A 144,179-nucleotide genomic window follows, 5' to 3' on the forward strand; every position below is an offset into this window, starting at 1 on the left:
GAAATGCAGATCCACTCCAAGTCCCACACCGAGGCAAAGCCACACAAGTGCCCTCACTGCTCCAAGAGTTTTGCAAACAGCTCCTACCTGGCCCAACATATACGCATCCACTCAGGGGCTAAGCCCTACACCTGCAGCTACTGCCAGAAAGCCTTCCGCCAACTCTCACATCTACAACAGCACACACGGTAAGATCCGATGAGACGGGGGGTGGGGTGGGGGACATCCACGATGCATGCTGCCAACATTGTAGCATGAGGCAAGTGTCCATGGGGAGACTGCTCAGAGCATCTCAGCCATTTCCTGCCAGTTGGTCCATGCTTACTTTGTGCAGAGAGCAGAGGGGCCTCTTAATGTACGCTATCCTGGTCCTTTGCCAAAGAACAGTCTGTGAGAAAATGGAGAAGCTCTTGGGCCGTCAGAGACAGGAGTTCTTAATGATGTCTGGGAGACTGAAATCTGTAGGTGCAGGACTGATGGCCTCCCCACCTCACATCACAAAAACACTTGCTGAGCAGCTCCGTCCCCTTGCTTCCCCAGCCCAGGATTTCTCATACACATCCTCTGCACCACTCCCAACTCCTCTCTCTGGCCTCCTGGTCTTGCACTCCCTTTTGTGGAGTTGAGGGCAAGTATCCCACTTGGTTTTCCTCCACTGTAGCGAGAGACAGCATGGTACCATTCCTCATGTTGTCATTGCTAGCCTGCTGGCGGTCATGTCCAACTGCTGCCCCTGCTCCTCCTCTTCGGCAGGATCCACTCCAAGCTCCACACTGCGGTTGTCAAGCCACACAAGTGCCCTCACTGCTCCAAGAGCTTCGCCAACACGTCCTACCTGGCCCAGCACCTCCGCATCCATTCGGGGGTCAAACCCTACACGTGCCGTTACTGCCAGAAGGCGTTCCGCCAGCTCTCCCACCTACAGCAGCACACACGGTAAGGGCCAAGGAGGCTGGGGGCCCAGCCTGGCCCCCCGTGCCGTCAGCATGCACTATTTTGGAGCACACACGCCAAGCATGTAGGGAGAGGGTGGGGGATGAAGCCAGTCCTGTCAATTGGAAAGATGTGGCCTGCCAGAGAGGAAGGAGTGGGGGCTACAGAGGAGACACTGACCATGCCAGGGCAGGGAATATTGGCCTGGGGAAGATGTGGCCCTTTTTCACTTCCAGGGGGTCCCAGAGAGAGAGAGAGAGAGAGAATGAGAGAGAGCATGAGAGAGACTAAGGCAGGCATGGACTAGAGGGGCATGAAGCTACAGGGAATAAAGAAGTGGCACTGTACAAGTGGGATGTATGGCAATGTTCCTTGATACTTTAAAGGATAAATGTATGATTTCCTTAGTTATTTTGGCAGGCATTGCAAGCATATTCTTTGGCATGGTGGAGGGCAGAATTAAACGAAGCAACTTCAGTTTGGACTGAGATACTGCTCTCCAGTCCTTTGCCCTGGCACTGCCACAGGTGACTGAAGTAACTGAGAGTTTGCCTCTTGCCTGTGAGCTGCTTGTCCCTCTCCTTTGTTTCTGCATGCTCTTGTGGGCTTTCCTTCTGGGCTTAGCTAGCTAAGCTGGACTGGGAAGGAGGTGGCATGTGGCTTGGTCAAAGAAACAAGGAAACAAGTTGGTGAAGGGTGGTGCATTCTCTTGCTTGCCTAGCGCAGAGCATCCGGGAGCGGGTTTCTACGCCGGCTTTTCTTCTGCTGATCTTTTCTCTCTGTCCTTTTTGTAATAGGATTCATACTGGAGATCGACCCTATAAATGTGCTCACCCTGGCTGTGAAAAGGCTTTCACACAACTCTCAAATTTGCAGGTAAGGCTTGCAGCTTCCTCTAGGTTAGTCTCTAAAGGAATTGATCCAAATACCCAGCAACTTGGGGTTGTGATTGGAAAGCATCGAGGGGGTGGGAGTAGCCTTTTATTTAAGCATTGGCTGGATAACATTAGGCCAGAGGCACTAGGCAGGTGAATGGAAAGAACATATGCGCCCAGTGGTTGTTTTAGAAAGGAGGGAGTGGGGATAACTTTGAACAAAGTAAGCAAGGGAAAATTGACATTTGTGCAGAGGGAGGAAAGGTTTCATTTCTTTGTTTGTGACAATGTGTCATTTGATTTTGGTTTTACATTTTTGGGATCTTATGGCTTATATCAACAGTTCTACTGGGGAAAATCTAACATAATTTAACCACTAGCCTGTTTGCAAACTGTGACAAACTTAAATAGTTTTGAAGGAAAATAATAAAAAGTGTGATCCTGAGAATCTGTTTTTATTGGGTAAGAGGAGGCTGGTGATTCAGACTAACTACTTTATCAAATGTCACAGATAAAGAATCCAACTTTGCTAAGGCAAAGTTCAAAAATTAGCCAAGGATGTCATTCCTACAACAGATCTTAATTTACGCTGTTTTAGGTCTTGCTTGCTACCTTCAGTTCCAAGATTTGTTGCCAAATGGAAGCATGTGTGGCAACCACAGCTACACTTCTCAGCTTTAATAGATTTTAATAATACTGACACATTTATTTGATGACTTGTTTATTTGCTTAGCAACAATAAACTCACTGCTGTGCCTTTGCCTTTGTTTTTATATTAAGTCGAAATTTATATACATGGCATTTGAAATAGCATGATGTACAATTTAGTTATTTGGGAAGGTGAATTGGATGTAACCAGCAAATTTTGGACAAATTTGGGCAGGATAAAGCCAAAACAAACGACAGGGGATCTGGTTACATAAATATTGTGTAAATTGCCAGTTTAGAAGATACATAGATAGCATCCATGCCTGTGTACCCATACACATGCCTGATTTTTATTTAAGAAATGGTATTACTTATTTATTTTATTTATTAAATTTGTTTGCTGCCCATCTCACACATGTACACAAACACACACACACACACGTAAAATCATAACAAAAAACTAAAATCATAACTAAAACTAAACGACGGGGAGGCAAAGAACAGAATGTAAAGGGGAGGGAAGTGGGAGCTGCTATTAGTCGATCAACCACGTCCAGCATGGTAATGCCCCCATCTGCCAGAGCCAGGTCTTCAGGCTCTTGCGGAAGGTCAGGAGGGTGAGAGCTAAACTCACCTCAGGGGGCAAGATGTTCCAAAGGACCAGGGCTGCAGCAGAGAAGGCTCTTCTTCTGGACCCTGCCAGCCAGAATTCCTTGACTGAGGTAATCCGCAGCATGCCTCCTCTGCCAACACATTGGGACTGGCCTGCCCCATACGGATGAGGTGGCTCCTTGAGTAACATTAATAAACCTCCAAACAGGGTAAGACAGTACAAGGTTTCAACTCTTTGCCCTTTTTCTCACTCCCTACCATTCTAGTCCCACAGAAGGCAGCACAACAAAGACAAACCCTTCAAGTGCCACAATTGCCACCGAGCATACACAGATGCCACCTCGTTGGAGGTTCACCTAGCCACCCACACAGTGAAGCATGCCAAGATTTACAACTGCTCCATGTGCAATCGGGCCTATACCTCGGTAAGCACAACTTAGTTGAAAGAGGGAGACAACGGGAGGACCACTTGGCCACTGCCCTCAGAGGAGAGCTCTGGAAACGGGTTTCTGCTGTGTCCCGTGGGTGTGGCGCCATCCTCTTAGTGGAATGGAAGACTTGGTCTCTTCACTTGTATCCATGGTTCTGAATTTATTTGGTGCCTCTTTTCCATTACAGGAAACATATTTGATGAAACACATGCGGAAACACAACATCCCTGACCCCCAGCAGCAGGTGGCCGTGGTCCAAGCCCAAGTCCAGGCACAGGCATCACAACAACAGCACAGCAGCAGCAGCAGCAGCAGCACTTCCAAGCACAGGGCAGTGGAGCAGCAGGGGGTCCATCTGGAGAGAACCCGTCCAACCCTCCCCCACAGTGTTCTTTTGACCTTACCCCATATAAAACTTCGGAGCATCACAAAGACATCTGTCTCACGGTTAGCACCAGCGCCATCCAAGTGGAGCATCTTTCCAGTTCTTAGAGACCCATGGCTGAAGAGGGGAGTGGAAAACTTCTCCTGCATCATCTGTGCCCATGGGCAGTTCTTTTGTGATGGCCTCTCCTCATGCAGCAGCCTGTGACGGCTTCCCTTAGGGGGAGGGAAATGGGGATACTATCTATTTAGTGGCTGCTCCTTGGCGTTACCATTAGTGCCTCCAAGAGGCACAACCTTCCCCCTGTAAACAGGGGGACCGGACTCCCTTTGTGCAAGACGAGGGCTCCTCCCTTACAACAGGCCTTCTTGTTCATTAAGGGAACCCCACTTTCTCTCTCACTTGTTAAGGTATCCAGCAGAGATGAGAAATGAGGGGGTACCAGTGGATGAAAGGAGCTTCAGCAATGACTGATTGCAGGTGAATGAGGGTGACTGGGGGTCTTCCAAAGATTCCCTTGGGGTGTAGACTGGAGAACGTTCATTCGTTGTGTCACCACTCCCTTCCCTCACCCCCCCCCCTCTTTCCTGTAAGCTGGAGGAAGGAAGAATGGCTGCTCCTGTTCTAGGCATCAAATGTTGTTCAGGCTTACAAAACCTTGAAGATAATGGGAGGTTGCTGGTGACTGACAGCTGAGTCTGCATAATCCATTACTTTAGGGGGCTATGGAATGGGGGAGTGAGTGCCTAATCTTTTCCCAGCCAACTTCAGGAAGAATTAGGGATGGAAAGGTGGGTACTACAACTTAGAAACTTATAGGATTTAACCTCCACCGTAATGTTAAGCCTCCTCCAGGCATCAAGTCTAAACCAAAAAAATAATAATGCCTAGTGGTAAGAGTGCCAAAATGACAGCCCCCCCCCCCCAAAAAAAAAAGAGAGAGACAGAGAGAGAGACTGAGGGTTGTTTTTCTGTCTTCACTCCCCTCTTTCCCCCTTTCTGCAATAAGTGCAGTCTGGAACCCAAGGCTCAAAGGAGGTCTTTGGGGGAAGCCCCTGGGGCAGGGAACTGTTGGGCTACTTCTCTCTACGTGTGCGGTCCAGATGCCTCCTTCACTGTCCTTACTGCCAAGCCAGGCTGGATATAAGATGGCTGTAGTTGTGGTGATGCTTGGAGAGCAAGAATCAGAGGAATCTTCCAGGGGGTGAACATGGAGAAGAGGAAATGGTGGAAACAATCAATCCTGCACTGCACAGAGAGACCAGTTAGAAGGGGAAATTTCCCAAACAACAGACTCTGGCCCTCTCCCCACTTGAATTTATATATAAATATAAATATATATATATATATAAATCTATATACAGATAGTTGGATAGATATATCTATTCACACTTCAATCCCATCCAGCCTGCCTCTGTCCTTGCTGTATCTGTTTCTATCCGTGTTTTATAAAACCACATTATCCTTGCACACTTTTATTTTCAGTCCTTGATTTTTATCCTTCATACTCGGTTGATGTTTTCATCTTCAAAGTATTTCCCCTTTGCTTTAAACTTGCAATTTCTTGTTCCTTCATTTCAATATCTGATTATTCCGTCGGCCACAGAGGCACAAAAAGCCAATTGGGCTTTAAGTGAAAAAAACTCTCTACTAAGCCTGCAAATGCTGTAGATTAAAAAGTGGAAGAACTTACTTGCTAATATTGGTGCATAAAAACAAATCAGTTCAGGTGCCTTTCTAAACAAATGAAGATTCTTCTCATTGTTGGCAGTAGATGGGATACCTAAGGCAAGAATATGAGGTTTGCTTGTTCTTCCCTCAGCCATGACAGAACTTGTCTAGGGCAGACTGGTTTCTGTGCAATTTACACTGCTTTCCTGTCTGCTAAAAGCAGCATTGTGTGAGGACAAATTTGTGAGTGACTTGATGATCCCACACATTTGGGATGGACCAGGACTGTTGGATGTTCCTCCCTCCTGCCTTCCCCCATGTAGGGCACACAAAGACCTACTGAAATCTAAAGGGTGCATAAACATTTCAAGATTGTGCTTTGGCTGCAGGGATTATGGTGAATTTGAGTGTGCGTGTGTGTGTTCTGTTTCTGTGTTGGGCATGGGTATGAATTTTGTGTGCATGTGTCCCTACACTTTTAAGTGTACATGCACGTCTGGTAAAATCCTGCACTTCCTTTCCCTCAGGGTATTAATTTTCTGGACCACATAACATGTCCATGATTGTTACAAGCATTGTAAGAGCTACAAGAGTTATCTCCCTTGTTTTCTGAGCACAATGCTGTGAGGATGATGAGAGTGAGCAGACCTTGATTCAGGGCTGTAACTAGTTATGTGCTAATTTCTCTATCTTCTGTGTGCTTTGCAGAAGATGCTCACATTCATGAGAGATATTTTTTCCGGAAGCTTCCTTGTAACTAGATTAATGGCTCGAAGGGCCACATAGAGTGCAACAGGAACAGTTTTTTTCCTGACAGGGCAGTGGAAAAACTAAGATTGTGGGCAGGCACAACTCTTTATGTATCTGCAGTGAGAACACTGCTAATACTTAGCCCCCCTCAGGCATTTCATCTCAAGAACAGAACGAGAATATTCTAGGCCCTCAATTCTTGCCTGCTCTAAGGTTCATGTTGGAACTGAGAGCATGCTGCTTTTTCCACCCGTGGTGTTTATCCTTCACTGTGCAGATTGTGAGGGGCTGAGAATATTATCCTCCTTGGGACATTGGAATTGGGATCTATGACCATCATCTACTTTTAAGAAAAAGCCTGGGGGAAATTGCTGCAACAATGATGGAAGTTAAAATAAGAATACACATTTAAAGAGGCTGAGCGGGTGGATAATATAAAGGTAGTTTGCCTTTGTGTAAAGAGACTTTACCTTTTGCCCTTGTCTTACATGAAGTTTTTAGATCAGTATTCTGACTTCTGAAGCTACTCCAGAGAGAGGACATTGTAGAAAAATGAAGCTTGGGTGAGAGAATTCCACAGTTTTCCTTATGGTGATAAATAAAGCACTTTTCCAGAGATGCAGTGTTAAGGGTAACCATAGAGAAATGACAAATGTTGAAGCATTTGGCAACATTTGTGTTTTCCTCAATATTTTTTCCGTCTTCACTGGAGAGGACTGGTTACTGAATGTTAAGGAGACAAATTCGTTTGCTCTTACCTTTTCAAATTGCCACATTAGTTCAGTGTGGGTAATTTTCAGCTGTTCTTAAGAATCTTTCATATTGCATTTCCCAGAGGAAGGGGGGTATTTTAAATTTCCAATCTTAATATTGCATTAGAACTTTTGTATTTAATTTCATTACTTTTTTTAAAGAATAAATTCCAAAAGCCCTCTTAATGTTAATGAAACTGTGTTTGTGTTTGTGGTTCATTAAGGATTAAGAATGATAGTAAGATGATTATAAGTGGATCCTCTAGGTTCGAAGCCTACTGGAAATTATTAAAATATATGTTGTTAAGGCCCACATATTTTCCTGAAGACTGCGTGGCCAGGTCTTTGTATACATTTCCTTTTTCCCTTTGTACTACTGCTAAAGTAGTGACTTTTTTTATCAGATTGATGCTACTTTTTATTGTGTATATGGATGATCTGTTCTCTGATCTCATCTAGATCAAGCCTCTTAATTCTCTCCTCTTGTTTTTTTTCCCCTCTTGAACTTGTCTTTTGCTCAGCCACTAGAGAAGCATGGATTTATGAGTGTTTTGCTATTTCCTGAGAAACTCCCAGGTTTGTATGAATTTCATGATAATTAAGATTAGGGGCCTGGATGGCCAGAGCTTGGAAATGCTCTGGATAACCAGAATTCAGCCCATATGTTGTATACTTTAGAATTATATATGTTGGCTTTTAGTATTTCTACATCAAGGATGGTTCACCAAATAGATTAAATCAACCAATGTAACCGTTGAAATAACTGTACTAATTTAGATGAAATTAACTAGCAAAAATAGCAATGGAAATAATCCGTTCAAATCATATTTTTTAAAGCTTGGGGTGATAAAAACATCTTTGTGTAGATTATTTTTAAGACGAAGAGTCTGGCAAATCTCAGCTTGTGATAAGCATTACAAAAAATGTAGCACAATGTTTCCCGCTTACTTAGCCTTGGAAGGTAAGCAAACCAGAGGGGTTTTCTATGAGAATTGCAGTAGGCAAGCAAGTTTATGAGACAAAGTTCTCCTGTATATCTCAAGTCATTTAGATGTTTAAAAAGCATACTGATCAAGAGCAATGTATTTATGTCAACACTGATCCTCACCAACCTATTATTACTTTGAACCAACTGACATTCTTGACCTATCTCCAAAAGCAAATCCACTGACAATATCTTTCAGAAGTCTTATTGGAATCTTATAAAGTAACAGATAAGCTTTGTCTAGGGCAGGGATGTCAAACTGGCGGCCTGCGGGCTGGGTGCATCACATGCAGGTCACGCCCGCCCCCCAGCTCTGCAAAGGGGGAAAACATCACAAAATGGCAAGCTGTTGACACCCATGGTCTAGGGCAAGCTGTGGAATGCTGGGAGTTGAAGCCCATATAAAAGTTGCTTAAGGTTGACAAACACCTGATCCAAGAGCTGGTTCAGCTGGGAAAACCGCTTCATTTTGCATGAAGTTGCTTAGCTCAAATTGGTCAGTAGAGACTCAATAGCGTAGGCTATGCATGTGAATCTTAGGACCAAAATAAATTGAAAGTGTAACAGGTTGATTTGAATTATTTGCAATAGATCTGATAAATATTTTTGACCCAGTTATTGTAAATTAGACTGCTCAAACGTATAGGAAGTGAACTTGCATGTGAGAAACAAGTATTGTTGAATAGAGAAAACCGATTTGGGAAGGTTCTAGGTGCTTAAGAATCCAGTGGGTTTTCAGTTTTTTTGAGGATCCAGTGAGCACTGCGGTTGAGACCTTAGTCATCCATTAGAATAAAGAGGAAACTAGAATATATGATTGGCTGCCCCAGAGTGGTTACAGGTTGGAATCAAGCAGTAATCCACACTTTGAACTGTGAATTACAACAATAAATTTAAATGCATATGCCTATCATTTATTATGAAATAAAAGTTTTTCTCAGGCTGTTTAGGGGAAGTCTTAAAAAAGTAGAAATGGTGCTATAATCATATGATTGAAGGCCCAACCCTTTTCTTATATTGCTTTATTTAACAAATTTCTATAGCTTCCCATCTCATAAAAAGTGCTTGTAGGCATCTTACAAATAACCAAACCATATCACAATATTTTACAAATCAGACATAAATAAGAAAAAAAAGCATAAAGGAATAAAGAACCCAAATATTGCAGGAAGACAACTGTCATTTAGTCTCATTCAACCACTTCACAGACTCATCACAGGCATTCCTGGGATAGATGGAATAACATTTTCAAAGTTTTCTGAGGGGTCCTTGGTGCTCTCTATGCTTGGTTGCTTTCTTACAATGTTTCATTACCCAAATTAAGTAACATCATCAGCACCGATATTTTGGGTAATGAAATGTCTGTAAGAGAACAAGCTCAGAGAGCACCCCTTCATTTCAACTCTAAGCTATAAATATCCTCCTTTATTGATGAAGGCTTTACCAAGAGATGGGGCTAACTTCACTTCATGGAGAATGATGTTCCTGGGGGTGGAGTTATAGCAGGAAAGGTGCCTCGCCTGAGTCCTGACCAATGGAACTCCTTCTCAGGCAGGATCCAGACCATACCTCTGCTGGATCCAATGGATGGATGGGTAGATATAACAGAAGAGGCAGCTCCTCATTGCACAACGCACATATAAAAAGACTAGAGCTTTGACTGCACAATTGTAGCCATCTTGAGCTTTGATCTCCAAAGGATTCTACTTCAGACTCATACTCTGTATAAATTCTAATTTGTATCTTGTGCTAAGCCCTTTCCTGGTCTCTACTCATTTCACACACAAAAATTGGCCTAGAACTTGGGCAATCTTACATTACTCTGGCAACTTTACAAAGTTGAGCAGAAAATTCACTATTTTGGTCCAACTGCTGTTAGAATTTAAAATTTTGCTTCTCGGGTACAAATGCAATTTTCTTTCTTTCTCACCATCTCAATGATGTCTTTTCTTCCCTGCCCCTTATTCACCCAGATTTATCCCTATTCCTAAATAAGTATTGGCCAATCTAGAAATAGCTGGGGGGGGCGGGGAGATTGTGAGAGGGGTTATCTTCCCCTGTGCTTAGCGGAATACAAGGTAGCCACTTCCTTACCTTCTTTCAGGAACAGATAAAAGGATTCTGCAGATGCTGGATCATTGGCTGTCACTGGTACAGGGATTTGTTTGAGATAAGATTTCTAGATCATGGGAAAGTGCTATTGACAAGGCCCTATAAAGGGCAAAAAAGGTAAATTAGAAAATATTTTCCAATAAAAAATATGAGCCTAGAGAAAAAAGGGATGGGGAACAACACAAGCACACTGTTGGAGTTGTCCTGTTGAAAATTTGGAGAAATGCAAGAGAGTGGAGCAAGAATAGAATATTGCACAACTGCCCCCCTTATGTGGAAATTTTCCCCCCTATGGTAATTAGTGTGAAGAGATATCTCCTTTGAGTTTTCTGACTTGGAGGCTAAAGTATTTTCGACCAATCTGGTCACCTGCCCCCTTCTTGTTCAGCAGGACTAACAGCTTCCCATTGAATTCTTTTATTGTTGCAGGTATTATTCACATAGATCATAAAATAATTAATGGAGATAAAAGAAAGAAAGAAATTGCTTACTTTCTGATCAGCTAAAGATAATCTGTGCTTCTCTATCACTGCAATAACATCTGAGAAGAGGACAGGACATCCACCATCAATTCCTAATGTATATTTAACATTTTAGTCAGGAACTGGTTTTAACTACATTTCTTTCTCCTGGAATCTCCGAGATCTAAAATTCTGTGAGCTGGGATTTATAAGAATGCAGTCCAACATAAGTATATTAGGAAGGTAGCTCCCATAGGTATAAATTAATCAGAATATTTGTTCATTCACCATATTTCTACACTGTCCGTTTCATTTAGGTAACTCAGGGCAGTTTACAAGATTACTATTAATGGATCTTCACCCTCTGCAGACTTAACAGTTATGATCAGAGCCATGAGGATTAAACTGAAACTGTATTGACATAGATTTCAGCCATCTAGCACTTACTTCAGAAGCTTTTTTTCAGTTCCAGGAAAACATAATAAGTAAATTGAAGCTTATGAAAAGCAAAATCCAAATTAGCTTCTCCTGAAAGCCTGATGGGTAGCAGGACACAAAAGAGGTATAGTTTTGTTATGTGCATATTAACGTCCCAGCATTCAGACAACAATTGCAGTAGAAGAAAGTAATTTCATTTCAATTAGCATAGATATGTTTCCTTTTAGCTTTATCGGCTGATACAAGGTTCCACATCCTTGTTTAGAAACTTCCAAAGAAATACAGTATTCATCCTGACACTGGGACTATCAAGGGAAAGTGTGTGTGTTTCTCTTAATTTTTAATCTCTCTTTCTAGGTGACGAGCGCTAATAGGTGGTTCTTGTTATGAAGCTAGAAGACAGAAATTTGCCCAGTGACTGCCTTTTCCTTCTGACTATGTTTGGTCTCAAAGCCTCAGCTGAAATATTGTACTAAGACGGGTTCTCAAATTTTTGTGATGTGGCATCTCCCAAAATGACAAATGGATATGTGTGATACCCCATAACAATGGAATTATTTAAAAAGAAATGATTTTTTTCTCTTGGGTTAGGCTGGGGCAATAAATAAATATACTTCTTACTTTTAATAATTAAAATTTAATCTATATATTACAGTTTTTCAAACTTTGAAGGACCGCAATTGCTCCATTCAGTTTGCACAAACAAAACAAGATGCAAAGCCCACAATTTTTGATAGTGATTTGCACAAGCTTTAAAAAAAAATACAACCTATATGAACCCTCTCTAAATCGTGCGTGGCTTGCAGCACCAAGCCATTGTTTTAATTGTAATTTGTTAAGGCAGAAATCATAGTTTCCAAATCACAATGGATAAGAGTCACATATTCAGTCACAATCACCCAAACCACTTTATGGCTTGTATTAATAAACTCTGCAAATGTAGCCTGTCAGAGGACTGGAATTATCAGCTACTCTTTCAGTACTCTTGATATAACCCTAACCCTAAACAAATTGAACTAATTCTACTTGGACAGACTAGGCAGTTCTTCTAGAAATGACTGTCTGACAAGTTGGTAAGATATATCCAATACTTCCTAATTAAAATTATAAAACCATGAGGAAGTTGGATTTTAAACAGAAAATCTCTTTTAATGTGGCTGTTTGCATTTTTCTAATACTCCTGAGAAATTGATTTTGCTCTCATATCTGATGTGGTCAAAACTGCCTTTCCTCAACTGGTTAAAATTTGGACAATCTCTTTATGTCTACAGCATTTGCTGCAATAGCAAACATGATTCTGAAAATACCTGGGCTAAGGCAGGAGTTGTCATAACCATAGCTTGTTAAAATAAAGCAAATACACACACACACACACAATGCAAAAGCCATGGTTTACAAATCAGAGTGTTTATAAAGAAAGTGTTTATAAACACTATGACAGCCTAAAGTCAAAGACAGGGAAACATATTCATCAGTTGCAAAGTGTGAATTCAGCATGTAAGATTACCAAATGATATGGAAAACAGCTTTCAGAGCAATCCACTATTCAAATTTTATGCTGGAACAAGCCTAAAATTGTCAGGCAGCTGCATGTTGTGGTCACATATTGTGGCTTTCTTATTTTCATGGAATCAATACATATTCTTGATCTCTTTTATTCCTCTGTTTGCAAATTACTACCAGAAAGTGGAACTTCCTTTGTTTTCCCCACTTGTGTGTGGAAGGGAAATTTTTCTTTTCACCAACCAACAATACTTAATGCCAGGGTATTTTGCTTCAGAAATAGATAGCTTGGAACATGTTATCATCAATTTGGATTTAAGAAAACATACTGGATCGGAAGAAACTTCTTGATTTACATTCTCGGTCCCCTCTTGTCCATTCTATAAAGATTCAGATGTCAGATTTCTCCTTCACTGGGACTTCTGATGTCTTTTTTTTTTTTAGTGCTAGAAGATGGAAGCCTTTAACCACAATATTCCTTTTCTGTTCCTGTCTCTCAAGCTTTTGTTCCTGTCTCAAATAAGCAAATACTAATATTTGGAAAAGCCAAAGATTGAGGGGAATAGCAAACATGAGGCTCTGTCTCCGCAGCGTTGTGTCTAAGTTTGAACTGACTTATTATTCTCTCACCTAATAGTGCTTGAGAATTTCAGTTCCATGGAGCAATCAGTTTTACAAGGCTTTGAATGGCTTGCCTCTCTTTCTATATTTGAACAAGCATTTTTTTGCCAGTGGCCCAGTTAAAATGACTACTGTACTTAGAACCACAGAACTATAATTATGACTTTCTACTGCAAAAGTTACTGCAACATCTTCCATTACCATTGCTTTGTGATGAAATAGGGAAATTTTCAGGAAAAGGTATGGGAGAAGCAATGTATAACGTATTGCAAATGATACAACTTGCATACTTGTATCAGATGTCGCCATGCAAGTTCTAGGTCAGGGGTGTTAAACTCGTGTGATGTATCGGGACATTTTTTCTCCTTCGTTAAACCAGGAGTGGGCGTGGCCAGTGCGTGACGCGTCCGGCCCGCAGGCCCTGAGTTTGACGCCCCTGTTCTAGGTGGTTTTGTTTGCATGGTGATATTATGATGCATGTTGTCATTTTCAGACAGCTTAGTACAGATTCGGTTTCTTCCTTAAAATTGTCTTTCAAACACTTGTCCATTGCCTGATTTCATATTTTGCAACTAATTATGAGTAACTAAAAATCATGGGGATAAACTAATTATACATTTCAAGCAAAGCATAATGGCACTCGAGATGTACGCAACTTGAAACTATTTGACACATTTAAACTAAAAATATCATTTAATTAGGAAATCAAGTAATGTTCCATGGGTACCAATTGAATTAACATGGCAGAAATTTAATGTTTATTACTTCAAATCTGTACTTGAATACTTAGAAGGTTAGAAAAAATAGAAACATGAACTTTTTCTTTGATCATCATTTTAAACATAAGGATATATTTTAGTACAAAATACATGTGCAAAGTTCATGTACATGCACCCCATTAAGATAATGGGCCCCAGTAAACCTATTACTGCTGAGTATGTTTTATACTAGCCATAAGTTCCAACAGGATTTCAAACAAAGTTCAAACATTCTTTTGTAAACTATTTACATAAATCAATCTTCTCCATTAAGTTCATTGACAAGATTGCTAAATGGCCTTCATTTCGGATGGGAATTTCAGAAGTTTTTAAAACTCTTAGAGCAAAATAGATTCCTTTGAAAGTCCTGTACAAGTTATTTGGAATATGAATTCAGAGATTCTCAGGGTGGTGCTCTATAGTTTAAAACAGTTTTTAAATTTATTTCACCAAGTCATCTAGAATTGCTTCTGAAGTTAATCAAAAGGTGGCACTACTCCACATATAAGCTATATCTTTTCTAGACAGGTTATAGACATCCATTTTGACAGCAAAATCAATTTAGACTTTTTGGAATTTTTTTGGATTTTTTTTTTTTTTTTGAAGAATGAGTAGTGGAAGCTTTGAATCAAACTCCAAGTTGATCATCAGTATAAACATGGTTAACCATCAGTATAAAGGTTAATTATCGGTATAGCAGGTTAATCATCAGTATAAGCTTATGTCTAACATTCAACAAAAATTTTAAAATAAATAAAATGAATAAAAAGAATAATTATAAAGAAAACAACAAACAAAAGAACTAAAAGGGGAGGCTCAATTTTTCTGCCATTGACTTTCTATGTTTCCAACAGGTGAACATCATCCAATAATCTGTCACAATGAATTATTTATTCCACCCATCTCACCTAGAGGTGACTATATGGCTTTATAGTCATAAAAACAAGATAAAACATTAAAACATGGGTATTTGTCTTGGGTCATATATAAAATATATAGTTAATGTAATAAATAAATAACTTTCTTAATGTTTTATATTGTGGAACCGCATTGTAGTTGTCATAGTCGCATGCAGCCTGTGGGCCACAGGTGGGACACACCTGCATTAAAACAAATGTTAATTTTGTTAAAACAAACAAATCAATGCAATACAAGAAATTTAGTTAATTTCTATTATCCACCATCTATTATCGCAATGGGTCGGACATGACTTCACAACTAACAGCAACAATTATCCACCAGTTTTTTTTATGACAAGGACCAGAAATCTAAAATGCTTTGTTCAGCAGTATGAAACATAAGTGGCAAATTGCTCTAACAGAAAAATCAATACAATTAGGATCTCTGAAAAATCCTGCAATTTCAAGATCTGTTGTCAATGATTTTGCCTTTGTATAGTTATCACTTTGGAAAGGAATACTGTATAAGCATGCTTACAACTTTTTCAAGGTCACTTATGATTCTATATCCATACATAATTTTTATTTTCCTTTTCAGTTGCCTTTGCTTTTGTCCCTTGTTCCTTTTTTTACATTTTTGTATTTGTTTAATAAACCAAAATATATTTGAACTATGTACACACTTAATTTCCTTTTTTTCTTCCTGCTTAAGGAAATGTTGCCCTTTGGGAAAAATCCTAGCAGTGTGTTTTCAAATAATTTTTATTTGCATTTCTATTTCTAGACTACACCGTTGAACAATACCTCGAGGGGATTATTATCTTAAAAGGCTGAGAATAAATATGAACAACTGTAGGATTAGCTTTTTTAATGTAGCACTTTATGCTTTTGTGGATTTGCTTCTTTCTTTGTTTGCATGTGGTTTTTTTTTTTAAAGTGATTTCACTAAAATTCCCAAAGTTCTGTGAGTAAACCAGGTATCAACTGGATTTCTGGAATGAAGGCACAACTCAGTCTAGAATGATGCTATAGGCATTATTTGCTGTCGCCATTCCCCTTCCATGCATCTGATGAAATGGACTGTGAAATTCCCAAATTCTCCTTCGTTTTAAAAAATGGAGACACTTCAAAGTGAGTACCTCTGAGCTTCTGTGAAACATGTCCTCCTTCTAAACAGAATCCATGGCCAGATGACAGAATAGAAAGGGAACTCCTCAAATATTCAGACACTAAACTGGCAGGAATAGACAAGACTCCAGATAGATCTAAACAAATTTGAACATCAGGCCCTATCTAACAAAATGACATTCAATGTAGAGAAAAATAAGGTTTTACATTTAGGTAAGAAAACCAAATGTATAGGTACAGATTAGGTGAAACCTGGCTCAATAGCAGTAACTATGAGACGGATCTTGGCATCCTAGTGTGTGGCAGCAGCCGAAAAAGCCAATGCAATCCTAGGTTGCATTAACAGAGGGATAGAATCAAGATCGCATGAAGTATTAGTACTATGTATTATGACACTTAGAATACTGCATCCAATTTTGTTCATCATATTATTAAAAAGTTGAGATTCTGGAAAGAGTACAGAGAAGAGTAACAAAGATGATTAAGGGGCTGGAGGCTAAAACAGTTGCAGGAATTTGGTATGTCTAATCTAGTGAAAGGAAGGACTAGGGATGGTATGATAGCAGTGGTCCAATATCTAAGGGGTTGTCATAAAGAAGAGGGGGTCAACCTATTCTCCAAAGCACCTGGAAGCAGCCCAAGAAGCAACGGATGGAAACTAATCAAGGAGAGAAGTAACCTAGTCCTAGAACGGAGGAGAAAAATCTTAGAACGATTAACCAGCGGAACGGCTTGCCTTCAGAAGTCCTGGGTGCTCCATCATTGGAGACTTTTAAGAAGAGACTGGCAGCCATTCGCCTGGAGTGGTATGGGATCTCCTGCTTGAGAGGGGGTTAGACTAGATGATCTCCAAGGGCCAGTCCAACTGTTATTCTATTATCCAGAGCGCCCCGTATGAAAATGTACTTGTTTTAGTTTTAAAAAATGTACTCGTTTAAGGTTAAAATAGAAAAAGACACACATATTTGCTTTTGGTTAAAAGGGGTGGGAGGAAAGATAGCCAGGACCATCTCTCTCCCCCTTTCTGCCATCACTAAAAACCGCCTCTCCAAGCACGATCAAGAAGCGGCCACCCGGCACGCAGGCGGAAGCAAGTCTGCCGCAGAACGGAAGTCGCTTTCACTCAGGGCGGAAATAATGCCGGAGTTGGGCGGGGCCAAGAGAAGCGCCTGGGCGGTTGGCTGGAACCCAAAATGGCGGCTGGGATGTACCTGGAGCACTACCTCGATAGTAAGACCGGGCGTGGGATTCGGCCGGGAGGGAGGCAGCGAAATGCCGGCAGACGTCTCGATTTCGTGTCGCTGGGTGGGCGCATGACATCAAGGGGACGCTTCTTTGCATGTTCGGGCCATTCATGGGTTCAGCGGCGGAGAGAACCTGTTCAGGAGGGCACTTCGGCTCATCATGGTTCCCCGGTGGGTGAAGCACGATCTGGAAACCCCTGATGAGTGTCTTCCCGCCTCTCGCGGTTCTAAGGGGAAAGGGCGGTGCTGCGCCCTTTTAGTCGGGGGCGTTATTCCTGGGAAAGGTGTGATGAGGGACACGCTAGGTATTGTCCCTGATCCAGTTTACATGCTGAAATGGAGCTTTCCAAGAGCAGCCGAAAGATTTGCAGGAAGTTATTCAATCTCTTTGTTCAGTTTGGCTGAACTTTAAAGATATATTGTAGTGTAATCCGGTTCTAAGGGATGGAGTTGCATGCCTCCTTCACTTTAAAAGCAACATTCAGTCTATATGGGTGTGCCTGTGCAGATCAGATCTGTGTTTCATTTATTTGAATTTATTAGCTGCCCAGCTCCAGTGGACTCCAAGCAGTGATAGTTGTTGTACCTTAAATACATGTACTTTGAAGGCTAAAATAAGGAAAGAGGTAGAATTACCTAAAGGATAAGTCAGAAGAAAGCACATTTTGTAAGAGATGCTGGACATTTACAAAACAGTTTGGGGAGTAAAATAGACATTCCTGCTTCAGTGAATCAAATGTACTATAAAACAGACTCTGCTGTAAACATTTTTTTAAATTTTTGCTTCAGCAGACTAATGGCAGAAAACCTAATTGAGCCAGTGTTTGTATACATATAAGCAAATACATACTAGTCACAGCTAGGATTGGCATTGTGCAGTATGTTTAGTGAGAAATGTGTGTCTCATGTCATTTAAGACCCAGATAATCATTCCGGTGTTTTCTCATACATGATATTTGAATATAAAATTAAATATCTGGCAGTTCATTTTCTACTGACATATGAACGCCCATTAGTATAGGTGTTCATATGTTAACATGTTAAAGAAAATAGCACAATGTCCCCTTTGGCTGATCATCTTTCCTGTCTTTGGGTTCCTCCTTTTTAGGTATTGAGAATTTGCCTTTTGAACTCCAGAGAAACTTTCAGCTTATGCGAGATCTAGACCAACGAACAGAAGGTTAGTAAGAGATAGGATGAGTGGAAGACAGTAATTAATTTGGAGTAATTGTGTGTCACACATTTTTTTTTTAAAAAAGTGGATTTTAATGTCAATTAATGTTACTGTGGAATTTATGGTAAAATAGTCTTCATCAGACTTCTTTCTGCTTCTTCTAGATCTTAAATCAGAGATTGATAAACTGGCTACAGAATATATCAGCAATGCACGGACTCTGTCTTCAGAAGAGAAAGTGGGTCTTCTAAAACAAATCCAGGAGGCCTATGGGAAGTGCAAGGAGTTTGGTGATGACAAAGTACAATTGGCTATGCAGACATATGAAATGGTATGAGATATAGCAAGAAAACAATGTTATAAAATTTCATTCATTCATTGGATTTCATTCATTTTATTACTCGTTTTCAGTTATTAGTGTAACCAGCTTCTTCTTTCTTCTATTTGCAGAATCTCCATCCTGCTAATGAATTGACTCTCATCTCAAATAATATTTTTGTACTCCTATTATGTCTACAGGTAGATAAACACATCCGGAGGTTGGATACAGATCTTGCCCGGTTTGAAGCTGACCTAAAAGAGAAACAGATTGAATCAAGTGACTATGACAGCTCATCTAGCAAAGGCAAAAAGAGTGAGTTCTGCAGAGATGGGGGTGGGGTGGGGAGAGAGTAAGGAGAATTATGAAAAATCAAGTACCTAATCACAATTAGATTTGAAAATACTGTAAAAGACGAATAAGGAGAATATTAGAAATTTAACCTGACTCCACTTGATAAAGTAAGCTGCAGCTCACAAACACTTGCTTCTGTTAATAAAATTTGTTACTCAGAAAAGGTACTACCAAATTCCTCTCTTTGCTACAAGAGGGGGAAAGGGACTGCAGGTTTTCAAGATTCTGTTCCTATAGTCTTTGCAGTAAAGTACAGTTCCAATTAAATTCCAAACTATTTTTGCCTGGACCAGTCTCCAAGGGCTAACTTTCAGTGAGCTTCTGTGGCTGAGGATGGACTTGAACATGAGTCTCCCTGGTACCAGTCTGACATTTAATAGCTATACCCTTAAGTAATACCGTTGGTTTAAATATGAACCCCAATTTTGAGGAAATATTTCGGTATCACTATGAAAATAGAAGATTGAAATAGGGTAACAGCCCTGACCTTGGAAGATAGGTAATTCCTACTGGAATTAACGGTAGCTGAAAGCTATGATCAGGAGACCCTTCTTCCAGCTTTGGCAGATCTACGAGTGGTAGACAGTAATTTATCTCTCAGTCAGACTACAGCGATTCGTTTTAAAGGGACTATCCTAGATGACTCTGAAGATTTAGCTCGTACATAATGTGGTCGCCCGCTTGCTCTCTGGTGTTAGTTGATTCAGCAGAATAAACTACATGATGTAGGAATTGCTTTGGTTGCCATTTGGCTTCTGGGCCAATTTAAGATGTTGGTGATTACCTGTAAAACCCTATGTGGCTTGGCCTCTCATTACTGTTGGGACTGTCTTTTCCAGGTAGAATCTGTCCACCCTACGCAGTCTAGCAGGGAGAGAATGCTTCAGGTGCCCACCCCGAAAGTGATCAGGGACTCAGAGAAGCACATTTGCAGGAGCAGCCCCTCCCTCTGGAACAGCATGCCCCTGGAGGTCAGATGTGCCCCTCCCCTTACAGCTTTTAGCAAAGTGGTTAAGATAGTTTTCTTTCATACGATATTTAGCTCGAAAGTCTTTTTAAGGGTAGCAATAGCTCTTATGAACAATACCAATAACTAAATGTATTAGTTGCTTTTATGTTGAGTTTTTATGAATGCTGTAATTTTGTATATTGTAAGCTACAAGTTACAAGAATAGGCAGTACGCAAATGTGGGTCAATAAATAGGCAGGGTTGGGCCTGACTACTACTTTGATGTGGAACCACTGAAAGTTTCAGGAACGTTGCTTAGACTGGATTGTTGGGAAACATCCTAGGGAGAAGTCAGTTACAAGGAGTTAACCTTGACTTATAAGAATTGTTAGCTTATTACTGAAATGAGACAATGAGAATAAATTTGACTTTGAAAGCCACTTGAAATTAATGTACATAACCATAAGAGAAAAATGTATTGATATTTATTTATAGCTATTAGATTTCTTAAATACTAAGTTGCATCTATTGCTTAGTTCTTTGTATTAGAAAAATGTTACATTGCATATATATTATTTTGGAATATTTGGGGATTATCCAGTAATGATTTAATTTTGGAATGCAGTTTTAGAGACTAGCATAATAAACAAGCCTTTTTCTGCATATTATATACTAAAAGTTGTATTTGTGTATAATTGTAATATAGTTCAAAGCCATAAAATAATTTCTTAGTTGTCTGGAAATATCCAGGAAAATAATATGGACAGTAGCTCTATTTTTATTAAATTGATATTCTGCCATTTATTTATTTCACATTTCTCAACTGCCCATCTTCCTCGGGGCCTCCTGGTTTCTAAGCTAGAACCATAACTACTGCACCAGACTGGCTCTAAGAGAAAAGACTAATTGCTTGGGCAGTTAAAAAAGTCAAGAAAACATGAATATATTTCACTAGACATTTAATTTATAAAATTAACAAAATGAGCAAAGTAAGGTCCCCAAAACAGAATTGTATTTTTCCTGTAACAAATAAATACTGTAGAACGTGAATTGCTTATTCCAAAACTATACTGTTTAGATTAATTGCATAAGTTTTGTACTATACTTTCTATTTTTTTTTTCTTAACGCTTCTATCCTGCAAGTGTACCTTAACTAAGAAAGATGCTGCATTAGAAATACATGCCTTACATTTATTTTTGAAGGTCTTGGGCAGCATCTGGGCATCTGTAGTTAAGTAACAATAAACCAGGACTAGTTTACAGATTAAAATTGCAGCATTTTGATGGAATATACGCATTAAAATATTTTATTTTTTAATATAAATGTAAATTTTTATTAGAAGATTGGTAAGCAGTTTTAAGATTCAGAGCTTAAGGGAATGGAATGTGGGAGAACAAGATATTTATTAGATCTTTTCCCAGACAAATCAGAAAATATTACAAAATACTAATGCTAGATTTTGAAACAAATGAGCAGTAGAACATGCTTTATGAATAAAAAAAATCAGCATGACTTCAACAAAGAGAAATTAATAATTTAAGAATATCAAAAAAAAATATAGTAGTTGACATTATGGACTTTAATATTATTTTTTTGACATAATCATCATCCAGATTCTTGAATGAACTTAATCACCATGGAACTGGATCAGAGATAGAACATAAGCATAAGTGGAATACTGGAAGTTGTACAATTAATTGGCTGATAAGCTGAAACATTTCAGTCTGTAGAGATGTTTTACTTTTCTTTTTTATATTATCCCTACAGAAGGTCGTGCCCAAAAAGAAAAGAAAGCTGCTCGTGCTCGTTCCAAGGGAAAAAACTCTGATGAAGAAGCACCAAAAACAGCCCAGAAGAAGCTGAAATTAGTTCGCACGTGAGTGGGTGGGAAGAAGCAGCAGACTTAGGCCACTAGTTTGTGTCCTAGTAGGTGTTGCTTGATCTTCCCTAGATCAGTCTACTCCATTTCCAGCACCATTGTTCTGCTCATGCTTTCTCTAAATTTGAGTAGATAAAGTTCCTATGAGGCACGTTGTAAAAGGTGTCCCAAAGGTGCTTTTTCCAAAAGGCCACTGGGCTTTCTTGGTTTTTTGTTTGAAAACATTTCACTTCTCATTCAAGAAACATCTTCAGTTCTGACTGGTGGGGAATGGAAGGATTTATATTCTTTGCAGTCATCTGGTCGTTAGCACTCTCAGGTGCTAACCCTGAAACCAATCATTTATAATAATAAGTGGTTTAATTGATATAGATTGGAGGGAATTCTTCTTGGGTCATTTAAAAAAAAATCTTCCTAACTCAACTTTTTCCTAACTTTTTCCATTTAAAGCAGCACAGATTATGGGATGCCTTCAGTGACCTTTGGAAATGTCCACCCTTCTGATGTGTTGGATATGCCCGTGGATCCCAATGAGCCCACCTACTGCCTCTGCCACCAAGTCTCCTATGGGGAGATGATTGGTTGTGACAACCCTGACGTAAGAAGAGAGTCTTGCTAATAGAGGGTGGAAAATGAGGGGAGCTAAGCAAATTAGACATAACGAAAGACATAAATGGCCTTATTACTTTTTTATAGAAATCAACTTGGAACTTTTTATGTTCTTAACAAATTGGCAGGGTGGCACATTTGCATATATAAACTTCTTAAATTGCTAAGTTAGTCTTGCATTAGTTTTCCAGGTGTATTCATTTTTAAAAGTGAACATCTAGGGAAACCCTTGGATTAGGATGATTATTATTATGTGCTAGGTGCTTTGTTTAGAAAGAGAGTCCTTTGCTTCAGGAGCCTATTTCCTTGCCAAGCCTGAGCTTTTTTGCACCTCCAAAATGTTACTTTTCCCTTTCTGCACTATTTTAAGAAATATTTCCACTTGAATTCATTCTATCTGAAGCCATTAAAAGTATCCCTACATCCAAATATCTATATATATTTCAATAGCTCTTCTATCAGTATTTCACCTCCCCACCCCTCATAAAAGAAGCTATAGATGGAGGTGGCATTTCGTGAAACAGTTATGCATGTGTGTGCCCACAGTTTATAAACCTTTCCTTTAGATTAGGGAGAGTGGATGTTGGGCATGCTTTTGATGGTTGACGGATAGAACTATTGCATGGGCAATACTTCAATGCAGGCAGGACTGCATCACAAATGCAGTGGAAAGCATACTGTTTTCTGTTTTGGGATTATTTTATGGGTTGCAGAAGATACTCCTTGAGCCTTTTAAATTGTACTGGTCTTTGTAATGAACTTTTGACTGACTGACTGACTGACTGACCAGATTGCAGTAGATATTCAGAGTTTTTAGAAAAGTATGAAGCTTCTTGTAAAAAAAAAGTCTAAATTTACATTTGTGCAATCTAAACTGCAGAAACCATGCTGTCACTTTTTAGCACTTCTGGTCAATGAGCACTCAGGAAAGTGCTTCAAGGACCAAATGCTACCCTGGGCACTTAGTCATTCTTCCGTGCCCTACATTTTTCTATCAAAGTGCGAACAGCCTGAAGCATTTATCCAATCTGCCCCATGCCCTCATACAGAGAGCCAGTTTGTTTTAGTAGTTAGGGACCAGCCTACAAAGTGGGAGATCATGAGTTCGGTTCTGGCCATAGCCATGAAAGCCAAATTGATGACTTTGGGCCAGTCACTCTCAGCCCAATTCATCTCACAGGGTGACTGTTGTGGGGAAATCAAGAGAAAGAAAGTGAGTTGGATATGTCCACAGCACTGTGTTATTTGTAAAAAATAAAAAAGGCAGGATAAAAATCAAATAGCTAAATAAATAACTTTTTACCACTGGCTGAATAGCTGCAGGTCACTTTGTTCCATCCTCTTATACCCTGTTTCTCCAACAATACAGCCTCCCCTAATAGGAAGTCCCAGCATGTTTTATAGGCATGAAATGAAATTAAGCCCCTCCCCCCAAATTAAGGCCTATATTAAAACATGCGAAATGGGGGGGAATGGTGGGGCTTGCCGTTAGGAAGTACTTTTGTTGCACACCCGGATATGGTGCTGCCTGCGTTGACCCCAATATGAAGTGCCCCACCAACGCCGAGGTCAACATCCAAGCCATCGCTGCCCGCCCGCCCGCCCGAAGATGCAAGGGGGGGGAATTAAGTCACCCCCGAAAAAACAGCCTAGCCATTTTTTCGGGGCTCAAAAAAAAATATAACCCGGCCTTATTATATGAGAAACACGGTAATAGTGTATCAAAACTCTACAAAAGTGGTCAGGAAAGAGGTTTTGCGTTAGAGCCATGTTCTGATTCCATTAGAATTAGAATTAAATCATTAACAGTTGCCAGAAGAATACTGATTCATCTCTATGTGATTTGTATCCTTTACTAGTGCTCCATTGAATGGTTCCATTTTGCTTGTGTCGGCTTGACAACAAAGCCAAGAGGGAAATGGTAAGTAACTCTACTCTCTAATCCCTGGTTTTCTTTGTAGGGCTTTTGAAATGTTAGGACATCAAATTTTGATCCCTGATAGAGGAGGATCTTTTCAAAGAATCAACAGTAGGGAGAATCACTCCTATTCGTATGTTTATTCCTATACAAAAGTTTGTTTACTTTCGATAGCTTAAAAATGTTGTGACATTTAATCAAATCTCAACTTAATAAGGTTTATGTATTCTATTCCCATGGACAAGGAAATAAACCAGGAAGCCAGAAGAAACATTGCATTAAAAACTACTGGCTTTCAAACTTAATTAAAATATTAATTATGATCTCTCCATTTGGCCATGCATTATTATTGTCAGGACTTTAGAACGTACAGTTCATTCCCCAGATTTCTCCTACGAGTCCCATTAGTGATTTCTCAGACTCCTAAGGATCTTGCCCTATAAATGAAAGAAAAATTGTTCTGGCATCTTCCAGCAAGTGACAAAGATCTCTTGGAAAACTTAAAATCATTGGATACATTCCATTTGCCATATCAAGGCCACAATTTTAGCATCCAATTTCATGTGTAAATGAAACGAATCTTCTCCATTGAGCATTTGGAACCCAACTCCTGCATGACCACATGTTGAAAAAACTTCAACTGTATTATTCAGAATTTGAATTCTACATGGTTAGTGGTATGACTATTTATGTATAGATTTTATGTACAGATATTTGAGAGTAGTACAAAATATTTGAGAATGGTAGTGTAAAAATAATGCTTTAAAATATTATTAGGTTATTTTTTGTTTGTAGAATTGTCGGCTTTTTTTTTTTCGGTATCCTTTTTTTTTTCTTGGATAGCATTGATCCCCCAATTATTGCTTTGCCTTTTCTCCTTGATACAGGTTCTGTCCTCGCTGTTCCCAGGAAAGGAAGAAAAAATAAATTTGATCATCTTCCAAGGTCCAGATACTGTATCCGAAATACCCAGCTCTGCAGTTGGGGTTCAGCACTCTTCTCCCAGTTCCTGGGGCTTCGTTAGGTAGGGGTCCCCCACTCTGGGTGAGCAGAGCTACTTGTGAATGGCTTGTATCCATTTGATGGTTCCTGTGTGTACTGAAACACTCACTGCTTGTCCTTGAGAGGAAGATGAAGTCAGTCGTTGTCCTACAGCCTTTTTTTCCTGCATAGGTTTTAAAACCTGCATCAGCTTAAAGGAACGAAGTTTTCTTGATGGGGGAATATCTGATTGAAGAAACTGCAGATTTCCTTCCAGACTTACTAATTGGTGTTCCAGAGGAGAGGCCATCCGGTCAACCCTTCATGCAGTATGTCACTTAAGAAGACGGGCTTCTTCTTCTCCCTTCCTTCTCCACTATACTACAACATTCCATTTTTCAAAGGGAGGGAGCTGTACAGAGGCAACTGGAAAGGGATTCATTTTTGTTCATGGGGAAAATATTAAAAAGTGAGATTTTTTTTCCCCCGTCCGAAATATTTCATGGATTTTGTAATGGAAGCCAACCAGGCTCCAGTCTTTTCTTGGTGGTGCTTGTTTTAGGGGGAAACCCCATATTGTAAAATATGCATTAAATAAAACCAATTCAATACATGTCATGAGTGATTTTCACTTTTGAGTGGACTTTTGAGTTTATCTAATTATACAAAAAGTTCCTAAAGGGATAGTGGGAGAATTTTGTTTGGGTATCTAAAAGAGAAGCGAGGCATTGGATGAACCTAAAGTGAAAGGAATTGTGGGGTCTGTATCACTGGTTAAAAAATAATTCTATAGCCATCAATGCTTCTGAAGATAGGAGCAATTGAAAGAGGACAAATGATAGCTAAAATATTACCAGAACTGGGTGATAAGTGGGCTATCAAAATACATTCAGAGGTTAGTGGTATTGATAGAAAGGAAAATTGAGTTTTATCATAGGACCTTAAAAGTGATGCATACTATCTCTCTTCTGGTTTTGTCTCCACAATAATACTATGAGGAACACAGAGAAACCTGGCAAATGCGTCCTTGTGATTTTCCATAGATGAAGGTGTCTTGAATGTAGACCCTAATCCTAGCCTACTAGAAATGCTGACTGAATTTGTACCGGATTGTATAGTTTTATATAACCCTTTCCTTGCACATTAATAGATCGAACGTTGCTTTCAGGTCATAGTATTTTAGTTCAGCAGCCCTATAAATCCATTAAATCAATACATAAATTCCCTGCTTATCACTCTGCATTGTACTGATGCTGTCCAATCAATCGATTTCTTACTTAAATGCATATCTTTTGGGATGGAGTGGGGGAAGTCAATCTTGATTTCTGGCAACTTGATGCCTTCAACTTTCTCATTCTGCTGACTTAAGAAAATAACCGATAAATCAATACTGTGTTGCATCCTTCGCATTAACAAGAGGCATAATAATTTCTCTCAAATGAATCAAGAATATGTGTTGTGGAATTCCCATTCATTTCACTAGGCTGCATCTACAGTCTGTCTGCCCACTATATTCTGATTTTAACAGCAACCAAAGGCCAGGAACATAGAGAAACCTGTTGCTTTACAATATGATGGCTGCTGTTGACTCCTTATCTGCCTTAGGGTCCATTTCCTACCAGCATTTTTAACCTGCCTGCAAGATTCTTGTTTCTCCTGCAAAAGCTTCAACTGTGAGGTCATTGTGTTCTCATTCTAAAAGTGTTTGGTCTTGTTGGCCTTTGAAATGGGGTGTATTGGTGAGAAGTGGAGAAGCCTAACATGAAAGAAGCAAAATGCCACTCCTGAGATTCAGGACCTCACCATGGGCCTTTCTGGTGGGTGAGTGGCTGACTTACCTGTATGTCAGAAATTATCCAAACTACTGTTTTTCTATCAAATTTGGCTTAATCCACAACTGCCATTGTACCTGCTAGTCTCAATATTTTACCCCATGGTCTCTAGCCAACCGTTCTTGCTAATATGGAATGAAACAAAAGTCCTGAGTACTGATCCATTTCTTCTCATATATTGGACCATTGCCACCTGATAAAGCTGGGAAGGATGAATCTGAACCTGCATTGCTTCATTTTAAAGTCTTCCATGTGCATATTAGGAAAAGATTTCCCCCTTTGCTTTTGCTTTATACATGGCAGAACATTATTTCTTCGCATTGCACTTGGAGGAAAAAAATGACTTATAGAAATGTTTCACATTAACTGAATTTATGTCTGTTCTACTTTGGGATTTATATTGAATCAAATCAGAATACATGCTCGTTAAACAAACTGAAGAAACTCTTTTAAATGACTTTAAAATATCCAGACATGTTACATCTTTATTTGAACAATAAACCGCCTTATATTTAAGTCTAGAAAAGCCTTCAAAAGAAGAAAGGAATATATCTTAGGGAAGCTGATATAGCTCTTTATTTCAAGGAAATCTAAAAGTGGTGTTATTCAATTTGCATAACAAAATACCAGATTTAGTTTGTTTTGGTTTTTAAGTACTGTAGCTTATGAATTCCCAATGATTTCTATGCACATTTATTCAGCATACACCCCATTTTCTTCAAGAAAAATGGCACACAACAGAATTTACATGTCCTAATTCTTAACCATTTTTACTCTTACAAGGCCTTTTAGAATTGAGAAAGATCGCTTCTAAAGGAAACTTCAGGCTCCTAAGAAGTTTTGCTTCTCATCAGAATCCCAAGATCAATTCATCAGAGCCTGATGCATATGTAAACCCAAAATTAAACATTTCTTAGAATGGTAATTTGCCTTTGAGTTTCAGAATTTATCTCAGTTCAAAGCTTTGTCATAAATTCATTTCTATCTCCAAACTTTTATTTCAGCAGTATAGTTTGGAGGGAGAAATGGAATTCTTTTTATTATTGGAAGTCTAATCTTGTTACACTATTGGAAGTTATCAATTGACCAGTTTATTTTCTGCTCATCAGTTTTGTTGAAATATTGGAAGTTGATGCCAGTGCTCTTTAGAGTTTATTGATATTAATAAAATTGAGGTAGCGTTGCTCTTTCCTGTCCCCCCCCCCCACCAATTAATATATTTCCTTTCTTGTGCTGTTTTTCCTTCAGGATTTCCAATCTTTTTGACACCAACAATCCAAAGTTCCTTGTCCTCAAACCCAGGCAGCCCACTCACGGACGATGAATATAAGGTCTTTTTTTCTTCCTTGAGTCCTACATGGAAGGCAAACCTGGTGTGTCAGATTCGCCGTAACAAAGGTTGCCATGATCCTAAAATAATAGAACTGGATCAATTTGAGAATCATGGCCAGATCCCAGAGGGTATGTGGTGCACATTTCAGATTTCTTCCGGCACCTTTTGTGATGAGAGTTGCTGGTATCACTCGATTTCCCATATATAGTTTTTCATAACCTGTAGTTAAAAACTACATTTAACCCTGAAATATATATTTGTATACTATAGTAATAATCTTCCACTTTTTAAATACAGTGATCCATCTTTTCCCCCAGCTCTGCACAGCGTGGGACACAAATTTTATTTGGTCAACATTCCTTCCTCTTTGTTCATATCCACACTGAAGACATACTGTGACTTTACAGACCACCAATCTTTTATTTTTTTTTATTTTAAAATGAAAACCTAAAGCTTTGAGATTATCTTTATCATTTTGACATCTATGCTGATATCCATAGTTTTATCATAATTGAATAGTCTATATCTTTCTGTCTATAAAGAATATAGTGAAGTGTCGACTAATTTAGTGTGCTCTGTTGGTTTGCATTTTATGCAGGGCTAGAACTCTTCACTTGCCAAGACACTACCAGGCTGTGAATTAACAAGCATTAGGAAATCTTTCCATGAACTTAGTAGCATCTCTCCCCCATTTCCCCACTAACCATGCATTTGTTTGCGTGTATGTGTCTATAGACAAAACTCCTCTTTAAAGGTAGAAGATGATAGCAAGGGAAGATGAGTTGCTAAATGAGTGCAAAGGCCCCTCATGGGATTGTTCTGTTACAAGATGGCAGTAAATCTAAGTTCAAAAGCTTGAATCATTGTGACCGTGGCAGCGCGGGTACTAAACTTCATTCAACAGCTTTCCTAAGTGGAGTGGTAACAGTCAAATATCAACCAAAATAAGACAGTTATCAATGCCAGAGCAAGACAGCCTTGTGAACATTAATCCTCTATGGAATTGGGGGAAGAGAGGCTGAAGATTGATTGCTGGTGCTATGTCTGCCCTAGTTTCAGATAGAAATAAAATGCTAAAGCTGAGCAATAGTGCTGGGAAACAAGATATGCAGTAAGAAGGCTCTCCAATGAAAAATGGACAGCTGAACAGTGTCAGGAAATAAGCAGCCAATTTTCTTTCACACCTACAGGGCCTGAGGAAACGTCACATTAGAATTGAAATAATTTTTTACTTCTCAAATCAGCCAGTAGAGGGGGCATTAGGCCAGTGGGTTATATATAATTGGATTGACATTCATTTCTTTCCAATATAGAGCACTTAGGAATTGCAGTTCTATAGGAAAGAATAAAGGTCCCATACAAAGGAAAGTTAGCCTCTGTACTAAACTCGTTCCCAGTAGCTTGGCAGGATGACCATTGTGAGGAACTGTATAGAACTCTTTTCTCAAATGTAAATAGATAAGACTTTTTAATCTATTCACATTCTTCCATGGATACTACTTTCTTTAGATCAAACAACGACCCAGTTGAATCCCTAACACTAGGTGAGATATAAAGGCCCTAAGGAGAGGTGAAGGTGCTGTAAAAGAGCTGAAGATTTTTATGCATGGAGGGGGAGGGGTTTCTTGGAAATTAGTGTAGGTATGTATCTCTATATACTTGTACTAGCAGCAGCAGCAGCACTTCCAAAAGTGTGGTTCTTTTCTTTCTTTCTTTCTTTAAGAAATTTTTTATTAAATACAATTTTTAAAAACATTGAACGGGTTGGATTTCTTTGACAGACATTTTTTGTCATTACATTGATGACATGATTCTTTTCTTGATGTCACATTCAAAGCTAAAATATTGCCATAATAGGACAAAGAAGGGCTATGGAGCTGCTACCAAAAGATGATCTGGGGAACAGTTGTATAAAATTAGCTTATGCTAATTTTACTTAGACACCCTAACTAATTTTTGAAATGTACCTGTTGAGTTTTTTTTTTATTTATTTCTTACTTTGGAATTCAGGTTGCTGTTTGAAATGCTGTACTGTACAATACCGTAATGCATGTTGCCGTTCTTAATATCTTGCATTTTGGAAGTAAAATGTAATGCTATGTTAGAACATTTTATATTGTGAGACTTCTCATTGGTTTAAGGGACAAATTATGAAGTTTTCTCTTTCACAATGTATTGGACAGATTAAACGTTCACTGCCCATTGACGTTAATGAACATAACTATTTTATTAGTATTGGTGTGAGTTCATTCATTTCAAATTTGTCTCGTTGCTATCTTGAGAGAAAATTTGTTCTCTTCCACCTTCTGCTTCCAGGTCCTATCTGTACTGAACTTTCCCAAAGCCCACATTTTGAGACTTTTTGTGTTTTTGCACAGTTCCGATGCTTAAACCAGAAGTTCTACACCAAGGTATGAGCAAGTATATATCTTACAGCCATTTTAGAGGGGTCAATCCTTTAGTAGATAGTGACTTGGCTGAAAATCAAGAGAGTAAAGGGATGAGATTTGAAAGTGTCATCAAGGGAACCTATGATGGTGTGTGGGAAGGACCTTGGGAGACAGGAGAAAGACCAGCAACCTAGGCAACCATCTGATAAGAGGCAGCTCAGTTTGCAGATGGGGAAAAAGTTGGTAAGTGTATCAGAAGGGTCTCTCCTCAGTTTTCCAGGGATAAAAAGAACGGAGAGGGAGAAATACTTTCAATCTTGCAAGATTCAGTTTAATGTAACCTTACAATAGGGATAGTGGTGATGCTCCTGGTTGTGCTTCATGACTGACTAACATGAAGGGCTAACATCAATCTTACAAGACTGAAAGTATTTCTCCTCTCCTTTTAGTGACTGGACGGTCCCTTCTGAAATGCTTCCCATTCTTTTTCCCCTCCTCCCCAAGGTCATTCCCACATACTATCGCATCACCTCATAACTTACTTTCTCATAAGGACCATTATTGCTTGATGATCAATCCAAAAGCATAGTCAGTCCCAAGAGAAGAATTAAGTAAGCATTCAGAGGGAACCAGGTAAAAATACAAGTATGAATGAAAACTGGGGAAAAAATGCCTAAAACAAACTGGGATGAAAAGTGTAGTTAGCAGAATTTACCCATACGTGTTGCTAGGCAAAGTTTTAGTAATAATCAGCCTTCAGTGTGGAACTATTCTAAGAATAATACTTTCTCTTCCTCCTCCTCTTCCTTCCTCTTCTTTGGAAAGCCAGAGGCCCTCTGACTAGGCCCTGGCCTAGAAAATGTTTCTTACCTTGAAGGAAGCAATGACCAAAGTTTTTTTTCTTTTTGGACAACTTTCTGTTTTGGGGGAAATGGGCCATTTTAGATAAGGCATTAATACAAAGAGATAGGCCAGAATTCTCTGTCTAGGATTTCTTATTTTTTAATTTAAAATCTGTTAAGCCTATTTTAGGTCTTAAATCAGCTTTTCCAAACTGGGTGTCTCCTAGCGGTTTGAACCAACTTACATACAGATACCTAATTAGAAGGGCCACTGCTGAGAATTTGAGAATGAGAGTTGAAGTTCAAATATTTTTAAGGAAACATTGGGAAATTTATACTGTAATTGTTAGATTACATCTGGGGGGAGGGGGGAAATCCAGTAGGCTGCTATCAGTTAGTTTAGTTAGTTCTCTTTAAATTATATTGGTGGATTCAATAAATAACAAATGCAAAGACCAAGGATTTTGTTTTTTAAAAAATGAACTATATTCTTTTGTACAAATATTGCTGTCAAATAAGTTGTTAAAAATCTATGAAGGGGGAACATAACATCTTGAAGTTTCATTTGAGAAGCTTGGAATATTTGAACATCCTGACTGAAGGGCTTGCTATGATTTTGAAATGCACTCCTTCTTTGCATGTAAATATATCCCTACTTAGGGGACGAGATTCAACAGTCTTAATATTACTCCCCATTCCCTCCTTCCTTTATCTTATTATTTTGCCTCTTTTCTGTCCCTCTGCCTGGTGGAACTCTTCTTTAACAACAGGTAGACTTCCAGATTCTTTTGTTTAAAAGAGTCCTTACTTGTCTTTTGTGGTTGAGATCCTCATTGGATCTCTCTTTGTGCTCAAGGTACTGGTCTGTCCCACTGCTTCCTTTTTAAACAAAAGTCTTTGAGTGCATAGCTGAATGTATACTACTGTAGTCTTCTCGACTCACATCACGATAGTAAATTGATATGATGAGTATTTGTAGGATCTAGGGATTTCTGGTGGAAAGATTGTGGCATTAATAGTACCATGCCTTCATTGTTTCACAATAAGATTATTGCAATAGTCTCCTGGCAGGTGTTTGATCCCTCTCTCCATCTTCTAATCTTAGTCCAGAATAGTATCATTCAGATATTTTCCACTCTATGCTCATGTCTTATTATACCTCAGGGCTTTTCCCAGGAATCCAGCCCAATTTAAAGTCTATGCCCAATCTAGGCTATCCACTTTCTTTCTTTCTGTCAAACACTGTTTTCTCTCTCTCTCTCTCTCTCTCTCTCTCTCTCTCTCTCTCTCTCTCTCTCTCTCTCTCACACACACACACACACACACACACACACACACCACTCACACAGTGTTTAGCCAATCTGTATTGAACTTTGGAGATAACCCAGGACTTTGCAATACTACTTGACATCATGGGGTGGGTGCTTGGCTGCTTTGAGAACCACCTAAACTCTCTTTGTGGAGCCAAACTCCTTACATACTCAATACTTTGAGGTTCTAAGAGTTTCATTCAGTATCTAAGAATCACCTTTTGTCTTCTCACATTAGGAACATGGCACCATTGGTTGCCCTCTCCAGGAAACCCTCATTTAATATAACCAGAGATATCACAGGGATACTTCTATTAGATCAATCTTGAAGGTATCCCTGACTTTATTGATTCTGCTTCTCATTCTTCCACTCTCTCATTGCTTTCTTTCAGCATAACCATAGCCTCCCTCATACATCCAGATTATGCTTTCACTGTTCTTTTTAAGTAAATGTTTGGAACCTGACTATAATTAACTATTTGTTTCTCTACTAAAAATTCAACTAATTTGCACAAAGATATCCACTGCTATCTCTGCTTGAAGTTCAGCAATTGATTATCATATGTAGTTATAGAAAAGAAAGGACAAGGAAAAGGACATAGAAGATGAAGAGGAATGGGAAACAGGAAAAGGAAAGACCCTTAAGTCCTTTCTGAATCAGTACAATTGGAAATAAACATCTCATCTATGATTTATCTATTCAGAGATAGTTAAATGAAGTAAGAAATAGGTTGACAGGATGGAAATCAGAGGCACAAAAAAATGAACTAAGTGGATCTTCTCCCCTCCCCTTCACAGTGTCTTCTCTCTTTTTAAAACCCTTAGAGTGTATTACACTTCTCCATTCAACAGTTTCTCCTTCTAATTGTTTCTTTCACCCCAATCCTCTATAGAGTCAAACCCCTTGAATGTCCTATTTCTTTTTTCTAACTGCCTTAACCCATGGCAAATTAAATGTTCACACCTCACACATTTCTTGACAGTTATGAGTCAGTGTTCCTCCAACTTCTGTGACTCTTTGTGGTTAGCTAAGAATATCTGAAATCTGGAGTTCAAACTGCATTAGTCTTCTTATTATCTGCAAAATCTGATAAAGAATGGAAGGTGAAGGATTGAGAGAGCAAAAACTATCTAGGTGAATGGAAAGGTGTCTGTGTTCTTGAAAATGACATTGAGATGAAGTATAGATTCAAGTATCAGCATAGCTTCAATGTTTTTATTGTAATCATGGTGTCTATGGTGAAAATAGCTTTCTTGGGATTATGAAAACTACTAGTACTAATATTCAGAACCCCCTGACCACAATTTCCCCAGTATCTAACTACCCTTACAATTCTGTTTGCCTCTTGTGTTCCTCTAATTACATCTGTCTTTCTATGTCTACTCCAGGGTAACCGTTTCCAAGTTTTGGGCTTTCAAGAACCAGATGTCTTTCTTATTATGAAAGTCCTGAGGTCTTTAAAAAGGATTTAAAGGCTTTTGTACTTACTCATTACTGGTTTAGAATAGGCCCTGGTTATCCCATTCTGCTCCATTCATGCTGACAGAAAGATAATGACTCGGTGTGTTAGGTAGGAATTACATCTGAAGTGTCACATTTGCCACTAGTCAGATTTATTTATTTGATTTGTCAATCGCTTACAAGATAATAGGTATAAGTATAAACATGAAATAGGAAATAGGTACAGGAAATAGGTACAAATAAATGGGGACAATAGGACAGGGACGGTAGGCACATTTGTGCACTTATGCACACCCCTTACAGACCCCTTAGGGATGGGGTGAGGGCAATATGAATTTTTTTTTAATGAAAAAGCACTACGCAATCTAAAACCATCTCTATCTATTGGACCGGATGGAATATGTGCCTACTTCTTAAGAAAGCTATCCACTGCCATAGCCAAACCTCTAAGCATAATCTTTGAAAAATCTTTCAGGACCAGCTCCTTGCCTAACCTATGGTCACAAGCCACAGTCATCCCCATCTTCAAAAGGAGACCCCAGCCTAGTTGAAAATTACAGGCCAATCTCCTTATGCTCGTCACCTGTAAAGTCATGGAATCAATTATTAACCAATCCATCATCCTCCACTTAGAGACAAACAACCTACTCTCCAATAAACAATTTGGTTTCAGAAAAAATCTATCCTGTAATCTGCAACTCTTACACTGCAAAAACATATGGACGACACAATTCGATCAGGGAAAAGCAATAGACGCAATCTACATAGACTTCTGTAAAGCCTTTGATTCAGTGGTACACGACAAACTACTCCTAAAAATAAAATCCTATGGTATCTCTGGACAACTGCATTACTAGATTGAAGCATTCCTGTCAAACAGACAACAAATGGTCAAAATTGGGAGTGTCCTATCAAATTCTGTACCTGTCAATAGTGGTGTCCCCCAAGGCAGTGTTCTAGGACCAACTCTCTTCATACTCTACATAAATGACCTCTGTGATCATATTAAGAGCAACTGCGTTCTTTTCGCTGATGATGTAAAGCTGTTCAATACCACAGACAATACTGCTACCATTCAAAAAGATCTTGACTATGTATCAGAATGGTCAAACAAATGGCAACTTCAAATCTCAACAAATAAATGCTCTGTCTTACATATTGGCAAAAAAAATCAGAAAATAAAATACAAGCTGAATAGTCAAGATCTTGTTGATGATCCAAGCTCTGTAAAGGACCTTGGAATACTCACCTCTAATGATCTAAGTGCTAGAGCCCACTGCAACTACATAGCCAAAAAGGCATTAAGAGTTGTTAACCTAATCCTACGTAGCTTTTTCTCTGGTAATATCACACTACTAACTAGAGCATACAAAACATTTGCTAGACCAATACTCGAATACAGCTCATCAGTCTGGAAACCACATTACGTATCTGATATTAGCACAATTGAGAAAGTCCAGAAATGTTTCACAAGAAGAGTTCTCCACTCCTCTACTCGTTGTAGAATACCTTATGCCACCAGACTTGAAATTCTAGAACTAGAAAACCTTGAATTACGCCGTCTTCGGTCTGATTTAAGCATGGTATATAAAATCATACATTGCAATGTCCTACCTGTCAATGAATACTTCAGCTTCAACCATAACAACACAAGAGCACACAATAGATACAAACTCAAGGTTAACCGCACCAAACTTGATTGCAGGAAATCGACTTCAGCAACAGAGTGGTCAATGTCTGGAATACTCTACCGGACTCTGTAATTTCTTCCCCAAACCCCAAAAACTTTAACCTTAGACTGTCTACTATTGACCTCACCCCTTTCCTAAGAGGTCTCTAGGGGGCATGCATAAGCGCACCAACTGTCTTATTGTTTCTTTTATTTTTCTTTTATTTTTCTTATATGTACCCATTTCATGTATTCATAACTATGTATACACTTATACTTAGTATCTTGTAAACAATTGACAAATCAAATCAAATCAAATAAATAAATAAATAAATAAATAAATAAATAAATAGAGGTTACTTTGAGGGTAAAGGAGTGGGGGTTAGAGGATGTAACAACAGAGTCAGGTAGTGCATTCCAGGCATTGACCACTCTGTTGCTGAAGTCGTACTTTCTGCAATTGCGTTTGAAGTGGTTTACATTGAGTTTGTATCTGTTGTGTGCTCTTGTATTGTTGTGGTTGAAGCTGAAGTAGTCATTGACTGGTAGGACATTGTAGCAGATAATTTTGTCTGCTACGCTTAAGTCCAACCGTAGGCAGCATAGTTCAAGGTTGTCCAAGCCCAAAATCTCAAGCCTGGTGATATAGGGTATTCTGTTGCAAGCAGAGAAGTGTAGTACTCTTCTTGTGAAATACTTCTGCTCGATTGTATTAATGTCCGATATGCAGTGTGGATTCCAGACTGATGAGCTGTATTCGAGTATTGGTCTGGCAAAAGTTTTGCTCTAGTTAGCAATTCAATATTTCCGGAGGAGAAGCTTTTTTAATAAAGTTTTATTTGGGTTTTCACACATACAAAATACAAGTAAAACATCTTTTTTGAAAATAGCATGGTCCCAGGGTTGAACTTCTTTATACAGACACAAAACTCAATTTCATGTTCCTTTTTGTGTTCTATTCCATATCTTATACTATTCTACATTTTCTGTATAGTTTTCCCCTCTTTTAATTTTCTCAATTTTATTTTGATTATCGCATCTCAATTCAAATCATTATATTTATACTTTTGCCTGTTCTGTTTCAATTTCATATTATCTTTTCTCATTAAACAAATTTTCTCCTGTAGTTACTAATTGGAGAATGACACCTTTATATCTTTTAATTACATCCATTCAACTCTTATTTAAACTTCAATATATACCTTAAGGTTATGACCTTCAATATAATACATAATACATAACTTCCAATCGAATTCTGCTGGTACATTCTTATAATACACCCTATATTCTTTAAAAAAAAGATTATAAATATATGTAATTATAAACCCTCATTCCATTCCAATTCAGTTCTATCATTAATAATCATTAAAAACTTAACATCTTTAACACTTCTTTTCAATTAAATATCATACTTCCTTAAAGACACATATAATCTCCATAATTAATTTTTCCCTTATTTCTCTTCACATATGTCTTGTAAATCATTAAATATTCATTTTGTTACATTTATTTATTGACAAGCATTCCACTGAATTACGATAGCTATTTTATCAAACATTTTAATCATACATTGTTTCATATTTTCTAAAATTATTTCTATTTCTAATATAACAATACCATCTTATGTACCTTTGCAGAATCCCTTTTTCCATTAAATTTTCACCCATTATCTCTAAATAGGCCCTGCTTCTCTATATTTTGTTTCTGTCCTTTATAACTTCTTTTCCTTTCTTTCTTCCCTCTCTTCTTCTCCCTCCCCTTTTTACCCCTTGTCTCTCTACTTCTAATTCTCTCTTCTGCATTTCCCTCTTCTGTTGCTTTCTGATTTTATACTTATTTTTCACTCTATTTTTTTTTTTTTGGAGTTGTTTTTCCCAATCTTAAATTTTTCATTCTCTTTCCCCCTTTCCTCCCCCCACCAAAGATTACTTGTTCATTAAAGATGGCTTCTTCTTTCTCGCAATCTTCTTGTTCTGCAGGCATTTCTTGTTGTTTCTCATAGTTCCAAATCTCCATTTCTAAAAACTGAAATACGAAGCCAAAAGAACCTCTCCCTTCTTGTGCATCTTCTTTGTACTTTTTAAGTTCCATTTTCAGTTCTTCTAAAAGTGGAGCCATTTTAAACAGTTTTAAACAACCACCCGATTGATTTTAGTCATTCAAATACAATAACCAAAAATCCAGAAATCATCAAGTAATCCAAATAGTCCCAAATTATTTCTTCTTATTTCTTTTTCCACTTTCTCTTCCTGGGGTTTTTGTTGCGATATTTCAGTTATAATGTGTCTTTTGCAAGTCTTGTTGAGATTTTGCTGTAAGTTCTTTTTAATTCCAGGTAGTCTCCTCCCTTCCAGATCCTGCCCTTTTATTCTTTTTCTCTCCTTTCCTGTTTTCAAAAGCTTTTGATTATCCAGAAATCTTTATTATCCCTTTGACTTTTTATTTTCAGCATTAAATGCCTATTAATGTCAAAGTGGATTTTTTTCCAATTTCTTGCTTAAGTCTCTTAGCTGTCAGTAAAGGAAAAGGAGAAAAAAACACCCAAATCTTTTCCCTTTTCTCTCTCCTTCGCAACTTAAAAATCTTCTTAGGGAACAATGTTATTGGTTTTTTTTAATAGTTTCAGTTCCAGGGTACCTTATTTGTTGCTTTTGCTGTTTGACCCGGTCAACCAAAACTTTCTCTTCTTATCTTCCTCCTGCACATTCTTTTCCGGTCAAGTTCTTCTTTGTGGTGGCCATTTCTGACCACCGCTACAACCGCCTTCGGGAAAGGGAGTAATGGCCAGCTGGGGAGGAGAGATGCGGTTCTCCTCAACCCTGCAGGCAGTCTCCCCCCTCTTCACCACCTCTACGGGGTGGGTTAGCCCTGAAACCAGCCGGCTCGGGGCGCTCCAGTGGCGAACACGGATCAAAGCCTCGCAGAAACTAGGTTTTGGCCTGTCACCGAAGAAGCTCAAACCGGAAGTCCGGAGGAGAAGCTTTGTAAGAGATTTACAACTCTTAATGCCTTTTTGGCAATACTGTTACAGTGAGCTCTGGCCATTTGATATGAGAACTCCAAGGTACATGATTTGCAGAAAGGACATAGTTTATGTTGTCATCCTAAACACAGATGTTGCCAAGTTCTAGAGACAGTTGAGGAGCTTTTACTGAGATTGTTTTCCAGAGCAGATAGCTACATCCAATAATACAGGATTAATTGGAAGAAATCGAAGACATATCTGAAAATGGTCAAGGATCATGTTATTATCCAAGACCAAAGTCCCTGTATTGGAAATATCTATGCACCTCTTCTATCTAAGAGAGGGAGAAAGTTATTAAATACAATGGACTTATTGTATCCATTATATTAATGTTAATCAAAAAAAATTTCAAATTAAATTTTACATCAAATTTTGTACTGTATTTGTCCCACTATTACTCAGCTCTTTGTCTTGCCTAGGTCCCTTTTCAATCAACAGACATGTTTTGATTCTTTAAAAGTTGCATATTCCAGCTATATGCATTCACCTGAATTCTGAAAGCCTCAATAACTTGGGTTTAACTCACAGCAATTTCTCAGTTGCATTCCATTTGATGAATTGTGAGTAAAGTTGGTGGAGAAAGTATATCAAACCAAGTAGAGATTTCTGGCTTATCAACATCTCTTTGAAAGAAATGGAGATCAGCTCTTCCTCATTCTTTCTTCTCTCTATTTTTTAATGTAGTTCAGAGCTCTTTTGTGGCCCTCCCCATTCCTAATTCTTCTGGCTTTGTTCATCTGCTAAGGAAAGAATAGATAGGCTGTTCATATTCTTTAAGGCTATGTGGAACTCAGGAAGCCTAATGACACAGACAGGTTACTTTATATAACAAGGGAATGCTTAGATCTTTTTAGAATAGTACAAAGTTATATAGTCTTTGTGTGCCACCTCCCTTTCGACCAATGAGATGAGGGAAGCCTACCTCCAATGACAGGTGCTGGAAACAGCAAAGGGAAATGACTTTTAGGCAGATGATAATGTATGTAGAGAAATAATAGCAACAAATAATGTAATTACCGTATTTGCCGGCGTATAAGACGACTTTTTGCCCTGAAAAAGATGCCTCCAATTGGGGGTCGTCTTATATGCCGGGTGTCTTATACGCCGGCAAATAGTAATTGGGAAGCACTGCGGCTGCCCGCGGCTGAGGCACTTTGCGCACCGTGGAAGCGAATCCCGTGAAGCCGAAAGGAGCAGCCAGCCTTCTCCCAGCTCCCAAGGAAGCGAGGCTCGCACCGCCCGAGCTCCGCTGAGGTATCCGGCTGGGGCTGTCAGGAGTTGTTACCGCTGGCGCGGCTCGCGCGGCTCCAGTCCGCGTTGCCTCGGGAAGGGAAAGGCAAAAGCCGCGGCTCTTCCTTTTGCCTTTCCCTTCCCGAGGCAACGCGGGACTGGAGCCGCGCCAGCGGTAACAACTCCTGACAGCCCCAGCCGGATACCTCAGCGGAGCCCGGGCGGTGCGAGCCTCTTCCTTGGGAGCTGGGAGAAGGCTGGCTGCTCCTTTCAGCTTCACGGGATCGCTTCCACGGTAGACAAAAGTGCCTCAAAAAAAAAAAAAAAGTGCAAAAGTAGAAGGCGTGCGGAAGAGGGGCGAGTATATAACAAACTATATTTTGAGTGGAAATGTTGGGGGTCGTCTTATACGCCGGGTCGTCTTATACGCCGGCATATACGGTAGGCATCATTATTGGAGAGGATATCAAAAATAGACTATAAGTTAGGAGTTGAAGACATCTGTATTCTGGGAAGGAGTGGAAATGAGATTCTGTGTGTGTATACAGTAATTACATATCCCCAATTTTTCCCTCTTTTTTACCTGGATAGCGGATCCTGTGTCCTAAGCTGCCACTCCTTGAAGAGACTGACCTTTTCCATACAGCCCCAAATGAGAATCATGCCTTAGCTCGTACTGAGGTTTCTCCACTAACCCTTGAAGACCGCCTCCGCTCCAATATTGACTCCATCTTGAAATACTCCTTTGCAGTCTCAGGGCAGGAGCCCATGCTGAAGAAAAAATTCCATGTTTCACACAGTAATCTGGAAGACCAAAAGCTCCCTGAATGGTCAACTGGCTTAAACGCTGAGATGAGCACTTTTCCTCCTGAAGCGTTCACCTTAATTCTCAAGAATGCTGAAGTCCCAGAAGAGGTCACAAACCAGCATCTCTTTGAAGACATCCACCATCTGATTGGTGAAGCATTGTCCGTGGAAAAGAACCTGAAGGAAAAGAGCACGAAAGAGAAGGAAGACAAAAATCTAGGTCTGAATAGTGGAAAAGACGTCTCAGGAAGGTAATGGCCAAATCCAGCTTGAAAATAAAAAATATATATAACTCTGCTATTTCATTTGAAGGAGATATGACATGCTTGTGCTAATCTGCTTTATCAATATGCTGAAATGTATCTTTGGCTTAATATGAAATGGCTCCACTATTTTTACTGCAGTGCCTTTACAGAAAGAATAATCGGATATGGAACTGAGCTTTGGTTGCTTAATTGCCAGTTTCCTTGTATTTCCTCTTCTCTCCAAAGTGAGAGAAGAGCTAGTCAGTTCTAGTAGCTGTGCAATCATGGAAACATTTCTCTCTCCTTTCTAAAGCCATTTCTCATTTGGTGTCTTCCAATTTAAAAAAAATAATCATTTAAAAAAAAAATATTTCGGGACATGGGGTGTGGGAGAATGGGGAGACAGACCAAATTAGTGAAGTCTAGGTACAGACCCAAAGTCAGACTGGCATTATTCCCACTGCAATGCTCTGGTTGTTGGCTTCTGACCTGCTCAAGGGGGGACAGTAGCAAAGCCAGGTCAGAAAGGTCAACACTTTGGCCATAACCTATGGCAGTCGCAAATCAGGAAAACACCACGTGACTCTGACTCACAGAATATATGCCCTACAGGCAGAACATAGATTGGCAACTTGAATAGCAAAGTTTACTCTGGCATTATTTTGTGTTGATTCAAATGTAGGTGAGCAGCTATGGGAAATATTTTAGAAAGAGTGACTCTGACCTAGACAAACAGGCAAGGAGTAGTTACAAAAAGAAGATATGCTTAAGTTATCATTTGCTCTTAAAAGAGTAGGTTTGAGAGGAGTGACTTGATGCATCAGGTCCCTGCAAAGCACTATCACTCCCTTTTTATGGCCTTCAGACCTTGACTCCCAACTATGCAATTTTAAGGTAAAGCTATAATTGAAGCCATAAACTTGATCGTGTTGAAAGAATGAAGTAACTTTTAGTCCTGTCCATGTTTAACACTAGCCAAAGACTAAGTGTGACCACTGGCTATCTAAGTGTTTGTCATCTTTGAATTAAGGGATGACAGCCATGTGCTGAAAATCACCTGTGTGGTATGAAGAGGACCTTGGAATGGAAAAAGTCTATGGTGCCATCATTATCATGCATTGCCAATGGGTCTTTTTTACAGCTCCTCTTCATAAGATATAGTGGGGGGGGGGGGGGAATCTCGCCTAAAAGAATTGAGCCAAAGCAGTTGCTCAAAGCTCTGTTCCTTTATTAGATTAACAAAAAGGTAGAGAGACCACCAGGGTCATAGTAAGCAAAGCCAGGAACACTCATGTCTCACAATAATCCAAATAATAATCCAAATAATAATCCAAATAATAATGAGGGTGTCATCTTTGGAATCAGGAGGGCCTCTCTTGTTGAAAGAGAAATCATAACACATGGGCATTAGCTTATCAAAGGCACAGATGACTGTAAATTACTCTTTCAAGTTATTGTAACAATGCAACTCTTCCTTCTTCTAAACGTAGGAAAGCCTGAGTTCATTATCTTTATCTTTGAGTTAATCAACATAACTGAAGGAGAACCGACCTACATATCAAAGCCTTTCTAGACACAGTGAGGATATTATAAAGTAAAAAATGTGGGCGTTGCAAGAGTCATGACCTTGCTATGTATGAGGTGAGAAGGTGCAAAGCAAGCAATTTCATATAGTGTTGCCAATTACCATAGCCTTCACAGTTCTATGCAATTCACAGTTGATTGGGTATATCCTCTAGAATTGCTACATATTTTATTCATCCAATTCATCCCATTCTTAATTCTCCAATACTACAACTCTTATTTAATCCCTCCCCCCAAAATTAAAATGCTACCATGTTTCTCACAAAATAAGGCCGGGCCTTATTTTTTTTTGAGCCTTGAAAAAACGGCTAGGACGTCTTTTCAGGGGTGAATTAATTCCCCCCCCCCCGCGCGCACCAGCGCCGTCTCCAACAACAGCGTCTGAGTTGCTCCTGCTTTTCCCCCGTCCCCGTAACAACAGGAAAAAAAAGATTTTGAGGTACCTGGGAGCGCCACATGCTGCGTTTTCGTTTAATCCTGAGTGGCTGGGTGGGCGTGAGAAGAGCTGAGCGAGCGTCTCTGCTGCTGCTACTCTTGGTGCTCCAGCCTCGGGCTCTGCAAGTTTGCAAAAGTCCCGGTACTCAACCCGTTCCTGCATTCCAAATGCCCAGGCCGAGCTGCAGCTGTCCCTCTCTCGCCAGCGCCATCTCCAATAACAGCGGCAGCAGCGGCGGGAACCGTGGAAGCGTTTCAACCACTTCTCAGGTGGGGGAGCCGCCTCCGTAACTTCCACGCCGCCTCCGTAACTTCCACGGAACTCCAAGTTCCCCCCCACCTCCCCCCCCAATTTCGCATGTTTTACATTAGGCCTAAATTTGGGGGGAGGGACTTAATTTCATTTTATGCCTAGAAAACATGCTGGGTCTTCCTATTGGGGGGGCGTATTGTTGGAGAAACACAGTAGTAGTATATAAGCATGACTTAGACACTGCACTTAACTTGGATCTTGCCCATAGATTCAAATGACAACATCTCAAGCCAACTTTGGAAGGGCAATAGGTTATGGCATGAGTATCAAGCTCACGATGTCACATTGCTATCACATTACATTTCACGATGTTTTCTCCCTTCACATAGCTGGGGTGGGTGTGGCCTGAGTGTGATGCATCTAGCCCACAGGCCACCAGTTTGACACCCCTGAGTTGGGGGAAACCTGTTCAAGGATGAAAGCATATTGATACCAGAAAAAAAACACAGAATTAAGAATGTGGGATGCACGGGTCACTTCCGGTTTGTAAGGCTTCGGCAGCGGCAGGAATCCGCGATCGTGCACGGTTCCTGCTGCACTCGCTGCTGGAGTGGCCCCGATCCAGCTGGATTTGGAGGCTATGGTTACCCCGTAGAGGTAACCGAAGACAGGGGAGATCCGGGTAGGGGTCCGGGGGTATCGCAACCCCCCTCCTCAGCCAGCACAACTCCCTTTTCCAAAGGCGGTGGAGCGGCGGTGAGCAATGGCCGCCACAAAGAAGCCTGTAGCCGGACAAGATTGTGCAGGAGGAAGTCGGAGAAAGTGAAAGTTTTTGGCTGAACCGGGACAATAAGGAACTTCTAAATAACCTGGAAATTTAATCTCTTGAACGATACATTGTTTCCTAAGAAGATTGTAAAAGTGGCGGAAGAAAGTAGAAAGGGAAAGTTATTTTCTCTCACTCTCCTTCCCTACGGAAATAGCAGATGGAAATCTGAAAAACCTGCTTTGGCACAGAAGGTAACTAAACTTGAAAATTAAAGCCAAGGGGATAAAAGATTTTTGAACATTGGAATTAAAAACTAAAATCTTTTTGCTATAAGTGGGAAGGGAGAGGTAAAGAACCTATATTAAGATTCTACTGGAGGAGACTGCTTGGAGTTTATAAGACCAGAAATAAATGGCAATAAGACTTCTAAAAAATTATTTTGGAATTGTGTAATTGAATTCTACCCCAGGAAGAGAAAATATAAAAAGAAGAAAGTGCTAAATGAAACAGTTTGTTTTGATTTGGACTGCTTTGGGACTTTTGGAAACTATTTCTTGAAAGACTAAAAACATTTGGGTTGTTTAAATTTTTTTTTTTTATAATGGCATTATTTGTTGAAGAATTGCAAATGGAATTCCAAAAGTTAAAAGAAGAGGAACAAGAAGGCAAGGGCTCTTCTGGATCTATCTTTCACTTTTTAGAAATAGCGATTTCTACCTATCAGGAATTACAACAACAAGAAAGCTGGGATGAAGAAGAAGAAGCCATCTTTAATGGACAAATAATCTTAGTTGAGGAAGAAAAGAGAAAGAGGGGAAGGAAAATGGAGAATTCAGAACTTAAAAAAGCAACCAAGAAAGGGAAAAATAAGGTGAAAAATCGATACAATGTCAAAAAACAACAGAAAAGAGGAATACAACAGAGAGGGGAGACTAAGAGAGTGGAGATTGAGAGATGCGGGGGTAAAAAGGCTAGAATCGACAAGAAAGGAAGGGAAAAAGGGAAGAGAAGTCATAAAGGCTTAAAACAAGATGTTAAAAAACAGGGTTTTTTTTAGAGACAAAGGGTAAAATACAATTTAAAAAAAGATTCTGCAAAAGTACATAAGACTGTAGAGTTAGAAAATTGGAATATTATATGAGTTAACAATACATTAAAGGGAATGTATAAAAATGTCTAAGATTTAACAATAGAGTTTAATTTCCTATGGAACATTGTTTTTACTATATTATAAACTTATTTTTCCTCTCTTTTTTATTATTCTAAAATGTAGTACTTAGAATGTACTAAGCAGAATCAATATGGAAAGTATGTATTATTTTAAGTGTTAAATTCAGGGGAAAGATAAAAAGGTGTCATACTTCAACCAGTGATTACAGGAGAAATATTGTATTAGAAAGAAAAGATAAATAGATAATTGAAAAAGAACGGACAAAAGATACAAGTATAATTATTTAAATTGAGATGAAATAAATAAAATAGAATTAAGAGAGTGAATAGAGGAGAGAAAACATATAGAAAATATAGAATGTTAAATAAGATATGAAATAGTATATAAGGTGAGCATGAATTTGATTTATGTCTGTACAAAAAGATGTAACCCGGGGTTAAGCCGCTTTCCAAAAAGAAGTTTTATGTATTTATGTTTTGTGTTTTGTTTGTCTATGTTTGAATTAATAAAACTCTAGAAGAATGTTGGAAGAGAACAATGAAATTGTAAACAAGACAGATGGAAGTAATAAAAAGATATAGAAATTAAGGCAAAAGAAATATAACTGAATAGAAGGACAGGGAGAAATAGAGAGAAGTTGGAAAAAGATATAAAGTTGAATATATAAGATAAATATGCATATCAAATTGTGTTTGTATGGAAATGTGATAATCTGGAACTATGCTGTTTTCAAATAAGATGTTTTATTTGTTTTTCAGAAAATATGTCTTATGTTCTTATACTCTATGTTTTGTTTGTTTGTGTATTGTTTTTAAAAATTAAGAAAATTTGTTTAAAAAAAAAAAAGAACGTGGGATGCACAAAGAACCCAGGAGGGCACAAAATGGCAATCACATGACCCAGGGGCGCTGCAACCATGGTAAATAGATGCCGGTTGTCAAGCACCCAAATTCTGATCATGTGATCATGGGGATGCTATGGGTGTCGTAAGTGTGAGGAGTAATTGTAAGTCACGCTCTTCAGTGCCATTGTAACTTTGAATGGTCACTAAACAAATGGTTGGAAGACAATGACTACATTTAGTTGTTTGACAAAAGCAATTATATAAATTCCTCCATGTTTTTCAATAATGTTTCCACTTGAATGGGCATTTGGCTCTTTTAGCCAATAATCAGGGCCCTCTCAGTATTCTGTCATACAGGATTTGGCTGTACCCCAGGCATGAAGTACCAATAAGTGCTGTAGTACTGATGAAGGCATATAGAAAAAAGATCATGGGCATCTTTCACAATGGTATATATAAGGTCTCGTTTACATCTGGATAAATGTTAGAGTTAGAGTTTGAGGCAGAGGCATAACCTAAATCATGTAAGTTATTGTTCTTGGTCCTATGTAGTAATGAAGTCACTATAACCATTTCTTCGTAGCCCCTTCCCTGATAAGCCGCAGAAATAAATTTATTTATATTTATTCATTTATTAAATTTCTGTGAATGAAAATGAAAAAAATGATTATTGATCCACTGATAATTGTGCCTTTGTTATTCAGATTCTGTGACTGGCACTTCTCTGGATTATATTTGAGCAGTATTGCAAAGATAATTCGATTTTTACAGCCCCTCTCTACACACTCCAGCTATTCTAAAGATTGGATACCCACCAGTGGTGGGATTCAAATTTTTTTTACTACCAGTTCTGTGGATGTGGCTTGGTGGGCGTGGCAGGGGGAGGATACTGTAAAATCTCCAATCAGAGGTGGTATTTGCTGATTCTCTGAACTACTCAAAATTTCCGCTACCGGTTCTCCAGAACTGGTCAGAACCTGCTGAATACCACCTCTGATACCCACTGGGGGAAACAAGGGGGCACCAATGGTGGTGAGGGAAGAAAAAAATTCCATTATTCTGGTGGGACACTGGATGAAGCCCTTTATGGGTAACTATTTATAGTGCATTGAGAAAGTATTCAGAACCTCTTCACTTTTGTCAATTTTGGTATGCTGCAGCCTGATTCTACAGTTGTTAAAATTCTTTTTTTCCCCTCAGTAATCTACACTCAGTACCCCATAATGACAAAGTGAAAGCAGAATTTTAGAAATGTCTGTAATTTATTAAAAAGAAAAAACTGAAATATTACAGTGACATAAGTATTCAGACCCTTCACTCAGTACTTTGTTGAAGCAACTTTGACAGCAATTACAGCCTTGAGTCTTTTTGGGTATGATGCAACAAGCTTTGGACACCTACCGTGTTTCTCATATAAGGCTGGGTCTTATTTTTTTTTTGAGCCCCGAAAAAATGGCTAGGCTGTCTTTTTGGAGGTGACTTAATTCCCCCCCTTGCATCTTCGGGCGGGCGGTGACGGCTTGGATGTTGACCTCGGCGTTGGTGGGGCACTTCGTATCGGGGTCAACGCAGGCAGCACCATATCCGGGTGTGCAACAAAAGTACTTCCTAACAGCAAGCCCCCCCACCATTCCCCCCCCATTTCACATGTTTTAATATAGGCCTTAATTTGGGGGGAGGGGCTTAATTTCATTTCATGCCTATAAAACATGCTGGGACTTCCTATTGGGGGAGGCCGTATTGTTGGAGAAACAGGGTAGATTGGGGTTTTTTTTGCCATTCTTCCTTGCAAATCCCCTCAAGCTCAGTCAGTTTGGATGGCGAGCATCGGTGGACAGCTACTTTTAGGTTCCTCCAGAGATGTTCAATAGGGAAAGTTATACCTTTGGCTGAGCCACTGTAGGACATTCACAGAGTTGTCCTGTGTTGTCTTGACTGTTTCCTTAGGATGATTGTCATGTTGGGAAGTGAACCTTTGGCTCAGTCTGAGGTCCTGAGCACTGAGGAACAGGTTTTCACTGAGGATATCCCCTGTACCTTGCTCTTTTCAGGTTTCCCTCAACCCTGACCAGTCTCCCTGTCCTTGCTGCTGAAAAACATCCCCACAACATGTGCTTCCACCACTTTCACTTCACTGTTGGGGTGATACTGATCAGATGATGCCTGGTTTCCTCCAGATGTAATGTTTAGACCTGAGGCCAGACAGTTCTATCTTGGTTTAATCAGACCAGAGAATCTTGTTCCTCCCAGTCTGAGAATCCTCCAGGTCCTCTTTTGCAATCTCCAAGCAGACTTTTGTGTGTTTTGCACTGAGGAAAAGCTTATATTTAGCCACTCTGCCCATATCAGTGGAGGTCTGCAGTGATGTTTGTTCTTCTGGAACTTTGTCCCATCTCCACACAGGGTCTCTGGAGCTCAGTCAGTGACCATCAGGTTCTTAGTAATCTCTCTTTCTAAGGCTCTTCTCCCCCGATTGTTCAGCTTTAACGGGCGACCACCTCTTGGAACAGTCCTGGTTGTGCCAAACTTCTTCCATTTGAAAATTATGGAGGTAGAGCAAGAAGAAAAAGAATATTATAAAATATGGGATTTATTTTATCAATGGCTAGATAGAAAAATAGGAAAATGAAATATATTATAATATAAATATAATATAATAGTAAATACAATACAGTAGTAATGATATGTTATAATTGGTTATTATGGAATGGATTACAATATGAATTAGAATCAGTAACAGTTGGGATTTGCTCTAAAAGGATAATGTGGAATTTAAATTAAAGTCTAATGATGATGTATAATAATACAACATGACATGGAAAGTTGATTAATACGATTTGAATGTAAATTTAAATCTAAGAGGGAAAGACTATAGACATTATGCACAAAAAATATATACCAACTGACACACTGTACAATTGAAAGAAGGTTTTATTTGTTGTTTTATGTTTATGTTTGTTGTTAAAAATAAATAAAAAAATAACCCCCAAAAAAAAAAAGAGAGAGAGAATTATGGAGGCCACTGTGCTCTTAGGAATTTTCAGTGTAGCAGAACTATTATTGTAGCCTTCCCCAGATCTGTGCCTTGTATTATTCCTATCCCTGGGCTCTACAGGCAGTTCCTTTGACCTCGTGTCTTTTGCTCTGCTACAGCAGGAGTCCCCAACCACCGGTCCGTGGACCGGTACCGGTCCGTGGAACAAGTCCTACCGGGCCACTGGTTTGCTGGGCGCCGCCATCTTTTTTTGATGAAAAAGAAAGCTCACCGGAAGCACTTTTTCATCAAAAAAAGATGGCGGCGCCCAGCTAATGCCGGTACCGGGCCGCGCCATAAAAAAGGTTGGGGATACCGGGCCGCAGCATAAGAAAGGTTGGGGATCACTGTGCTACAGTATGCATTGTCAGCTTTGAGGTCTTCTGTAGAGAGGTCTGTGCCTTTCCAAATCATGTCCAATCAATTTAATTTACCACAGGTCAACTCCAGTCAAGGTGTAGAAACAAAGCATCAATGATCAAGAGAAATGAGAAGGCACCTGAGCTAAATTGCAGGCGTTGTGGCAAAGAGTCTGAATACTTATGCCAATGTAATATTTCAGTTGTTTTTTTTTTTTTTTAATAAATTTACAGACATTTCTAAAATTCTGTTTTCACTTTGTCATTACGGGGTACTGAGTGTAGATTAGTGAGAAAAAAAAATGAATTTCAACAACTGTAGAAACAGGCTGCAGCATTCTTTGGTGTAATCTATGGGTAGTCTTGGATGTGTATAGCCCAGATTTGTTAGCCCTACAAGCTTTCTTAAGTAAGAACAATTTAGTGATGGGTGAGAGGTGGAGGTGCTGCTACTTTAGTGAATGCACTTTTGTCTTAAAACTGAGTTATATTCCTAGCTACACATCAAACAGGAACTATTCTCTAAAACACTAGAATTACATTTGCCCGATGGGCGGGTGAGGAGAGAGCAATAAAATTAAAACCGTCTTTCTTATTATTCCTCCATTATCTTGCTTCTTTTTCTCTTGCTATACCAGTCTTTTAGCTATTGACAAGGATGAGGCTCTGGTGATTCTCTGCTATGCAGTTCTTCAGGACATTTGCATATCCTCAGCTATTAGCAGGGCCTGGAAAGAAATAGAAAGAAAAATCTTTGGCTCTGAGGATTTGGTAAGATTCACTGCTGATTACCTGAGATATCTTCCTTTCCCTCCAGTAGAATTCAGCACTTGGCAGACATTTCCACCTCCCAACTAAATGCTTGTGCCACAACATTTATACTGTTAAAATATTTGGGGATTTGGAGAAAAGATTCCTGACTAATTCACCCCAACAATGATTTGCCACATATTTACGGAAGTAAGGCCTAAAGATTATTGCCAGAATTTGAGCTTTGTTTTGATCTTGTTCCCTGGTCACTAGGTGTGTGATAACCTTGGCCGACATCATGCAGATCTATGTCCTGAATGTGCATTCTGCTCTCTAAAAACAGAGCAGTGTCAAGGAGCCTCCAATCTGAAACGTACCCACTGTAGTGATGGCATCTTCACAAACTACATTAACCCTGGGATTCTGGCTCAGCATCGGGCTATGAGCCTCGAGGTAAATAAAGGTTAGATTGATAAGATATTGGAGAATCTTGCCTGTTTTACTATAGCTATATTTCAGCGTAGTCAATCTTCTATTTTCCCATTCTTATTGTTAGAGCTCCCCAAACCTGCAAGAATTTTATGGATTTGAAACTTATGGTGGCATGCGGACAGAGTACTGGTGTGGTCGATTGGCTGCTCATGGCTGTGACGATTATCGTGTGGCTCTTTGGCTGCAGTCAGAATATTCTTTCTTTCATGGAGGAGATTTCCCAGAAAAGGTGAGCATTCACGAAATAGCATTTTTTAGCACTTGGTTGGTTGCTCCTCTCAAGTTGTTTCCCACTTCTGTCTCATTTCATTCTTCTTAGATTTGTGACTCAACAGGAGTTCAACATCCAATATATTGTGCATTCAAGAGCAATCAGTGCATGGAATACACCATCCGAAACAAGAAGGTGAGGACTGTCATCTTTTTATTCTGGATTTCCACAGGCCATCAGTGAGCCTTTCTAAAAGAGACCAGCTTTCTCATTTCTAATACAGATTTTATGCAATTTCTGCATTGTCCTATACCATTCCTGTGGAATGTTTTTTACTAGCCAAGTTGAGAAGAAGAGGAAAACATGGCACCTTTTCAGTAGTCATAAAAAGCTGAAAATCCCTGTCTTTGAAAAGTATCCTATTGTATGCTTACAATTCAGCAAAACTCTTTGTAACTTCCTTTCAGTGCTAGGTTCTTTCTTTCTCCTACTCTTAAATAAAGATAAATTATTTATTGCTTGTTAACTAGGAACTAAAGTAGAATAGAAATGAATTGTAATGAGTTATTTTCCCTCCAGGGTTGGATAGACTTAATTATTGCTTTCCTTTTAACAGTCAAAATAACTCTGTATGAAACTTCATTAGTTCATTCAAGACAAATGGGCAACTCTTGGTCACTTGTAATTTTCCCAATGAACTCATGTGGTCCTTTCTTCAGCCATCATTGATTCTCTGTGTTTGCTGATTTGGGTACAGCTAATATTGTAGTTTAAATTGGAATTGAGTTTCACTAATATTAAAATGGATTTTTACTTTAAGCCTGTCTATTTTGCCATATTCTGCCTTTCTCTATGTCTATAGAATAGAGAAAAAGGTTTCTCATACCTAACTTGAGGTATAATTTTGATAGATTATGTGCCATCAAGTTATTTTTACTACTAGCAACCATACGTATCTTCTGATGGTTTGCTATTTCATACCTGGTCTTTAGGTATTTCAACAGTGCTGTCATCACTTGACTGAGTCCATACATCTTAGAGTTGATTGTCCTCTTTCCTTCCATTTTTTCCAGAATTACAGCCTTTTTCCAAAGAGCCAGGTCTTTACATAGTGTGTGAAAATATACTTATTCTGACTTTAAAGTCTTTTCCAAAGAGGTGCACAAATGGAAAAAGTAAAACATTGCATGGTAATTAAAAATATACGCTACATTCAAGAAATAAAACACCCATGAATGAAATCAAATATAAAAGCCAGCAAGTCCCGGTATCATAAAGTCAGACTAAGAGAGTATTAAAAGAGGGGGGGGGGAATCATTTGGAGCACTATTGCAGAACTTGTGAGTAATCCAGAAATTTGCTGTTCTGGAAAAAAAAAAGCATAGGGATGATGATGTTTGACGATGCAATAGCTCTGATTTTCAGTATCTGATATTGTTCCGTATAGGAAAGGCTGATATTTGGACAAAATACAGTGGTACCTTAGTACTCAACTGCTTTGAAAATCATCAAATTTGGTACTCAAGGCATTTTGACGTGAAAATTTTGTCCCGGTACATATCGTTTGTTTGGTACTTAACACACAAGCTAGAACTGCCTTGTCTGCTGCCTTGTGACTCACTATATTATATTTTAGGGGGGGAAATTGTTTGATACGCATCATTTTTGGTACTCAATGCACCTCCCAGAACCAATTAATGATGAATACCAAAGTACTCGTGTAAATGTCAAGGAAGACAAGCAGGAGTGCAGTTTTTTTAAAAATGCCATGTTGGTTGAAAAACAATTCTTGGATTTAAGCATGAAAACTGAGCTAAATTCATTCCAGACTTAATAATGTGAAAACAGTAAGAAGGTATTTGAGAATCAATAAATATATATATAAAAATAAAATGGGTCAGCTTGGACTTCTACTAACTTAAAACTAATCCTTGTAAGATTCACATAAACATAAAGAATGCATCAGTAGATACCACTAGAGTGAAAGCACTGCCAGCATTCAAAAGTGACCAAACCATCAGACAGAAAGCGTAGGAACTGAGAAGTGGTCTGTGGTCACCACCTGCAGAACCACTCCTTTATTGGGGATGTCTTGCTAACTGCCTATGCTTTCCACCTGTTGTCTCTTCCGTTTGCACAACAGCATGTGAAATTGATTGCCAGTCAGTGTTGCTACCTAAGTGGACAGTTTGATTTCACGGAAGTGTGATTGACTTGGAGTTACATTGTGTTGTTTAAGTGTTCCCTTTATTTTTTTGAGCAGTGTATATATACATACATACATTATAACTTGATTTTCAAATATTAATTTAATAGCTGTTCTCCTTCCAATGGGAAATTTCTTTCACTTAAATATTTCTGGTTGGCACAAACAGATTCAGGCTCTCCAGTTCTTTGACTGTTCCCATCCAAGACCTCTGGGCGACCTATGAGTCTGACTCAATCAAAACGAAGTCTTCCTTGTAGTCTGTATCTCCAACATCATATAGGCACTAAAAATACTTTATTTGAACATCTTCATTAAGACTTGGCCAACTTTCTGCCCCCAATACAGTTGTATGTGTTTGAAAAATGGATAGTTGGGATATTACAAAACAAAATATTCATCTCTACCACCTGCTATTTTTCCAAGAATGCCTGGTTTGGGTAGTTTGCCTACAATACTCATGTTTTGTATATGTAATGTATTCATTTCCCCTAGTTTGTTTGTTTATCTCCTCCTCTCCCTTCTTCCTTCCCTTCTGCTTCCTTTTTGAAAGGGTGTAGATTATATACAAAAGCAGCATTTTAAAGAGAAATTTGTTATTTTGCCTTCTGGGCATTTATTTCTCATCATCAGTGGTTAGGTTAACATTGTACTAAACTTCAATGTAGTTTCTCAGATTTGGGCACAAGCTTCTTAGGCAAGTCAGGAATTGGGGTTTGGGAGTTATAATTAATAACTAGCTCAGTATATGAACCCTTGTAACTTGTTTAACAATTTGGATTTAGTATGAAGCACAAACTAAGCAGCAGTATGTTTTTGGCAAAATTACTTGTTTTTTATTTTTAAATTTGCCTTTTGGGAAACTGGACTTTTTATTAATTGTCAAACCTTCTGACAATTTTGCGAGAATACTGACAATATGTCTTCAAATTCCTAATGTACTTGTGGCCAAAATAAGGGGAAGACTCTTTGTTTAAAAAACAGGGAAAGAAGTACAGAACAACACAGCAATTTTTCTTTTATTCACTGCTGAGCCTTTTAGGCTTTCTGAAACATATTTCCAATCAATCATTTACTGTGGTCCTCAATGGCACTTTTCCCAGTTCTTTTTTTTAATCAGAATTTCCAGTTTCTGAAATTGCCCTTTATTTGTGTCCCCATCTTGTTCATCTTGATGGGGCCATTACAGATTTCTTTGTACCTCCAGGAAAAGTATCACTTTGAAGATATAGCGATTTTGCAGGACAGATGAATTCATCACTAACTCTCTTTTTTTTCTAAATTCTTTCTATCTCCACCCTCAGGTATTGCGGATTGGCTGCCTAAAAGATCAGATGTATCGCGAGCTAAGCAGGGAGGAAGGGGAAGTTGAAGTGTTGCTATGGAGCCAGAAATTCTTGAATTTTACCGAAGGGTGAATGAAAGAACAGAATAAAGTAGTTTTTTTAAAAAAGGGCCAAAAGAGACTTATGCACAAACATATATACATATATAAATAGCCACTGTTTGACGACTCTCAGTTTAAAGATGTTTAAATATATAGTCTCTCTATTTAAGTACTACAGTGGTACCCTTTTATTTCACTCTGGAAGCTGCTCCTACTAAACCCATCTCATAAGTGTTGTCCTGTTAATGTTTCTCAAAAAAGATTTTTACCAAATCTTCCTGGTTGGGTCAGGGTTAGAGCAAATAGAAGATTGAAACTTGGATGTCAGAAGGATGAAGGATAAAAAGCATGAACTAGCAAATAAAGCGAAAGTAAGAAATATGTATCTGTAAAGAGAAAGGAGGAAAACATAACAGATCTCCATGACGGTCATTTGAACTTATGAATGGAAGTGAAGATACAGATTTAATTATAAATAAAAGGAATAAACTTGTATGTCTGAAAGTACGAATTGATGTCATTTTGGTATGGGTAAATGAAAAAATGTGTATGTTGATGATGATGCACATTATACTCCTGTAAATAGTGATAATGAAAGAACTAGAGATGAATTTGGTAGGACTGTACATTATTCAGAAGGAATGTGTCCTAGAGAAATAGGATTGTGTTAAGTGACTTAAATGTACATGAAAGAATTTTAAAAAGTACTGTGAAAATTTTCATGAAAATAAGTACAAGATACTTGTTGAAAAGTATTAGAAGATAACCTACCAACAGAATAAATGAAATGAGGACATAAGGAAAAATGTGAAAACTGGTTGAAACAGAGGAAAAAGAATTATGTTACCAAGTGTCTTAGAAGTGAGTAAAATGGTAACTATGATTTTTAAAAAAAGTTTGGTGGAATGGTAATGTGAAAGAAGTTACGGATGACAAAATGCATGTAAGAAAATAATTGCAAAATGATTAAAATGAAAAATTATCTAACAGGTAATGAGATTGTATGACAGCACATCATACAGGATTTGAAACACTTGGAATATTGCATCCATTTCTGATCGCCATGATACAAAAAAGATGTTGAGACTCTAGAAAGAGTGCAGAGAAGAGCAACAAAGATGATTAGGGGACTGGAGGATAAAATACCTGACGAACTGTTGCAGGAATTGGGTGTGTCTAGTTTAATGACAAGAAGATCTAAGGGTAACCTGATAGCCGTCTTCCAATATTTGAGAGGCTGTCACAAAGAAGAGGGGGACAACCTATTCTCCAATACACCTCAGGGCCAGACAAGAAATAACAAATGGAAGCTTACCAAAGAAAAGTCCAACCTAGAACCCAGGAGAAATTGCCTTGACAGTGAGAGCAATTAATCGGTGGAATGGCTTGCCTTCAGAAAACCTCACTGGAGGCTTTTAATAAGAGACTGGAATGATATAGGGCAGGGGTGTCAAGCTCGATTCCATTGAGGGCCGCATCAGGGTTGTGTTTGACCTCGGGAGGCCAGGGGGGGCATGACCAGCATGATATCACACGTGTTGGGGGAACCTGTGTTGGCCTGAGCATTCTGCCAGCGAAAACAGGTTCTCAAGCTCTATTTGCAGCTGGGACGGTCTCCTGCAACCCTCTGCCAGCAAAAATGGAGCTTGGGAGAACCACCCGTGGGCCTCGCAAGCTGTTTTCCCTGGCAGAGGCACCATGGGCCAGTCCTTCATTGTTTCCAGGGCAGCCCCGTGGGCCAGATTTAAGCACCCCATGGGCGGATCCAGCCCCCAGGCCTTGAGGTGGACACCCCTGGTATAGGTCTCCTACTTGGGCAGTGGGTGGGACTAGAAGACCACCAAGGTCCCTCCCAACTCTGTTATTTTGTTCTGTTCTGATTTACTGTAAAGCACTTCTTTTTCTCAGTTTGCATGGACTGCCCTTTCTCAGGTGTTGAATAATCCCACGAAAAGACACTTTTGATTTGAAATGTCCCCAACATATGTTACGTACGTATTCTGAATCTAAATCACATTTTGGAATTTTGGTGGATTTTTCTTTCTATGAAAGGGGGTTAAAATAGTTGAACAAGCACTTTTAGCAAAGTCAGTGAAATTAAAAATAAAGATTGGAGAATTGAATTCATTTTTTAAATTTATTTTATTTATCAATCACTTACAGAATAATAGGTATAAATATAAATATGAGTAAGAATACAGGAAATAGGTACAAATAAATGGGGACAATAGGACAGGGACGGTAGGCACATTTGTGCACTTATGCATGCCCCTTACAGTCCTCTTAGGAATGGGATTAGGTCAATAGTGGATAGTTTGAGGTTAAAGAAGTGGGAGTTAGAGGATGTAAAACAGAGTCAGGTAGTGCATTCCAGGCACTGACCACTCTGTTGCCGAAGTCGTACTTTCTGCAATCAAGTTTGGAGCATTTAAATTTGAGTTTGTATCGGTTGTGTGCTCTTGTATTGTTGCGGTTGAAGCTGAAGTAGTCATTGACTGGTAGGACATTGTAGCAGATAATTTTGTGTACTACGCTTAAGTCCAACCATAGGCGGCGTAGTTCAAGATTGTCCAAGCCCAAAATTTCAAGCCTGGTGATATTTGGATGTGATAGGAATAGTCTAAGATGGAAATAAAGTACAGGTGGAACCTCTGGTCGCGAACACTTCCATTCACGACCAATTCAGGTGATGACCAAAGGATTTTACCTCTGGTCGCAAACACAGGTGCGGCGATTTGCTGTTCCGTGCGTGCCATTTTTTTTCCACACATGCGCTTCCAGGGATGTCAAAATCAGGTGATGACCGAATTCTCGGAACGGATTATGGTCGTCACCCAAGGTTCCACTGTATATGTGAGAAAAGTGGAAGGCTTAGTGGAGAGCATTAGCAATAGCACTTAGACTTTATATACCTCTTTACAGCCCTCTCTAACCAGTTTAGAGAGTCAGCATATTGCCCCCAACAATCTGGGTCCTCATTTTACCCACCTTGGAAGGATGGAAGGCTGAGTCCACCTTGAGCCTGGTGGGATTTGAACTGCTAAATTGCAGGCAGCCGGTAGTCAGCAGAAGTAGCCTGCAATACTGCATTCTAACCACTGCGCCACTATGGCTCATGGTACCATTCTGAGCTGGGAGTAAGACAATGCTGTATTGGTTGTTTAAGGTATTTATTGATTTAGGTATAAGGAATGTTTATAGTGGTATTAGAGATGCATTGGCTGTGGATAAGATTGCAAGTGCATTTTAATATACAGGTACTACTATGTTGTTAAGAACCTGAATAATTTATGGAGAAGGTTCAGTAGACTGCATGATAGAAAGAGAAGCTGATTACAATCCATCAAGTCATTTTCAACTCCAAGTGAACACATAGATTTTCTCCATGACAATCTATTCCTGACTTATTTTTTCAAGTCTCCCAACTATATATTCATTGCCGCTGTAGACATCCAACTTGCTGCTGGTCCTTCTCTTGTTTTCTTTCCTTCTATCTTTCCCAGCATTGCAGCTTTTTCCAGAGAACTAGGTCTTTGCATAATATATCTGGAATAGGATAATTTGAACCTGTTCAACTGTTCATCCAGTAATAACGCTGAGTTGAGCAATGAGAAGCAGGGGTCCAAAAACTAATTATCTATAATAGACCAAGGTAACTGTGTTTAAAGAGAGAAAATGGAGTGAATAATTATAAATTATCCGTACATGATGAAAAATGAAGGCAAGTTAATGAATTTGTGTACCTTGGAAGAACATTTACTAAAAATGGGAAAATGAAGCAGCTTTAAGATACCCAAAATTAAAGTTAAAATGAGGGTAAAATTTAAGTGGTTTATTGCAAGGAATGGCTGCACTAAGAACTGGAAACAGCTATATCAAAAAATGTCCTTCTGTCTACCTTCTTATGAGCAAACGTGATTTCAGTAGATGAGGAAAAGCTTCAAAATATTTAATCGGATATTTAAATGTATACACTTTTAAATAAGAAGCAATTGGGTAGTAAATGAATGTTGACTGCATACAAAATGAATGCTACAAAAGTAGTATATTGAGGTGGTTTGATCAGATATAGAGAATGAACAAGGACTGGATATTGTTAAGAAGAAATGGGTTATATTAAGGTACAGCGACAGAGAAAGTGATTGACTGGATGGAGCTGCCGAGTTCCCCAAAAATAAGTGACAGATGTTTAAAGAACAAAAGGCAACGCATGAATTGAAAGGGAAAGGAGAAATGGTTTACATAGAATAAAACGGCATGGAGCAGTACAAGTGAATTTCACCGGAATAATTTGGATGTAGCTTTTCACGTCTCAAGCCATTTTTTCCTATTCTTTCTATAGTATTTGCTCACCCCGAAAGGAAAATGGTATGGTGGTTATGTACGTATTACTACGCTCGGGCTCGGTATAGTTCAGCACGCCTTCAGTCATGACAATAGCACGCCTCAGCACGCCTCCAGTCATGACAACAGAAACCACAAACCATAGCTGAGGAGCTTAAAAATGAAAAACATCAAACCCAACATCCTGCCTCCTCCTGGTAACAAAATCGCTATTATTTTCCCGCTTCGCTCCCAGCTCCCGGACAGAGAAGCGCCTCGCGCGCCTTCCCTGGTTTGCGCAGGCCAAGTCCTGCCTGTTTGCTCTTGTATCCCTCTCAGCTTCCAGGCAGCTATTCCAGCCGCGTTTTAGGAGTGCTCCGCCGCTGAAACTGGACTCTCACACACAGCCTTTGTGTTCCCACCCACCTCCGCTGCGAAAAGAAAGGAAGGGCGGTAATCTGCAGAAACCGGTGAGGACCAAAGTGCAGGACGAGCGTTTCAGGCTCTGATGTGCTGGGCAGCTTGTAGGAAAAACAACGCCGCAGAGCTCATAAACGAAATTCAGATTCGATGGCCTTTTTTTTTTTTTTTTGCCGAAAAGTGACAAGTTTTTGCTGTGGAAAAAAACAAAAAACTGGTGACTGGCTTTGTTCTAGCAGCCCTGAAATCTACACCAGCCTGTCGGAAATTAATATTCAGAAAGATAGCTCATCAGCCCTTTTGCTGATGCAGCACTTTGACCTGAATGGCTAAGTAGTTTCCAGGAAAAGGAAAGCTCCAGAGGGATTGTCTCTGCATATGACCCTGAATACCTTGGTACTTAGTCGCTGATGGGCCAAGCCTTAATTTAGGTACAAAATATAGCCGGGAATCTTCCTTAAGATAACAGGTGGAGACTTGCCTTGCTCACACCAGGAGTTCCAAGGCTGAAAAAGCCTGAAAAGTCAGAAGATTGGCAGAATGCATCCGTGAACAGCAACTAGCAGCCAGAAGATTTGATGTTAACCATAATTTTTTTTAAAAAAAAAACAGCAGACCAGATCTTCCTTATTAGATGTTTATCAATTTTCACCTATCAGTACATTAATGTTACATGACCTTACACTATTTATTTGTTTGTTTGTGAGATTTATATTGCTGCCTATTCGCACATGGCTGAGTCAAGGCAGCTTACAGAATATAAAACCCTGTATAAAAACAATAAAACTGATAGAAGTCATGTAGTAAATTAATATATTACAGTCACCCCCCATCCCCCACCTGGCAACAGCACCGCACACGAGCCATTTAATGGGCTGCATCCCGCTATGGGTTCCCCAGGCCCACTGGCAGAACCAGATCTTCAGTGCCTTCCGGAAGAACGCTAGAATGGCCGTTCTAATCTCTGAGGGGATGATGTTCCAGAAAGAGGGAGCCACCACAGAGAAGGCAGGTGTATCTCTCTAGGGGCTGGGACCCACAACATTTCCTGCCTCCCCGCTCTGATGGGTTGGGTAGATGTAACTGGGAAGAGATGGTCCCTCAGATATATCTAACAATACAGCACTGAATATAAAGTGATTATAAAGTACAGTGTCTGTTTAAAAATGTGCAAGTGTTCTAGTGAAATGTGTGTCTTAATCTTTCAACCCCGTTTTGAGGGCAACAGATGAAAAATCTCCAAACTGAGGACCCTGGGAATCACTCAGGTCCTGTCCACATGACTGTGTGTGGAGTGACTACCTATATAACATCTGTTTCCTTATACAGCTGGTTTTTCTTCCCAGATATTTTTCTACTGTCAACAAAATGGCACGAAAATTTGATTGCCTATATTTGATTGCCTGTGTTCAATTAAGCACCTATGAAATGTTCAACTACTTAAACCCACAATGGCTCACCTGTCCACATGATGAGGGCAGACCAGTTGCACTTGAAAGTTTGAGGTGCCGAAAATTATTTTAAGATGGCCTTTGGTGCAGATATCTGGGCTGGCCACCATATTAACTAGGACATGAATACAGTAGGACTGGAAATAGAAACTCAGATACTTTTTGAATTATCCAGTGTTTCAAAAGTACCTATGGGATCACCTTCAATCATAATTGGTCTGACCTTTTAAAAAAATCAAGTAAAAAAAAATACTTAAATGGTCCCAGAAGTTTTGGGGGTGGGGGGGGAGCTGAAACCCGAAGGCACTGTTTTCTTCCATGGCAGCACTTTGGCTGTGGAATATTTTCTAGAGGAAAAACTTCATTGCCACTTGTATTCTACTCCACCTGCTGCGGTGCCCATTATTGTCTGCTCAAATAAAAGTTTCCATGCAATTCAGCAACGTCACTGTGGGTTACTTAAGCAGAGCAAGCCTATACACGTGTTATTCATGACTGGCCTTCCCTTTGCCTGCTTTTTACTGGTCTAGATCAGCTTTTCCCATCTTATAGTCTCCAGACATTTGAATTATTATTTCTAACATTCCTGAGAAGCCAAGTTGATGGGAGCTGCAGTCTAGCATAATATGGAAGTCTTTAGATTAGACAAGGCGGAACAGCTCCTATAGAAGAAAATATATACAGCTCAAGGCTGAAGTGTGGAGTTCTTGCTGCTCTCTGTGCTTAGTTGTTTGTTTGCAGATGTTTCATTGCCTGCCTTAGTTCTAGAGAGTGGGGTTTGCTTCCTGTTTATATGCAGTAGCTTGCCCTGCCAGTGTTGAGGGTGGGGGTTTCTCCTTGGTAGTCCCTTGATTGGGGAAATGTTCCCTGCTCTTTTGCCTGGTGTTATCCCTGCTTACCTGCTTTACAGCTCTCTAGCCTTAACAACAAAATACTATCAGAGATATATAATACAATTGTGGGAGTTGGGACAGATCAAATAGTATTCCAAAAATTTCATTCTTTTGGCATGGCAAAAAAATCCACATAGCATTCTTTTGTCAGTGACATTACTTTTGACCCAACCTTCATCAGTTTTGTAGTTCAATCTATAAAATGATATCACATTTTTGAGTATTAAAACTAATTGCACTATTTTTAAGGGTTGGAAGCAATTGTTCTTGTCTCATTTGAGTATGATGCTATTTTTTTAAAAATATTCTTCCATTTTGCAAAGATGCTTCTAACTGCTTTTTGCAAACCAGCAAAATCCTGGGGAAATGAGATGACCGTAAATAGAATTATTTTGAACTCTTTTAAATTATTACTTTATTTTAAGAATTATACAACTTTTTAAAAGCTCTCCTTTATTATGGTTTTGCAGATGGACATACTAGTTTATTACATTGAGGCCTCTAACCCCCACTCCTTTAATCTCAAACTATCCACTATTGACCTCACCCCATTCCTAAGAGGTCTGTAAGGGGTGTTCATAAGTGCACCATTGTGCCTACCATCCCTGTCCTATTGTCCCCATTTATTCGTGCCTATTTCCTGTATTCGTACTCATGTTTATACTTATGCCTATTATCATATAACCGACTGACAAATAAAATAAAATAAATAAATAAAATGCTTTATTCTTTCTTCACAGAAAGATATCAAAATGTGTAGATATGCCTTCTTGCAATACAGGGTTCATTTGCCTCTAGAAGAGGTGTCCCCAAACTTGGCAACTTTAAGACTTGCGGACTTCAATTCCCAGAATTCCTCAGCCAGCTATGTTTGGGGACCCCTATTCTAGAAGACTGATACCTTGCCATTGTTGCTTTTTTAACCTGATGCTCCATCCTCTGACATCATACCTGCTTTTGTTTTGACCTATGTAGAGTAGGACTGTTCCATTGACTGCATTCATTTTCAGATTTTTCAGCTACTTCTGTCCTGTATTTTTAATTAAATATCAGTCCAGGAAAATAGCACGTCTTCATTTTTAATGAGCACGGCTATTGAGGCATCATAGGCTTTACATCTTTCCAACTGGATGTTGGAATTGTGAATCATGGTATTGTAGATATTCTAAATGCATAAAGGTACTACTTTAGGAGGAGTGGATTGTCTCTGTTCAGTCTGGGTTCAGACCTGTGCATGGGAACGAGACAACTTTGGTCTCTTTGCTGGATGACCTGTGAAGTGCACTTCTCCTTTTCCTTTTAGATCTCTTGGTGAGCTTCCTGTCCTTTTAGACTTCTTCTCTCTAGCATCTTACTGGATTACCTACGGAGGTCAGGGATTGGGGCACTGTTTTGCAGGGGTTCCACTCCTGTGAATGATTTCTGTTGAATTGTGGGTGAAAGAAGACACTGAATCGAGGTAACGAGTAGAACTTCTTTATTCAGGTAACAGTTACGCATTGAAAAACCCCAGTTGTCCTTTTATAGGAGCTGTCAGACGGGACAACCAATCAGCTTGAAGTATTTTCCCGCCTAATTGGTGGACCAGAGTGAAAACTTCCCCTTTCCTTGGAACATAACGTAAGTCTGTTGTAAAGAGGTAAGTGAGGTCAGCCTATCAGACCCTTACTTTACAGGAATTAGTCCTCACTCTCCTGCTTCTTAACTTTTATTTGAAACTGTTGGGGGAAGATCATAGGATGACAATTTGGGCTATGAATAATCGATATGCAACACATTGCTATCTTGGGTAGTAAGGGAGGTACCCCCAATATTCTTTCCTGGGGTTTGGAGCCTCGACAGTCTGGAGAGAGAACAGGTTCAAACTGAACCTAAGGAAGTTGGAGTTGCTCTTCGTTCAGGTGGTCCTCAACTTACAACTACAATTGGGACCACAATTTCTGTGGCTAAGAAAGATGGTTGTTAAGTGAATGGCTCCCAATTTTATGACTTTTTTTGCCATGGTTGTTAAAGAGAATCACTGGTGGTTATTAAGCGAATCCATCTTCCTCATTGACTTTGCTTGTCAGAAGGCAACTGGACAGGTCACAAATGGTAATCATGTGACCCTGGCATGCTGCAACCAACATAAATACATATTGATGGTCAAACACCCAATTTTGTTCATGTGACAGTAGGGATGCAATGATGGTTGTAATTGTGAGGAGTGGTTGTAAGTCACTTTTTTGAGGCTGTTGTAACTTTGAATGGTCACTAAATGAACGGTTGTATGTCAAGGTTTACCTGTCCGTCAGGGCTCTTCTTTGGTGCTGGTGTTATTCATGGATGGAGAGGAGGAGGTCTGTGATGTAGGGATCCTCCTGGACTTGTGGTTCCCATTTGAACAGCAGGTGGAAACTATGGATAGTAGAGCTTAAACACATCCTTAAGCTGGTGCAGGAGGATCTAGCGACAATAACTGATGATCTCATCACCATTCATATAGACTGCTACAATATGTGAGTGCGCCTGGCTTTTTATAGAAGGGGCTGGACACAGTATATATTCAATATGCTTTACATAGGGCTGCCTTAAAGACTATTCGGAAATTGCAATGATTAGTCCAGAATGTGGTGGTCTGGTCTTTTAACTAGCCCCTGATGTTGGAAGCATATTAAATAAATGTGGCAGGCCCTACACTGGTTACCGTTTCAATTTCTTGGGTAGGGGGCGTGGTGTGGGGGGCGTGGCAGGTGAAGGATACTGCAAAATCTCCATTCCCACCCCACTCCATGGGGAAGGATACTGCAAAATCTCATTCCCTCCCCACCCCACTAACCTGCTTTCCAGCTCTGTTCTCCTGTGCAGGGCAACCAAAGAAGACCCAGCCAATCAGCTGGGACTCGGGAGGCAGAGAATAGATGGGGGCGGAGCCAGTCAGAGGTGGCATTTGCCGGTTCTCTGAACTACTCAAAATTTCTGCTACCAGTTCTCCAGAACTGGTCAGAACCTGCTGAATACCCACCCCTGCTTAAAGTGTTAACTATACAAAGCCCTCCATGACTTGGCACCTGGGCACCCATGGGATTGGCTCCTCCAACAGATTGGAGCAACTAGGGAGGATCTCCTTGTTTCACATTTCTGGGACATCAGAATAGCTGAAGCTAGAAGGCACAGCTTCTCCACACAGCATCGACCTAAAGAATGAGCTCCCTGCTGAGACCTTCCCAGCCCCTCCCAGATGGTTGTTTTAATTGTTAAAAACAGAGCTTTTTTGAAGAGTCTTTCAGTAGCATCACCTCACCTTTGGTTGTTCTTTCTATATTTCTCTCCTGCTTTGGCTTTTTTTTTTTTGTAATTTGGATTGCTATAATTTGGTTGTTATTTCTATTGTGACATTGAACAAGATTGCAGCAGGATGGATTCATTAATTCATTAATTAAATAATTAGGGTTGTTGTTTGTCAGGCAGTCTATTCAAGAGGAAAGTGCAGCAATTTTAGGGGAGAAAAAAAGAATGTCTCCGGAGAAGGAAATTACTCAGATCCGTGAAGTGTCAGGGGATAGTCTTCCATATGCGAATGTAGCTGATCATTATTATTTTTAAATATCCTTACTAGGTAGGCCCAAAAACCTGTTTGGATCTGCAGCTCCCAGCACACCTGACACACCCCATAAGACTGGTTTTACCTGCTGCCAGATCAGAAAAGGGCTTCAGGAAGCTTGAGCATGTCTCTTCCTTTCCTGAAGGAGTTAGGACCAGGCTGTGCAACTCCCAGTTCCATGTTTTCTTACAACAGCACAACTTTACGGCTTAAAGAACTCCAAGATCCCAAGAGGTAGGACAATCTGAGCATGGAATTCAGAGCATAATAGACTTTTATCTTGGAACTCAACAAGTGTATCACCAACCAGTAGTGTTCAGGCTTAGCCGAGAGGGATTCATGTTAAGTGTTGATGGAAGTCAAATAATTCAGCTCCTTTTTGTATCCAGAAACCAGGACATTTTGTTATTGCCATTTCTTTTCATGCTTTCTTTTGGCAGGCATCCAGTGGAAATGCACGAGCTGTGCTGTCTTTGGTGAGTGATATAACTGGGGGGCTAAAAGTTGGAATGAAGAAACAGGACATCTCAGGTTCAATTTTTACCATAGATTAGTCACTTATTAGGGGATGGGTGGGACATTTTCTCCAACCAAGAATGAATTCATTTTAACCTATTATTTTAAACTGAACTTTTTAGACATTTGCCTTAAAAATAAGATGCCTTGAAAAAATGTCTGTTTTGAAAAATGATACCTAAATCCACAAATAATTAAACAGGGATGTTGTAAAGGGAAATATAAGGATAAAATTATTGCAATAAAAGTTATTAACAGAAACCTAGATTCAGGAGAGGGAGGAAGTGTTCTCTCCCCCCCCACCAAATGATGTTTAATTATAGACTTCAGTGTTGAATGAATAGTCTGACAACAGGCTTAGTAATTTTTTAAAAAAAATTAAAAGATTTGGACTCATTAGATTGGGATCAGTCTTCCAAAAATATTAATAATAAAAACTAAATGAAGCCCTCACATTTAGATATAATTTAGCTCTGAGTCAATAAAGGGTGAAGAGAGATTATATTCTTCTCTTCTGAGTTTCCTTAAAGGCATCTCAGAAATCCATCACCAGAACTGCCTTCTTATGAATGTCTATGGAAAGATAGAAGTTTGGGGAATGTGAGCTTTTCAAAACATCCATGAATCAGGATACCTGAAAAGGAATGTCAGGTAAATTGAAATGGAAATTTGTTGCAATACTTCTGTTTTATTTCAAGTTGTAGAGGTGGCAGTGAAATACTATATCTATCTATCTATCATCTATCTATCTATCTATCTATCTATCTATCTATCTATCTATCTATCTATCTATCTATCTATCTATCTATCTCTATCTATCTATCTATCTATCTATCTATCTATCTATCTATCTATCTAGCTCTGTCTTTCTATCTATCTATCTATCTATCTATCTATCTATCTATCTATCTATCTATCTATCTATCTATTCCAAGAAGATATTAGAACAAGAAGGAAAGTGAAATAACAAAAAAGAAACTTACAAAGGGGAAAGAGATGGTGAGGGAGACCTGCATGCCAGTATTAGGTTTTGTGAAATTCTACTTGATCCTCCATGCAATCCTCATGGCAACTTTCAATAGGACAAATAGATAAAAAGAACTGTGATTTTAAGTGCAGATGTTATGTTTCAGCTATATTATAAAAGGGAAAGGAAGAGATATCCTTGATCTTCAGCTTGTACACTTTGGCTGATGCTCCGGTTAGACGTTTGCTGGACTGGGAAGCCTTGTAGCAAGGTTACTGCGAAGTGGGGCTGCTTTTGAAGACAGCCTAGAAATTAAAATTGGTTCTGATGGCAATGGCCAGTTGCTAACAAACAGAATCTTGTATTACTCAATGAGACCGAAGTTACAGAGTCTGCACTGGTTATTAGGCCCAACACTATTTATTTGCTTGCTTGCTTGCTTGCTTGCTTGCTTGTTTGTTTGTTTGCTTGCTTACTTACTTACTTACTTACTTACTTACTTACTTACTTACTTACTTACTTACTTACTTATAAAATGTATTGACTGCCCATCTCACCATAGGGTAATTCTAGACAGCTTAAAGATGCACATACAGTTGAAACCTAAAAAGTTAAAATTCAGACATTAAAACCAAGGACCCATGAGGAGGGTGGGGTTGGAGGTGGGGGGGAATCTATTATTACTCAACTAGCTCCATTGCACTGTTTCTCCACTGGGGCCCCAGGCCAACTGGCAGAGCCACATCTTTAGGCCTTTAAGAAAAGATTGAAGGGTTAGGGACAACCTCACATCAGGGGGCAAGTTGTTCCAGAGGGCAGGAACAACAGCAGAGAAGGCCCTCCTCCTGGACCCTGCCAGCCGGAATAATCAGGCTGACAGGACCTGCAGCGTGCCTCCCTCTGGCATGAGTGGTGCGGGCCAATCCCAGTGGGGTGAGACAGTCCCTCAGGTAACCTGGATCCATGTCATGAAGGGCTTTAAAGGTGACCACCAACACCCTGAATTGCACCCAGAAGCAGACTGGTAACCAATGCAGCTCGCGAAGCAGTGATGTCACAGGAGGTATTCTTGGGGGGTGGGCAAGCTACCTGCACTGCCGCGCCCTGCATCAGCTACAGCTTCTGAATGATCTTCAAGGGTGAACACATGTAGAACGCGTTACAATAGTCCAGCTGTGAGATGACTAGAAACTGAACGAGTGCAGGGAATACTGATCCAGGAAAGGCCGCAACTGGCGCACAACATGAAGTTCTGTAAAGGCTCTCAAATGGTCACAAAATGTTGGTTGTCGCCTCTAAATCCTTGCAAGGAACAACACTGGGTTAGGTTAGGCTCTGTCTAGTCTGTTTGTCTTGTCAAGTCGTCAAGAGATTGCTCAGATTCCCAACCTATGAGAAGAGATTCATGGGGTGAAATGCAGGCCTTCTATTGATGGCCCCAACATATTGGAGCCTAGTGTTCCTCTAGTCCCCTCATTTCTGATTTTTGGGAGAGTTTTCAAGAGCTTTCTTTGTAAATGGAAGTAGGAAGTCTGATGCTTAGATGCTGAGGCTAGGTTATCAAGTTTTATACATTATCTTAATGGCTTGGTTGGTTCATAAAGTGAGAAATGTTGCAAGACATTTTGTTAGTGTAATATTGTTTGCCTAGGGAATATATACTTTCAATTACATAGTAGTAGTAAAAGTAATGATAATAATAATAATAACTATTTTCATGCCAGGGGAACTTCTGCAGATTTCTCCCATATATACTTATTATAAAGTTCTAAGTAGCTTATAAGCTTATAAGATATATGTTTATCTGCCTATCTGTTTATCCCTGTCTATTTATTTATCATCTATCTATACATCTATTAATACAGTAATCAAGAACATTATCCAAATCATCAGTATACAGTATACAGGAAATAAAAATATAATACTCTGATATCTGCCTCCTGTTTGCTATTATTTGCTATGAGACTGTGCAAGGTCCATCATTTCAGAGCAAATCACTCTTCTGGAACAGCTTAAGGTTGCAAAGCAGCTGCTTGAATATATAGTACAGTTGCTTCATGTCCTCCCACGGTCTCAGAGTAGAAATGTCTAGGCCTTCTTGGTAACTGTGGTTTTGTGGTATCTAGAGAAGCACGTCACTTAAAGTAAAGCATCTCTTTGAATGATTTCCCTAGCTTTGACTGTAGACACTGGGGGCTGAGATGGCTTGTTCTGCTCCGTATTAGCTCATGGACCAACCGTTCCCTCACACTCTGCTCTATCTCACCCTTTATCCCTCTCTGCATCTGCCTACCTCACCTGCAAACATGCCATTCCCAAGAACATTTCTTGCTGATGGGATTCATGGAGCCTTGGCTTCCTCCTTTGTGTCTCAGCCCCAACTCCCCAAGTTCATTTGATGAGTGTATTTCAATATCTGGGAAGCCAGCTACCAGTAGCCATGCAATGGCTGTCTGGAGTCTGGACTGTGGTTGGAGAGCAGAGCAGAAGCACCTGTGGTTGTTTGGAGCAGGAAGATGGTGTAACCCCCTGCAGAGAAAAAAGATTGTTGAAACACTTACATGTCATGTTAAGTAAAATTTTGGCTTCTTTGTTTTAGCCTGGCATATTGTATGAATTCAGCCTTGTGGTTTATAAACCATAGTTTATTGTGTGTCTATAGTCAACCATCTAAAATTTAGTCAATATTAAATGATGGCTCTGTGCAGTATGTAAACAAAGCCAAAATCTGGATTCACACAGCACTCAAGGCCATCATGTGGCTTGGTTGAACTTGGTTTAGCATGTAAATGAACAACCAAGGTCACTGAAATGTTCTTAGTATCTACTGCATGTGGGGATTTGAATCTAGGTCTCCATATTATAACTCTAATCAAATTGAATTTGGTTATTGCTGTTTGGGCTATCTGCCACAGCACATGTCATTATTTGGATAAAAGAGAGAAGGCTGTCTTACAGGCACAAGATGTGAAAAGTTCTTAAGTGCAGAACACCACCACATATTATTTCAGAAAGACCAAAGAAAGGCAGTGTAAAAGCTGAAATGTTGGTGTACTAGGCTTTGTGTGATATATCCATCTAGTAAACACTCCCAAGACGGATCTCAAGGGTTGGCTAATTATTAATTTTTTTGCTTTGCTCTGCACTCTTCCCTACTCGAGGTAAGGTAGAAATTTGAGGAAATGTGAAGCGGGGACAGTAAGTACGAATTTTCACCAGCCTACTTCCTTATTTGTCACATGTCCACAGTTGCTGCTTCTTTCACTCTCATTTGTGCCTTAATGTAAAATGACTTGTTAGCTATTGAAATGAACATTCTTGCCAAAACCAGGTTGGTTGCATCACAAAAAGAGGCTGAAAATAATGGAATGAAGACAAAACAGCAAAATGATGCATCTGAAGGAAGACGTGGAAACAATCAGAGAGAAAGTAGAGTTGGACAAATCGTGGGAAGTTTGTAGAACTGAGAATTGTTGCCACCTATCTCACATTCTTTTACTGCTTGGGATGTTTCTTTGAATTTTTGCTGATGAATCAACGTCTCTTCAGTTGTTGCGAGCATTAAACAGAGGAAATTTGAAGACTGTAACTCCACCAACCCACACAAAGGGAAAGGTAAAGCACAGGTAGTATAGAGAAAATTGGGTGCAGGATTAGATCGGATGCTGATAAATGGTAGTTAGCCCTTTTTTGACATCAATAAGGTAATCAGGAAATTGGTGTGATTGGGAAAGAGGAAAACCCTCAAAATATAAACCTCAGACCAAAATTTGTCATCTGGCCCAAACCAATGTGCCACCATTTGTGTGTGATCATGTTTGAGGTATGGTTTCTGCAATCAAACTTAAATTAGAGAGTAGAAGATATGTTATATGCATAGAGATTAAGTTGTAATTTGTGAGTGATCAATATCTATATCTGATTGTATCTTGCTCTGTATTTTGCTCTCTGCATCCTAGTTGTGAGAAGTGAATAGTGATTATTCTGAGGTAAAAAATGTGAAGTATTATTCATACTTATAGAGAATTTTATGCACAAAATTGAAAAAAGATTCTGCTCAGGTTTAGTAAACCCTTTTCTCAGAGATAGTTGCTCTTTTTATTTGGACAGAATTTCTCTTGTACTGCTACAGGGCAAACAAAACTCCAGCAAGGGTATAGCTTCCTTATTCCTACTCCGCTATGTTGCAGCAATGTGGGCAAAGAACATCAGAGTATTATATAAATTCGGGTTTTTCACACTGCATTATGAGAGAGTCTAAAACAAAAGTAGCTCATTCAAACGCAGTCAGTATTGTATTATTTAAGTTTTGGTTTCTGGGATTTATTGTTATTTTTTTTACTGAAATGTTCCACAGCTTGAGAAACTTTGCAAACCTTAGTATTTTGGTTGGTCATACAGTCAGCCAGAGGTTGGACTGGATTTGGCATTTTTATCCACCTATCAAATCCTCTTCAAGGACCAGGGATAGGCAGATATTGATGTTTGATTGTGTTAGAGATATCATTGCAGGATGTAAGCTCTCCATGTACAGCTACCTTTTGCCATAGATAGACCAATGGTGAATTTGTCGGTGCAGATAGTGTTCAAGTGATGCTCAAGTACATTTTTTTAATGTACTGGACATGTTTTCCCATGTCACTTTTCATCTCTTCATTTGGTCTTTCTGGTAGGCCAGTTTGTTCTCTCCAATCCTCAATAACCCTTCCTGATATACTAACCTCAATGCATCTTCTTCAGTATCCTTCAGATATTCTCCCAATGCCCCTTGTTCTTATTTTTATTATCAAGCATACATGGAAAAAGGCTGTTACAGATCACACAAAGCAACAATAGTGTATTTACTAAAAGCGTTGATCTGATTAATCATTAAGATCTGTTTTCAATATGTTACCCCTGCCATGTTCCCCAGATATTTTTAGGCAACAAAGCTAAGTTGCTTGTTCTCAGTATTGTTGTTTTAACATTAAATCTTCTGCCTATTTTGGGTGATATGTAAGTTTCTAGCTGATGTCCATACATGACCAACCCATGCAGATGTTTTTGGACGATCATTCCTGAGATCATTGATATATTGAATAGGACACTGGTGGTGGTAGATGCTTCGCATTCATTTGATCTTATTTATTGATCTATTACACAGGCTGCTTCACAATAATATGGAATAATAACAATGCAATTTTGTCTCCTAACATTAATAAAAAAACATCCCATTAAATTTGCAGATATGTACAGTTAATGCCAAAATAACAGCATGAAAGGAGAGAATGCCATTGTTAGATATCCCACAAAATAAACATTTGGGATTAGGCAAAAAATTCAAATCTCTCAAAATACTATTTAGCAAGCAAATGGATATTTCAGGGTCAGTCTTATTTGATTGTTCCTTTGGTTCTATATTCTTGAAAAAGACATTCAAAAAGCTTCAAAAAAAATCTAAAGATTTTACCTGCCCCTAGCCCCACAATTTTGGTCCAAAGGCCTCTTTTTGCTACCTTATTGCACAAGGTAGCCATCTTATGCCCAACCCATATCTTAAGTCATCCATAGCTATTCCACTTTAAAGTAGCGTTTTCCCCTTTAAGCAGCAGTTACTTTGAATGCAATCCTTTGTGCTCCACTGACCATCATTTGGTCTTGTAGTCAGCTGCTTCTGAAGGACTAGGATTAGCCCTACAGACTATGGGACACTTTAGAACGGTGCAGATATGCCCCCTTCCTTCAATCTCTTAGCCTTGGCCTCAAGGATCACTCTAACCCGGGCAGTAAGCAGGTCTGATTTGTTCAGACCAGCTTCTCTCCTTGTACCTTACATGAAGTAGGAGGGAGTTTATTTAAGGGAAATCACTGAGCCTGGAAACAAGAATAAGCATTTGCAAAACTTTGCAAAATAAGAGATGGGCAGTCCATTTGTCAGCTTTCCCTTACATGAAGATATGTAAAAGAGGATCAAAAACATCAAGATGGGCCCACTTTAAAGTACTTGGTGATGAAAGGGTGGCCTCACCCCAAGTTAACTGCCAGCACCAACCTTGCTTCTGAGATTTTGCAAGCTAGTTCCTTTTTCCTTGAAATACACCTGACATAGCATATAGCTTAAGTAATCTTAATTGCTTATTGCTTATAAAATGTTTATTAGGGGTACTAACAAGTGATATACTGCTTACCCCTGCTTCCTACCTGTCACCATCATGCCTCAAGTTGGCTTTACCTCATGATTCATTTCAAATTTTCTACTACTTTCTTTTTGTCAGTGTCAACTTCCTGATTGTGGCCATCAGTAATCTTCACTGGAAGCAGAGAGTTTTTTATATATATTTTATATAAAATCAAGAAAGCTTTTAGATTTGTTAGCAACTACAGAGGCTCTGAAACAAAGTCAAAACCCCACCAAATTGTGAACTATTTAAAAATCTGTGAATAATAACAAGTCATTATTATGCCATGTAATAAATAGAAAAACCCAGATTTAACCTATGCCCTCTTGAGTATGTCACTAGATAATAACTGAGACAGATCAAAGGCTTCTAATTAGGTTATTAAATCACGAACCGTTCCTGGCTGCATTTAGAAATTCTCTGCCAGCACAGCAAATCTGCAGGACTTTACCCTTTGGCCTCTGCTAATCTGAAGGAAACCCCACTGATCAGAGCTTCCTCGGTCTCATTCAAACAACTCCTGAAGCTACAACCGCCAAGCCTCCTCCTTTGATATAATATATGCAGTACTGGGAAGCTTGATTCTGCTTCAACGCCCCTCACTTTCCTACTTTGGGAAGGGTATTACAGTACATGATCTAAGCAGCAAGGACTATACTCCTAACTGCTCCATCCGGATTTCCTGCAAGTCTGTTTTTTTCCTTCAACCAAAGAGCAGGCTGATGAAAGCTGGTAAGAGCTGTGCTAGCCGATATTTCATATGAGGCACCTCGAAAGGTGGCTCTGCAAGTTTTCTTGCAGGAAAAGGTCACTTCCTGTTTGTTTCTGCGTGGAAGGAAATGGTTAAAGTAAGCAAGGTAGAGAATAATGGCTTCCTGGCTTCATCTTGCGGAGATTGCTTTGTCCCCATAGGAGGAGACAATAAAAGTCCTCCATCTCCTCCTGCAGTTACACATGGACACCATCAAAGTTCTTAATCACAGATGATGGTTACAGGTAGTTCTCAACTTACGACTGATTGCTTAGCAACCATTCAAAGTTATGACCTATCCCAAAAGGGAGACTTAAGACCTGAAATGAAAGTTCCAATGTTTGGGCCTCTCTCCTGTAAGGTAATGTGACCGCACTTCAGCAACAGGGTGAAAAAAAAATGGTTGCAAATGCAGCAGTCTCATCTCACATCTCAGTCCTTGAGCTTCTCTCTTCTCTCTCCCCTCTCTTTGTCTCCGTGTATGTGAAACAAGAGTTTCTGCAAATAGAGAAATGGACTGCCCACAAGTTCAGCAGCACTATAACATTGCAAAGGAAACATCAGCTCTGGTGCTCTGGGGTCAAATAACAATGGAGCCAGAAAAAGAAAAGAAGAAACAAAAACCACATTTAACTATCAAAACCAGCCATTTCTACAGAAGTTCAAAGCTGGTTCCAAACTGGTACAACGTCCTTTTGTGGAGGTTTGCTGTTTCTCCCCTGCTGCTGTCAGATGGAACCCAGTTATTATCTGATGTAATAACTCTGTTCTTTAGAATGTGTCAATCCTGGGCGCACGTAACAGATAGTTAGCTCCAAAATTAGCAGAAAAATACAGAAACATCTGCAGAAATATCTATATCTATCTATGTATCTATCTATGTATCTATCTATGTATCTATGTATCTATCTATCTATCTATCTATCTATCTATCTATCTATCTATCTATCTATCTATCTATCTATCTATCTATCTATCATCTATCTATCTTTTGATTTCTCTTTCCATAGTTTTGATTTTTTTGCCCACAATTTATTATTAAAATTTAGGGTGGTTTGTTTCTTTTATGCCTTCAGCTCATTGTTGATGCCTGATGACTGCTTGCACAAGTTCCTGAAGTTTTCTTGGCAAGATTTCCAAAGTGGTTTGCCACTGCCTGTTTCCTAGGGCTGAAAAGAATAACTGATCCAAGGTCACCCAACTGGCTTTGTGCCTAAGAAAGAGTAGAAGTCCCAGTCTCCCAGTTGGGAGTGGTGCCTTAGCCACTATACCAAAATGACTCTAATTTAGGAGCCATTTCATTTTTGGAGACATTCATGCTTTTGCTTTTTCAGAATGCTATAATAAAACACTTCTTCTCATTTTCCTCTAGACTCATTGTTCTATGACTGAGAATGGCCCTAAACCTCCTGGGCTCTGGTGGATTGTGAAACCTGGAAGTTCAAGTCAAAGAGTTACGACCACCACCTGAATTAAGAAATAGAATGGTGAGCACCAACTGGAATTCTAGGCCCCTTTTTGGTCTCTTGTAATCTCTGCTTCTCCAAGAATCTTAAACAGACCTATCAAAGTCTTCCCTTCAGGTAATTTCCAGGCATGTCAGCTGTCCCTCTTAATATATGCCATAATTATAGTGACATTCACCGACTGCAGTTGATTGGATACAGCTTGATCTTCACAGCAGGCTTATGTCTCAATGTTGCATCCCTCTTGATCTTCTTGTTCTACCTGAAGCTCAAGTCAGTGGTGGCCATCTACATGTGTAACTTGGTTATGAGTGACCTCCTTTTCACCATATCTTTGCCCTTCCGTATATACTACTATCACAAGGGGGAATGGCCCTTTGGAAGTTTCCTTTGTCAAGTCTCGGGTTCTCTCTTCCAAATAAATATGTACGGCAGTTGTATTTTCCTGATGTGCATCAATTTGGACCGCTTTGTTGCTATTGTCTACCCACTACGCTGGCGCCACCTCCGGCGTCCCAAAGTGGCCAGGCTGCTCTGCTGTGTGGTTTGGGTACTAATCCTGACAGGCTCTATTCCAGTTGCTCTAATCCACAAGACAACTCCATGCATTAAGGAAAATGGAACAAATTCTAACTTTAAACAAAATGAAATTACTGTGTGCTTTGAAAGCTTCAGTCAGCACTTGTGGCAGGGGAAACTCTTCGGTCTGGTCATTTTCGCAGAGATTCTTGGCTTTCTCCTCCCTCTGACCTCTGTGACGGTCTGCTCAATCAGAATGTTTCACAAACTATGCCAAACCCGTGGGACGCGGAGCCTGCGCCAAGAAAAGACCATTCGCATGCTTGTAGTCAATCTGGTCATCTTTATCATCTGCTTCGTACCCTACAACATCATCCTGGCAACCTATGGGATGATAAAAGCTAATGTGATTAAGACTGATTCAACCTTGCAGGCTTCAGTGCGCAATGCCCTTATCATCACTATGCTATTTGCAAGCACGAACTGTACCCTGGACCCCTTGATCTATTATTTCAATACAGAAGGCTTCAAAAATACTTTGAAGAGAATAAGAAGAGGGCAACCTTGGGATTTTGAGACGGGAACGCTTCATACTAGAGCAACAAAAGTTGGTTTCTACAAGGCAGCAAATGTTAAGCAAGATAGTAAACAATATCCAGTTAAGAATTCAGTTGCTCCCTGTGAGGACTTGCCATTTGCTTCCCCTAAGATATTCTTGAGTAGCTCCACTGAAGACTCTGAAATGTAGAGATGGGGGAAACTATCAAACTATCAAGCTTTTGGAATGAATTGGCATTACAAAAAGTAAGTGCCAGGAACATTTGAGCAAAATATGAAGACTTGATGCACTTAAATATTGTAAAGCTGTATACTATACGTAAGAGCATTTCGTATTTCAAGAACAATTTCTGATATTGTTTTTAGAATTTATTTTCCATTTCCTACCCATAAGGCTATGTGATGTTCATATGAATGCTATGAGAAATTTATGATAAAAGTCACTCATTTCCAGGTTAAGTTCAGGCTCCCAATGTTGTAGTATCACTTGCTTCAGCAACAGGCATCAGATTGAAGCAAGAATGATTGTGATCTAAGGGTCACACTGTTGCAGAAATACAGATTGCCATTGCTATTCTTTTCTCAAAAACCTTACACCAAAAATATTTATTAGCTGTTTCTGTATCTACCGGTATAATACCTTTACATTTTAATGACACAATGGTGGTTTTGGGGTTTTTTTTTGTTTTTTTTTGAGCTTTGGAAAAATAGTTTACAAATACCTAAAATAAAAAGCCAACCAAATAAAAAATTCCTGCATCATTCAGCGTTGGTTTAAGGCAGAAGGCATTCAGCAAAATTTCAGTGGTCTCTTAAAGATTTGAATTGGGGAGGGACAAGGTGTTTTTTTTTTTTTTTTTTTGCATAGCCAACCTTCAGTTGCAATGGACAAGAGTGGAGCTTATAGAAATCATCATTAAACCCCTCCCCCAAACACACACACACAGTACAGGTAGTCCTCAACTTACAAAAGTTCGTTTAGTGACCATTCAACATTGCAATGATACTGAAAAAGTGACTTATGACTGTTTTTCACACTTATGACCATTGCAGCATCCCCAAGGTCAAAATGGTCAAAATTCAGATGCTTCGCAACTGATTTAAATTTATGATCATTAGAGTGTCCTGGGACCATGTGAAGGTCACCTTTTGTGACCTTCTGACAAAGTCAATGGGGAAGCCAGATTCACTTAACAACCGTGTTACTAACTTAACAACTGCAGATTCACTTAACAGCTGTGGCAAGAAAGGTCGAAAAATGGAACAAAATGGCTCATTTAGCAACAGAGTTTTGGGGCTCAACTGTGGTCATAAGTCAAGGACTACCCGTACACACATTGAATGGAAACACTGTATTTCTCTATGTCATCTCTTGCCGCCATAAAGGTTCTGTGCAAGTTGTTTGTTAAAGCCTGTTTAAATCTTCCATTGAAAGAGCAATAGTACATCTGGAACATAATGTTCAATCAAAAGGTATTTGTTCCCATTTTCCATAACATAGCAAGGAACTTTTGGCTCTGAAGTATGAAATTGTCATGCCCTCCATAGTCGTGCTTTGGAGAGAAAAAAAGTGCCATTTCTAATTTAGTAGCTAGTTTGGCCCAGACATCTTCCCAAGTAAATGTTCACTGGAAGTATTATCTGAAAAGATATGAAGTATGGTTTATTTATTATAAACATGCCATGGTATCAAAGATCCAGAATGTAAATGAATTGGCTTTAATCTCACCAAAGCAACATTCACAAACATGCTACACCAAAACTCTCCTTTATTATGCAAGAAGAAATACAATTTTGATCAAAAATAAAAATTTGAACGCCAAGCTTGTGTGTCTTTACTCTTAAAGACTTCCATAATGTCAGTATTTCTACTATCCATACAATAATGTCCTGTGATGTTAACTCATGGCAAAAATACGAAAAATCTATGCAGAAGCTCCTTTTACTAGGATATCTCAAATAATCATAAAAAAATCCCAGAAGTAAGAAAAGCACCAAGGAGACCTTATCTTGCTCCAGAATTATGGTGTGGTGTTTTTAATGGAATTATTACTGAACATAATGAAGACAGAAAAAACAAGTAATTACCGTATTTGCCGGCGTATAAGACGACTGGGCGTATAAGACGAGCCCCCAACATTTCCACTCAAAATATAGTTTTTGTTATATACTCGCAGTATAAGACGATCCCCCCACTTGGAGGCATGCTTTTCAAGGCAAAAAAGTCGTCTCATACGCCGGCAATACGGTAAGTTGTAACACTTGGGGTATTCTGGATATAATTCTTGATTGACACCCCCAACCCCTTTCCCCCAAACTTACAAAGCCACCAAAATGCTTTAGAGAGGCAGCTTCGCCTTTCTCAGGCTGGCACTCAATTCCTCTCCCTTTCTTTGTGACAGCCCCCGCGTGCGTGCCATCGGGACTCCAAGGGTGGGGGATGGACAGCTGCCAACTCTCTCTCTCTCTCTCTCTCTCTCTCTCTGTGTGTGTGTGTGTGTGTGGTGTGGAGGGTAATTCCGGCTATCTCTGGCCTCCGCTCGGTTTTAAAGTCGCTTGGCCGGTTCCCAAGTCGCAGCGCGCGCTGGCCGGGAGACGCGGCGCCGGGTGGAAGCTCGGTGCAGGGGAGGCAGATCTTTCTCTCTTAAGCGGGGAGGGAGGAGGGGACAAGAGGAGGGACGGGACGGGACAGGGGCGGGAGGAGGGCGCTCGCCTTCTTCCACCGCCCACCGGACCCTTTTCTTCCCAAGGGGACCCTGGAAAGCAGCTCGGGAGCCGGGTGGCCCTGCCCAGCGGGGTCCCATCAGGAACTTCCTGAGGACACCCCCCGCCCCAAGCACAGCCCTCCCGGTCTTTCAAAGAGGGAGGAGAAGCGGGAGGAGCAAATTGCCGCCCCCGCCCCGCTGCCCAGAAGGAGGGGCGCCACAGTCCACCCCCACCACCTTCTCCCCCCACTCCCCGGGCCATTACGCGGCTCGGGGCTGGCTGGGCGAGCGGCCCCGCCAGAGACCCTCCCGCTCCACCCCACCCCACCTCCAGATTGGCCTCCGCAAGCGCCCGAGCCGGGCGGAGGGTGGGTGGGTGGGTGGGAGGAGGAGGAGGAAGAGAGACTTCGGCTGGGCTTGAAGGGGCTTCGCAAGTTGCGGAGCTCCGCCCCGTCGCTCTTGCACCGAGTGACAATGTATTTACCGGCGTATAAGACGACCCCCCACTTGGAGGCATGTTTTTTAGGGCAAAAAAGTCGTCTTATACGCCGGCAAATACGGTAGTTTAATTTCACCCATAGATATGGTAGAAAACAGTGTTAAACATATTTAGAGTCTGCGGCTAGACTAGATTTTTCAGATCTTTCTTTCTGGGAAGCCCAGTTTTTTTTGTTTGTTTTTTAAAAAAACCTTTTCTGCTGTTGCTATATAGTAAGGCCATCTAGCATAGGAATCAAAGGTGACACTGCATTAGAGAAAATTTCCTCTGATTATATTGAAAAAGTAAATTTGCATTCAGAATAAAGAACAGAAAAATATGATATTATCCTTGCTTTAAATTGCAGTTTTTCCAGTTATTTCAGTTAGAGAATGAAGCTAATTTTTTTTAAAAAAATCATTTCAATACAATAAGGCTCTAACTTGTAATTTAAAGATACACTTGATTCATTTTAGGACTTCCTCCGTGATATCAGATTTGCTCTAGCAACTTTTATGCGAAATACAAATGAAAATAAATAAAAAAAATTATTTCTTATTAAATTACTAGAGGTTATACATATAGAATTAAACAATTGCATCAATGCCCCTGGAATCCTGTTATCATTCTTTAGAAGCTAACTCTATTGGGGCTTCAGTTAACCTTAATCACAACTATCTCAAACTTGTGCAGTAATTTAGTCAGTCTTGTTCCTCTGCTGCCACCTGGTGGCTCAGAATCTGCTGGTGAGAGTTGGAGACAGAAGTAACTTTCAACAGCCCTGAGAAGCATTTATAACGTGGGTCAATGCATTTGGTGCTATTCCAAGTCTTTATTCATTGTTTTCAGAAGACCTGAACTTGAAAACCTATCTGCTACAGCTGCACAATACATGCTTTTCTCAGTTACTATGAGTATCCCATCAATTTGAAAATAAAACAAGAATGTTGAAAAACGTATTTATTAAATTAGCAGTATCTGTGATTTAAACAAACTAAATTTTAGTTGGCCAAAATGTTTTTAGAATTTTTCTAATGGCCAGCATCATTTGGATGGAATCTGAATCAGTAGTGATTGATGGTCTGATTTAAAAAAAAAAACCACAATGTGTAATTTGACTTTGGATGCATTCCTATGGAACCTGGTGCTGACTACCTTGCTTGGAAGGCTTTTAAAAAGGGGGGGGGGGGGGCTAGACCAATTCATGAAAGTCACGCATACTATTCTTGATAGCAGTATGACTGCCTCTGAAGGCCTTCTGCTGGGAGACTCATGGCATCCTTGTGCAGTTGCTGGCCACTGTGAGAATAGATTGCTGGATTAGGCAGTTAGGAATTTGATCTAGCAGGACACTGCTTATGTCATTGGTTGTTTTGTTCTGCTTTGCTTTATTTCTTCTGTGATATGAGCAACATCGACTTATTCAGAAGAACATCACTTCCAAGGGTACTTGGAGGTACTCCAACTCTGTTCTGATATTCTGTTAATTCTATACAGTATTACAGACAAACTATTTTCATCAAAGGTTGTGTGGAAAGGGAACTTCACGAAGACAGTAGTGTCACAAAAACAGGAAAGCCCAAGGGGAACATCAGGTCAGCCAGAAAACAAACTTACATAGGAAAAGGAATCAAATAAAAAAGGTATTAAAGAATCCCTATAGACAAAAGCCTAAGTAATTAAGAAAACTAGACAAATAAGAAAAGGAAACAAAAAGATAATTTAGAAAACCCTTACAAACACAGGATATACCTAATAAGCAAAACAAACAGACAAAAGACACAAAATATAAATTACAAAAGGGACAGACAGGAGATTGCCACAGAACAAATATGAAAAACTATCTTAAAGCTAAAAGAGATTAGAGAAAACCAATAATACAATCTAGCCACCCCACAGAGTTTGCCCTCCGGTGGGAATAAAGACAAACTCAAACAGGATTTGAAACATTAAGCACAAATACAAACATTCACACAAAATCAACTTACAAAGGGAGAAAAGGGTATAAAAAACCAGGGACTTACCATAAGAAGCTAGCTACCCCAGGAATGCAGACTCCTCATTGTCCCCCACCTTCCTGAAAAATAAAAAGATCCAGCTTTCAAGCAGTTGTTCGTATCCTTGAGCCAGAGCTCTCCCAGTGGGAAAATCGAATCCTCGAAAGAAAGGCATTTTGACACCTTTCAACAATTGGCGACCATGAAGGTTTCCCAGCCAACCCTGCCACCGGACCGGGCCCGCGGATCCAAACCCAGGCGGCATGGACCTTCTTTGTCCAGGGACAACATCCACGGACCCAGCCCGGAAGGTATAGGGTAGTAAAGGGAGTCCTTGGGCTTTTCCGCTCAACAGCTGCTTGAAAGCAGGTGAGTACCGCTTGAAATTTATAATCTTACTGGTGAGGGGAGTGGAAGCGTGAGTGGACCAGGTGTGTGATTGTGGGTTTTCTCTACAGAAACAGCGGGACCTCACCTCCTCTGTGATTGCCAGCCGCACCCCAGCCAGCTGCGAGCTCAAACATGAGCCGTGACCGGCTGGATTTGGGAACGCAAGGGGTGATCACGGAGTGTGAGTCCTTCTGAAGGACGTAAGAAAAACCGAGTGGGCTGCAAAAGGAACTGGTGTTAGGAAATAAATAAAAAGCAGAGGAAAAATAGTCCCGGTGCATCCCGCGAACAAAGCCCTGTGCATTTAGAAGGGGCCCGCACCGGCTGCTGGCAAACAAAATTGGAAATAGTTTGTCTAAAAAAAGCAGAAAAGGTCCTTCCAGATCCCCACCTTTAAGGGAGATCTGAAAACTGATGGCTGAGTGTAGGGAGGGGCCCGTACCGGAGCTGCTAGGGGGCAGGCGGTCCTCCGAGATCCCCGTCTTTTAGGGGGGGGGTCTTAAAACTGACGGCTGAGTTTCCCTAAAAGAAAGGGGCCCGTACTCTGTGTGTAGGGAAACCGGAGTCCTTTCCAGACCTTTTTTGTCTGAAAACTGACGGCTGCAGCCCGGCTAAACCAAAGTAATCCCCACATTAAGCAGGGAATATGGGAAGTTGTAGCTCGAGGGCAATGTAAGAGACCCCCTTGGATAAATTACTTGAGGCTTGGGATGAAAGGCAAGTGCCTGTCCTGACTGGAATGCATAAAAAAGAAGCAAAAAGAATTTGCAAAAAGTGGGCTTTATTGCGAGATGACATGGGTAGACAAATTTGGCCTGATAGCGGTACTTTAGATTATAAAACCCTGAAAGCACTTAGAACACGCATTAAACCCAGCCAAATACCCTATTGGTACTGCTGGGCTGAAATGGCTAGGACCAAAGACCTGACAGAGGGAAAAGATCAGGAAAAACCTGAAACCCATTCCCTGGAAGGAAAGACTGAGGCACAGATTATGGCTCCCCTTTTAAACAAACCAGTGCCAGGCAGAAATAGGGGACAACTAGAATATGTTTTTACCCACACTCCCTTCTCTGCCTCTGACTTGGTCATCTGAAAAAAGGATACCCCAGCTTTCAGGACTGATCCTCAAACAGTAATTCAAACCCTGAAATCTATCATAGACAGCCATAATCCATCCTGGGGTGACATGACTCAGCTGTTACAAGTCTTTCTAACGAAAGATGAACTATTACAACTATTTGAAAAAACAGACCAAATAGCTAAACTACCAACTATCCCTGGACAGGCAGCCCCAGCCTGTATCGCATGGCCAGTACATCATCCTAACTGGGACTACAATGATACCAATCACTGGGATGAATACACAAGAGCAAAAAATAACTTACTAGAAGCTTTAGAGGAAATAGGTAAAAAGCCTTTAAACTGGTCAGAATTTCAAAAAACAACACAAAGAGAAAAGGAAAACCCTGATGCCTTTTGGGTCCGCCTGTCAGAAGCAGCTATTGCATATGCCCATCTAGACCTTAGCTGCCTGAAAGGACCAAAGGATTTTAGCTTCAGCCTTCGTGGACCAGTCCACTGTGGATATCAAAGAGCATTTCCTCCACTTTGTCTCTAACTGGCCAACCTTAGAAATAGCAGAGTTGCGCAGGATCGCTAACTTTGTCTATGATCAAAGAGACAAACTGAAAGAGGAAGAGAAAGATAGGAAAAGGAGGATAGAAAGACATGAGGCCTTAAAAATGTTTGCTGTAATGCAACATGATGCCAGACAAACACCAGGTAAAATCCCCTATAATTCAAGGAAATGCTGGCATTGTGATAAAGCAGGATGGTCGCAAGGCAAATGCCAGCATTGCTATAGGTGCGGACAGGAAGGGCATTTCAGCAGGCAATGTAGGCAACACCTTTACCACAACTGGTATCACCCACCACCCAGAAACATGAAGCCAGGCAATAATCCAGTCCATTACACCGAACAACAAAGCTTTAATCATCATGTACCACCCAGCGCTCCTTTTCCTCAAATAAATCATAACAATGGACCTCAATGGGATCAAAGAAGGGAAAATGACCTGCCCCTTTCCTGACTAAAACATGAGAATGAAAACACTGAATTCATGGCTACCTTTAACGGGCTGGCTATTCCCCTAAAAAAAAAAAAACGGCCATGAAGGGGAACCCATTGTCACCATTCTTATAGGAGGAAAAAAATACAATTGCTTAGTTGACACTGGAGCCACCTCCTCATTAATTACTGAACCACCATATAAAGCTTCAGTGGCTGAAGGGGCTCGGGATAGCATAATGGGAGTGTGGGGGGGAATAATCCCTGTAGAATTGACCCATAACGTAACAGTAGAACTAGGACCTTTCACAGTAGCTCAAGCGGCTGTCCCCTGCTTAAGAGCCGTGGTGGCTACAGTCGAACTTGTGAAACGATCTAAGGATTTAGTACTAGGACATCCACTATTGCTGAAAGTCCCCCATGAATTTGCAATTCTCTTAAAGAGAATTGCAATTCTCTTAAAGAGCCAGACAAGCCTTCACTCAGCAGTGTTTGGCTCAATATGAAGCTGAACTTTTTACCTCTGCCATGCAACAGGAGCTCTATGGAAACAACGGGGTTTTTTAACTTCAGCGGGACAACAGATAGTACATGCACCATTAGTAGCCAAACTATTAGAAGCCATCCAATTACCACAAGCGCTAGCAGTCATCCATTGTAAAGCCCACCAAACAGATGATTCTACAATAACAAAAGGAAACCAATATGCAGATGCAACAGCCAAATGGGTAGCAACCAAACCTCTACCTCACACCATCATGACACCAGCCTTAACAACTAAACCAGAACTACCATACAAACAATTTCTAGATAAAGGGGAATCTGAACAATGGGGGAAAAAATTTCAGCAGTTTTTGAGCAAGGATTTTGGAGAGTCCCAGATGGCAGACCCATAGCCCCACGACGTCTCCTTAGGTTAATTTGCCAAAGACTACATACAAAGGGACATTGTGGCACACAAACTATGGTAGATGCCATCAGGAGGGTATGGTATGCACCTGGAGCCTATAGTGAGGCTACAAGAATAGCCACGACATGCCAAACCTGCAAAGCAAATAATACCACCTCCAGAAAAGCAATTCATGAAGGAGGAAGACCTTCTTCACACAGAAACTATTTGAAAAGATCCAAATGGATTATATACAGCTACCTAAGGCAAATGGGTATCAATATGCTCTTGTCTGCAAGGACCAACTAACCCAGTGGGTAGAGGACTTCCCATGCCGCCATGCTACTGCCCTAAAAACAGCCAGACATCTCCTCAAAGACATTGTGCCTAGGTTCGGGGTTCCCACCATTCTGGACATGGATAGGGGAAAACACTTCATAGCACAAGTCCTCACACATATATTCCAGGCCCTGGGCATTACCCAAAACCTCCATGTGCCCTATTCTCCGACATCATCAGGAGCCGTGGAGAGAGAAAACAAAGAGGTGAAGACCCTACTGGGCAAACTCTGTCAGGAGACACACCTCTCCTGACCACAAGTGCTCCCAATTGCCCTCTTATATATCAGAACTAGACCAAGACAAGATATAGGTATTTCCCCCTTTGAGATCCTTTTTGGTTACCCCCCCGATACCCTACAAGGCCTAGATCCTCATTCCCTTTGCTTAGATAGGGGGGATAGGGTTCTCTCTCCTTATCTTACAGCCCTGCAAAAGAGACTACAGACCCTCTGGACCCAGAGTGCGCTGACACAGACCTTACCCCTGGAAGAAGCCCTGCATCCATATGAGCCAGGAGATTGGGTATGGATCAAGTCCTTCACCAGAACCTCACCTTTACAACCCAGGTGGAAAGTCTTACTAACTACACACACCACCATAAAGGTTGCAGAACGAGACTCTTGGATACATTGGACACATGCAAAGCCAGCAGTCATAGACCATAGCCAAACTCCACCACAATCAATCCCACCCATCAAACTCAAGAAAAATCTGGACACGGATCAATGGACGCTTGCAGCATTCTTCAACACCATTGAACCACACAACTGTGAGGAACATTTGCAAGTGCAAACGTTGAATTACACAAAACTGGACTCCCAGGTGCTGAGTTATAAAACTCTATTTTTATTTTTAATTTTTTTTAATTTTTCTCTCACCTTCTCCATTTTTTTCTTTTTTCCCTTTTTTCTTCATATTTTTTTTTAACAAGGAAGAGACTTCAGCCATACCTTTTAGTAATTTTTGAGGCTTGACCTATACCTTTTTTTTTACATTTTATTGTTACCTTTTTTTTACATTGTACTAAAAAAGGAGGGGGAGGGAAGAAAAGGAATCTAACAATGGGAAACATGAAATGCAATATATACTATGTATTATTATCTGTAACAATTGTAACACTTGTAACACAAGCAACTGCGTTCCTGGAACCAAAGCTTATCCCAGAGAAAGCAAACGTATGGGAATATTTAGCAAAGGAAATACTCAACACCACTAACTTTTGCTTAGCAGAAGGGAAATCAGTCAAGGACATCTTAACCACATGCCTAATGAGAGTGGCAACTAGACCACATAACATCATTAACTACACCACATTTAGAAACCTTCCTAACTCCTACGAAAGCATTTTTAGCTGGGGCCACTCTACAAAAACCAAAGACCACACCATGTACACCCTACACATTGCTGCAGTAACCACCTCTGAGAGATGCTTTAATGTCACTGGGTGCAGCACACCTAGGGTCACAGAATGCACCAGCCTTAGCAACATAGAACTAAAATGCAACTACACAGAGACCATATCATTCTCATATAGTTACCTGAAGCTCCCACCAGGGTGGCTTTTTTCCTTTGTGGCTTAAAAGCCTACTCATACCTTCCTGCAAATGCCACCAACGGCCCTTGCACCTTGGGAAGGTTAATCATGCTTATGCCATCCTTACAGAGACGGCACAGGAGAGCCTTCCAAACCCTAGACTCAGACTGTGACTCCAAAGTCTCCCTTCTCACCAAAGCAGAATATGTCTCATTGGCAATATCCCTAGTGGGGGTACCTGGATTGGCAGTGTGAAATTCTAGAAATTTGAATAGCCTAGCATGTACCCTAGCAAAAGGCTTGAATTTGACCTCCCATGCCCTGGATGCCCTTAACAGAGAACTGAGGGAGGTCAGAGAAGCCACCCTGGAGAATAGGGCAGCAATAGACTTCCTCCTCTTGAAGCATAATTATGGCTGTGAAACATTCCACGGGATGTGTTGCTTCAACCTAGACGAAACCTCAGGACTCGTAGGGAGGTGTACCACTTGAAAGAGCTAGCTCAAAATATTGGTCATGAGCAATCATTCCTAGACTTTTCATGGCTCTTCTCATGGATGCCAGATTTCCATTGGCTCAAAATCCTTACAACAACCATAGTCACTATTTGTGTCTTTGGAGCCCTCGTGTGTTGCCTCTGTTGATGCATACCACCCTGCCTTAGCTGCCTAAAGGCCTGTATCCCCTCTCAGAAGAGAAAATCGAAGGGGAGACAGGCAGCCATGATGATGATCCAGATTGATCACGAATACCAAGTATACCCAGACACTCAATCAGAGACCGCCCTCTAATATATATATATATATATATATATATATATATATATATATATATATATATATATAATGTTTTCTTAAGTTTTCGCTGGTACTTACATGTATGGTGTTGGCTTGGTTGGTATTTTCCCACGTCATTGTAGTTCTTTTAAAGTTGTTAGCAGCGTTTCAGCAGAATCTCATCTGCCATCATCAGGCTTCTGTACAATACAGAAGCCTGATGATGGCAGATGAGATTCTGCTGAAACGTTGCTACAACTTTAAAAGAACTACAATGACGTGGAAAATACCCAACCAAGCCAAATATATATATATATATATATATATATATATATATATATATATATATATATATATATATATATATATATATATGAAGGATTGTGGAAAGGGAATTTCACGAAGACAGTAGTGTCACAAAAACAGGAAAAGCCCAAGGGGAACATCAGGTCAGCCAGAAAACAAACTTACATAGGAAAAGGAATCAAATAAAAAAGGTATTAAAGAATCCCTATAGACAAAAGCCTAAGTAATTAAGAAAACTAGACAAATAAGAAAAGGAAACAAAAAGATAATTTAGAAAACCCTTACAAACACAGGACATACCAAATAAGCAAAACAGACAAAAGACACAAAATATAAATTACAAAAGGGACAGACAGGAGATTGACACAGAACAAATATGAAAAACTATCTTAAAGCTAAAATAGATTAGAGAAACCAATAATACAATCTAGCCACCCCACGGAGTTTGCCTTCTGCACCCCGCAGAGTTTGCCCTCCGGCGGGAATAAAGACAAACTCAAACAGGATTTGAAACATTAAGCACAAATACAAACATTCACACAAAATCAATTTACAAAGGGAGGAAAGGGTATAAAAAACCAGGGACTTACCATAAGAAGCTAGCTAGCCCAGGAACGCAGACTTCTCGCTGTCCCCCGCCTTCCTGAAAAATAAAAAGATCCAGCTTTCAAGCAGTTGTCCGTATCCTTGCGCTGGAGCTCTCCCAGTGGGAAAATCGAATCCTCGAAAGAAAGGCATTTCGACACCTTTCAACAGTTGGTAGGTAGACTAGAAAGTCAAGAATCTTAAAAAAGAAATCAATAGCAAACATAGAACTGACCAAAAAACTGCACAAATTAATTCACCAAGAGTTGAGTTCAACATAATAGGATTTTTAAATTTATTTTTGTAAATGTCACATTTTATCAACCTGGGGTCTCCCACAAGTGTTAGACATGAACTTTCCAAGTTTCCAATCACCATAAGAAAACAGCAGTAGGTATAGTACCTTACTTTAGTTTTGATAAATTTTATTTTTCTTTGCCTTTATTTTAATGCACCATCTAAAGTGATACCAAGTTTTGTCTACCTAGCTGCTTTTATTTCCACCTATCCTGGATCATTTTCTTACGGAATAGGTTTGAACACAAATGTCTTTTAATATTTAAAACTCTGTTGCTTCCTTCCATATCCTGAAATTAAGTTGAATCATATTCCATTTGGGGTAAAATCCAAACCTGTGGTGAAATGGAACAATGCAGAAGAACAGATTTTTATTCACTAGAGGCAGGATATGTGACTCTAAACTACTTTATCCCAGTTCAAGCTTTCCCATAATTTGTTGAGAATGAGTTGTTGAGAACAGAAAAGGACAGGATTTTAAATAACTTTAGCATTTGCTTTTTAGCATTTGTAAATACCTTGGTGGAAGTAAGGGGCAGTTTTAGATTCAGAGATCAATTTTTCTGTCCTCAAATCAACATCACTTAGGATCAAACCATTATCAGTACAGATAATCCTCTATGTTTAACAACTGCTCACAGTCGCAACAGGTGCTTTAAGGCCCACAAAGCACTTCCAGTCATCATAAAACATGGTGTCCCCCAAATTCACATGATTGAATTTTGGGCGCGTAGCAACCTGTATATACAACCAAATGCCAAGTTCTATGCAATCATGTGATCACCATTTGCAATCTTCTCTGCCAGTTTCCCCAGAAAGACAATGGGGAAGTTTGCAGAGAAAGTTGCAAGGGGAGGGGACGTTGAATTTGCAGTCTGTTCCTCCAATGCACTGAGGGTTTGTCTCTCTACTTTATGCAGGAAGGGGAAATCCTCTTGCACGCTGAGGGAACAGAACTCAAATCCAGCAAACACGCTACCAAGGACCATATCCTGAGCCTTTCAAAATGCTGGCATTTGCTATTGTTCTTCCCCTCCTTCCAGGAGATTCAGAAAGACTCCAGAGGGGAGAAGAAAAAGTTAACAAATGCCAGTGTTCTGAAAGACTCAGAATGGTGATATTTGCTATCATTTTTGCTATATTTGTTGTTTTACGGTTTCTTCCAGTTCATTAATTCCCAAAATGCTCATATTGTTTAATGAACTATTTTGATTGTCCTAATAATTGGATGGATTTATGGAAAACATCCATGAATCAATCTCTTATACTTTTTCCTGTTCGAATGAAATTAGTAATGGCTATTTCCATTTAAAAAGTATTTGTCAATGCACACATTTCTACAGCATATTGCAATCCATTTATTATAAGCAAAATTTCTTAACACTGATTTCCAATCAAATTTCAGGCTTTAATTCAATTAAAATGAATTGTTTGTTTCCTGTCCAACATTACATCAAGTGCACCAGTTGTACTGATTTTCAAACATAGGATTTCATTGTTCATTATGAATTTTTTGCTCTTTACTAAAGCCAATTAATTAATTGTATAACCAAAAACTAGGATGCTATCATTTCTTACTTCTCAAATCAGTTATATGCATTGTCCATTATGTGTGTCCTTCATACTTAAGATAGAATAGAGTAACAGAGTTGGAAGGGACCTTGGAGGTCTTCTAGTCCAACTCACTGCTTAGGCAGGAAACCCCATTCCATTTCAGACAAATGGTTATCCAATCACTTCTTAAAAACTTCAAATGTTGGAGCATTTACAGCTTTTGGAGGCAATTTGTTCCACTGATTAATTGTTCTAACTGTCAGGAAATTTCTGCTTAGTTCTAGGTTGCTTCTGATGACCTGATGATGTCTAAACTTTCTTTTAGTGTGATTACTATTACAGCATTCTGGTTCATATCTCCCTGGATAATAGGATCCAGTCTCATAAAATTCAGGTCCTGCACTTAGGCAAGAAAAACCAAATGCATGGATATAGAATAGACAGTACAGGGCTCAACAGTGGTGGCTGTGAAAGGACTGTAAATGACCTTGTGGACTCCTGCTTAAGTATGAGTCAGCAATGTAATGCAGCTGCCAAAATAGCCAATGCATTCCTAGGCTGCACCAACAGAGGGATAGCATCAAGATCACAGAAAGTGATAGTACCATTCTATACTGCACTAGTGAGGCCATACTTGGAAAATTACATCCACTTCTGGTCATCACGATAGAAAAAAATATGCTGATGTCCTAGAAATAGTGCAGAGAAGCGCAACAAAGGGATCTGGAGGCTAAATTGTACAGTAAATGGCTATTGGAACTCAGTTATGTTTAGTCTAACAAAGAGAAGGATTATGGGTGACATGATTCAAGTATTTCCAATACTTGAAGGGCTGTCATAGGGAAGAAGGGGTCAATTTATCCTCCTTAGCACCTGAAGGCAGGACAAGAAGCAATGGGTGGAAACTCATCAGAGAGAAATTCAACCTGGAAATAAAGAGGAATTTCCTGACAGTGACAACAATTAATCAACAAAACAGCCTGCCTCCCAGAGTTGTGGGTGCTCCATCACAGGAGGTCTTCAAGAAAAAATTGTACAGCCATTTTCCAGGATGGTATAAGGACTCCTGTCTTGGGCAGTGGATTGGACTAGAAGACCTCCAAAATCCCTTCCAGCCCTATGATTTTATTCTGTTCTATGATTCAGTCCTACAGAAACCTGTTTCAGAGCCAGGAACACTTTTGTTATTCTGAGACAGTGCCTGTGCAGACTACAAGCTGTTATTGTCCTTTACTTCTAAGAGTCTCCAAGGGCCAGTCTGAGTTGGTGGATGGAGGCACTTCGCTCTCCTTGCCAAATGCTCCAAGGTGCAGAATGTAAAGATAATTGATGGATGTTAAAAATAGCAACTCGGCAGGCAGAATGATATAATGTACATTTATAAATAAGACTATAAAATAAACTTTAAACAAGTAAAGACTGCTTAATTTAATGAGAGATTTCCAAAATTATATTGCCACTTTTTTCCTTTTAATTTCATTGCCTTTCTTTTGTATGTGTATAATATACAGTACAAGGTTAATTTTCTTTCTGGCTTCTACTATTGTCAAAACTGAAACCAGGTGGTAAATGCTAATAACCTTTAAAAATAAAAAGTCCATAAACTGCTGTTTAGGCACTAAAATACTGTACTGTGTCACAAATGTCCCACTGTTGCAATCTACTCCAATCATTAAAAGCTAGCATCAATGGTTAGGCTTGGATTTAGGAGAATAAATCTATACCTGACATGCAATGTAAACTGTTTATGCTTTCTCTGGCAGCTTCACACTAGTTATATTTTGACAGAGGGCAAAGAGGATTTGTAAGCAATTTCATCAAATTTCCTGAGTGGCACAGTGGTTAAATGTAGTACTGCAAGCTAATTCTTCTCTCTGCCAGCTGCCTGCAGTTCGGCAGTTCGATCCTGACTGGCTCAAAGTTGATTCAGTCTTCCATCCTTCTGAGATGGGTAAAATGAGGGCCTAGATTGTTGGGGGCAATATGTTGACTATGTAAACTGCTTAGAGAGGGCTGTAAATCATTGTGAATCAATATATATATGTCTAAGTGCTATTGATATTGCTATACTTCCTAACATGCTTTTTTTTCTTTTAAAAAATCATGTTTGTAATTGTTAGTCTTTTAATTTAAACCATATGATACAATAACCAAAAAGTATTGAACTTTGATCAAAATGGGTAGAATAAAGATTTCCTTATGTCAATATTCATCTTCACAATTATAGGATCCTACTGCCACCTCCCTGATCAAGAAGTCTGGGATGATCTTCAGAAAGAAAGAAAAAACAGAGACATACCTGTGAGGGAGGAAGCAATATCACTGTAAAAAGTGCCTCGCTCACTTTTAACCACTGGGAGGATACAGGCTCCAGCATAATTAAACAAGGTACCATCAGAAAGTAAATAGCCAGGACCAGGCTGAAGGTATATAATTCTTATTGAATTGACTGGAAATGATAACAATACTATTGTATTTGATTTAATGTAGCAGACAAATGCCAAACAAATCCAGAAGAGCAAAACAGACATGGAAGCTTTTTAAAGGAAAGAAAGCCATCTTAAAAATATGATAAGTCTTCCTGAAATGTGTAACAGAAGAAAATATTAGCTTAGAGGAAATAAAACACAAGTTCTCAAAAAAAAAGAAGCAAAATATTTTGAGCATGTGGCTAAAACATTAGGACCTTCAACAAGTTTTTAAAACATTAGAAATAGCAAGCTAACTATTGGACACAAAAAAAAAAGAAGGATAAGATTTCAGGAAAACAACGAATTGTTACATCTGTCAACATGGTAAAGGATGAACTAAATAAAAATAGAAGTGGCAAGAAAGTGAAGTAATAGGCTTAATGTAGTTGCCAGAGGAAAAATAAACAAATCACTGGGTCCAGATGTAATCTATTCTATGTTCTCATTCTAAAGTGAATTTGCTGATTTTCTAACCAAAAAAAAAAAAAAAGGATTGCTTCTCCCTAAATCAGTATCCATCTCTAAAGACTGAAAAAATGGTAGAAAAAAGGGATATAGGACATTTTTAAAAGGCCAAAAGTCTGTTCTACTACAATGGTAACTATTATTGTTAAAGTGAAAAATGATAATATACATGTCCAATAGAAGACCTGTAAGTAATTCTGCTCATCATCTAGATATTTTAAAGTTTTTGGCAATTATGTAGATTGTATAAACTGGTAAATACTATATATTTAAGTATTTTTAAAATTGTTTAACTCCTTATGAACTCATGAACATGCTTCCTGGAGTTTGGGTGCTTCATCATTGGAGGTTGTCAAGAAAAGATTGGACAGCCATTAATCCAGGATAGTATAAAGTCTTCTGCTTCGAGAATTGGTCGGACTAGAAAGACCTCCAAGTCCCTTCTATGATAAACTGGTTAAACAAGAAGAAGTAGAGAGTAGACATAATGGACAATTTCCCACAGCTGAGTTCTCCAAGTGCTGGTGTTGGGATTAATACTTTTTCATATAAATTAAAGATGAAGAATGATATAGGTAGTTTGTTGATGACATTGAATTTTCCAAAGTGGCAAAATAAATAAGAGATCACTCAGAATTCTAAAGGATGCCTCTAAATTGAGCAGAGGTGCTAAAAAAAGGATCCTAATATAAGCAAGTGTAAAATAATATACTTGTACAGTAGTTGGTACAAATAATCTTATCATCAAATATGCATTAATGAGAGCTAAGCTGGTAAAGATTTATCAAGAAAGTGATGCTGGATCATGTTAAATATCCCTCTTAAAATAGTATGAGATTGCTTTTAAATAAGTAACTTCTACAGTTGGAAAATTAGGAAAGGGGCTAAAAGTAAAGCTGTCAATGTAATAACAACTTTGCATACAACTGCAGTTGAACACATTTGGGTCTGTTCAGTGTTCTGCTTCCTGAATTTGAAAGAAGCATTACAATCTGAAAAAAGTGCAGAAAAGGGCAACCAAGATGAGTATGAAGCTAGAAGAAAATGTTCATATTTTTTTATTCTTTAGCGAGTAAGAAGATATATGATCAAGTTTTATGACATGGAAAATGTGGACAAATATAAAGTCTCCCTTTTTTATATTAAAAATGAGATTATGTACTAAATGTGAAGAGATTCAATATCTGTAAAAGGAAATGCTGCTTTACACAATTCATAAATTGTTATATTTTCTTGCCTTTGGACGTGGTAAGGGCTACCAATTTAGATAGTTTTAAAAGAAGGAGATCCACCATTCTTGAAGCATCTAATCTGGGTTAGACCTGGTGAGTTTTTGAATGAGAGGCCACTAAGAAATCTGAGGGGAAATTTCAGGGGGGGAAACTAGGAAGTCAGTAAAATGGAGGCAGTTTGGTCCAGTGGTTAAAGCACCAGGCTAGAAAGCCAAAGGCTATTGGGTTGTAGTGCCACCTTAGGCTATGAATGACCTTGGCCCAGTCACAATCTCTCAACCCAACTCACCTCAGATCTGTTATGGTGGGGAAAATAAGAGGTGGGTGGTATATTCACCGACTTGAGTTATTTGTAAAAATAATAAGGACTGTATACAAATGAATAAAGATTAAACATTGAAAAGGAGGCAATGGCAAACTTCTTTGCACTGTATTGCTAGCAAGAAAACTTCATGGATATGTACATCAACTCCATGTTAGTCTCCAGAAGTCAAATCCCACTCAAGGAAATTGTTTATCTCAGACAAATTCATGGAGGAGAGCTATTTATTGCTGTTAGGTATGATAGTTGCACATAGTCGACATGGTGGAAATAGTAGTAAAAGACAGCTGTCATCCTCTCACTCTGCTTCTGAGCTTTTTGGATGTATATGTTTGCTATTAATGAGCCTTTGGCCTCTTATTATGTTCTTAATGATTCTTAGTTGCCTTAATTGTAAAATGAAGTCCAGACTAGAAAATGTTCTTAAAGATAGTGATGCAAGATAAGTTGGAAGAGCAATGCTTGAACTATGCAAAGCTCTTTTGTTTAAGGCTTGATAGGTTAAAGTTTGCAACTTTAATTGTAATCAAAAAGAAACAGTAAAAGCATCCATACACTAGCACTCAGATTTAAATGCTGGCCTCCTTTTAAATACATTAAGGACTTGTTGATAAGTCCTGCTTGCCTTGTATGAGGACAGCCAATTTCTCAAGGACAAGCATGCACAATGTTCATCCTCAGTCTGTTCCAGTCCACTGTGAAGCTACCCTCTTCAGTGTCTTTTCTTGCTTTTTATCCAAGGTGGTGTTTTACAGTTTTTACCAGCTTCAGCTGCCTATGCTTAATTTCATTACAGTTAGTCCCTTGACTTACAACCAAACATTTAGTGACCGTTTAAAGTTACAGTGGCACTGAAAAAAGTGACTTATGACCATGGTGGTGTTGTGGCACAGTGGTTAGAATGTAGTCTTGCAGGCTAACTCGCTGCTCGCTGGGAGGAGTTCAATTCTGACTGACTCAAAGTTGACGCAGCCTTCCATCCTTCTAAGGTCGGTAAAATGAGGACCCAGATTGTTGGGGATAATATGCTGGCTCTGTAAAACCACTTAGGGAGGGCTGTAAGGCAAGTGGTATATAGGTCTAGGTGCTATTGCTATTTTTCACACTTAAGACTGTTGCAGCATCCCTGTGGTCACATGATCAAAATTTGAACTCTTGACAACTGGTATGGATTTATGATCGTAGCAGTGTCCTGGGATCATGTGATCACATTTTGTGATCTTCTTCTGGCAAGCAGAGGCAATGAGGAAGCCAGATTCACTTTACAACTTGTGTTACTAACTTATCAACTAGAATGATTCACTTAACAACTGTGGTACGAAAGGTTGTAAAACAGGCTAAATTTAACAACTGAGTTGCTTAGCAGTGGAAATTTTGGGCTCAATTGTAGTCGTAAGTCGAAGATTATAGAGACAAATGCACGTGCTCTAGTTAGCTAGTGGGTCCTGAGGTATGAATGTTCCCTCTGCCCTGGTCCCTGTCCTCCATTTTGTCTAGGGTGCCCAGGTGCCTGCTGTTTTCCGAAGGAATCGTCCACAATGGACTGGGCCAGGGGAAAAGCCACGTTGCTGTTTGTTAACAATGGGAAGAGCAGTGAAATGTTAGAGATCTTCATTTTATGTATGTACCAGCAGAAGGGTAAAACAATGGATCTTTCTTTTTTTATTTTAGCTGATTGAAATTGACTTCTCCCAATTTCCCCTTCCAACCTAAGTGACAGAAAGAATAGCAAAACTACTGTATGTTGTTTCATTCCCAGGAGAGGGAGAGATGCTGGGCCCGTTCACAAAAGAAAAGTGATTGGTTCTTGCTTTCCCAATGCAGGTGAGCATTATTTACATCCAGATGATGGTAATAAAAATATCAATCAAGGGTCCTGCTAACTACTATCTGGGCAGAATATCTAGCCAGCATTATTGTCAAAGCTGAGACTGAAATCCAAACAGCAATTTCTTAAACCAGCTTTATGTGCAGCCAGTTTCAGCACAGGAGCCAAGCTGCTTGAGGCTGCCATGCAGAATAACCCCATAAGAACGTAAATGTGAAGACTGAGATTAGCTTTCTGAAAAAAGTCTGAATTCATGAAAATAAACCTGCATTCCAAATTATAGTGGTAATGAATTATAACAGTAATGCTAGATGAGTAAAATGCGGCTAACTTAAGATTGAACCTCTTGCTTACTACTTAAACTCTGACTCGCGTTAACATAATGAAGAGCTTTGAGCAGAAATTAGGGAGAATGTCAATTATAGGTAGTCCTTGACTTACAACCTTTCATTTAGCGACCATTCAAAGTTACAATGGCATTGAAAAAACTAACTTATGACCATTTTTCATACTTATGACTGTTGCAGAACTCCACAGTCACATGATCAAAATTCAGAAGCTTGGCAACTGGTACAAATTTATGACGGTTGCAGTGTCCCAGGATCATGTGATCACATTTTGCAATCTTCTGACAAGCAAAATCAATGGCAAAGCCACATTTACTTAACAATTGTGTTGCTAACTTAACAACTGCAGCAAGAAAGGTCGTAAAATGGAGTAAAGCTCACTTGACAACAGAAATATTGGGCTCAATTGTGGCTGTAAGCCGAGGACTAGCTGTAAAACACTATCAATCCGATAAAAAAAAACCCACAATTATTAACAAGAGAAAATGGAGAGAGAGAGAGAGAGAGAGAGAGAGAGAGAGACTTTAGATTAATGATACGGACGATTTTTGTTTCAAACAGAAAAGTAAAATGGCAAGAAGAGCCATGAAGAGCTAGCCCAGCCAGGGCCCAAGGTTTTCATGCTCAGGGGAAGCTGAAAGCAAGGCCCAGCCCCAGCAAATGTCTCCAACCAAGCTTGCTTAGCTGGCTGGAGTTGGCCCATGGGTCATACCTCTGGCACTATTATGGGATTGGGAGGCTTTTCGTCACAGAGGAAAGCACAGGCATATTATGGGATGGCACAGCAGCAAAGCCAAATGTGACTAGAAATGGGGGAGGAGGGAAAAGTAGGTGGCTGAGAGAACTATGGGATGTTCGAGCTGCTGCAGCAGCTGGTGAGAATATTATGGGATGTCTCTCTCTGTCTCTCTCTCTCTCTCTCTCTCTCTCTCTCTCTCTCTCACACACACACACACAGAGAGAGAGAGAGAGAGAGAGAGAGAGAGAGAGACTGGAACTATTATGGGATAGATAACAAGCAAAAAAATCTACTGAGCAGAGGGGGTGTGGTGTAAGACTGAGGATTCAGTGAGTATTATGGGCTATCTCAGTATTCAGTCAAACACACACAATTGGAAGAAACATTATGGGATATAGCTGGTCTTTCTGAATTATTATGGCGTGCTGTGGACAAGAGGGAGGAGAGTAGATTATTATGGGATGTCAGCACACAGACAGCATGTCTGGCTGCGTCTGTTGGGACTCTGTCCAAGAGGCTGCCGCGTTTTCTCCCTCTTCCTGTAGTCCAGGCCAGTTCCAGCGTGCCCCCTCCCCTTCATCAACCTCCCTTTTGCCACCCACCCAGGCCGGCCCCCTCCACCACTTAATCTCCTCCTTTCAATTGTCAGAACCTGTAAAGCAGGCAAACTATTATGGGATGGCTGCTAGCAGGGTGGGGGTGGGGATAGTTGCTATGCTGCAAGCAACGTCTCCTCTCAGCAATACTATGGGATGAGCCTAATTTTGTTGGGTGCGGCTGTTTGTCCAAGGACCTTCAGAGCATGTGCCTCTTGCAACGGAAAGTGGGGGAAAAGGCTTAGAGAGGGAAAAGAACTTGAGATGTTCAAAACACAAAGATTGTTGTTTTCCGTTGGCTTTTATTCCAGGCAAGTGCTCCATCTTCCAAGTCTATATGTGTGAGAAAGAAGGAATAACAACAGTTTGGAGGTTATCCCTGATCCTGATCAGAGATGCACCAACTTAGTTAAACTGAGAACAGAACATTCCAAAGCATGTTCCGAATGCCTAGAACACCTCAAGTTGCTCCTGCTTTGGACAGCTTACTTCCAGAAATCACCAAACAGCCTAGAAGCTCATGGTGGGGACGACATTAGACACAGCATAGAGGAAAATGGAATGTTCTGGAGTTCTCCAGAGCCCTCTTTTCAAATCAACTAATTTTCCACATCTTTCTTAATACACATTTAACAACTTGATTTGCAACCATTAACAATGGTAAAGCATAAAAAGAAGTGATAGGGAAAATGTTTAATTACTGCATGTTGTGTCATGCACATGTTAAAAACAAAATGGCAGGACCACAAACAAAACCCAAAACAGCAATCTTTCACCTCTTCAAACTTCAAACTTCCAGTGTGATATAGTATTGTAGCTAGAGTATCAGTTTGAAGCGGAGGGCTGTTCCTGAAGATTGTTAAGGTACAATCCACCAATCCTTGACAGGAAACTATACTAACATAAAATCTGCTGCTCATTGATGCACGGGCATACTGCCAGCAAATGGTGCTTTTTTAATTTATGACATAAAACGTGCTAAGTAGGACAAGGGTTGTCTATGGACATTTTCAATCATCCAGGTCATGGTTGTCCCAAAGGTGCTTTTTCAAAAGCCAAATTGGTTTTGTTTTTTCTCTTGAAGACATTTCAGTCAGAACTGAAGATGCTTCTTGGATTAGAAGAAAAACATCTTCAAAAGAAAAAAAAAGCAGATTTGGGAGGACAAGAGATGGATTTTCCAATTTTTCTTTCCCTTCCACCCACTAAAATCCTCCAGTCCATTCACTATAAAGTGGAATGGGTAGCAGGCAAATGTTAACAGACAGACTGCTGTACCTGGTGTGTTCTGTAAAAACTGATTCTGGTTTTGCACAAATGTTTTCTGCAGGCATATTCAAAAGGATCCAGGTCTCCAAATGGGATCAGCTTGGAGAACTAGTGCTAGAGAAGAGCATAGTTTTGAAAGAAATGAGTTATCCTACTGTCCAAACCAGAATGACTATGGAGGATTATGCCCAAACCTAAAGCAGAGGAACAATGAGTGGTAAAGAATCCTAGATCAGGGGTGGGCAAACTACGGCCCGCGGGCCACATCCGGCCCGTTGGTCTGTCCAATGCGGCCCGCCCCTGAAAAAAAATCGCTGCCATTGGTCTGTCCAATCCGGCCCGCCCCTGAAAAAAAATCGCTGGGCGTGGCATAATTGCCCTGTGCCGCGTGGCCCCCAAAGCTGCAAAACAGTGCGGAGCGATCTAGGGGTAGGAAAGAAAAGAAATTTGCAAAGGCCTCGGCTGGGAGTTCGAAATCACCTTCGAGTGCGACCTCTCCAAAGGTGAGTCCCCGCCGATCCCCCTTTTTTTCCCGGGGCTTCCAGGCTTAAACTTTGCAAAGGCAAAGCTTGCAGGCTGGAGCATCTTCCCACCGAGGAGCGGGAAGAGTTCCACCCGGCGGGCGGGGTGGGCTGCTTGGAGCCACCTAAAGCTAGGCCCTGCCTTGGTGCCCTGCCTTGGTGCCCCGTTTCCCGGCTCGGTGGTCCTGCTCGGGCAGCACTTTAAAAGCCTGCTCCCAGCACCCGAGCAACTTCCCAGCAACTTTCGGCTTCGTTTTAACTCGCGGGCGCTCGCGCCTGGCCCCGAGCCGCGAGGCGGAAGGGAAGCCCGGCGGGCAGGTGGGCAGGCTGCTTGGAGGAGGCTCCGGGCTTCCCCTCCGCCAGGCGCGAGCGCCCGCGAGTTAAAACAAAGCCGAAAGTTGCTGGGAAGTTGCTTCGTTTTCCAGGGCTTTGCAAAGGCAAACTTTGCAGGCTGGAACGTCTTCCCGCCGAGGAGCGGGAAGGGTTCCGCCCGGCGGGCGGGGCGGGCTGCTTAAACTTTGCTCGGGTGGCACTTTAAAAGCCTGCTCCCAGCACCCGAGCAACTTCCCAGCAACTTTCGGCTTCGTTTTAACTCGCGGGTGCTCGCGCCTGGCCCCGAGCCGCGCGGCAGAAGGGAAGCCCGGCGGGTGGGCGGGCAGGCTGCTTGGAGGAGGCTCTGGGCTTCCCCTCCGCCAGGCGCGAGCTGAAAGTTGCTGGGAAGTTGCTTCGTTTTCCAGGGCTTTGCAAAGGCAAACTTTGCAGGCTGGAACGTCTTGCCGCCGAGGAGCGCTTGCGCCTGGCCCCGAGCCGCGCGGCAGAGGGGAAGCCGGGTGGGCAGGCAGGCTGCTTGGAGGAGGCGACCCGGCGGTGCTCCGGCAGCAGCAAGAGGCAGTTTCGCCCGGGCTCCGCTCAGGTGTCCGGCTGGGGCTGTCAGGAGTTGCTACCGCCGGCGCAGCTCCGTGCGGCTCCAGTCCCGCGTTGCCTTGGGAAGGAAAAGGCAAAACCAGGAGCCGCTGAGCCTGAGACTCCGATGCCGCTGCTCCCGTTGCAAAGCACCGCCGCGGCTCTTCCTTTTTGCCTTTCCCTTCCCGAGGCAACGCGGGACTGGAGCCGCGTGGAGCCGCGCCGGCGGTAGCAACTCCTGACTCCGAGGGGAGGGGAGCCTCCGAGGGGAGGGGAAGGAGGAGAAGAGGGGGGGAAGGGGGGGCGATTCCCAAAAAATCTTGTGCTGACCCGGCCCGTCTGTCAAATTTTAAAAGTCAATGCGGCCCCCGAGCCAAAAAGTTTGCCCACCCCTGTCCTAGATCATAGCCTTCTGAGGTAATTACACTGAGAGACAGTACTTCAGGATATCAAGTGCTGTTTATAGATAAGGAAAAGTCCTCACTTTTACCTAACCACAGCAAAAAATTGTCTTAACCAGGTTTTTGTATCATGTTCTTGTGATATTGCCTTTATTTTGTCCTCAGACCACAATACAGGTCTTCAATTGTCCTCAGTTCTGCTTTTAAGTAATGTTGTTACTCTAATTTCAGCCCCTAGGATCTATTCCTTTCAATGCCAGGCAAAGGCCTGTTTCTCGTATTGCATGGCTTTTAATGTCCCACCTCTATATTGTGCATTCAGTAAATGCTTTTATTTCTGCTGTATTTGCAGTCTTTGCTTGTGTTTTACTGAGTGTTGTATAATTATTGTTTTTATAGGTTTGTATATTTGTGTATTGTGCGTTACCTTTTAGCTGAAGCTATATAATGCATCTTATGAAAGAAATAAACAATAAGCATGGTATATCTGTGGAGATTCTCAATATAGCATGATATCAACTCAGTTAAAGATTTTTAACTGTGTGAATTGATAGATTATTAAATTGTAAATGGAGAAATTTGAAAAGTTTGAAATAAATCTCTTTTGTTTTTAGATAATATCCATAGGCATCAGCAGACATTGGAATTGGAAAATGTACTCAGCAGCTTTACTTTCAAGCAGTTGCCATTCAGCTTCTCATGTCATACCAGATAGGAATACTGGATTTATACAATATTCCCATGGCATACTGGATAGGGTGGCTTTGTTGGTTCCACAATTTTGCAGGATTTCCAGAATGGCTCCTGCTCTAGAGAAAACATTGCAGACACAGTTTCATTGCATTTCCTCTGAAGCTCCAGGGCAGGTAGTTTCCCATTAGTAGCACTTCACATCTCATTTGCCTATTCCTTCCTGGGATTCCTCTGCACCCTCACTTGTCTTCATCCAGTCCACAGTTGCTCCAAGGGCTCATTTTGCCACTCTCTCTCCAATTGGTTAGTTGTGTTTAAAAAAAATATTGCTCTAAAAGAAACTAAAAGAAGAACAAGGAAGGGAGCAGAGTACTGAATATGTGGTGCTTTTAACATTCCTTAGTTAACCATCTAGAGAGAGAATTGGCCAATGCATGAGAAGATAGAGCATTGTATGAGGAAATAGATGGTCTTTTAGATGCCTAACAGTTTTTATATTCTATGGTTTGTTGAACACTGCAAAAATGTTGCCATGCAGTGCACCAATTTCTCCCTTTGAAGGATGAAAGAGAAAAATATGAAACTCAAACATACTTTGTACTGCATATTAAAAAGGTATCAAATTAATTAATTGGGGCATAAACTTTCATAGGCAAGAGTTTAATTTTACTGATAGATGAAGTATCAAGTGAAGTCAGCAGACCTGTTGCAGGCAAATGCTAAGTATGGAGATAAATTATGATTGTCAAATGCTTGTATACCACATTAGACTTTGAAGATAATAAAAACTACTGGTGAATATTAAGAATTCAATCTGCATTTGTAGTTTGGGTATGGCAAAACCTATTTTAGTTAAAGAAGAAATGTTCACATGGCATGAATACTAGAATTAGTGCTTTGGAGCTGGTCTCCACAGAAAAAATTCCCCATAAACCTATCTATTAATAACCCCTATGTACTACACATACACATTATTCTTGAAATTTTCTGAGTGGCTGTGGTCCAATCACCATTTCTTTGCCTATTACAAGATGGTATTATGAGGACAAAACTGGGGAACATGTACCTCTATACCAGTTTGAACACTTTCCAAAGATAATGAGATAGAATTTGTGCGTTTAAATGCACTCTATCTGGGGCAGTGCCTTAAACCTACTTTCATGAGACATTCTTGCAAACTGTACTGCAACTAAAATGCACCCAACATTCCCTTAATTAAGAATTATACTTAATAGATAGACCCATTATGATCACAGTCAAGAAATTAGTGCAGTTTATTTGAAACCTATAGCTTGAGCAAAAAGTGGAGATTATCACAGTAAAAATATCGAAAGATGCTTCTGTCTATTTCATCTCTGACACATTATCATACTGATGTTGGCCTCTCCTGCTAGCAGGAATTGCTAAATAACTAATGAAAACTCCATATTTTGTTTAATATGCAAGCCAGGAATCCTCTGGCTTATTAACCTCTTAATAAGCCAAAACTGGGAAAACAATGGCTTGCAAAGTTGGTTTCCTAGGAAGGGAAAAGTCAGAAAGTCTTGTTTGCACATTGTAGTCAATAAAACACAAAAAGAGTTTCCACAGTTTGTTTAACCACCATTAACAGGAAGAAGGAAGCCATGTATAACCACTTGATACAGGATTTTTCAGTAGTCATACCAGCAATGACTTGTGAACTATTAGGTGGCATTGCCTGCTGACATTACAGCTTAATTACATAGCTTCCCCAGTCTGGTGCATTTCAGATACATTGGGACTAAGGGATGTCTATATCTCCAGATGTTTCCATTCCTCCAATCCCTTAAAAGTAATTTGAAGACTGTTATAAAAATGCTGAAAAAAAAGAACAATTAATAACAGCTCTTTCCCAAGCACTGCAGGTCCCGGAGAATCAAAAAAAATTCACTTCTCCTTCTTTGACAAAAGAGAAATAAAATAAATGGCTGCTGTATGGCTGTTGGCAAAATAATTTGAGTGATTCTTATGAGGATATGGCTATCAGATCTGGGCTGTAAAACTCCAGATAACCACAAGATAGCAATCAATGGATGTAACACTTTTAACTCTTTGCTACTATCTACTAGTAATCTGATTTTTTTTAAATAGCTCAGACCTGAAAGTCAAGGGAGCAGCAAATGCAGCTGAATTCCAGAAGTCAGAGTATGGAAAGAATTTCTGATGTGGAAATGGACTGTCCATAATGCCACAGAGTTTTAAAATTTTAACAAAATATTAGATTTACTAAGGCTTTCAAACACATTGTAGTTAAGCCAGTAATAAATAATACCTGCCTCAGAATACTGCTTATGTCATGGGATCACTGATATGTGAAGCTAGTTTTGAGCTGGTGCACAATTCTCTAATGCACTGGTGGTCCATGAAAAATTTTTGGTGGTCCGCAGAGAAATTTTACCCCCAAAGCACCCCCCAAAGCAATTAATCCAGGCTGCACCAGGAACACAAGGCTGCACTGCCCACATGGCCTGTGGGAACACAAGGCTTGTGTCACTTGCATTGCGAACAACATGAAGTAGTGGGGGGAGGCAGAGGGGGAAAACTTGCCCCATTCACCCCATGTGTCTGGCCTGGCCACCAGGCTGCTTCTTTCAGCTTCTTTCTTCTGCTTTTGGCTGCACGCAAGGAAAGCAGCAAAAACTTTCTTTCTTTCTCTCCCCCAAACTCTGCCAGAAATGAGTCTTTGGGACCCTGCAAGGCATCCTGCTCCAAGAGGCTGCACCGGCACGACAAGTCTCACAAAGACTTATATCTGGCGGAGTTTGGGGGAGAGAACGAAAGACTTCTGCAGCTTCTGCTGCTTTCCCTGCATGAAGCCAAAAGTCTCTCTTTCTCTCTCCCCCTGAGAACAGAGCTGGAGACAGTATCCTGCAATCCCAAATAAAGAATGATCGATTGGTAGGAAAACGGGGTGGGGAATTTTTATTTTATTTTCCCAGGGTCTCTGGTCTGCGGGATTTAAAATTATGAGTTTGGTGGTCCCTGAGGTCCAAAAGGTTGGTGACCCCTGCTCTAATGGAAATGTTGATATATTTCTCATAATTCCTAGAAAAATAATTTAACCAAATAGAATAGAATACCTTTATTGTCATTGCATTTGAATACAATGAAATTTGAAAGCTACTCCAGCACAGTGCCCCAAACACCACATCATAATCACACTACAGAGTTTTAAAAATTAAAATAATTATAATAATAATAATAGGACTAAATCACAAATGCACTGTTCGATTCAAGACAATTACTGCCTTGGAAAAGAAACTGTTTCTCAATCTATTAGTCCTCATTTAAAGACACCTATAATGCCTCCCTGATGGTAACAGATCGAAATATGAATGCCCAGGATGAGAAAGGTCTGTGAAGATTTTTAGTGTTCTAGAGAGGAGTCTGATCTTCGCAATCCCTTCTAAAGAAGAAAGAAAGCAACCGATGATTTTTTGTGCTGCGTTTATAATTCTCTGGAGCATCTTCTTATCCACTGCAGAGCATCCAGCATACCACACCGTTACATAGTATGCCAAAATGCTCTCGATGATAGACTGGTAAAAAGTAACCAGCAACTTCTCACCCAAACCACTCTTTTTCAGCAACGTCAGAAAGTGCCACAGAATTTTAGCATCCTGGACATTGTTTGATAGCTAACAGAAAAATATATGTATGTATATCTTTATGATTCAAACAGAAAGGCTGGCAATTCCACATAACAACCGCTAGATTCACACCGGTCCCTGTTGATGAATTAGTATCCCTTGTGCTCTGAAGTAGGAATTGGACTGGCTTTACCACTTCACTGGTTAAAGAGTTACCTGTGAGGAGTCCAAAGGACTGTAATAAGCAGCTAAGAAACAGTGCTGCTACCTAGATATTCTATTACTTGGGTTCTCTCTCTCTCCCCCCGTAAACAGAGAACTAATGGGGCTGCAGTAAGTGTGTACTTCTGCTCCAGGGAGCCTGGGCAAAGTGAAAGTGATCCTGAGGTTTAGCCCCCCTGATTAATGTGAACTGCCTTACATTTACCAATAAACTGCTTCTGGAGGTTCCTGATCACCAACTCTCCTCTCTTCTATCATCTGAGCTGTTTTGGCTCTGGCAGCTTTCATTGCAGGAATGGAGAGGGAGTTACCAATGGGTGTTTAAGAATGAAGTCTAGTAGTAAAATAGCTGTAAGGGTTATAAGAAAAAAACAAACTATGAGGACTTTATTCTACTATATTTGTTACAGGAATGAGAGGTTGCACGTGATTTCCTTTGGTACAAAGTGACTTTTCTCAATTCCATTACAACATTCCTTACCTGTATGCTCACGTGTAGCCCTTTCACACATACTATAAGCTTAATAGGACCCCTGCCATAACCTTATAATGTACAATATAAACAGGATCCAATCTGGGTTGGTCGCCAGGACCAAAAGTTTAGTCTTCCAAGCTTTCAGACTCATGCTGGATCCGTCCTCAGGGAGCTTTCTCCCTCACTCCCCTCTGGTCACTCTTAACATAATTTAAATATGTAAAAATAATTTAAATGTTGAATATATTAAATACTACGCATAGAATAGCCCAAAGCATACATTCTGGTAAACTCCCTGAGGATAGGCTCAAGCACGAGTCCGAAAGCTCGGGATAGTAAATCTCCTGTCCAGGTAAGCAACCCAGATTGGATCCTGAAACATTATCCTGAGACACATATATTTGCCTTCAATGTATGTACAGTATAAATTGTATTTGCAACATTTGTCAAAATTATGTTGAGCTATGGGAGAGTGACAAGAGCAGGGTGGAGTGGGATTGGTAGTGGTGGTCGGGACAATGTATTTTTGTTGGCAAAAATGCTAAAAGCATGATCTCAGGCCAGGTATTGCCCCAGTGGTACTGACATTATCCAGCTTTCAGATCTCTATTCATCTTAAATCTGCTATCCCATTTACATATTGTTTTAGGATAAATGGAACATGCTAGTGATTTTAATGTCTATGTGCTATATTAAATTTAATAATCCAATATGTTCTTTTTAAAATATATCACCAGTATATCTAATATAGTGTAAATTTCTAGAATAAGAAAAAAATGGTAGCTAACAAGATAAAAACAAATTCCTTTTCCAGGGAATAAATGGATATAATGAGCAAAGATGCTATGCGTTTAACAATGTTATCAATTTTCTTTATTTAATAGCACTGAAATGCATAGCAGCACAAGAGATTTTTGTACCTAGCTTTCCATGCATGTTAAATATCAACAGCGTATGGGACATTTTGAAAGATAACATAAAACATTGGGGGTCAATAAGGGAATCTCGGTTACATTTAAAATAAGACTTTGTATTTACATTTCTGTAGTTTCTTGGAATACTTGTATGGACATTTAAAGAAGAAAATAAGAATATCTGACAAGAAGTGCCTATAAAATAGTATGCTTAAATGCTGTTGTGGGATGTGTTTTGTGTACATAGAAATAATCATGAACAATTTTTATTAGCCACTTGCAATAATTTTTTAAAACTGAAGTGGACTGATTTTTTTTTCACGACTAGACATAGAAAAGTAGAATGAGTATCCAAGAAATGTTCCTATGGATGTCTGTGACTGAAGATTTGTTTAGATTAATACTGTATTTGCATATACAGGAATCATTACATATAGAGTTACTTTCTCCATATCCCTGTGCTATCAAAACTGCCAGAAACAATTGTGGAAAGGTGGAATCTGTCTTGAGGCCTTATACTAGACAGACAATAAGGTGTGACTTCCCATGTCCCTACTGTATAGGAGACTATGAAAGATTATGGGATGTGCAGTCTGCATCATTTGAAGGAGGAATGGAGATTCCTGGCAGGCTTTGCCTAGAGTATTATGGGATAGGTTATTGGCCCAATGCCCCCAGTGGTTATTATGGTCTGTGTGTGCAGTAGGGGGATGGGACACATTTATAACACATTTGCCAAGTGGTTTGGGGGTTGCTCTCTGTAGGAAGGTGCTGGTCCAGTGGGGTCCCTGGGTGCCTTAGACTCTGGAGCAGGGTCTTTTTTTTCCTGCTGCTTTTACTTGTCTGGGGAAGAACAGTGTGGCGGGGATTATTATGGGCTGCAGGAAGGGAGAGTGAGATGCAGTAAGTGCGAGCATTGTAGGCTGTGGCTAAGAGTTGCTGGTAGTATTATGGGATGTCTCACTGGCCAGAGACTATTATGGGATGCCTGGCTAAGGGGGAGGAGAGAGAGAGGTGAAAATGGTTGATATTATGGGATGTCCTGGGTGTGCTATTATGGGATGCCATGGGGGCTCCGGGAATATTTCAGTGAGGCAGGGCTGGATGCAAAAGGGAGGAGGGCTTGTTCTGGGATACCAGACTTGGCAGCCAGCATGCACTTATTATGGGATATGCCAGGGAAGGAGTGAGTGGGGAGAGATTACTGTGGGTGGGTTGGGAGAGCCAGGCAAGGGGATGAGGGTAGGTAGTGGTGAGTATTATGGGATGTTCAGGGCAGTGAGACGGTGCTGTGGGGGGAGAGAAAGAAGAGAATGTGACTATTATGGGATGCCTCCATGGGGGAAGGGTGACTATTGTGGTGTGTATGAGTAAGGGCGAGTATTATGGGATGTTTCCGCATGGGGGGAGTGTATATTACTGGACGGTCCCCCCGCAGGGACTATTATGGGATGTTTTGGAAAGGGGAGGGGAGTGGTTATTATGGGATGCAGAGCCGGGTTCCGAGCGGGTACTTCGGTGGGCAGAGAAGTATTATGGGATGCCTCAGTTGAGGGGGGGGTTACTGAGGTGACGGAGGTGGGACCCGTCTCCAAGGCACCAGGGGCATATTATGGGATGGAGGCGGGAGTGCGTGGGGGGAAAACAGGGGGAGGAGCTTGGCTGGGGCTTTTTTTTCCCCTTTAAGAGGCGGCGCTGGAGCCGGAGCCATTTTCCCTTCAGCGGCGTCGAGAAATAAGAAGCCGGGGCGCCCGGAGTCGGGTGAGGGCGGGATGGAAGGCGAGGCCGGGGCGGGTGGGCGGGCGGACGGACACCGGAGAGACGGCCGGGGGGGGGGCGAGCGGCAGGCCCCCGAGGGTCGTCTGCCGTGCTTCCCCCCGGGAGACCGCCGCCCGGCGCGCCCGAGGGAGGCGGGGTGGCTCGCCTCGGCTGCCCGCTCCTCCGCGAGCCCCCCTCGGGGCCCTGAGCCAGCCTGGGGGCGAGGAGGGGCCCCCGCGCTGTCTACCGCGCGACCCCGGCCGGCGCACGTGTCTGGGGAGCGCTTTGGGGCGCCGCTGCTCCCCGGCCGCGCTTCTCCCTCTGCGGCCAGAGCCGGGAAAGCGGCCTTTCCTCGCCATCCCCCAGACCCGGCCTTCATTCCCGTCCCCGCCTCCCTCCCTCCTTCCCTCCCTCCCTCCGTCTCTTCTCCCTCCCCCCCCCCGCGCCTCCACCGCTTACCCTGCTTGATTTCTGCCTTCGTGCCCACCCCCATTTCCCAGGGGGAAGCAAGTTTGCCTTGCTTTTCTTTGAGCTGACTGTGCCTTTTGTTTGCTATTTGCCTTCAAACGATCCCTTGGTATATTGTCCCTGCAGCTGGACTACTGGTCACCACCGAAGTGTAAATCTTGAGGAGGTCTTTTCTTTTTTTTTTAAGTTAGTGAGAAGGAAGCCCTCAGATAGTTTTTATCTTTTATAAAGTATAGCCAGGTTATTCCAGACATTCGCCTTCCTGCCCACAGGCTCCCTCTAAAAAGAACTGGAAAACCCAAAGCTGAAGTTCCTGTCAGTCTACTTTGAATGAAATAATTGCTTTGAATTAATTGAGCATTGCCCTCAGGACCACTTTGGATTGGTGCTTGGGCCAAGTCGTTGGCTTCTTTGGCTCTCCCTGGTGCTGCCTTTTTCTTGATATTCTAGGGAGTCAATTTGGGCCGTCTGACAACTTAGTAAAGATGTTGGGACTTCAAATCTTATTGCTTGCTCTTCTTTCTTCATGTAGCACGTTACTGCCATTATTAATAACGAAAGTGCCAAGATAGCACAAGCTGCTAGAATCCCAGAAGCCCTCTTAACCAGAGGGCATGGCGTCGGGCATGGGATCCCCATCGCCCTGCTCTGCTGGCAGTGATGAGGAGGAGATGGAGATCCTGTTGAACAACAGTATTCATCAACATCAAGGTACATAGGAATGCTGTGATAGAAGGGTTTTTTTTTTAAGGCAAGGAATAAAACAATATGTCTGTTGGCTATCTGAACCAGAACTAGCTACAGAGTCATCTGTTTTATATGGGACCAGAAACAATACAACACTCCAGATTTATTATAGGGCTGACATGGAAGTAATGTTACCCTTCGTGTAATATTTAATGATAACTTTATGATGACAACACTGTGTAGTATCAACAATTAAACAGAACATAGAAAGTAAAAATGTGAGGTTTTCCCCACAGTATAAAAATGACATCAAACTTCTTGGATTGCAGATGAAGCTGTGGTTACAGCTACTGCTAATATTTGGTATGTCTTCTATATCCATTGCTTCATGCAGAAGCTGTGTTCTGCTGTGTTTGGGAAGAGCATTTTGTAGATCTCAAATATTTTGAATTAGCAATTTGTCATTTTTTTAATGTATTTGAAAATGGGAAAATTTTCAAGGAAGCTTTTGTTTATTAGTCCATGTACTACTGAAAGTGTCTCTCAGGTGTCTGCATCTGTTTTCTAAAACCTATATGGTTTATTTCATTTGTTGATGTGCAGAGGGTACCTTGCATGGATATTAAAGGAGATGAGACTGGAAGTATGGCTAATGATTCCTATCAAAACAAACATTTCACCCTCAAAGAGTAAATCTAAGGGACAAGTGCCTGACTTTCTTTCTATTGCCAGCTTGAAAGTTTAGTATTTCTGTATTCAAAGTGATCTATGCTTTGGATAATTGTATGACCCACTTTTGTTCCCAGCCACACCTAGCATAGCTTACTTTACAACTGCTCACCGTAGTCCTTTGGATTGAATATGGCCAGCATGATGCAGAGAAAGTCATGAGCTATGGATTTTGGTCACGTTTTAATTGTTTTCAGAAAACTTTTGTGTTTGAGACCAGTTATTTTCTGCAGGAACCATTTTTTTTTTAAGAGTCATTGCTTTTGAAGTTCCTATAGTTGTTGAACCAATTAGGTATTACCTCTTTTTTTTTTTTTACCTTAAGAGAGTCAGCTCTTTTCTCTCTTCCAAAATTCAAGAGGGAAATGGATAATTAATGTTATTTTGTGTTAATCAGCTGAAAAGTAAGATAGGTATCTCGGTGGATGTTAGTTTGCCTAGGAAAAGCAGTGGAAAGAAAACTTGGTCCAGAATACTTTGGTTTAGTTTAACTTAAGAAATGTTTGTAGTAAGAAAGATTGGGCAGAAGGGATGTAATAAAAAATATTTCTGGCACAAGATGTATTTTCTGGTTTGGGAATACGGGACTCCACCCAGAAGTTTCCCTCTGCTTCTTGTCCTTCGGTTGCAGCAACTGCTTTGACCTGTGGCTTCCCTCATCCTGCCCGGTGCCTGTGGTTAGGAGGCCATTTTCCTTGGAGGGAGAACTAGTGACTCTAGCTGCGTGTAATGGGCGGGGGTGGCTGATGAAGGGGGAGGGGAAGAAGAATGACTGGGTTACTGTGGATCCTGTCACAAAGGAAGCTGGTTACTGACCGTGTCTCTATGTGCTTTGGGGAGTGGGAGATTGGAAGAACGGATGGGATGGTGGTGTTTTGGAATGAGGAATGATGTGTTAAATTGAAAGAGACAGTAAGGGAGAAGAAATGAGCTATAGCTTGCATTTACATTGAGAAGATGTGACTGTGAACTAGAAAAGTACCAGTATCCAAATAGACACCTAGTGATTGAAATAGAGGTTACGTTTCTTCTTTTCTGACACTTGCTGAACTTGGATACCACAGTTTCCTATCAGGTTTGCTGTGAGGGTAAAGGTTTCAAAGTAGATGCAAGAAGGATAATTTGGTAGCTGCTTCCTATGATTTTTGTATGTTTGTTTATGAAGGACTGTTGCTATTTTTTATGCTGTTTTGATATTTACATAGAAAATGGATGCAGAAAGCCAATTAACTATTGCAGGGATTACTTCCATGGAGTAACGAGTATTCCTTTAATCGCTTTTTATTTGGGATTTGGATACAGATTTATAGGGAAGTTAGTATGTCCGGTTACATCAGTTTGGCTTAGAAAAAATGAGTACTGTATAGAAATTGCTTCTTTTAATGAAAGCTTCGTATGTGTAATTTTTAACAGGTGATTGCATCTTCCCATTTAAAAAAAAACCTTCAGTGCTTATGTGATTGATTACATTAGTCTACAGTTCTTTGAATGTTACATTTCATTTATGAAATATATTACTAGTACAGGTAGTCCTTGACTTATGACCACAATTAAGCCCAAAATTTCCATTGCTAAGCAAGTTGTTAAGTGAGTGTGCCCCATTTTTTTGATCTTTTGACTGCAGTTGTTAAGTGAATCATAGAGTCATTAAGTGAATTTGGCTTCCCCCATTTACTTTGCTTGTCAGAAGTCAGCTGGGACTTGGTGATTGTATGACCATAGGACTGTACAAAGAGCTCAAATTTTGGTCACATGACCATGGGGATGCTTCAACTGTGCAACCTGGTCATAAGTCACTTTTATTCAACTTCTAACAGTCATTAAACAAATGGTTGTAAGTTGAGGATTACCTATATTTCATTGTGGGGAGAAACTCAAACTAGAAAGAGTTTAGAAAATACCAGAATTTAAAGATTAGAGAAGTTACTGCCTACATTGTAGTTTGAAAAAATAGGCAGCTTCCGGTAAGTATAGGTAGGATGTAATCTAGGGACAGAGTATGATGTCACCTTTGAGTTTTAGAAACACACTTGCTGGTTTTATTATTTATCTCAGAGCCTGAAGAAGAGCCAGAGGAAGAACTGTTATCTGAGGCAGAGTTGCCAAAAATCAAGAAAAAGAAGAAGCCCAAGAAGCTGAAAGAACCTAAGATACCCAAGCTCAGTAAGCGTCAGAAAAAAGAGGTAAGAAAATAGAAAGTCTGCATGTGTGGTGGTTGTAAAGGATTGAACTTTTTTAAAAATTGGATTACAGAATAAGATACAAAAGCAAATAGGAAAATACAGTGAGGGGGGGAGTAAGGGATTGAAGAGAGAAAAGCTTTTTTTCTGAATAGATGGGACTTCATGTTGATGGTAGGAAGTCTGATGTTCTTTCTGAAAGAACAAGGGTTTGATGCTCACTTTATCTTAATTTTTCCCCCTGCCTCCATTCCAGCTTGGAGATAGCTCTGGTGAAGGAAATGAATTTGTAGAGGAAGAAGAGGAGGTGCTGTTACGCTCAGATAGTGAGGGAAGTGACTATACTCCTGGCAAAAAGAAAAAGAAAAAACTTGGGCCTAAAAAAGAGAAGAAGAACAAAACCAAGCGCAAGGAGGAAGAAGAGGAAGAAGATGAAGATGATGATTCCAAGGTGAATCTGAAACATTCTGCTAAAGTTATTTGTTTAGATTAGTTTGAGAATATACTAGCATGGACTAACAACAGTTACAGTTAAAAGATTATTGTTCTGCTTCCTGAATTTTGTAGCCTTGGTGTCTGTCTTGTATTTTGCCTTTGCTCGGTTTTAAATCTCTCATGTACTTCTTTGGTAAAATGCTTTTTTGGGACCGAAAAGAGTTTTCAAGTTGAGAATTTATCTCTGATAATACTACCTTCTGTATACCCTTCTTTTATTAGGAACCTAAGTCCTCTGCCCAGCTTTTAGAAGACTGGGGCATGGAAGATATTGATCACGTTTTCACAGAAGAAGATTATCGCACTCTAACAAATTACAAGGCTTTCAGTCAGTTTGTCAGGTATGAGTCTGTTTTGTCCCTCATGTCTCAGTTATACTGCATTAAATTATGCATAACTAAGTAGTTTTAATAAAGCATGAACTGTGAACTGGAAATCTAAATAGTTGTTAAACTGCTTTAAAAAAAGGCCAGCTACTCTTTCTATGCTTCTGTACCTCATTTACAAAGTAAGTTGATAATACTGTTGAGCTCTAATAAGCTGTACTGGTAACATTTATATCGTTATATTTCCCATACATTATTGCAATATCTTATGCCTGAGGATTTAAATTTATACAAGTTGAGGGCCCTGCAAATTGGTTCAATATTGCCTATAAAGAGAAAGAAAATAGTGCTGTTTTGATTGTGTTAGTATCTCATATTTTGGTGAGAACTTAGCCAGTACACAGAAAATTGTCTTGTTTGGTGGGAATGATGTGATTATTGAAGTTGAATAGAACTTAAATCTCACTTAGTCCAGCATAACCTGCTAATGTTCTTTTTTCTCTTCTCCTTCCCTTAGGCCACTTATTGCTGCAAAAAATCCTAAAATTGCTGTCTCAAAAATGATGATGGTTCTGGGGGCCAAATGGAGAGAGTTCAGCACAAATAATCCCTTCAAAGGGAGTTCTGGAGCGTCAGTGGCAGCGGCTGCTGCCGCTGCTGTAGCTGTAGTAGAGAGCATGGTAACTAATGTGGATGCTGTTATTCCTCAGCCTCCTGTTGAAGTGCCACTTCGAAAGGCCAAGACCAAAGAAGGAAAAGGTGAGAGGAAGATGTAGCTACAGAGGTCCTTTTTTTATAATGTGTCTGGCAACCCTAATTTCCTTAAATATTGTTTGTATACTGAATATACAGTAGTTGAGTTCTAAGTGCTATTTAACTGGGAGGTGATGTCTTCTAGGACCTAATGCGCGGAAAAAGCCCAAGGCTAGTCCTCGTGTCCCTGACATCAAAAAACCCAAAACCAAGAAGGTGGCACCTTTAAAAATCAAACTCGGAGGATTTGGCTCCAAGCGTAAAAGATCATCTGTGAGTTACTTTTTTTCTGGTACTTGGGTGTAGAGGGTAGAATCTATTACTTCAGGCAGTAGCTTCCGTCAGCATTCATGAGATTGGGAAGAGGTGGCTATTGTTACATCTGCCTATCTAATGTATTTGTTCTTCTTCAGAGTGAGGAGGATGACTTGGATGTTGAATCAGACTTTGATGATGCAAGTATCAACAGCTATTCTGTGTCAGATGGCTCTACCAGTCGCAGCAGCCGCAGTCGTAAAAAACTAAAAGCAGGAAAGAGGAAAAAGAAAGGTACTCAACTCTGATTAAAATGAGCTCCAAGGAGTACAGGATTCAAGAATAGGATGGGCCTATGTGTTCCTGCCTCAAATCCATAAAAAGGAACTTGCTACTGTCGGTCTAGAGAAAGAATCAAACTGAAAGATTCTGGAATGAAGTCCTATTGAGAACATAACAAAGAAAACCTTAATTGTTAGTTGGGTCCTCTTAGTGTATACCTGTTTCATTGTCCAGTCTTTGGAAATCACTGGTGGGATTCAAACTGCAATCTCTACAGCTGTTAGTTATCTAAAATTTGCAATTGTAAATCTTTTATCTAGCTAATTCTCTACGATATAAGTCTGAAATGCATTTGTCTTGCTTAAAGACTTGATCGCTTTTGAATGCTTTGAACACTATTGTCTCCATTAGGAGAAGAAGATGCAACTGCAACAGTGGATGGCTATGAGACAGATCATCAGGATTACTGTGAGGTGTGCCAGCAGGGGGGAGAGATCATCCTATGTGACACTTGTCCTCGTGCCTATCACATGGTTTGTCTGGATCCAGATATGGAGAAAGCACCAGAGGGCAAGTGGAGCTGCCCCCATTGTGTGAGTTTGGGTTGTAGAAGACTGGGAAAGAGGTGAACGCTCGCTAGAACTTACAGCACTTGGAGCTAACAGTTTGCCTCTCCTTTAGGAAAAAGAAGGTATCCAGTGGGAGGCTAAAGAAGATAACTCTGAGGGTGAGGAAACTATGGAGGATGTTGTGGGGGATGCAGAGGAAGAAGATGATCACCACATGGAGTTCTGTCGTGTCTGCAAAGATGGTGGAGAACTTCTCTGCTGTGATGCCTGTCCTTCATCTTATCACATACACTGTTTGAATCCTCCTTTGCCAGAAATCCCCAATGGAGAGTGGCTTTGTCCACGCTGTACTGTGAGTCCTTACAATAATTTGTAACTAGTGTAAAATGTAGCATAGAGTTTATTGTGGGAATGGTGAAATTATGAGGTAAAAGACATCTTACTGAACTTTTATTCCTAAAGAGAAGTATGTGAGTGTGGTTTTGAATAATTTTTTGTAGACCTTATATATTTTATTTAAAAATGAGCCATGAATGTCTTTGTAAACACATTGATAATTAAGAAGGAAATACTGTTCTACTCTGGGTAGGAGCTACTAGATCATGAAGTAGAAAGAGCTATAATAAAAATAACTAGACGTTGAGGCCAGAATCAAATCACGAAATCTTAATGAGGAATTTGGTTGCTTATAGAAATACCTGGACCATACAGTGTTAGAAGAGAATGTTTATTGGCGCTTAACCCGTCATCAAAAAAAAAAAAAAATCACGTGTACTCAAAACATTTTCTGCTTTTTCATATGAACCACTCTTTTGTATTAACTAAAATGGTTCACTAGTTATAAGCTATCCTGATTTTTCTCCACTTGCTAATTTCTAATGGTCCAAATATTGGAATGCTTCTTTTGTGCTGTACAAGACAAGTTGTTATGAAGCGTCCCTCTTGAAACTGGTTAAAAGGATCTGTAAGCCATGCTACAATACCTACATATTAGACAGTTGTTCTTCTGTTCTGGTTATTGAAGGTGCCTAATATATTAAGTGTAATTCTGTGGTTCTCATTGTAGTCTATTTTTTATTATTAATCCTGAAAAGGAATATGGAATGTTCTCTATAGTTTAAAACTTTCTGGGATAGAATGTAGATCTTGTTTTTCTAATAGTGATATAATGAAAGTATTGGGAAGCTTTAGCAAATGCTAGAGGACCCAGAGCAAACATTTTCTAATGCCTTTACACACTGATAGTGCCCACCTCTGAAAGGCAAAGTGCAGAAAATCTTGACATGGAAATGGGGACAGCCTCCATTACCAACTCCAGTGCCACGGCCTGCTGATGCAGATCCAAATGCACCTTCTCCTAAACCTCTGGAGGGAAGACCTGAGAGACAGTTCTTTGTCAAGTGGCAGGGGATGTCCTACTGGCACTGTTCCTGGGTTTCTGAGCTGCAGGTATGTAAAAGCTGATCTTTCAAAAGATCGGGGAAGGGAAACTGTCTGACCATATTCAAATGATGTGTAATCTGCTTTATTCCAGCTGGAACTGCATTGCCAAGTAATGTTCCGCAATTATCAACGTAAAAATGATATGGATGAGCCACCTTCAGGAGACTTTGTGGGAGAAGAAGAGAAGAGTCGCAAACGGAAGAACAAGGATCCCAAATTTGCAGAGATGGAGGAACGGTTTTATCGTTTTGGGATTAAACCAGAATGGATGATGATCCATCGAATTCTCAATCATAGGTTAGGCAAATAAGGAACTATTATCTGGAAAACAAACCTGTACACGATTTATTCTGAAAGTAGCAAAGGGTGTACATGCTTATTTGGCAGCCATTACTGCTGATATCTTGATTCTTTTAGTAGGAATTCAATCTACTTTTGCACAACTGTCAAATTGTTTATTTTAAGAATATGCACTTACTATGAACTTAGTGGATGCCTGCTGTTTTCCCATTCTTTAATTAGTGGATTTCCAGGAAGGGAAAAAGGATGAAGCATAATTTTCTGCTTCTGTGGACTAGGTTTATTTAGAAGGTTATGTTGATTATCCTCTTTTTCTTCCAGTGTGGATAAGAAGGGGAATGTTCATTATCTTATTAAATGGAGAGATCTACCATATGACCAAGCTTCTTGGGAAAATGAAGAGGCAGAAGTACAGGATTATGATATCTACAAACAGTCATACTGGAACCACAGGTAAGAATATGAACATAATTGAACAGTAACTTTATAAGGGGAAAAGGGAAGAATTATTCCTATTAGATTGATATCCTTAAGGAAACTTATCTGGAATTTATATAGCCTACTTTCTGGATGTATTGGAAAACTCGTTATGTTTATTCTGCGTATATTTGCTATAGCTCAATTTGTGTGGGTCTCTTCCTAAACAGGGAATTGATGAGAGGTGAAGAAGGAAGACCAGGAAAAAAAATAAAGAAAGTGAAATTACGAAAATTAGAGAGACCACCAGAAACACCTACAGTGGATGTAAGTTAATGGGTTGATGAAGCCTCATGGCCATACAGTCTTCGTATTCAGTTTGGGGGATAATATTTTTAGTGGGTTTTTGTTATATATATTTTTAGAGAAAAATGACTTGACCATCATAAAGATTCTTTTTATAATTTATGTGTTTTATGTGGCAATTTAGTACTATCAGAAGTACGTTAAGCAAAGCAGAATATTATCTCTGATATGTATTAGGTGTCTAACAGCACCTATCAGCCTCCAAGCGGCAACCTCTTTTCCTAGGTTACTTGACTCATCTGCAACTTTTGGACAATATCGGGAAATGGCTTTGCTTGGGTTTAAGGAGTTGCAGACAGATGCAGTGGATGTTTTTCTAAAGTACTTTTATGCCTTTGAATCTTTGAGCAGAACCCTAATAATACATAGATTTGCTTTAAAGAGATGCTTCAGTAAAACAACTCTAGGCCTTGTTAAAGAATTACCTTTCTGTTTGCCAAAGTTGAAATAATTTTTCTAACCTCAGCAGTTCTATGAGTATCCACTCTGGTCATGGCAAGGCGTCAGACTATATAATTATATTGTATGTTCTATACACAAATAATCTTACTAGTTAAGTTCAGGGATGCGCATAATAGGTGATGTCTATGGATTGATAAGCAAGTGTAAGTACCATGATACAAAAAAGATGTTGAGACTGTAGAAGGAGTGCAGAGAAGAGCAACAAAGATGATTAGGAGACCAGAGGCTAAAACATACAATGAACAGTTGTGAGAACTGGATATATCTAGACTAACAGAGAGAAGGGCTAGAGGTGACAAAACGTCTTCAAAGAAAAATCAGAAAGTTCAGTTGCCTCTTGAAAAAAGGACCTTTGGAACAACCATGACTTGGATGACTCAGAATCTCCACAGACATTTGCTTTATTTCTACTGCACAAGTTTTTAAAAAAGATAAATTAGATATTTAAAAAACAGGATATTAAATGCTATTAAGACTCCCTCAAGTTTGGGAGCTGTTTATGATGACAAATTTAAAAAAAAACAAACTTCTGTTACTAAGTTTGAACAGAGACACTAAACATTTTCATTTTCTCTCCAACCTCTCTATAGCCCACGGTGAAATATGATAGACAACCAGATTATTTAGATGTAACTGGAGGAACCCTTCATCCTTATCAACTGGAAGGCCTGAACTGGCTGCGTTTCTCTTGGGCTCAAGGCACAGATACCATTCTGGCTGATGAAATGGGTCTAGGGAAAACTGTACAGACTGCAGTGTTTTTGTATTCTCTTTACAAAGAGGTAGGATTGCAGCATTCCATGCATAATTCATAAACAACATTTAAAAATTTGTTTCCTGTTGCCTTTATTTCAAGAGTTTATCTGACTCTAGGGCCATTCCAAAGGACCTTTCTTGGTGAGTGCTCCACTGTCCACCATCATCAACTGGGAGAGAGAATTTGAAATGTGGGCACCTGATATGTATGTTGTGACTTACGTTGGGGATAAAGACAGCCGGGCCATTATTCGTGAAAACGAATTTTCCTTTGAAGACAATGCTATACGTGGAGGGAAAAAGGCTTCCAGGATGAAGGTATTTTGGCAGCTAATTTAACTTTTTGCCTGACAATATTTCCGCTTCTCTAGCAACTTAGAATTTGTGAATCTGCACCTTGTTTTTCTAAGTTTTTTAAATCAATCAATACTTTCTGATCCTTACAGAAAGAGGCGTCTGTGAAATTCCATGTATTGCTTACTTCTTATGAGTTGATTACTATTGATATGGCTATTCTGGGCTCTATTGACTGGGCTTGCCTTGTAGTGGATGAAGCACATCGACTGAAGAATAATCAGTCCAAGGTAACTGATACATTGCTTCATTTCTATTTCTCCTGTAATTCTTATATTTTATATCCAAAATTACAAGTTTTTCAAGAGACTTATCAGCTGCAGTCTTGTGCTGTATATATACACATGCATGTAGCTTATTCTTCATAAAATATCAGTATATTCTTTGAATTCTCCTTTTATGTACTATTATAAACATTTTGTAAGATAAATATTTATAGAAATTGTCATTTTTTTAAAAAAAAATAGGAACACTTGTGTGTGACTCAGATTGGAACTGATTTCTTAAAATGTTATTTCACTTTTGCCAGCTTTTTCAGCAATTTTTTTGCTGAAAATTTTCTTGGTGAACAGAAATGGTTTTTATTTATTTTTTAAAATATTTTAATAGCTCTTTTTCTTCCACCCTTCAGTTTTTCCGGGTCCTGAATGGCTATTCTCTTCAGCACAAACTGCTGCTCACAGGAACCCCTCTTCAGAATAATCTGGAGGAACTGTTTCACCTCCTTAACTTCTTGACACCAGAAAGATTTCAGTAAGTCCTACAATGGTCCCTGAAGTATTTATTTATTAACATCTGTGCCCCTCATCTCACCGAGGCGACTCAAGGTGGCTTATTTTCCTCTTAGCTTGAGGTTTCCATGTTTCTATTTGAATTCCTTTATAGTAATTTGGAAGGCTTCCTGGAAGAATTTGCAGACATTGCCAAGGAGGATCAGATCAAAAAGCTTCATGACATGTTAGGACCGCACATGCTAAGACGTCTGAAAGCTGATGTATTCAAGAACATGCCTTCAAAGACAGAACTTATTGTGAGAGTGGAACTAAGCCCTATGCAAAAGTGAGTGTCACAAAATAGTTAGCTTCTCTTTGTTTGTTTTTACTTAAATAATAATGGTTAAGTATCCTAATAAGTATCCAGCTGCTCTGTCTTATGATATTGATTTAAAATTACTGTTTGTCTCTCTCTCTCTCTTTTTTTTCTTTCTTTCTTGTTTGTTTGTTTCTTATTGCCAATCTATTTTCTCTTAATACATTTAAGGGGTGGAGAATGAGGTAAATTTATTTTAAAAGGTACTCTTAAGGTAGTTGCTAGATTTTAAGGCAAGTCATGTGAAAAGCAGAAACCAATAATGTGATCGTTAACATTTTACAGGAAGTACTACAAATACATCCTAACAAGAAATTTTGAGGCACTGAATGCACGGGGTGGCGGCAACCAAGTTTCTCTGCTCAATGTTGTTATGGATTTGAAGAAATGCTGCAACCATCCATATCTCTTCCCTGTGGCTGCCATGGTATGTTCTGACTCCTTCAGAATCTTGATTAAAACCCTATAGCCTTTTATTATTTTTTATTGGTCGTTTGGATATTGAGGTTCTTGACTGTAGGTACCATAGCCAATCATTTTTTTCAGGTATAGAAGAAAAACTGTTTTGACAAGCACCTCAGATTTAAATTTAAATAGGTCTACATATTTAATAACTGACCCAATGTTTGTCAGTTATGTTGACTTGGATTTACTAAAACTCTGGGTGAAAGTACATGAGTATGGCAGCTGTAAAAGTAGTCAGGACAATAAAGTAGTAAGGATTACTTGAGCGAGATAAGCAACAAAAATGGCATTGAAATAATATGTACTAAATTCAATTGTAGGACATTTGTAGCAAACCTGACCAAACCCAAAGAAACGTGAGCTTTTAACTTCTCTTTTGCTCTCGCTCGCTCTCATACACAGGAAGCACCAAAGATGCCTAATGGGATGTATGATGGTAGTGCCCTAATCCGAGCTTCTGGGAAGTTACTTCTGCTTCAGAAAATGTTGAAGAATCTCAAGGAAGGGGGCCACAGGGTGCTGATATTCTCCCAGGTAACTGAAAGGAACAGTATTTTCCTCTTGATTAGAAGTAGTTACACGTCACAGAAGCTGTTCACTTGATTATGGATTAGCAACATGTTTTCTACTGATTCCATTTATTTATTTGTACTTTATAGATGACTAAGATGTTGGATCTATTGGAAGACTTTCTGGAACATGAAGGGTATAAATATGAGAGAATTGATGGTGGGATCACAGGAAATATGCGTCAGGAAGCTATTGATCGCTTCAATGGTATGAATATGATGGATACACCCAACAAATTTACTGATCTTGGCAGGAGTTGTGACTCTCCCTTGCATCTTCCTCCCCTCTACTAGCTAATATCTCTAAAGTTAATCTGGGACTGGTTAGACAAGCTTTGAAGGTGAAATGGATATTCCAAATTATTGACAACTGATGATCTCTCATTTCTTTTTTCTAGCTCCTGGTGCCCCACAGTTTTGTTTTTTACTTTCCACTAGAGCTGGAGGCCTTGGTATTAACCTTGCCACTGCAGACACAGTAATAATATATGACTCTGACTGGAATCCACACAATGACATCCAGGTGAATTTGAGTAGTACAACAAAAACTTCCAAGATTGAACCTTGGAAAAATAATGCATTTAGGGAGAATGCTAGATGAAATGGGTAAAAACATGGTTTGTGAGAATACAGGCTGATTTAATGAATATCTGAAAGCCTATTTTCATCTCGCTTTTTTTCCTGTCAGGCTTTTAGTCGTGCTCACCGAATTGGACAAAACAAGAAAGTAATGATTTATCGCTTTGTTACACGAGCCTCTGTAGAAGAGCGAATCACACAAGTAGCCAAGAAAAAAATGATGCTAACACATCTTGTAGTAAGACCAGGATTGGGCTCCAAGACTGGTTCTATGTCTAAACAAGAATTGGATGATATCCTTAAGTTTGGTACTGAAGAGCTTTTCAAAGATGAAGCTACCGAGGGTGGTAAGAATCTGTGCAGTGTTACACAAAGTGAGTAATTTTCTTTCCGTTATTTGCTTTTATGTTTTGTTCCTTTTCAGCTACTAAATGATTCCTCTTACAGGGGATAATAAGGAAGGTGAGGACAGCAGTGTCATCCATTATGATGATAAGGCAATTGAACGACTTCTGGATAGGAATCAGGATGAGATAGAGGATGCAGAAATTCAGGGTATGAATGAATACCTGAGTTCCTTCAAAGTAGCCCAATATGTGGTGCGTGAAGAAGAAATGGGGGTAAGTGAATTGATTGGCCCTTGCTAGATGTTTCTTTTCCAAAATGGTTCTTGATAAAAAGTTCACGTTAAGTTGGCAGTTAAAAACCTCTTTACTAGGAAACCCTGAAAACAGGGAGACATGCTTCTCTTATAAACATGGATAATCCTGAGCTATTGTTACCTTCTGATGTTGTGGTAGGAGGAAGAAGAGGTTGAACGTGAGATTATCAAGCAAGAAGAATCAGTGGATCCAGACTATTGGGAAAAACTGCTTCGCCATCATTATGAGCAGCAACAGGAAGACTTGGCTAGGAATCTAGGCAAGGGCAAGCGCATTCGTAAACAAGTCAACTACAACGATGGCTCACAAGAAGATAGAGGTTTGTGATGAACAAGTGAGAGTGAATATTATGGTTTGAAGGTAGTCTTCACAGAATTTTCACAGGCTTTTTGTTTTCCCCAGACTGGCAGGATGACCAATCAGACAATCAGTCTGACTATTCTGTTGCGTCCGAGGAAGGTGATGAAGATTTTGATGAGAGGTCCGAAGGTAAATTTTGATGCAGATTCAGGCACTGCTTTCTTTCAATTTGAGACAACAGCATAATTGTTAAAATCCCAGCAACAATATAGAGGTTTGGGGGAGATTAGGAATATTCAATTTCTCAGTCCTGAAGCTCATTGGGTGATTTGCTATACTTTGGCCTAAAATATCTGTGGGTGAAAATTAAAAAGCAGGGGCAGGTGAATAAGCTGCACATTGCCTTCCTTGGAAGAAAAGCATATCTTCATACGCTTTCTGTTTTCAATAAAAATATATTATACTCTAGTCCTGTGGTTTAAATTGTGCTGTTAACTGACCTATCCTTTTGTTTTGTCAGCTGCACGGCGACCTAGTCGCAAAGGTCTAAGGAATGACAAAGACAAGCCATTGCCCCCACTCCTTGCCCGTGTGGGAGGAAACATAGAGGTAATGTATATAATTATGAGAATGTTATGAAAAAGGATGGTACTAATGTGTTCTAAGAATACTAATACAACCCTACCAGGGATGCTTGAATATACAAATATGTTACCATTACATCTAAATCTTTTTCCCTGAAATCTATTTCCTGTAACAGGTATTGGGCTTTAACGCTCGACAGCGGAAGGCCTTCCTTAATGCCATCATGCGCTACGGGATGCCACCTCAGGATGCCTTTACTACCCAGTGGCTGGTCCGAGATCTCCGTGGCAAATCAGAAAAGGAGTTCAAGTGAGTTTGTGCAATAATAGAGAAATCTCTTTTAAAAGTCCAGGAGAAGGGAAACCCAATGAATGCCAATTGTGCTTCTATGGAGATAAGGAAGAACAATATTAGAATTTGTCAAGTACTTCCTAATGAGTATACATAAGAGCCAAGTTGATGTAGGCAGAACAATGGTGCCTGTTGCTCAAGCTCTTCCATGTTAATTTCTTTGGCTATTCCAGGTGAATAATCTTGATCTAAGAGTGAGGCTGTTGCAGAGTGATTATTATTACTATAAAGGTTTCTCCCTTTTGCATTTGGCAGGGCCTATGTCTCTCTCTTCATGCGTCACTTGTGTGAACCAGGAGCAGATGGTGCAGAAACATTTGCCGATGGGGTCCCACGTGAGGGCTTGTCCCGACAACATGTTCTCACGCGAATAGGGGTCATGTCTCTGATACGCAAGAAGGTGAGCTCTAAAATGCAGTTTCCATCTATTCTACAGATTAGAAGAAAATATTTTAAAAGGCCTTCTAATCCTTCATACATATGTGATACACTGATTAGTGTATCTTTTTGCCTCTATTTACTCATTTGAGTTCAGGAACATAGATGTTGATATTCTTAGTTTGTTTTGATTTTGAAGAGAGTAATATGTTTTCTTTTTTTTCCACCTAAGGTACAAGAATTTGAACATGTGAATGGACGCTGGAGTATGCCAGAACTTGCAGAGATAGAGGAGAACAAAAAGCTCTTGCAGCCAAGTTCGCCTTCCCCCAAAACCCCAACTCCGTCTACACCAGGAGATACTCAACCTAATACTCCTGCACCTGTTCCTTCCTTAGGTGAGAGCCTTGAGTTAGTATCTTCGAGAAAAAGCAGTCCAGCTTTCAATTTGTGCTCCTCCTGCCAAAACTGTGGCAGAGAGCCTGGGGATGGACGTAAATAAAACACTCTTATCTTAGGAGGACTTCTTCAAGTGTTGAACTGTCCTCAAAGGCACAAGAGAACATCCAGATAGAATATTTATATCAGAATAAAATTCTGACGGAGAAACATCAGCTCTTATGAGAGGGGGTGGGTGGAAAACCTTCTGAAAAGTTTCTTCCTTTGTGCTGATTATAGAGGAGGGAGTGAAGGTAGAAGATGGAATCGCTATCAAGGATCAAGTGGAGCCCATAGAATCAGAGAAGGAGATCAGTCCTGCAGTTGCTGCTTCTGTTGAAAATGAAGTTCCAGTTGAGGTGAGTGTCTGCCAGAGGTTTATTTAGTATAAAAAAATATTTTTTCTCCTGATGTTCTATTGCTATTAAAAATTCTCAATTAGTCATAATCTCTTCAACTTTGAAGATGAAAAACTGCATCTTTACCTAGGATTGCACAGGTATCCTTTGCAGTTATAGCAGGACCTTATTTGATTTAGGGAGAGAACTTCTATAAGTGTCCCTGCATGCTCGGAAGTAATTTTTGGTTTTGAATCCAAAGCTTCGCAAAACTCTATTAAAATAGCAAAATACACAGGCATTCTTTATTGTATGTAATAAATTTTAAGATAACTTTCTGCTGTTACTAGACATGCTGTGAATTTTTTTAACAGGTTTTACTTTCTTACACTCTTATTGACTGCGCAAGGATGACACGCAAATTCGTGAAGCGTTCCATATTTTTTTGGAAATACGACTTCAGCAATAGAGTGGTCAATGTCTGGAATACTCTACCCGACTCTGTAGTTTCTTCCCCAAACCCCAAAAACTTTAACCTTAGACTGTCTACTATTGACCTCACCCCTTTCCTAAGAGGCCTGTAGGGGGCGTGCATAAGCGCACCAACGTGCCTACCGTCCCTGTCCTATTGTTTCTCTTATTCTTTTATTTTTCTTATATGTACCCATTTCATGTATTCACAACTATGTATACATTTATACTTATTATCTTGTAAACAATAGGCAAATCAAATAAATAAATAAAAATAAATAAATAAATAAATATTCTGCTTACTCTTCTCCCATATAGCAGGCCCCGGCTTCAACAGAGACCAACTCACAAGAGGTAAAATCCCCTATAAATACTGTAGAAGCTGAAGAGAAGAAACCAGATGACCTGGAAGTGAAAGAGGAGCCTATGGAAACAGAAAGTAAAGGTATGGCTCTAGTGGCTATGTGTCATATTCCACAGGTGAATGAAAGTGTAGAGCATGGGAGCTCTTGGTGTAAATGGAAGCTCCTAAAGCTAACAGGGTTAACCTGGATTGAGACTGTACAGTTTTGTGAGAAGCACCCAAGACACCCATTTATACAAATGTTTTCCTCCATAGCTGATACAGAGAAAGTGGAAGAAAAGACACCTGCGGAGCCACCTGCTGAACCTCCCACAATTAATCTTGAGGAGAAAGGCAAGAGTGATATTTATTGTACATTTAATCCACACAATAAAATAAGTTTTCTAGGCAGAGGCTAGGGTATGTTTGGAATATTAAGATGGACTCATTGGTAATTGTGGTCTAATTATTTGTTCTCTTTTCAGAAGAGAAAAAGGAAGATGAGAAGAAAGATATAGTGATGCTGCAAAATGGGGAAACACTTAAAGATCCTGCTGACGATCGGCATAAGAAAGCCATAAAACAACGGTTCATGTTCAACATTGCAGATGGCGGCTTCACTGGTATTAACTGACAATGAGGATATATGTTTTCTGGGAGCTTTTTTCTACTCAATTGTAAACATTTTGTCTTTTTTACTTGCTTTGCAGAGTTACATTCTTTGTGGCAAAACGAAGAGCGAGCAGCTACAGTTACCAAGAAGACATATGAGATCTGGCACCGGCGCCATGACTACTGGCTCTTGGCAGGAATTATAAAGTATCCTTCCTCTACGTCTATGGAGATTCTCAGTCATCCAGGTCATGGTTGTCCCAAAGGTGCTTTTTCAAGAGGCAACTGGACTTTCTGGTTTTTCTTTGAAGTTTCTTGGATGAGAATCGAAACATCTTCAAAGAAAAGAAAAACCAGAAAGTCCAGTTGCCTCTTGAAAAAGCAGCTTTAGGATATCCTTCCTCTAAGAGCCATGATAGATTGATTGACAATTTGACTTAGCTAAGGCAAAACAGTATGATTCTTGGGTTTAAAACAAGTCTGGTATTTGCATTCATATCTCTTAACAAGAATAGATTCTGCACACTGCAGTCTAAACATTTATATTATATTCAGATGCTTTCTTTAATAATAAAAATGCTTGTTCGCTTCTAGTGGGTTTTCAGATTTCCTGCTTTACTTCATTTTACATTTACTGTTCTCCCCAACTTTTAGAACTTTACTTTGCTCTGTGGCCCAGCATATCCTATTACTTATTAGGATCAAATAGATCTCCGTTTGCAAGCAGGGTCAGCTCTACCAAATTTTTCATCAGTGGCTTGGCGGATGAAGTAGTAAGAAGAAGAAACCTGACAGTGTCCAAAGAAAGGATTTTACCTCCCTGTGAATAAATTGGAATCCTACTATAATCCCTAAATTGAGCTTAAATCTCACTATTCACTAACTCAAATAAACTGTAATTATTACTGATTTGCTGCATTTTCCCGGTTATTTTTTTCCTGAGCTTCTCCAATTACAGTCATGGTTATGCTCGATGGCAAGATATCCAGAATGATTCCCGTTACGCCATCCTCAATGAGCCTTTCAAGGGCGAAATGAACAGGGGTAATTTTCTAGAAATAAAGAATAAATTCTTGGCCAGGAGGTTTAAGGTGAGCATTCCTTCTTAGGATACAGTTTCTTTGTAAATGTGGCAAATGAATAGGTTAGATTTTTCTTCAAAAACAATTCAGCTTTTTTCTTTTTTAAATTTCTTTGATGGGGGGATTAAGAACAGGAGAGATGGGTGGATGAGTTGAAAGTATTGTTCTCTTTTTTGTTTGAAGGGTAAGGGTGGGCTTTAAAGGCAAAAATAATGCCTCGTGACTTGATTTAAGGCACCCTTTTTGCCCCTTAAAAGTTGCTATATAAAATCTGTGGGAAATTTCTCTGATTTTACGTGCAGTTAAGTCAGGTTTTTTTTTTTATATATATAAAAAGAAGAATGTCTCAGGGTATGAGGGTATTGTTGACCATATGATGAAGCCTAATTCAGCACATAAAGAACTTTGTGATTTTTAAGCAATACTCTTAAAATATTCTGCAAGTTGTATTTGTCATAGAAATGATTCTTTTGTAACATTTTGACTTAGTATTAATAGTTGAATTGTACACCTGTATTTATTATTTTTATTTTAGTGGTTAGGTTTAAGATCCTGATCCGAGTCACTTTGAGGCAGCAGGACAAAGAATTAGTTGTGCATTTGTGCCATATGGCCTTGCAATTAAAATTTTGTGATAACTTGTTAGAGAATAGCAATAGCACTTAGACTTATATACTGCTTCACAGTGCTTTGCCCCCTCCCCCCAAGCGGTTTTACAGAGTCAGCATATTGCCCCCAACAGTCTGGGTCCTCATTTTACCCATCTTGGAAGGATGGAAGGCTGAGTCAACCTTGAGCCTGGTGAACTACCAAATTGCAGGCAACCGGTAGTCAGCAGAAGTGGCCTGCAGTACTGAACACTAACCACTGCGCTATGGAGGTTCACTGAGAATTATGAATGTTTGCTTAGAACAACAGTATATAGGTCTTACAAGACATTATAAACTGAATGTAACATACAGGAAATATGGCTCTTGTACCTAAAACTGAGGACCAACATTGCTTTTCATAGCTACTGGAACAAGCCCTAGTGATTGAAGAGCAATTACGGAGAGCTGCATATCTAAACATGTCAGAAGATCCATCTCATCCCTCTATGGCTCTTAATACCCGTTTTGCTGAAGTGGAGTGCCTAGCTGAGAGCCATCAGCATCTATCCAAGGAATCTATGGCTGGGAATAAGCCAGCCAATGCAGTGCTTCACAAAGGTGAGGACTGGGGAGACATTATTTAATGAGAATAGGGGTTGAATTGCATGCCAGTCTATACTCTTCCCCCACCCCACCCCTTGCTCCCTTGACCCACATTGTTCCATGCACCACTAAATATATCATTTTCTTTTTCTTAAGGGAAGGAGGGCAGCTAGTACTTGGGGAAAGCTCCTGTTTCAGTTCAGGAAAACAAAATCAATTTTAAAATGAGTAGGAAAGTTCCCCAAACAACTGGTGATTTTACAAATACAAAACAATATAAAAATTTGTTCCAGAAAATAGAGCAGAAGATGAGATGGATTCCAGGTTAGCTTTTGTGCAAAATTACCCTAGTATTTATCTCTATAGAGGAGCATTTTCTCTCCAGTAGATATGGCCCAAGAGTTTCTTTCCTGCATAGGTTAATTTTCTCAATATTTTAAATTTGTTGACATTTCTAATTAGGAAATAGTTGCCATAAAGGAAGTCCTACATTTCCAAGAAGGTTTTTAGTGCTCAGTTTAGGATCATTAATTGGTCTTTTTTTAAAAAAAAACAGACCCAGACGCTAATGGGTATAGTCTTACAATGGATATAGAAATTCTACATATCCTGTTAAAATGCTAGGTTTTTGAGATAAAAAAAATTAGAATCACTTCATAATTTTTCCTCCTTTAATATAACATATAAGCTGTACAATTCAATTTAAAAAGAAGCTGAAATCTTTTTTGGGGGGAATAATAAAAACTTAACAATAAAGTGGTTGCATAAAGATGCACACTCTTAAACTAATACTTTGTTGAAACATCTTTTGATTTTATGACAGCATCCAGGTTTTTGGGGTAGCAGCCTATCAGCATGGCACATCTTGCCGTGGGAATCTTTGCTGATTCTTCCTCACAAAAGTGCTCCAAGTTTGTTAGATTGCAAGCTCTTTAGGTCACCCCACAGATTTTCAGTTGCATTCAGCTCGGGCTCTGGGCCATTCCAAAACTTTGCTCTTTTAGTGAAGCCAATATTTTGTTGATTTGGCAATTCAATATTTTAGCAGAGGTCTGAAGATTTTGTGCTAAAATTAGCTGATATTTGGAACAGTTCATAATTTTCTCCACCTTGACTAAAGCCTCAGTTCTAGTTGAAGCCTCCATCATGCTTCACTGTGAGTATGGTGTATTTCGATTATGTGCAGTATTTTTTTTTTGCACCAAAATTATTTTTGGAATTAATGGCCCAAAAGTTCAACTTTGGTCTCATCAAACTATAAGACACTTTCTCACATGAATTTGTCAGATATGATGTAAGGTTTTGCAAAATATTTCCGGGCTTAGATTTTTATTTTTGTAAGAAAAGGTTTCCATCTTGCCACCCTTCCGCACAGCCCAGACGTACAAAGAATACAGGAGATTGTTGTCACATGTAGCACACAACTAGTACTCCACAATAATTCCTGCAGCTCCTTTAATGTTGCTGTGGCTTCTTGGCAGCCTCTTGGGCCAGTTTTCTTATTTTTTCATCAATTTTGGAGGGACATCCAGTTTTTAGTAATGTCGCTGTTGTGCCATATTTTCTCCTTGTTGATGACTGTCTTCACTGTGTTCCATGGTATATTCAATGCCTTGGAAATTTGTTTAAACCCTTCTTCTGACTGATAATTTTCAACAGTGAGATCCCTTTTATGCCATGTAAGCTCTTTGCAGACCATGGCTTTTGCTGTAAGAGGCAACTGAGTACATGTCAAACAATCCTATTACTATGCTGAATTTTATGTGGGATTGATCAGAGTCACTTTAATTGATGGGACATTTGTACTGATTACTATTTAATATCAGTTTGAATGAGATTGGTTAATTTTGAACACAACCATATCCCTGTGATTGGTTAATTCTGAACACAGTCACAATCCTACTTTATAAGAGGGTGTGAAAACTTATGCAGCCACATTATTCTAGTTCTTGTTATTTACCCCGCTAAAAGATTTCAGTTTGCTTAAATTTTACAGCTTATATGTTATATTAAAGGTTGAAAAAAAATCTGAAGTGATTTATCTTGGTCTGATTTTTTTTATATCTCAAAAATCTGGCATTTTAACAGGGGTGTGTAGACTTTTTATATCCACTTTAAGTGTTCACACCCTCTTATAAGTAGGGATATGGTTATGTTCAAAATTGACCAATTATATTCAAATTGATGTTAAATAAATGCCATTAATTAACTCTGACCAGTCCCATATAAAATTCAGTTCTAGTAGGGATTTTCTGACATTTATTAGTTGCCTCTTACAGCAAAACCCATGGTCTGCAAAGAGCTTACAAAACATCAAAGGGATCTCATTGTTGGAAGGTATCAGTCAGGAGAAGGGTACAAAAAAATTTCCAAGACACTGGATATACCATGGAACACAGTGAAGACAGTCATCAACAAGTGGAGAAAATATGGCACAACAATGACATTACCAAGAACTGGATGTCCCTCCAAAATAGATGAAAAAACAAGAAGAAAACTGGTCCGAGAGGCTGCCAAGAGGCCTACAGCAACATTAAAGGAGCTGCAGGAATTTCTGGCAAGAACTGGTTGTGTATTACATGTGACAACAATCTCCCGTATTCTTCATATGTCTGGGCTGTGGGATAACATGGTGGAACAGAAGCATTTTCTTAGAAGGAAAAACATCTAAGTCCAGTTACATTTTGCAAAAACATACATCATGTCTCTCAAATGCATGTGGGAAAATGTGTTATGGTCTGTTGAGGCCAAAGTGGAACTCTTTGGCCATAATTCCAAAAAGTGTGTTTGGCAAAACAACGATACTATGTGTCACCAAAAGTACATCATACACACAGTGAAGCATTATGCTCTGGGGCTTCTTTTCTTCAGTTGGAACAGGGGCTTTAGTGAAGGTGATGGAAATTATGAATAGCTCCAAACATCAGTCAATTTTGGCCCAAAACCTTCAGGCCTTCTTCTAAAGTGCTGAAGAGTCATTTCACCTTTCAACATTACAACAACCCAAAATACCTCCATTTACCAAAAGAAGATCCAAGGTTTGGAATGGCACAATCAGAGCCCAGGACTGAATTCAATTAAAAAACTAGGAGGTGACCTGAAGAGGGATGTACACAGGAGATGCCCTCACAATCTGACAGACTTGGAGCACTTTTGCAAGGAAGAGTAGGCAGAGAGTCCCAAGGCAAGATGTGCCATGCTGATAGGGTCCTGCCCCAAAAGACTGAATGCTGTCATAAAATCAAAAGATCCTTCAACAAAGTATTAATTTAAAGTGTTAGTTTACAACTACATTATTGTAAGTTTTTATTGTTATTTCTCCCCCCCACCCAAAAAAAAAAAGATTTCAGTTTGTTTTTAAGTTGAACTGTACAGTTTATATGTTATATTAAAGGTGGAAAAAATTACAACATGGTTTATCTTGGTCTGATTTTTTTTGGTATCTCCAAAAAAGATACCATTTTAACCATTGGCATTTTAACAAGAGGGTATAGACTTTCGATATCTATTGTACTTCTTTTGTAGTAGATTCAAGACAACTTGAATATTTCCTTTTCAAATGGCCACAAGAAGGGCATCCTTGAAATTCTAATGGTGTGCTGCCCAGAATCATTTGGTGAGAGGGCAGCTACATAACTAAGTAAATAAAAATTGGAAGTTCTTTCCATAGGAGTGAAAATGCTTATTTTCCCCATAATATTACATCAGCAGAAATCAGGGAAGAACCTTCTCAAATTTTCATTCTCCATTCATCCTTCTCTTCTTCCTCTTATAAGTACAGGCAAAAAGTAAGTTTAGAGCATGAGAGTGTTGATTTTTTTAATAGATGCTATAGAATAGATCATACTATTATCTCTACTTTAAAATAAAAGCACGGGTTGGTATACAAGGCCCTGTGCAGATTGTAAAGAAAGGAATAACTCCTGCAAGTTATTGAAGACATGTTTAAGATTGGACTGTCCCAAAAGACAAGAGCTCTGCGATAACCATTACCTCAAAAATAACGCTCTTGTGAATGCTTTCTTATACTCTTAATACAACACACAATTTTAAGGCTAACCTATTCTGAAAATTATACTTCCAAGCTACACATTACACACCTTTGGCACAGTCTGCTCTATAGTGATTCAGAAAGGGGAAAAAAGCATCCTGGTCTGAATGGCTATCTGATGAAAATAGAGAAACACACAACATAGAGTTACTCAAGTACAAGCAATTCTAAATTATAAACAATGTTTCTTTACTGGATTACAGATTCTTCAGGAACCTTCAGAAGTATGTAATAAATGATAAAATGTACCACCTGTACTCAAAAAAATGTTTTTTCCAAACGTTGCTGCTTTTCTTTCTTAACAAGGATAGCAAACCTATTCAGCATCAGAAATGGACTTAAAGAGATCCAGCTCTGATGGCTATGTAGTATACTGGAAGTTTGTGAACCCTTTCGAATTTTCAAAATGTCTGCATAAATATAATGTAATTTGTTCTTTACACTTCTAAAATTAGATAAAGAGAAGCCAATTAAACTTGATGAAAATAATCCAAAGTTACATACTTGTGTGGGGAAAAATAGGTGAACCTTTAGGAATATTACTTCATTTGAAGGGAAAATTAGGGTCAGGTGTCTCAGTCAATGGAATGATAATCAGGTATGAATATAGGCCTGCCTTATTTAAAGAACAGAATTCTGAATTCACTGTCAAAGTTTGATCTTCCAACACAGTTATGTGGAGGTGTGGCATGGGCTGAACAATTTATGAAGATCTTCAAAAAGCACCAGTCTGGAAAAGGTTACAAAACTATTTCCAAAGCACGTGGACTCCACAAATCCACTGACAGGCAGATCATGTGCACTTTGAGGCAATTAAACACAGTTGTTGCCCTCCCCAGGAGTGATCAACCAACCAAGGGCACACCAAGAGCAAGGCATGCAGTACTCCAGGAGGTCTCAAAGAAGTTCAAGGTAACGTCTAAGGAACTAAAGACCTCTTGCATTGCTAAATATTAGTGTTCAAGAGACTTACCATCAGGAGAACTGTGAATAACAAGGATACACATGGCAAACATACAAGGAGAAAGCCACTTAATCTCCCAGATGACATTGCTGCCTGTCTATAGCTTGCAGCATAAATAAATCAAGGCATTGGAAGAATGTTCTGTGGATAGATGAAATCAAAGTAGAAATGTTGGGGCTTGGATGAAAATAGTTATGTTTGGCAAAAGGCCAGCACTGCATTCCAGTATAAACTTATCCCATCTATGAAATTTGGTGGTAGCCGTATCAAGGTTTGGCCCTGCTTTGCTGCTTCTGGATCAGGACAGCTTGCCATCATTGATGGAACTATAAATTATGAATTGAACCAGTAAATTCTACAGAAAAAACATCAAGTGTTTTTGCCTGTGAACTGAAGCTCGAGAGAAAATGGGTCCTGTAGCAAGACGACAACCCAAAGCACACAAGTCATATGACCAAATAATTGTTAAAGCAGAAGAAAGTTAATGTTTTGGAATGGCCAAATCAAAGTCCTGACCTTCATTCTACAAAAATGTTATGGAAGGATCTGAAGCGGGCAGTTCACATGAAGAAGTCCACCAACATACCTAAGTTGAAACTGTTCTATAAGGAGGAATGAATTAAATTTCTTCCATGCTGATGTGCAGAATTGATCAATAGTTATCAAATTTAGTTGCAACTGTTGCTGCCCAATGGGGGCACACAAGTTACCAAACACAAAGGTTCACATACTTTTGTCACACCAATATTTAACTTTGGATCATTTTCTTCAATAAATAAATGAACAAGTATGCTTTTGACATTTGTTTAATTGGTTTCTCTTTATCTAGTTTTAGGACTTGTGTGGAGAACAGGTTACATTTTAGGTCATATTTGTGCAGAAATATGAAAATTCAAAAGACTTCATAAACTTTGTAGCTTATTGTGTCTTTTCCAAGCTTCAAGATTCTGCTAATTAAACAAATACTGAAACAAATAAAAAATAAAGGATCACTCTTCAGAAGTTAGGTCACAGACCTTTCCACAATGCTAAACTACACACTTGTCTTCATTCTGAAAAGAAACAAAACACTAGATAGAAAGAAATCTGCATTATTTTTTTTCCTTGGTGAATGCTTTCTGAACTTGTTTTCTTGCAGACATTTCATTACTCAAATTATTAACATCATCAGTGCTGGAAGGGACAGGAGTTTGCTCTCATTTCATACACTTGCCCTGTCAATGTTTGCGAAAGTGGTCGGTGGTTTTTTGGTTGGGCTGTTTGCTGTTAGTTTATTTGACAGTTCCTTGATGGAGATATTGTTTGCTTCTTGATTGTTAGTCTAATATTAATCTTGGTGTTAATTTCTGTTCATGTGGGTGTTGATTACTGGTGAGGAGGTGTTTTGGTCTTTTTGTTCCCTTTTTAGTTTGTTGGTTGTCTTTTTTGGTATGTAGATGTTGTTTATGTGTATGTGTCTGTTGATGGCTTATTTGTCAGAATTCCAGGTATTCCAGCGTTCTTCTTTCACAGTTCCTAAATAAATAGGAAAACCTTCCTATTTATGAATATAAATTGCTGTATTCTTTCACATTTATAAACCAGTATTACCAATATCTCTCCAGACCCCTCATCAATGTTCATTTTTTTCCTCTTTTGGGAGCAGGGATACTCTGCTTATTGGTTCAGCTGAGTGATAATAGCCAAAGATGTTATTGCTATTTCTAATTACCTGCTTGAGCCATCTGTTTTTTCCCTCAACCTAGGGTTTAACATACCTATTAATCAGGTTTTCCCGCCAATAGACAAACAGCTGGAAGCATACTAGTAACATATCTTTATCTGTTCCTGTGATCAGCGAAGCTTCTGAGCATAATTCCACATATCTTTGTTCCATAAGAAAAGTGGTATTACAAGACTTCTTGGCTAAGTGCTTTATCTGAATTGTAAGATGTGGATTTAGTAATCACAGTGCAAGATGAGTAAAACAAGTGCTAGTTTCAGTGGTTCAGGGAACTTCATATATGATAAGGATCAGAAACAATACATCTTATAGGATTTAGATATGTTTGGCCCAGTTGAGCCTTAGATCAAATACATTATTATACTGTAGCCATAAGTATCCTGATAGAAGCCTACTAAACTGCATTGGAAGCTCTTGCTTGAATGGTTGGAACATCAGAATAACACCTAATTCTTTCAAGTAGATATTTTTGACTTACGTCATTGAAACCATGGATCTTTGCCATGGTAATACCATAGACTTCACCACAGTTCTTGCCGCCTCTTTTACCAAAAATATTCCTTAGATTAATTGAATATACAGAAAAAAAATAAGCAATATACACAAAAAGTCATTTTGTTCTTTCCATTGCTTTTATTTCAAAAAGGTGGATATAATCTGTAATAATTTAGATTAGGAGAAGAAGCCATAGTGCTTAAATGTATATTTCTATTGGCAACTAATTTCTTCCAAGATCAAATATCAAAAGATCAGCAACTAGCTATTTGAAAAACAGGATAGGAGATAATAAGTTCTCGTGGATTTTTTTTAAGAAAGCCATTTCAATGTTTTTTGAACATTTAGGTGACACAAAGTCTTCATTGTCTAATAATGGCTGATTATTTTTAAAAATTGCTGCTGCTGGGACTGTCCTATTCTTCTCTCATCTATTCAGATAATTTAGCTTCTTTAACCTGTTTACCTTGTGACCCTTTTCCTGCTCATTCCTCTGCCCTGTCTGAATTTGAATTCAGAGCTTTAGTTAAGTTTCCATCTCTAAAAAGGATCCCGCTTTGAAAGTTTGGTATTCAAAAGTTATTTCTAATATTTATTTCGTTGCCGTGTCCATTTTTATTCCTTTATTATCTGTAGAAGGACAAAATACTCATTAACTCATTCTGAGATTAACCGTGTGTTGTGGTTTGCTGACCCGTTTTCATGGGTATAAACATATTTGATTACATGGCAGCTTGACAGTAAAATTGAAAAAAGCAGTTTTCAAGCAACTATTCACAGGGAAATTACATGCAGCTTTCTTAAATCACATTACCCCCTCCCCAAGCTCCCTTGGCATTAGGGCACGGCTACCATAACGTTCTGTGTGCTCAGTTTACTTGAATTGTACACATTTGGCTAACGCAACTATTGGCTATAAAAGCCTTTGGAAATGCCTACCTGCTCCCAGTATGCATCACTTTTTAACAGTCTAGCGCTAGCTGCCCTCTACCTTCCACTTCTCCTTTGTTGAGGGAGATTCTGAACTTAGTGAATTTTTATTCTAAAGAAAGGAGGGCAGTTGTGGCAAGATGTGTACAGTATAGTAATGTTGCATCTCATGGCAAGGATATTTTTATTTAGGTCACGCCAGCCAGCTCTATTATGTTCTCTACAGCCATTGCTTATAACTATGGTTTAGAACTTTAGACATTGTTGTACTGTTAGCATTTGTGTTTAGGAAGTCAGGTGAATGTGCCCTCCTCCAATTCAGATTGGTAGTTGCTTTTCTGATCCTGGAGGAGATTTTTCCCAAAATGAACTGCCTTCCTTTCCTTAAGGAAAATACATTTACAGAGGGTCCAAAATTTCTTTTTTTTCCAGTACTGAAGCAGCTGGAGGAGTTGTTGAGCGACATGAAGGCCGATGTGACGCGGCTACCTGCCACAATTGCCCGCATTCCTCCAGTGGCTGTGCGTCTCCAGATGTCGGAGCGCAACATCCTCAGCCGCTTGGCAAATCGTAGCAGTGAACCTCCTCCTCCACCACCAAACCAGCAGGTAAGCATCAAGCCCTGCCATTTCCACCCTATCCTGGAGGGAGGGGGCCCACGGTGACTGCCTAAGATTGGGGAATGAGCTTTGCATAGAGTATACTGCACTAAATGTTTCTCTCTTTCCCCCCCCCCTTTAAACTTAGGTGGCTCAGCAGCAGTGAAATACCCGACTGGTGCCATCAATCCAGTGATTCAGCTAAAGTGACACGTATACCCTTGTTTCAGTTCTGGCCCCATCCCCAACCCCTCCGTCTGGCACTCCTAATCAGATGATGTTCTCTCAGATGGAGGATATGACTGGAGAAAGGAGGAACTGCAATCTTCCATAAGCTGCCAGTTGCACTTAGATTGCACTTGGGTAAAAAGGAACATTGGATGGACTCTGTATATAGTGACTGGAGGCTGCAGCGTCACATCTGTTACACAGACCTGGCTGCAATGCTCATCACCTTGGCCCACTCTTCCTTGATTTTAATTTTATTTTCAGTTTGTTTACCAAGATGAGTGCAAGCAAACGTCAGGACAGACACAGCTACCTCCATCAAGATCCTTTTAATACAAAAACTGACTGGACTTGTCCTCTGAAACAGCTGGAAAAAAGACAAATCTTGATAAAGTTAAAAATAAAGGTTTCCTTGTATTTTATTTGCTTTGGGCAAAATATATGGGGGATGTAACAGCTTCTTTATTAAAAGTTTAATGTGGCTTGTGATCTGATAGAAAAGTGTACATGTGCAAACAATACGCACACTTCCAGTTTAGCCCAAAATAGGGAGATTCCAGGCTGTCCTAGATAATTTTTCCAGTTGATAACTTTAAAAGGCTTTGTAAGAGAGAATAAAATGTGCTGCAATGTGCAATTACAGGCAGCACCTACATGACAGTGTCACATTTTGTCTGAATTTATCTAAACTATAGGCTCAATACACTTTAAATCTGTTCCTTTTATATCACAAATCATGGTTTTGTATCTTGGAATGTCACACAGTGCACACAAGCAACTTAAAAGCTCATTCAGGCAATTTGTGGATCCGTGAATTGGGTTACTGACTATAATGGCTGGATTTGTTACTTTATTGCTTAGCACAATGCGTGAACCCAGCCATTGTTACTCTACCCAACAACCTTACATGGGATAGTAAAAAGATTGCAATTAAAAGATAGCGTGGAGCTTTTCTGAGTAAACCCTTGCCAAGCTTCTGTATTGAAAAATGCTTTATTTTCAGAGTGATATTCAGCAAGCCAGAAAAATATGGTTGATTTACATTGGGACACGATGCTGACACTTGTTTCTTTCAAAAGCAGCATCTTGCATAAGCAATTGTCATGGGCTCTTGATGTTTTAATCTAAGAATTTTTCTAGAAGACATGCAAATTCATGCATCAATTTGCTTTTTGATAGGGGCTACATGATAGTTCTCTGCAAGTATTTTTTCTACATAGAAATTGTAGGTAGATGAGCAGCAAGCATCTTTTAGTTATGTCCAATTGACATCAAAAGCTACATGATCGGATTTCATTAGTGCTTCCATAGGCTACCACCAGGAAATATACCTGTAAGTATATTTGGGGTAGTTGCATTGAACGGTAGCATTTTAAAGCACTAACAGACATTAATTATGACTGTACCAAATACATAAAATTGCCTTGAGTCTCCAGATACCTGAATTGCAACAGTGTCTTTTGTAGATGCAGCAATGAAAAAAAAATAGCACAATCCATTTAATTACTTATGCCAGTGTTTCTCAACTTTAGCATAACTAATTCCGGGAGTTGAAAATGCAGGCATCTTAAAAGTTGCCATGATTGGTAAACACTTAAAGAGTCGTGGCACACTTCTAATCCTGGGTGCGGGTCTGTTTTGTGTCTCAGCACACTTCTTTTGAGAAATCATTTTCCAAGTCCAGTTGGCAGGTAAAAGACCCAAGAAAGGATACCTAATACACATTGCGCCTTTTAATGGAGAAACATTTCATTTCCAATATGAAAACCCTTCGGATTGTAAAAGCACTCCTGGGAATAAGCGTGTCTTTGGCTTTTCATCTGAAAAGAAAAGGGGAAACTTAACTGCAAGCTACTAAAGTTCGCCGTCTAAGAGAATTGGCAGAATTACGTGGAAGTCAAGAGGCTGCAGGAAGATTCGGCGTCTTTTCCTGGGGGGGGGGGGGGCGTGGACCCCTGTTGGAAATAACATTCACATTCTGGAGGTAGCTGTGATGGAGCAGAGAAGCTCCTCCCCCAAACTGGGAGGGTAGCATCGAAAGTTAGCAGCTTTTTTTGGGAATTGGTTTCGCCAAAAGAAAAATCAGTTTTCCTCATGAAAATAGACCAGGGGTCTCCAACCTTGGCAACTTTAAGACTTTTGGACTTCAACTCCCAGAATTCTATGCTGGCTGGAGAATTCTGGGAGTTGAAGTCCACAAGTCTGAAAGTTGCCAAGTTTGGAGACCTCTGCACCAAGGTATTCGCACTCACAATCTATGAATCCAAAGAAGGCGGCTACTTAACTAACCAATCACAAGGCCGTAGAAGTAAGCGGAGGTGTGGAAGAAAGGAACGGCCAATGAGGTTTGTCCGAAAACGGAAGGAAGTCGGGATGTTCACGGAGGGGCGGGCGGAGCTCACCCACGTGTCTCACTCCACGCCAAAGCGGAGGCCTTCTAAGCCATGGGGCGCAAGTTGGACCCGAACCGGCAGGCAAAGCGGGGGCCAGGTCGGAAGGCCCGTAAGCAGCGTGGGGCGGAGGAGGAGCTCGCCCGCTTTTTGCCGCCCGGTAAGTCACTCTGCCAGAATTTCGTGTGGTGGACAACGTAGGCATTAACAGAGTTGGAAGGGACCTTGTAGGTCATCTAATCCAACCCCCCCCCCCCGCCCAAGCAGGAGACCCTATACCATTTCTGACAAGTGGCAGTCCAATCTCTTCTTGAAGGCTTCCAGTGATGAAGCTCCCACAACTTCCTAGGACAAGCTGTTCCATTGGTTGATTGCTCTCACTGTCAGAAAGTTTCTCCTTGTTTCCAGGTTAAATCTGTCCTTGTTCAGTTTCCATCCATTATTCCTTGTCTGGCCTTCTGGTGCTTTAGGAAATAGCTTGACCCCCTCCTTTCTGTGGCAGCCCCTCAAATATTGGAAGAATGCTATCATGTCTCCCCTGGTCCTTCTCTTCACTAGACTAGCCATGCCCAGTTCCTGCAACCGTTCTTTGGTAGCCTAGGACGGTAAAAAAACAAAAAACTGGGAATCTGGTGGTACCTTTTCCAACTGACCAGTTTTATTCGAAGGCATCAGCTTTTATGAGGTGCAATTCACCTCACCCATGCATGAAGTGGCCAGATGTGGAGTTAGGATGGGGAACTGGGAGGTGGAGATCGGCTGGTATAAAGATGGGGGTTACAGGTGAGACAAGTTACAAGCATCTTATTGATTAAAAATTGTATTGGGTTTGTTTCAGTCTTCTGAGATAGGCTAAAAAAAAAGGATATGGAGTCCTTGGTGCTCCCTGAACTTACTTACATTTCGTTACCCAGCCAGGTAACCTCTTCAGAGCACTTCCCGTATTGTGGCACCATGGATAATGAAACGTCTGCAGGAAAACAACCAAGTTCAGGGGTATCAAGGACTCCACAATTCAACCCTGAGCTACATATCTTCTCTTCTTTTGAAATCCCACAATTTCTCAGTAGATGGTGCGTTCAAAGTTCTGCTTTTCCAAAAGAGTCACTTTGAGATTTGCTGAGATACCTTGATATTAATTTGTCCTTGTTTTGAGTTGTGGTCTAAGAATTTATAGGCACACATTTGAGATCTGGGATCAAAACAGGGACAAGGTAATATCAGGCAGGGCATATCAGCCTCTCAGGGTGCATTTATAGCAGGTCTCAAAGTGACTGTTTTTGGGGAGGGGAGGGAAGCAAGACTTTAATTTCATTATTTAGAAAAAAAATTGCTGAACTTATGTAAGGGTTTCTGGCAATCAGATGATTTCAGCAGTGGTTTTGATCACATTTACCTAAGCAACTTCTTTTTAATCCCCTCCATGGCCTTGCCCCAATTTATCAGCTTAGCCTTTTTATGCATTGGATGAAGTGAGCTACAACTCACAAAAGTTTCTGCTTTTGCTAAAATTTGTTAGTTGGAAAAACTGCTAGCAGAATCCTGATTTTACTCTCAGGGCTGGGCACATAGATCAAACAAAACAGGTTTCAGTTCTTCCCCCTAGCTTCCAGTTTTTAAGAATGAAGATTGAGTTGGATGATTCTTTGGTGGATAGCACATTACAGTACATAAAGCGCAGCCTTTTTTGCCATAGTGCCATTCCTGCACTCCACCAGCAACTTGATTTTATGAGCTCTTTTTCCTGTATTTGATTTAAATGATTTAAGTATTCAGAATTTTGCCTGTTGGGGTGCTTAGTCTGAGGTCAGATTCATGTTTCTGATAATGTTCCATACCTATTAAGGATATACTGTTTTCAAATCTCAGATCTCTAGTGCAGAGTTGGCTTTGGGCAGGGCACTTAACTTAAAACACTATTTCATGTAATGAAGCAATGTCTCTGCTTTCATTTTTAGGCTAGTTGTAAGAATTCTGGGGCTGTTTGTAGTACAGTACTTGAAAACATTTGTTGACATGTTTCTATTAAGAATTAGGTAAACTTTCCGCTTGTTCTCCTTTGTATGTTTGTGTGAACAAAAGACCCAAATTTTTGTTAATGTAAAAAAAGAAAAAAGCAATTCAAAAAGTTATGAGGGAAAGTGTTTTCTGTTGTATGTGTATATAATTAATTTTGTACTGGGGAGGGAAGTGGCATGGAAATCAAACTATATTATTTACCAAAACCATATATCTTACTGAATCAGGAGCAAGATACTTCATTTTCTTGCTGTAAAGTTGGATGAACCATTTGATGCACATTTGTTGCTTCATAAAAATCAGATTCAGTATATAATCAATTACATGACAACTGCACCAAACTGCAGATGCCATATATCCTTCATTATGAAAGGCCCCAATATTTTGAATAGAAGAATGGAAGACAAAATACCTGAGTCTTTAGCAGATATTTTCTATTTTAAGTGGAGGACTTGAGGCAGTAGGATCTTTGGGTTCTAATTTTCCATAGAAGTGCATTTAGTAGTTTGTAGCTTTTTTAAAAAGTTTGTTGTTGGCATTAAAAGTCTCATTTCACTGTTCTGTCAAATTCAGATTTGTTTGTAACCACCTTTCCCATAAGATCTGAAAACTTGTACAAAACACCCTGAGAAACTTGTTGATCTTTAAATGTCATGAAGTTTTTTGTATTTCTTACAAAGATTTTTCCCTCTTGAAATGTGATTTTTTTTTGTTTTTCTCCAGCACTTGATGACAATGCAACAAAACTTTCCACTCATGCCCGACGAAGGTTAGTTTATATTAAAACATTTCATAATAGTGTCTTTTTTAATATGGATGCCTATTGGTAAAAATATTTTAGCTGATAATTGGATTTATTATACTGGTACCGTAATACTTATTATTTTTAAATTCCATATTGTGCATTAATGTCCTGAAATATTTGGCCCTCTAGATTCTCAGCTTCCCATGCAGACCTCCCAAACTTTGAGTGGGGAACCTGGTTAGTTTACTTTGCTCTTCCCACTTCCTCAGCATGCAGAAGGAGGCTTTTTTCTAGGCGGGACAAAAATCTTGTATTACAAAAAGTATGGAATGTCATGAAGGGTTTCATCAACTCTGCATTTGGTCGTAGTATCTTTGAAGATATAAAAACAAATATAAATATATACAATTTAG

At 39.7% G+C, this 144,179-nt stretch overlaps 6 protein-coding genes and 1 non-coding gene across 13 annotated transcripts in view; all 7 read left to right on the forward strand.

Moving 5' to 3' along the window:
• ZNF384 (zinc finger protein 384) overlaps positions 1–4,141 on the forward strand; it is a 15,631-nt gene extending 11,490 nt beyond the window's left edge. Inside the window, 6 exon segments of the mRNA XM_026688048.2 lie at positions 1–188; positions 754–936; positions 1,731–1,809; positions 3,335–3,493; positions 3,687–3,786; positions 3,789–4,141. The exon segment at positions 1–188 is cut by the window's left edge and continues 37 nt beyond it. Coding sequence (XP_026543833.2) covers positions 1–188; positions 754–936; positions 1,731–1,809; positions 3,335–3,493; positions 3,687–3,786; positions 3,789–3,991 — 912 coding nt within the window. The 3' untranslated portion in view covers positions 3,992–4,141.
• Positions 4,142–17,073: 12,932 nt separating this feature from the next.
• On the forward strand, positions 17,074–26,003 carry ING4 (inhibitor of growth family member 4). Of its 4 annotated transcripts, none has more exons than XM_026688035.2 (8): positions 17,074–17,192; positions 18,315–18,386; positions 18,545–18,711; positions 18,900–19,014; positions 21,771–21,879; positions 22,333–22,480; positions 24,351–24,412; positions 25,297–26,003. In XM_026688035.2, exons 1-8 carry the CDS (start codon positions 17,156–17,158, stop codon positions 25,334–25,336), a joined length of 750 nt encoding a protein of 249 aa, XP_026543820.1. In that variant the 5' UTR covers positions 17,074–17,155; the 3' UTR covers positions 25,337–26,003. The 4 variants fall into 4 exon arrangements, with proteins under 4 accessions (XP_026543820.1, XP_087813443.1, XP_026543819.1 ...); XM_087957317.1 differs by having other exon boundaries at positions 22,336–22,480; XM_026688034.2 differs by having other exon boundaries at positions 17,138–17,377; positions 22,336–22,480.
• Positions 26,004–27,194: 1,191 nt separating this feature from the next.
• Positions 27,195–55,429, forward strand: ACRBP (acrosin binding protein). The gene is made up of 9 exons (XM_026688057.2): positions 27,195–27,207; positions 28,471–28,683; positions 30,872–30,966; positions 41,075–41,541; positions 50,623–50,755; positions 51,008–51,187; positions 51,291–51,455; positions 51,546–51,632; positions 54,948–55,429. The coding sequence occupies exons 1-9, from the start codon at positions 27,195–27,197 to the stop codon at positions 55,059–55,061; spliced, it is 1,467 nt and encodes a 488-aa protein (XP_026543842.1). The 3' UTR covers positions 55,062–55,429.
• Positions 55,430–65,807: 10,378 nt separating this feature from the next.
• On the forward strand, positions 65,808–78,651 carry LPAR5 (lysophosphatidic acid receptor 5). 3 transcript variants are annotated; one of them, XM_026688038.2, is made up of 3 exons: positions 65,845–65,934; positions 70,515–70,798; positions 75,465–78,651. In XM_026688038.2, exon 3 carries the CDS (start codon positions 75,689–75,691, stop codon positions 76,823–76,825), a length of 1,137 nt encoding a protein of 378 aa, XP_026543823.1. In that variant the 5' UTR covers positions 65,845–65,934; positions 70,515–70,798; positions 75,465–75,688; the 3' UTR covers positions 76,826–78,651. The 3 variants fall into 3 exon arrangements, with proteins under 3 accessions (XP_026543822.1, XP_026543823.1, XP_087810169.1); XM_026688037.2 differs by lacking the exon at positions 70,515–70,798 and having other exon boundaries at positions 65,808–65,934; XM_087954043.1 differs by lacking the exon at positions 65,845–65,934 and having other exon boundaries at positions 70,003–70,798.
• Positions 78,652–108,716: 30,065 nt separating this feature from the next.
• On the forward strand, positions 108,717–139,034 carry CHD4 (chromodomain helicase DNA binding protein 4). 2 transcript variants are annotated; one of them, XM_026688040.2, is made up of 40 exons: positions 109,065–109,328; positions 110,326–110,504; positions 113,265–113,392; positions 113,646–113,840; positions 114,107–114,225; positions 114,728–114,969; positions 115,109–115,236; positions 115,377–115,512; positions 115,912–116,093; positions 116,182–116,421; positions 117,315–117,518; positions 117,604–117,809; positions 118,134–118,265; positions 118,460–118,556; positions 119,648–119,839; positions 119,931–120,131; positions 120,260–120,397; positions 120,799–120,920; positions 121,053–121,226; positions 121,542–121,683; positions 122,124–122,255; positions 122,381–122,498; positions 122,689–122,813; positions 122,979–123,243; positions 123,317–123,489; positions 123,670–123,850; positions 123,934–124,020; positions 124,352–124,440; positions 124,592–124,725; positions 125,023–125,167; positions 125,378–125,543; positions 125,824–125,942; positions 126,711–126,837; positions 127,012–127,089; positions 127,221–127,358; positions 127,446–127,554; positions 128,306–128,438; positions 129,442–129,637; positions 138,218–138,393; positions 138,533–139,034. In XM_026688040.2, exons 2-40 carry the CDS (start codon positions 110,408–110,410, stop codon positions 138,548–138,550), a joined length of 5,784 nt encoding a protein of 1,927 aa, XP_026543825.1. In that variant the 5' UTR covers positions 109,065–109,328; positions 110,326–110,407; the 3' UTR covers positions 138,551–139,034. The 2 variants fall into 2 exon arrangements, with proteins under 2 accessions (XP_087810170.1, XP_026543825.1); XM_087954044.1 differs by lacking the exons at positions 109,065–109,328; positions 127,221–127,358; positions 127,446–127,554; ... (2 more) ...; positions 138,218–138,393; positions 138,533–139,034 and adding an exon at positions 108,717–108,753 and having other exon boundaries at positions 127,012–127,169.
• Positions 125,578–125,712, forward strand: LOC113425782 (small Cajal body-specific RNA 11). Its single transcript, XR_003372622.1, has one exon.
• Positions 139,035–140,973: 1,939 nt separating the features above from the next.
• NOP2 (NOP2 nucleolar protein) overlaps positions 140,974–144,179 on the forward strand; it is a 14,713-nt gene continuing 11,507 nt past the window's right edge. The window contains exons 1-2 of the mRNA XM_026688027.2: positions 140,974–141,162; positions 143,745–143,790. Coding sequence (XP_026543812.1) covers positions 141,057–141,162; positions 143,745–143,790 — 152 coding nt within the window. The 5' untranslated portion in view covers positions 140,974–141,056. The remainder of the gene's footprint in view (positions 141,163–143,744; positions 143,791–144,179) is intronic.

The sequence above is a fragment of the Notechis scutatus genome, chromosome 2, assembly GCF_049901735.1.
Source record: "Notechis scutatus isolate UNSWTSFEM ecotype Mainland chromosome 2, rNotScu1.2, whole genome shotgun sequence".
NCBI lineage: Eukaryota > Metazoa > Chordata > Lepidosauria > Squamata > Elapidae > Notechis > Notechis scutatus.

What these genes read in the sequence shown, in the direction of transcription:
- ING4 (XM_026688033.2), top strand. Translation starts at nt 17,302, where the DNA reads ATGTTCGGGCCATTCATGGGTTCAGCGGCGGAGAGAACCTGTTCAGGA. An exon ending in TCTAGACCAACGAACAGAAG is followed by an intron (nt 18,387 to 18,544) that starts GTTAGTAAGAGA and finishes TGCTTCTTCTAG; the next exon opens with ATCTTAAATCAGAGATTGAT. An exon ending in AAGCTGAAATTAGTTCGCAC is followed by an intron (nt 21,880 to 22,332) that starts GTGAGTGGGTGG and finishes TTCCATTTAAAG; the next exon opens with CAGCACAGATTATGGGATGC.
- ACRBP (XM_026688057.2), top strand. An exon ending in GGAAAAGACGTCTCAGGAAG is followed by an intron (nt 41,542 to 50,622) that starts GTAATGGCCAAA and finishes TTGCTATACCAG; the next exon opens with TCTTTTAGCTATTGACAAGG. An exon ending in TCTTTGGCTCTGAGGATTTG is followed by an intron (nt 50,756 to 51,007) that starts GTAAGATTCACT and finishes CCTGGTCACTAG; the next exon opens with GTGTGTGATAACCTTGGCCG.
- LPAR5 (XM_026688037.2), top strand. Translation starts at nt 75,689, where the DNA reads ATGTCAGCTGTCCCTCTTAATATATGCCATAATTATAGTGACATTCAC.
- CHD4 (XM_026688040.2), top strand. Translation starts at nt 110,408, where the DNA reads ATGGCGTCGGGCATGGGATCCCCATCGCCCTGCTCTGCTGGCAGTGAT. An exon ending in CAGAAACACCTACAGTGGAT is followed by an intron (nt 118,557 to 119,647) that starts GTAAGTTAATGG and finishes ACCTCTCTATAG; the next exon opens with CCCACGGTGAAATATGATAG. An exon ending in TGCAGATGGCGGCTTCACTG is followed by an intron (nt 127,359 to 127,445) that starts GTATTAACTGAC and finishes CTTGCTTTGCAG; the next exon opens with AGTTACATTCTTTGTGGCAA.